Below are 144,179 nucleotides of genomic sequence, written 5' to 3'. Positions count from 1 at the left end.
TATACCACCAGCTATTCAGCATAGCTTTACATTTCTCATAGGTTCCAGATGCTCTAGAGATTACATTAATGCAGCTTCACTGGATGCTTTTCATGGACTGATGAGTTTAGTTCTACCAAATGCAGGTAATTCTTCCATGTGCTACAGTCACCTACTAAATCTTCATAGAGCAGAAACCTGGTAAAAAAATTAACACCTGTTTATGCTGTAGCCTCTGTCTTTATTTCTATCAGTAGAAGTACCCCAGATGATCCAAAGTATCTCAGGTCTAAGAACTGTCTCACATTTACTGAGTCATATTAGAAGGTAGATCTAGGCTTGTCAAAAGAAAGCTAGGTCAGTTGACCCACGAAAAGATTGATTTTTCTAACATTTTTTCAGTCCCCTATACTATCAGTAAGAGAGATAGATTTCTATCCAAAATTAACGGCAGACGATTTTATAAATTGCCTGCACATCCAAAGAGATGGAAACCATCGATGGTAAATGGACTGAATTCTCCTCTACTGGTCCCCAAATATTTCTCCCTCTGTCTAGTGACTGTAGAGGAAATTAAGGACTTGGGGTGGTTGAGTCCACTCCACCACAGATAAATTTACCACAGGTAAGTAAAACTATAACAAGACAGCACTAAACTTAGGCTTTGAGTTAGAAGAGTGATTCCTCACAAAGATAATTGGTGAAACTGCACACAGTTAGTGGCAGTGATTGGCACCCTCTATCCCACCATGCTTGTAGTCCATTTACATACAGCTGGGGAGCCCATGGTTGCCCCAATCCACACTGAAATAAAGTTGCACTGACTCCAGATCAATGGTGAGAAAAATTCTGTAGTTTTGATAAACATATCCAAACATATGTATCCAGTGTCTACAGGTTTTCAAATACAGTAAGTGCTGATACTGAAATTTAAATTTCACAAGTACGAAGTTTCTGCTTTCACAGACTAATCTGACCCCTCTCTAAACCAGACATAGTCTCTCCTTTGTGATGTTGTGCAATTATTTTTCTCAATTTTTTGGCTTCCACTTCCTTAACTAAGGAGAAAAATAAAAAGTATACCTTGGGAGTTTAGGAAGTTATTAAGAAGAGAAACTTATTAGGAAAGGAACTTCTTTTTTCTCATAGATGCCAGACTCTGACAAAAGATGTTTCTTTTTTTGTCTTCCCCCCTCCCCACACACACCTCCATCCTCCTCCCCAGATACAAAATACACTGTGGTTATTTGACTTGTTACGTTTCTCTACAGGAATCATAACGGAACATTGTTATTTTGTTTATCTTCAAAAAAAGTCCCGTGTCTCAATACACAACATTTTCCAGACATGTTTTTATTTTACAGTTTCAACCTCTACAGTTTCACCTGGCCAGCTCCACCCCAGAATTTCATCAGTGTTACAGGTGGAGATCATTTGCTATGACTTCATGGTTATTATTCTTTCTCTTTGCAAATTAGAGATAACAGATAAGCTATTATTTTCCCTGAGGGCAAACCATTTTCTCCTGTACTTGCAATGAGTCAGCAACATGTTATAATGCATGTGATCATCTCAGTGCATGAAATTTCACAAAACTCTATACAGGGTGTTAGCTTGTTTGCTGTGTATTATCTATGTCTTACTGAAGTAGTATATTCAGAAAGTCCTTCTGGCTTGAGAAAAACTATGACAAGATGATAGAGAATCTCACCTGCAGAAGAGTTTCTTCCTTCTTATTCTTTTTACTTTCCTTCAAGATTGATGTGCAAACTTTTAAACTAAGAGTCTTCATCTGAAACCATGGAGTTACATACTTCACAGAACGACCCTTAAATACTCATTTTGATGCTGCATTAATTAGTACAGTTAATGACCAAATGAGAGAGAGACACACAGGGCATTTACACCAGCATTGATAAAGTACTGCAAGGCAGCAATGGCAATACCGAGATTTTCAGGAGAGCCTTTAAGACTGTGACATGCAAAAGGAAAGCAACCTGGTGGAATTCTGTCAGTGCTATATTGCACTTGTGACCATTTATTCTCATCTTTTAAATGCTTGATGGTAGTACATTTTGGGGGGCAAAGGCTGTTTCACATCACTCGTAATAGAGCAAAGAATAGGTCATCTGCCTTATCTTCATCTTTTTACTCTTAACTGAGGGAAGAATGGAGAAAATAAGTTTAGCCCATACTTTTTGAAGAATGCTTACATTTTGAAAAGTTGTGGTGTCTGACACTACCATATTTCATATACCTGCCATGGGATTTATAGCTAATAAACATCAGTACTGTGTGGTAAATGTGGCCCCTGGACTACACTTACCATAATACTGCACTGCGCCTTTGAAAAACTGTAGGGCATGCTGGCAGCAGTAGGAGGTTAGAGGGAAAGAATAGAGACTGGAGAAGGAGATTTGGCTGGAAGGAGAGCTGTGGTAAGTCATGGATGGGATCCCCAAGAAGTCACCTGTTGATTATACTGTGCAGATGTTATGTTGCCTGGAATGCAAAAATTAAAAAAAATTACGGAGGAAAAAAAGAGGAGGAATGACATTTCCTGCAATCATATGAAGCAGAATAAGCAGAGTTATTTAGTGCATGAATTAATCTGAGAAAAGGGTTTAGTGTGAAAAGAATTACCTGCACTGATTGTTTGTCACTGTAGTAAAAGAGCACAGAGGCAAAAAAATGGTGTCAGTAGCTGGTTCCAGCCAATGCCTGCTCTCAGCTGCCAGTGGAAGCATCCCAGGCATTGCCAGGAGCTTCACTGAGAGTCTGAGACTGGTTTGCATAGTGAAATGATAAACTTTAGTTTCTACTAGTTTTCTCTTTAACTACCTGTTGTGTTATACCTCAGCCTCCCTTCTGAGATACAAAAGAAAACAGAGGAACTGGAAAGAATTTTTCTTAAGTTTGAGGGTTTTGGGGATTTGTCATGGGGGTCATTAATGTCAACTCTTATGGAGAGATTGTCATTGATGAAAATTTAGAAACGTGTAAATAACTTAATCCTATTTTTCTTTTTTTTTTTTTCATTCCCCCTCAAGACACTGTGTGCTTGTGTCTCTTAGATACATTTGTAAAGCTTGTTGTCTTTTGATATCAGTTCCCATTCTTTATATTTCCCCTTCAGGAAAGAAAACTTCTCTTCAAATGAAGAGTCAGGCTTAAAACAACAGGAAAAAAAGAAGCAGGTGGACTACTCACTTTAGATAAAAGGCATTATTCTTGAAAGTAATTTGGGTTGTCTGTGTCTGTTGGTCATGTCAGGACCTATTTACTTTACCTTGCAGGAGCAATCTGACTTCAGTTATTTTCACACTTTGGGCTGAAACTCTATCAAAAGACAAAAGCACAGATGTGTCTATTGCAACTTGCATCTCAAACTTTGTAAGAGGCTCAACAAAGCACTGTGTGGATGTGTTTAGCTTTCAGAATGCAAATTTTTATCTCTTTAAGAACAAATGTTTCAAATAGTAAGAAGAATATAATTACAAAATAGCTAATGAAAACAAAACACACTCATAAACTTCCTCTTAAAGACGATGATTGAGTACTACTACTCTGGAAGATTGTAAAGATGTGATATAATTTCTTGGTTCTTATTCCCAAGCAAAATAATTTTTTTTTTTTTTTGCCTTCAGTGGAAAAATTCTTCTTTGATGTAAAATACAGACTGTTACTTTCTCATTGCAATAAAATGTATGTCCTGATCAATGACTTGTTCCAAATAATAGTTGTGTCACTGAGAAACACATTTCTGGGATGTTTTCTTTGGTCATGTTAGAACTTCCTCTGTGCACAGAGTCTCTTGCTTCTCATCAGTCTGGAGACCCTGCAGCCAAATTACCTGCCTTTCATCTTTCTGCTAGATGGTGGAAGAAAGACTAGTAGAGGAAAAAAAAGCTTAGTAAGAGTTTTTGTGTAATAGAATTGGAATGTGAGACAGAGACAAATAACAATTTCAGGAAGAAAGACTTTTAAAAAAGCAGAATGGAAAAGGAAGATGAATAGATAAGTTATGCCTTCTTTTACATTTACCTTTAAAGTTTCTATTTTATAAAATTCTTTAGCTTTTATTAATAAAAAGTACTATTTATTAAAATTACTATTGTTACTATTAACATTCTGGTAGATGAACAAGTCTCAGGGAATAATTGTAATTTAGCTGGAGAAGAAGGAAGGGAATATATTAAACTGCTTTTCCTTTCTTTTGAAACAAATTAGAGAAGTGTGAAATTATGGCATAGGATCTGGTTCCTCTTCCTCAATAAAAGCAGGACTAGCCTTGTTATCATTTCATAATAAAGTAGAGCAGAATCTGTCTGAATGATGCTGAAAAGAAGATCTGATAACCTTAATTTTACTTCATCCATTTCAGGGACTGCCAGACTTTGAATATGACATTCTTAGATTAAAAATTTCAGAACTGTCAGATGTTCCCCCTTCTGACCAGCATTTCAGTATTTGAGAACAATAGCTCACAGTGCTTGTCCTGGAGAGCTGCTTTATCAAAGTCTTGCAGGAAAATCTGAGAAGTATGATATGAAGTTAAGTCTGATGGAGGTTGATACTGCCAGAGGAAGTGGGTAGTACTGGACTCTTCAAACTGGAGAGAATTGAACCTGGGGTCTCCAGTATCTGTCCTAACCACAGGTCTGAGTAGAAGCCTGAGTGGGATGCTGCTCTGGCAGTTGAAGCTGATGCATCTGTGCTGCTGAGAAAAGAGGTGTCATGAGGTGGAAAGGAAAACAGGCAAAAAAAAACCTAGTCAGGGGGTTGGAGTACCCTGTTGTGTTGGGTTGACCTTGGTTGGATGCCAGCTGCCCACCAAGCTGCTCTATCACTCCCCTCCTCATTTGGACAGGGCAGGGAGAAAATAAGTTGGAAAAAACTCATGGGTCAAGATAAGCGGAATTTAATAAAGCAAAAGCAAAGGTCATGCATGCAGAAGCACAGGGAACAAAAATGTTTTATTCTCTGCTTCCCATCAGAAGTTCATGTCTTGCCACTTCCCAGGAAGCAGGGCTTCAGTATAAATGGGAGTTGCTCCAGAAGAAAAATTACGTAAATAACAAATCACCCCTGGCCCCAATCTCCCACCCCTCTCCTCTTTCCTTTAGCTTCTATTGCTGAGAAGATACATGGTATGGAATTTTATGGAGTATCCCTTTGGTCAGTTTGGGTCATCTCTCCTGGCCATATTGTCTCCCAAGATCTTGCCCACCACCAACCTGCTGGTGAGGGAGGAATGTTGGAAAGACAGGGCTGATGCTGTGCGAGCTCTGCTCAGCAGTAGTGCAAACACTGGTGTGTAATCAACACCTTTCCAGCTGTCAGTGCAGACCACAGCACTGTGAGGGCTGCTATGGGAAAATTCACTCCACCCCAGCCAGAACCAATACAGCTGCTAATGGACACAGCTAAAATGCCATGTACACATTTGTATTAGATCATCATTGAAAACAATTAGAACCATTTCTGGAAGCAGGGACCACTACATCAACCTTTTGCTGAAGCTGCTTCTGAAATAAGCATATGAATTAAAATTAATTCTATTCACTGTTGATTTCTCAAAATCTGCTTTATTTTAAATCTTAAAGAAAGGTATGTGTAAATGTGTGTAAATGTATGTAAATATGCACTGAAACATGCATGAATAGAAAAGTAGTAATTTTCTTACCAGAATCATCTGATAAACTGTTGTCTTCAATGGTAAAAAAGAGGAAACAATCTAATTGCTCTGTGCTTTATATCTTCTCTAACTGCTCCAAGTTTTCTTGAGAAAACAGTTGCCAGAAACCCATGGTTTCCTTATGTCTCAGAACTATATTGTTAGCTACTTGTATAATTTGGTGAGGTTTCATTTTGATTGTCAGATTTCAGCACTTAGTTCTGTGATTCATTTTTACTAAAAGAAATCACCAATTCCCTCCCCTTAAAATTACTTTTCTGGATGATTAAGAAATTCAGTTCCACACTATCACAGGACTTCCCAAATTATCTTTCTTCAAATACTATGTCCTGAAGTTCCTTTAATGTCGTTCCCAGAAAGTGACTCATGATTCTTTATTAATTATAGAATATGTTAACTTAATGAATGCACTAGAAAAGTGTTTTTGTATTCTCACCATAGCTTGAAGGAAATATCATTGCCAAGGCATTATCTCTAACTGATCTCATAATAGTAGTATACATGTAACTTTTTTATGATTGATTCTTTAAAATTTAGCCAAATTTTTTAAAACATGTTAGTGTAGACCTGATTTCATTTCTATAGACTACATCTTTAATTGCATGAATAATTGTAGACATTTAAGGCTAAACATTAATTTCATGAAAAATGAGGACAGAAGCTCCTCTACTGTAGGTTGGCCAGTATTTTGCTCTGTTCATGCATAAGTTTATTGCTGATACGGCACATTGCCTCTTTACTATTATTGGCTTTTTGCACTGTAATAATCTGAATGAGACTATACTGGAAGTAACCCACTTTTGTGACTTGGATGGATAGGTTTATCATGTTGTCAGGAAATAAATGGGAATATTCCAGTGTTAGCTTCAGATACATTCTCTGGTATCACCAAGGGCATGTTTGGAGAAAAATCTTGTGTTTGTATAGAGATGGTAAGTGGAGCAGTTCATATTCTTAGTTATGTTGTGCCCTCTGGCAAGCCTGCCAGGAGAGTGCTGTGCTTGTTTTGTGAAGAGAAACCTCCTCCACATTCCAGCTTGAGCATATCTATTGTTTTCAGACATAAACAGATGTCTTCCTTACCTAAGGGAAGCTCTCAAAAATCTGGAAGTAAAACAGAAGAAACTGATGTGAAACCACAACAGTATTTGACCTGTCTGCATGCATTAATAATCTCAATTTTAGCCGAAGGCAGAGTTCTGTTGCATTCAGTTTTATTTATTTGCTTGGTTTCTGCCCTGCAATATGGAAGAACAATAAAGGATATTAGTATTAATTTAATTTTTAAAAATTCAGTTAGGATTTTGTTAAATACATACATGCTTATTATGTCATTCAGAGTCTTTAAAAGCAAGATAATTCAGAGTTGCTTAAGAAGAGCTGGGAGAAGGGGGGTAAACATATTCTTCATTCTGCCAATATGTCCTGTATTTCACCCACCAAAATCTCAAAATTCATGATGAGATCAAACTACAGATCCAGAGCAGAGCTTTTTCTAATAATTCTGATAGGGTGAATGAATTTTATTTGCATGAATCTTGTCTGACTGCTAACAAAATGCATATGTTTGGGGGGTTTTTGCGTCTATATATTTACTTTCTGTGACAGGCTGATCTGTTTTTTCCAGCCTTATACAAATGTCTGTAGGACATTCAAATGTGTTAGAATTTAGCTGCCTGTGGGAGGTAAGATGATAACTTCAAGTAGGTCAGGTTTACAACTCCTTCATGAAGACAAGGCACACCACACTTACGCCAAGTTTGGGACTCATCTCCCTTAAGTGCCCTGTCTCTCTCCTCTCTCCTCACCCATCTGCACCACAGCTACAACACAGATTGTATGATGAAATTAAAACAATGCTAATATTGAGTAACTACTAGGGGTATTGAGAAAAAGTACTGTGTGTTCAAGGACAGCAGGATAAGTGTATCAGTGAAGGGGAAGAAAGAGAAGTTTTGAACACAGCGCAAGAACAAAGGAAGTGGAGAACTATTAGAGTGAGGTACAGTGCCCCCAGCTGAGCCCTGTACTGGAGCCAGCTCTACACCTGCTGGGAAAGCCACATGTCAGAGCCCAGCAAAGGCTGATCCAGCATCTCTCCAGCAAACCACACTGCACTGATACTGGTGCTGCCTTTGCTGTTTGTGTCATAGTGCAGAGTAGACACAGACCTGGGTCTGACATCTCCCTGCAAGGTTACATCCATTTGCAGAAGTAGCAGCTGGGATGCAACAAACCTCGTGTAAAAGTAAAGATGACCAGAAACTTAGATATTTTAATTGTTCTTTTTTCATTCTCAGGTACCTGATGGTCCGAATAGAAGCAGGTCTTGACTTCTCAGTCCTCCTCAGAATGATGAAACTGTAGCTCTACAAGAAGGAAAGAATGAGAATCTAGAGCATGGCAAAAAAAAACATGATGGAAGGATTTAAGACATGAAAATCAATTCCACTTTTAATTCTAGTAAAATTTAAGTGCAAGTAGCCTCTCATGTCAGTGAGACATAATTTAAAATAAGAGACTAAACATACACTAAAAGTATACAGAGATGGAAGAATTTAATCTGTCTCTTTCATAAGTAAACTACAGAATTTAATTTGTTCATAAAGCAAACAAATTTCCAGTAGAAATTCTTAAGAATTGAAGCTATCACAAAAGACTGCTATCTTTGATTTTATTTGTTATTTCTGAATGTGCATCATCTTGGTTTCCATGCTACAGTAGTGTGATTCATATCTTGTGGTTAGGAAGGCTGACTCTTTTTTTCCAAAATTTCTGCTGTGAGAAAACATCTGCTGAAATGTAGATAGTTTGTGGTATGTGGATGAAATATGTATCCTTTGCAACCTCCCACAGTAAGAACAGGCTCTTCTCAAGACAAGTAACAACACTATTCTCACAGTTGTTTTCTTGGCACATTACCCCCAATAGTATGATCAAATATTTCTTCTATGTAGAAAGAAAGGTCTCATGGGATATTTACATGTATGTCATTTGCATCATTTCCAGGTTGTAAATACATACATTACTTTCATTGCAGGGAAGACTATTTCTGTAATTTAACATTTTATAGTCACAATTAATATTGCATAAAATATAATAATTTCTATTACATAGAGCAAAGCCTCCTTACAATACCAAGAAACACTTGTTCAACTGGAAATCCAGTTTTAAGCCCTAAGAGCAGAGAGGTTTTCTTATCCAGTTTCAGCTTATCGGGCTGCAGTGGGAACTGTCTATCATGTTACAATATGAGTACTCATTGACAGGAACTCCCTCCTGCTGGTGGTACCTCTCAAGATTCCAAATAGGCCTCATATATCTACATCAGAAATTCACACTTCTGTATCTCTGTGCTTCTCTGCTCCCCTTCTCAACTGGGGACAACTCCCAGAAGGAGCAGAAGACCTCCAGCCTTTTTGTTAAAAGTCCATGATGTCTGTCACGTAGCCACCTTACCATCCTCAATACTTGATGGCTTAGGCAATTCTCTTACACACAAAAAAAATACATCTTTCTCACCAAATTGGAGATGTACCTCATATTTTCTGTCTCAAAGCAGCCCAGGTCTGCACCACTTGCAGATTTCCCAGAAGTGCACCCAAGTCACCTGGAGAGATAGAGAAGCAGCTCTTCCTTGCTCTGTGCATACAGAAAAGTCAACCATTCCTTTGCAAACAGTTACAATTGGTACTATGGTTCAATATTACCTTTCTGGAGAATGGCACTATGTTCACACTACAGAGTGGTGCATATGGATGGGCTTCCTGGGGTCCCTCTGTGGCCAAGACAATGTTGTCATTGTGTATTGGAATATGGAAGGAAACTGGAATTCTACAAAATTTTGCTGTGAGAATTTTCATTTAAACAGAGAATCATTTAGGTTGAAAAAGATCTTTAAGATCATTATGTCCAACTGTTAACCCAGCACCACCAAGTCCACCAGTAAGCTGTGTATCTAATAAAAGCTAATATTTTGTGATCGGCAGGAAACCCGAGGTTTTTGAAGTTCTGGTTGCCTTAATGGGATCATTGTGTATTTGTATATCTTCAGCAACTTCAAATGTTTGCATTTAGGGGAAACATATGTAATGAAATCATTAATACTCTGTTGTCAAGCATTTTTAGCAATTATGTGAGGAAGAATTTTAAAAAGACAATACTTACGGCTTTCTTTCTTGTGTTACAATATTTGATTTCATCAGCTGCTCAAAAATCTTTTGTTATTTTTTCAGTTAAGGGCTTTGCCAGAGTTTTGGATGAAACAGAAATAACTCCAGAATGTTTTTATTCTCTATTTCAGTACTAATTTTGAGTTGCCAGAAAAAAATTGTCTAAAAATTGCTATAAAGTAAGAAACAGGTTATATTTCACTTCTGTTTTCAGTGCGTAAACAGTACAGCACAACAGTGACAGACCCACAGAAAAAAAACCCTTTCTGTGTTTTTTTTTAGCTGGCAAATGTGGATGAACAGGAAAGAATGAGCTCTGCATTCATCCACAAGATGTGCAAACCCTGTATAGGAGTGTGTACCACTCTCCTCTGTAACACCGGTTTTATAGATAATGATGAGCCTCCAGCTCTCATCGCAGTCAAGAGGTACTGCTGGAGCACACTAACCCTGCTGGAAATCCTGACTGCAGTAGCGCTGCAGAGGGTTTTTACTGCAGCACAGTGGACACCAGAAAGCCATTACAGAATGCCAGTGTGACTATACCACTTCTTACCCACAGGTTTCTTATTGCTGAGAAAGGCTGGACTAGATGACCTGTGAGGTCACCTTCCAACCTGGTATTCTATGGTTCTACATACACATACAGTCCTTAGGGACATCCATTGCTTCCTCTAAATGATTGATACTTTATTTTAATGTCACAGATATAAATGGGTATCACGTGGGAGGGTAGAAAGCATAATAAGTTGCTTTCAGATTATAATTTGTTCCAATGAAACCTGAGTGTTTTGGCTTTGATGATATGTTAAACTGCAGTAGGGAAAGCACCAGATATAACCAGGCTGGTAATGAGGAGAGGAAGAGATTTGCTTCTCTGAAGTGGTTATAGTCTAAGAAAATCGGTCTAAATTTTCTGGAATTCTTTATTCACTGTAGATATTTAAAGTGTTAAAGAGCTGTTGAGCTATTTATTTTAACCAAATTTTATTTAATCAAAAGGCGTATAAAAATCTTCTTGCATAGTGAAACTGAAAAGAAAGACAGGAAAAACTTAAATTTTTTTTAAGACCTTTATCTTCCTGCCAAAAAAACCACACCAGAAGATGCTTAACCATTTCCTAGCCATCTCTAAGGGTAAAATACTTCTCTGCGGCCCTGAATAGAGACAACAGCAATAGGCCTACAGCAGATTGTGATAGTCCCAGCCAGTAATAGTCAGTCGTGTATAAATCCACTCTTCTGCTGTGTCTGTACCTTTTCTAACCTTAAAAGGTACAAAAGCAGATCTCTATGAAATCCATCCTCGTATTTAAGTGGCCCCCTTCAAGCTCTTTGTGTGACCAAGCCTGTGTGAATTCTCAAAAAAAAAAAAAAAGTAGTGTGCTTGTTCCTAGCATATTATAAACTTTTCTGTGTATAACTATTGATCAGCAAACCCTAAGGCCAGCATTTAATCTGCTTTGTTAGGTACCCCAAGCAACTCCACTGCAATTATCAAGACCAGAGGGATAATACTGCAATATTTGCCTCATACATCACACCAAATAAATAAGTACTCATCCACTCATGCTGTTTCTTCACCCTTACACACTTAACAGAAATTTCGCAGATCTTCACAATCCCTCCCATCCCGAATGCCTCAGGTGTACATGCTCTCCATGCTAAATATATCACAGCAAACACAACTGAAAATAAATTTTCTCCAATATCATGATGATGTTCTGCAACATGGGAAAAAGTTACACTTCTTTAACAAGAAGAGAGAGAAAAATAGAGTGTCTGAAAAGAGTCCTTTACTCATTTATAGAAGTTTTAAAAATCAATGTTACATATAGTATGCTCACTTGTCCATAGAAGAGCGCAAATTCACTTCTTAATTATTAAAATTAAACTGCATTCTAGATTGTAGAGAATATGGTATATTAAATATGTGCTCATTATACCTTGGCTGGTTCTTTAAAACACGTGAAAATATATTCCCACAGCGAAGTAGTTAATGTAACAGATGTTTTATCTCCTTCTAGACTGATTTTTTCCTTTGGCTACTTCCTACTATGAAAAGCAGAAATATGCATTATGTTTGATAAGCAGCATGGTATTCAAAGACTGAAGTATTCAGCTGTGACTCTAAGAAATAGTATTTAATCATTGGTTATAACTTTCCTCAGTGGTGGTGTTCCATGATTTTCTCTAACTACTATTCTTTGGACTTCTTTCTCTTTTCACAGTTAGAAATGGAGCTCAACTTTGCACAGTTTATAGGCGTATCCTATATGTTTTCTTGATATTAGCCAGCACTAAAAGCTTGCTTTTGATTTGAGATGCTTGAAGAAAGCAGTCATGGAGTGAAAGTGGGTGTTACCCTGTTCTCTGACATTTTAATAAACTGAGCTAAGCTTGACAATCATATATTCCACTTACCTCAATGGGATTGCTCTTGCATGGAAGTGATCAGATGCTCTTTAGAGGGAGGCTCCCTTGGATAGGGAACTGACAGTCTGATCAGCACAACGTACACTGTGTCTGTATGTAACTGTGACCTGATTCAAAGCCCTTTATGGAACTTTTGTCACTGGTGACATTTCAAGAAATCATGTTTCCTTGTTTGTACAAACTAGTCCTGGTTTCAGCTGGGATAGAGTTAATTTTCTTCCAAGTAACTGGTACTACTGTGTTGTACTTTTTTCATTAGGGATGAGGATAAAACTGATAACACACTCATATTTAGTTGTTGCTAAGTAGTGCTTGCCCTTAGTCAAGGCCTTTCAGTGTCATGCTCTGTGTTAAGCAGGTGCACAAGAAGCTGGGAGGGACCATAGCCAGGACAGCTGGCTCGAACCAGTCAAAGGGGTGTTCCATACCATAGAACACCATTCCCAGTATATAAACTGGGGGGAGTTGACTGAGAGGGGCTGATAGCTGCTCAGGGATGAGCTGGGCGTTGGTCAGCAAGCAATGAGAAGTTGTATTGTGCATCTCTTATCTACCTTGGGTTTTATTTCTCTCTAATTGTTGTCTCCCTTTCCATTACTATTATTACTATTACTATTATTGTATTCTTATTATATTTTATTTTATTTCAATTATTAAACTGTTCTTATCTCAAACCACTGGTATTACCTTTTTCTGATTCTCCTTCCCATCCCACGATGGGTGGGGGCTGCTGAGCAAACAGCTGCACGGTAGTCAGTTGCTGGCTGGGGTTAAACCATGGCAACATGAAGGCTAACACTCCAGTTATTCAATTTTAAAATATTTCCCCCCCCCCCCCCTTTTTTTTTTTATGGGGCTGGCTGTGAAGGAAAATGATTCATTAGTGTCTCTGTGTGGAGACAAAAAGCCTCTTAAAACAGAGGACTACAGAAAAATATAGTGGGAAGAGAAATTACACTGAAGATTTTGTCACCTTCAGAAGCAATTGATGTAGTTTCAGTTCTATATTTCACTATTTGGTTATATCAGTGAATACCCGGTACTAGAATAAAAACGTGGCTCTTCAGTTGTGGTTGGATTTCCATTGTTTTATCTGATTAACAAATACAGAAAGGTCTTGTCTAACAAGTGGTTTAATATCTCTGTGGTATAAATGCTAAGAAATTTTCACTTCTGGGCTAAGTGCCTAAGTATTTAACTGTCAAAAATGGCAAGGAAACAACCCCTGTGTAAATTAGAGGGATGAGCAGAACACAATAGTAACACTTAAAGCATTACTAGGTTGCTTTGGTCTGAAATATATCCAGCCAAACACACACTGTGCAGTGGCAGGGGTGCATAAAAAGGAAAGGAGGGGTGGTGGTGTCAGCCACCCTTTTAGAGACATTTTAGAGCCTACCAAGAATGTAAAATTGAAATGTTAACACCAAAACAAAAGTGTTTTGCTGCAATATAGCAGACCTCAGTGTCAATATGGTGTCACTGAATGCAAATCTGCCTTAAAAGACTAATTTTCTGCTCACTATACATCCACTCAAATATAAATTTTAAAGTAACAATAATAACCACACTTCCCCCCAAAATTGTTTTTGTAAACACTGTTTTAAAGAAGGAAATTTTAGAGATAAATGCTGCTCTTACTTACCAAGTCTGGAAAAACTGTGAGTAATTGGAGAGGTGAAGGAAGAATTCCCTCAACACTTAGGTAGGCTTCCAGAACATGAAGGAAGAGGTCTGACTTTCCCCCTCAGGAAGCCAATGGAGTCCCCAGCAAAAGGAGCTTGCCTGGGAGCTAGGGCAAGTAAACGAGGTTTCTGGACTGTGAAGGATTCGAACTGCAGGAAATATAAACCTCAGTGAAGGGTATTTTCTTTTGTCTGTGAAGTCTAAACAGCTTCTTACCTTTCAGCAGGGACCACAGTGCCTTTTAGCACAAACTAAACCTGACAACTTGAAAGTAGCAAAAAGCTCTGCTCTCTGAATCTTTTGACCTGGCCCTTTATACTGCAATGTCCCAAGGCAAAATTCCTTATTTCTTTGCCACTAGAAAAAGTTTGCACTTCAGGGAGATCTTGGAGTTCCTTCAACCTTTACAGAAGCTGTGGATTTGGGGAATGTCTGAATAAGACTACCTCCCACACCGTCGTTCTGTTTTGACTTTTTTTGGTTCTTGTCTATGTGAGACCACTGATTTGTAATCTGGCAAAAACACATTCTCTTTTTGGCAGATAGGTGGACTTCCAAGATGAATACTAGCACCTATCCAGGGCAATGTTGATGTGCTAATGCTCACAGCCCACTGATGAAAGAAGCAGACATTTTCATGATGAGCTCAAGAAAATGGGTGACCATTTGGTTAAAAGACTAACATTAAAATCAGAGGCTGAGCTGAAGAAAGAGCTGGAATGAAGGAGGGTAGAGAACTTGCTCCTGCTAGAGGTCAAAGGAGCCTTGCAGACTCATTTAGCAGATGCTGCACCTCTTACCGTGTGGTGGCAGAAGCAACCCAAACCCAGTATGGCCACAGGACTTACAAAAGGGAATTATGGGCCTAGTCTCGTGGCTGAGGTCAAAGGTTCTCTAACAGAGATTTAAGAGCTCACAATTAAAAGTAAGGCTGGGCAAATTTTCAGTGCCTGCAGTTGGGAAGATATAAAGTCATGTTTCCAATTTATAATTTGCTCCTGGCATTGCTGATGACACTTCAGTGATGGTTCTTAGAATAATGTACTCATCATGCTCAGATTTGGCCCAAGACTTCTTTTGTATTTGTATACATTCAGAGTCGCCCATGTCTAGAGTTTGTTAATTATAGTTTTTGAATCTGTTTGCCTCAGAATTGCAGAGATCCTTTTATTTAAAATAACAGTAGGAACATAATAAACAAAGAGAGGAAAATAATCAAACATAACTGCCTTTAAGCTGATCCACATAATGTTATATTGGATATCCCATCAAAATAAAAAATGCTTAGAAAAGAGTGATTCTTTATGGCAGTGGAAACCAAATGCTTTCAGCTTCTTATTGGAAAGAATAATCGAATTGCATCATGTTTGTGCCTTAATCCCACTAGGGTTTAAAGAACATTAGTTTATTCACAGCCTTCTTTCATCTAACACTAGACTAAGCCCTGTATTAAATCATTATTCAGAGCTGCTTTAATATTGTAGATCCCAGTTCCATGTTTCTCACTCACACTGAAAATGGCCTATTTTAAGAACTGACAGATTAATATTAGTATTTCTAGAAAATTAAAAAGAAATTTTTTTTAATTCATCATATAATAAATTATATATTAATAATCTCAGTTGTTTTCATTTCTAAGAAAAATGCCTTTATCTTCTCTGTAAACTAAGGTTTTGGAAAATGATACTTAGGGTGTATATTCAGTCATATATACTTCAGTCATATTACAAGTCATGCCTATTTTGTGGTTCACCCTTTTCCCAGGAGGTTCATATTTTATCTTTTCCATATTGTTATCAACACAAAATCTTTCCCAGTCCCCAGAGGCTTGTTTTAAGCTACTTGTTTCCAGTTTGTTTCAAATATTTTCCTACAATATCCTTCCATGCTGTACAGAGCAGCTATTCACCAGATGCCAGATGCATGAAGTACTCTTCAGCTGGCTCCTTTCCTCAAAATTATTGATTTCTATGCCAAACTAATTTCTAATTTTTGGACTTCATAGCTGCTGATTGTGCTGTTACCTCAGGGCAGTTGTTACTGGAAACACTCAAGGCACCAGTGACTACTGTCACAAAACTTTCAAAAAATTCTCAATCCCTTTCTCATGTATTTTTCCTGGAATTTCTAAGGCTGAACGACCAAACCTTACTAGCAGTAGGCAACTGTGGAACTGAGAATTTGCTGCAGAGCCACAGTGTTGCTTCCATAATCTATGAGACCTACATTTCAACAACTGCTTTTACACCCTAAACAAGGTTCCTTTATTGTTTTTTTTTTCCCAGATATTACTTAAACCCATATGATAGTGTAGGTGTAGTTCATGGAAATTACTTTCTTGGCCCTTCGACGTTTTATCTCAGGAGATGAAAAATGCATAAAGCTACAGCACAGTTTCAAATTCCAATTTCCATAGCCAAGGTGTCTTACAGCTGACATCTTGAGGGCTGTCCTACACATTATAAGTCATAGAACTGAAAAATATGAAGATAGGACTGCTTAGTGAAAAATACTATGCACTACTGAGTCTAGAGGACAAACTCTATAGTGCAGGAGAAGATATCAGTAGTGTTTTGCTGCATTTGTATATACCTATTACAATACTGCTCTCAATCACATGATCATGGGCAATCTTATTCCATAGCACTCTATGTTTATTCTGATCTCTCCAGAATTACAGAAGAAAGAGGGCTCAAGGTTTCTCAAACAACTGTAAATGCTAGAATTTTTACTATCTCCTTTGCAGTAAGCTACAATTGATTATATTTTTGTATGTAATAACGGTAGATATGACAGAAGTATATTTTGTAGTTTACAAAACTACAATCTAGTAGGATATTAATACTGCTTATCAATTTTCTGGGATTCATCTTCTCCCTCATTCTTCTTTAGGCCTTTCAAAAGCCTCTTTTTCTAACTACTTCATATCCTACAGCAGATGTTTTGCTGATCCTTTTCTCAGAAAAAGAAGAGAACACAAAAGCAACTACTCCCCAGGAGGACAATCTGATCCCTTTAAGGGCTTACTTTAAGCCTCCCATCTGAAGGATTTTGTGGGAAAGCACCTGAGGAGTGAATACTTCTGAATTGCAGGGAGCTGCTTTCTCTTGAGAAGTGATGATTACAGCAAGATGTTGGGGAGCTGGCCATCCCTCCCATTGTTCCAATCACAGGAACAACACAGAAGGATGGAATAAAGGCCTGAATATCATATTTGACAGTATTCATTTAGTGAAAAGCCCATACAGAAATCCCATATGTGATGTACATACACACCTGTGTTGGGTAAATCATTGAATAATCCCTAAAATAAGGATAAGGGTAGAGGTTGCCAAAACTACTATTGTTCATTTTCATCTGCATTTCAATTAATTTTACAGGAGACTCTTCCTGTTGTAAATGTATTTAGAGTTATTATAGATATCTTATTTTTTATCTGATGCAATGCATTAACAAAGAGTTGGATAATCTAATCTATAATCAGCCCTTTCTGTTTCTAAATAAAATGATCAAATAAAATTCCTTTAGTTTATATGCTGACTCTTCTGCTTTAGGGTCCAGCTTCCTCAGTGTTAATGGGATGGTTACAGCTGTCAAATCTTCTCCCTCCCAGCCCTGCAGGGCAACTACATCCATGTGTTTTAGACACAGATGAGAAGAGAGAATTTACCTGCTCTTCGTATTTCTACCAAAAATACAGAATGTTCCTGGGTAGTGGCTAAAGAAATAATATTTTCTGTTTTACATATTCCCAGGCATGATGGACAAGCTAAATGACACACTCACTGAGACATTTCATCTGCTGGAGAAACTCCTGAGAGTATTTTGAAATCCATCCCCATCTAAGAGTGTAAGTCCACGCGGGGGTGTTGGGTTTTTTTATTATGTTTCTTTTTTTTCTCAGAGGTAAGTGTGTATATGATCAGAATTCCTGAATGGAGGTACTGTTTACATTCACAACTTCAGAAAGATCTCCTGCAAAGAAAAGAGGTTAATAATTTAGATTCTCAAACCTATAATAAAGATTATTAAATACAGACAGGCCTTAGCAAAAAGGCCCAGCAGGTTTTTTGGTGTGAGTTTTTAGGTCAGAGGCAGTAGACATACAGATGTTTTCATGTCTGGATTTGAATGTGTGCAAAGCCTGAGATTGTTTGAATCTCAGGTTTGGATCTTAATTTTCCATCTTTGCCCATTTTTCTAAATAGCCTTTTCATCTTGCTGCACCAAAAAAATTAAAACAAACAAAAAAAGGCCTTCATGAACCACTTGTGAAGAAATAGTACAGGTCTTTTCAAAGTTAGTTTTAAGAAAAAACTACTACTATAATTTAAAAGTGCACTGTCAACTTTTTATTTTTTACACACCAAATACTGGTTCAATTTCTTGTGAAGATAGAAGACTGCAACATCTTTGCTGCTCTTGTTACCATTTTTATTATGTTAAAGGGAAAAGGGAAGTAAACCTGAACAGAGTTGACTTGTCAGCACTGTCAGTGTGTTTCTGCGCTATAGATTCTGTGTGAAAAAGACATAGAAATTCTGAGAATAAAGAAGTCTGATGAAGTCCAGGAAACACTTTACCTCACTATTCTTCCTCTTTTCATTTTTTTCACCAAATCTTTGTTTGGTTTCCCTTGTTTTGGTAAAAATGATAGAATGAGCATATGTACCAAGCTGAATACAGGAATTATTATTTATAGTCCCATTTTTAACAAAAAATTTTTCACTCTTCTTTCTAAGTAAAGCAGTTAAGAAAACTGAAGTCCTAGAATAACGAGAAGCACTTGCTTGACATAAAGAACCATGTACATGAAACACAGAAGTGTTATCATGACTACTAAAGTGGGACAGTGTCTCTCTGAAGAAGAGGCAATTTTTCATTATGGTACAAGCCTTTGCTTCTTTTGCCTTAATCCTCAAGAAAGCTGACACCCTTATGTGTGACATTATCCTTACACCCTTACAGCATTCCTAGGACTATATTTTGGATGATGCCTTCATTCAGTATCTCCCCAAGTGTATAAAAAGAGGGATCCATTTCTGTTTCTCTCCCTGGAAGCACCTTGATGCTTAATATTTCCTGTGTATGTTAATTTAGTGCCCAATTATTGTAAAAGCAACAGAGGAGACACAACTGGTGTCTTGCTTGGAGATGGCAAGTGGTTGAAGCTGGTCATACCACCTAGCCAAATCAAAAGGTTTCTTCTTTTGTGAGTTGTGGGAATCCAGAAGTTTTCCCCAAAACTGAAGACAATATGAGCCACATGTATTTTTCAAATGTCAGTTCAGCAAGTTGCATAACTATGAAAAACATACAAATGAGTTTCACATTTCTGCAGAATAATTCACACACACAAAATTATGTGAATACATCATGGTACCAAGTCTTGAAATGCTGAGGTCTGTTCAGAACTCTGGTATTTTCTCTTGCATAAAACAAAGAAAGAGAGCTTTTTTTGTTTGTTTGTTTTGGGGTTTTTTTGTTTGTTTTGGTTTGGTTTTGAAGGCATTTTTTAATTAAAAAACAAAATCCAACAGCAAATACCACAGAAGGTGAACTGGAATACATATTTTACCTTTGTTTCCAATAATCCAAATACTATGTCTACAGCCAGCATAAGAAGCAAGTTTTTTTTCAATTGATATTTTAAATAGTTCTGCCATAACTGATCTTTTAAAGTAGGAGACAAGAGGGGACTCTCAATTTGAGGAAATTTAGGAAAACCATTTAGGAAAACAAGTTTGGATATAAAAGATATTGTGAATGTATCTTAATAATAGTAGCTATACTCCAAAAGAAATAGCTAATTATATTATATCAATGCAAATATTGATGCTTATGGTTAAACAAGACTTTAAAAATATATTTTATATTAAATATTTTTCTATATTATAAATAGAAGGTTGGCTGCTTTTCCATAGGAGATTTGTCTATATACTCAGAAGTCACCTCAGGTTTTAAAAAAAAAGATAATCAGACCTACTGATACTTTGTCTTATTATATATCACATACCAACTACAGACATAGCTTTCAGCATTACAATAAAAAGAGTCTACGAGGTGTCTTCCTTCCCCCATCTCACTCCCAGAAAACATTTTTACTCAGCAATTTTCACAGCTGGGAAGAGAGTAAGGAAATATTTGAGGGCAATTATTTTCAAGTAATTGATAACTCATTTTAATTAAAATATTTCTGAAACTGTATCTGTGCATTTAGTGTGCGTAGAGTGCAGTGCATACTGTGCTAAAATGTGGAGTCTTGCAAAATGAAAAAAAAAAAATGCATCCATGCCTTGTAAATACATCTTTAGTGGCTGGAAAGTTCTCTTGCACAAATAGTTTTGTGTTGTGCCAGGTGCTGACACCTCTGAAATCTTGCTTGAAGTAGTTTATGGCTCTGTCTAAACTGGGGTAATTGAGCACAGTGGTTTATGCAATGACGAATTGCTCTTTGCATTTACAGGACTCTGTACAGTTGTTAGGTTTAGCACTGCTATGTAAAGCATTAAGCTTATTACGCCCAAAAGAATTAAATTATGCTGAGGCAATTTGATTACTTGTGTCCAAAGGAAGACAAAATTGCAATGAGGTAAAAGCTTGAAGTGAATGTTGTTAACAGTAATGCTTTGTAATTAAAGAAAAATATTTTCTTAGGAATTTTTATTAAATCTATTTTCCCTTTTATTCAGTCCATTTGCTGTCCTTGTAAAAATGTCTTTTGACTTCCAGATGATTCAAAGTATGAAAGCTGATTGCGCTTTTTAACCTTATTTCAGTGTTTATACACACTACACACAATATTGTGTTTACAATCTGTGTCAGAAATTCTGGGTTTGTTTGATTTCTTTCAAAATGTTAAATGATAGACATCTTAGCTCAATTTTTTCCTGAAACACCCAGGTCTCTGAATGAACTGTGATTCAAAAAATATAATAGCACTTACTCATTTCAGTCTGCCAAAATTAGACCCTTCATTAGTCATGAATGGAAGCTGGTTGATATTTCATTAGCATTATTTTTAGTTGAAGCAAATGTAAAACGTAGGTTCCTTGTGGTGTTCTGCTAAATGCTGGAGAAGAGAGAAGACTGCTGAAGTAATGAAGCAACACTGGGTAAATCAATAGATTCCTGCAGAAACAGGTTATTCAAAATCAGCACCTTGCCTTCAGAAACAGGTAGTGATGCAGTGATGGCAAGTGCTGTCTCATGGGCAGCCTTCGCAGCACAGCTATTTTCAGCAATATATAATTTGATAAGCATTTTCATCTCAGCACAATTTAGCATATTTATTCCTTCATAAGTTTTAATTCCCCTTAAGAGGAATGATCCTATCAACATAAAGAGGTCATAAGGATTGCTGCATGATCAGATTAACCTCTCTTCGACTTCATTGCCTCCAAGCTTTAGATCAGTTCTCCTTGATTTTGGAAACAGTTTGTGTGCTGTTTCCAAGCTACTCTTTCCAATTTATTGACATATACTATACTTATTTACACATTATATTTATTTATCTATTGTTTTATTTCTTTCTATTAGTATTTATAGGCCCATTCCCACCATATAGCCTGATTCCATGAGGATAACATTACCCAGACACTATATTTTAGGGTTTTTCTCTCTTTTCATTTTTGTAACCTTTTATTTTGTAACTAGTTAGTTGTACTATACTTAAAACAAATTCACAAGGGTATTAATAGTGATCTCTAGCATTCTTCACAAAATGAGGAGAACAAGCAGCTGTTAATAACAGCGCTGCTTGCAGAACCCGAGCCATTGGAACTTCCCCTAAGACTAAAGCGATACAGACTTGTGAATCTTAGCTTACTGTTAGAGAAGTTTTTAAATTATTCCTATGATGCTTGAAAAGATAGATGTGAACTTCCTGTTGTGGTTGCCCTCTGAAGATGCTTACAACAATCCTAGACCCTCATGCTTTCTCATTGCCTCTGTTGAGCTTGGAATACCTGATTCCTGGAGGTCCTATCAGGAGAACTGAGAGGGAGCACTGATTTTGTTTCCATCCAGGACGAAAATATGGAACGAAATAAAACAGGTGTGACTTGGGGTTTTGCCTAACCAGGGTTTATGCAGCATGCTTATGCTTTGAGACCTGCTCAATAGTTTTTTTAATTAGTGTTGTTGTTATCTGTGTGCTCGCTTGCGACATAACCGCGTAAGAGCAATGATTCCTTAACAACACTTTCCTGGGAACTCTTATGTTTTGTGTTGTTTTTCCAGACAGTAACAAGAGTTCTTCAGAACTCTTCAGTATCAATATATTGCTACTGGGTTGTGATCTTGTTAATACCTGTATTGTTGCTAATTGTGTTTGTATTTGTAATATGGTACACTAAGGAATGTAAGGTATTCCATAACTGTTAGATTTTAGGCAGGATGTTCAATTTAATTCTGACTTTTCAAGGCCCAGATTCTTAAGATAATTCAAATCTGTGTATTAATTATTATGCAGAATATAAAATGATGTCTATTTATTTAATCTGGATAGCTTCAATTGGAATAATTAACACAAGGGACATGTGCCTGAGATTCCATTCAAAATCTGAGCCTGAATTTTGTTGTAGTCATTGTGCATGGTACTACATAAACCCCGGGCAAAAAACAAATTTATATCCATTTTGAGTAGAACTGGATCCAAAACTTTTATTTATGTATGAGATTCACTTATTTCAGAAAATCCACAGAGCACTAATCCTGACTTTGTTTCAGTTGACATTGAAAAAAGAAAGAAAATATTGCAATGCTTTTTAAAGAGTTTACTCCAAAGACTAGAAACGTTAAGCCATGCTCAAATGAAGGGATTTTCTTCTGTAGAATAAACTTAAAGATGTGGAAATGTTAATTTTTTCTAGCAAGTCTGAATTATTACTGTTTCTGTTCAAACCAAATAAATAATTTTTCTTATTCTCTGCCACCTTTCTTTTTCACCTCTAGAAAAATAAGAGTCTATATTTAAGAACATGTCCCAACTTACACACTAAAACTGCAATTTTCCATTGTGTTTACAAGTCACAATGATTTATATCTACTAATTTCAACTGTGTGTTTGTCTACTAACACAGTAAGTGTCACAGTAGGTTAAACTGCATGTAAGCATTTTCATAAGAATTATTAAAACAAAAAGTACTTGTTTCCATTGCATCTCATATCACTTCCCAAGTATTCAATTTAGACATCCTGGGCATTTTCTTGAAGAGTATAATTTTATTTCAGTATGAAATCAATTAAAGACGATATTTCTACTTCTGGATTTTCTACTTGTTTTTCTCCTGTTGCTTGTTTTCCCCGTGCCTTCAAAATAACCAAAGTTGTGTGTGATTTCATGAATGTGTCTTTGTGTAATATACAGCTGCAGAAGAAACAAAACAGATTCTGATGAGGGGTGAGGGAGGTACTTTCAATGACTAATGTGTTTGGCTTTGTTTTGTTGCCTGTCTGCTCAACAGCAAGGCATTAGATAAAAGAAAGCAATAAAGGAAGACTTTAAAATGTGAGATAGAAAGGTACAATAATGATACCGGTACTGGTACAAATTACCTCTTCAAAGCTATATTGAATATTGGGTTGATTGGGATAAGGGTGCTTGGCAGGAACACAACATAGATAAGTCAGTAATCCTCAGATCGGGGAAATCACAAACATCAAAAATCCTGCAACTAGCTGGAAGCTTGAAAAGAAAGAAGTTATCAAAAATGTGCCATTGATATCAGTTCAAAACAACAGGATGATTTTTTGTTTGCTTTCTTTTCAATGGTGGGATTTGCTCACAAAGAGGATTTATTTACTTATTACTTTTCCTAAAGGCTTTTCACCTTGGAAAAGTAATATAAATTACTTTGTTTCTAAAGCCCTGTGTCAGCACAAACACGCTGTGACAAGTTCCCCCAAGGAAAGTCCTGTAGGGTCCAAATCCCAGCTGAAATTCCTGAGTGAGCCATGCTGAATGTTTGCTACCTGACTGCTGGTCGGAGTGACTGGATTGCAGAATACCGACTTGAAAGGTAGAAAAGCCTGAGGATCTGTACATCTGGCAGTACAGGTGGCTGCTCATCAAACCAAGGAGCACCATCGGAGATTTATTTTGAACCCTATCACTCCTTACAAAAGTATGGTGAAATTGCAGAAATAACATTGATTATCATTGATTATCTTCTATTGACTTTATAGTCATTACTATCTCCTCCTGGACCTCATTTGGACTACCAGTCTCGAGCAGTTTGTAACTGATCCTGCAGGTCAGCTACCCTGATGCACAGCACACACTGACTTTCCTGCCTACTGATGTTTCTTCTTCCAGTGTAAACTGGAGTATAGGAAATAAATATAGAAGAAGAGAGAAAATTATATTGAGTTGCAGCTCACCTTATTCCACAACAGAATGCAAGCCTCCATTTGCACCCAGGCTCAGGGTCTAACAGCACCTGCAGTTTGGACGAACCATTAATTTCAGCAGAAGCAGCATGATGCTCTGTTAAGTAGGACAGCCACTTCTTCTCTTGAACTGGAGTGATTTCTGGGAATGACATAGGTTGGATATTAGATAACCAACATGAAACCCATAGTTTTCTAAAAAAAAATACTCATTTTCTTCCCATATCACCATTGCAATAGTTTCAGTTACAAAGAAGAAGAGGCATAGTGTCACCAGCTTGCTGTCCTGATTATTTTCTTGAGCATCAAGCTTGAAAAAGATTGAGTTGTTTCCATCTGTGTGCCTCTGTACATCTGTTAAACTAAATAGATTGAAGGGACTGAGAAATACTATTAGATGAAACACTGATTTCTGTGCTTTTTAAACATGGAAATTACCTAGCTACTCAAAAATAATGTTTTTTTCCATAAAGAAAACACAGGTGACTTAGAATAGGGAGTACTGTTCAAAGCTTATTCTTTAAGTTATGTCATCCTTATCAAGTATTTCAGAAAACACATATTATGTCTGCTGTTTGGATACAGGCAAATATATTATCAGTGTGAAAGAACCTCAAATAAATGAATGCAATATATCAAATACTACCAATAGTAGGTGTTCTTACACCATGTGAATACCGAGAAACTACATAAAAAGCCTAGTTTTAATAATTGTAACTCAACAGCAAAAAGGATACAACATTATTTCCTTTCCCTCCCCCATGACACACTGTGGCTTAAACCAGAAGCGCTTATTTATTTATGGAAAGTTCTGCTCTGGGTTTGCATACAGCTTGGTGTAGGAAATTACTGTTTTATCTGACTGAATGATCAGCAATATAAATCACTGTATGATAGTTTGATCCATATATATGTGTGTGTATATATATATATATATATATATATATATATATATATATAATGCAGCCTTAGTAAACTTGGAGAGGGTCACAGGAGGTTGTTTTAGCCACTACAAGTCTAAAGGACCTAGAGCATCATCTCCACATTTAATGCCACTCATCATCCTGTGTGAATTATGTCAGGATAGAGACTATTTGTCTGCTTATGGATAGAATGCATGTAGATATTAAAGGAACAAACTCAGCAAAGTCAGAGCATCAATAACTATAACAGGAGTAAAATGGCACAAACGTATCTGAAATTCTTGTTATTTTCATTTTATAAAAGCAGTTCAGGTGACCTGCAGCCATGATTTTAAGGTAACCATACTTCCAACCATCAGGAACGGTACTATTTTAGGCTTAAAATCCTAAACTGGCAGTTTTCTTTATTCTGCTCTGTCTACAGTAGAAAAATTTGAGATGAAGGGCAGAAAAACCCACTGAGCTGTTTCTTCCATCTGTATAGTTACAAAGGGAAAGAAAACACACAGGTATCTACAAGGTCCTGCCCTGATCAAGATAATTGCCTCATTGTGTCCATTATAAATGTTGTCATGACTTTGGTTCAAATTTTGTCCTGAAACAATGGAGACCACAAAATATGTATTTGCTACTTATTGAGAATGTTATGGGAATAACATAAATATTTCATACAAGGGTAGCAATACGTCTTTAACAAATATTATCTAGCCATAACATTCTGGCACATGGATTGCTGAAAGAATTGTTACTGGGGAGAAGTTCTGACAGGAAGACTAATATCCCAAAGTAAATTTGTTTTCAAGTCTCCTTTTAGAAAGGCTTTCTTTTTTCAATTTATTGTAGAAGGATCGTGTGATGGGAGAGGTGGAGGTTTCCCTGTGGGTGCCTTTTACTGAGGGCTTCACTGAGGAATAATTATTGGAAATTCACAATATGCTCTGTGGAGCCAAAAGACACAAGAAGATTCTGTGGGGACAAGCTGAAGATTATTCCCATATCATTCCCTTTCTCTGTCCAGTTTTTGGACTGGCTAATTCTAGAACATGAGTGTGAAAGGCAGCATCTATCTAGGAAATTAAGTAGAGTTTAGATGTTGGCAATGACCCAGATACTGCAGCTCAGACATACATACACTGTTAAATTTGTAGAATCCCTTGAATGGCTCGCTGCCACTGTTAATTACTGGCATGAAAAGCTTTAAGAAATTTCTTTATAATGTAACAACATATTGATCACTAGATCTTACAGTGACCTTTCTAAATGAACTATTACAGGATAATAGCTTCCATGCTTGTATGAGCTACTAGTGGAAATCAATAATTTTCTTTTTTGTCTCTTTTTTCAGATTTTTTTAATGTCTTCTTTTTGGTCCCAAATTTCTCCATATCCATAGCTAGTTTTCTCTTCCGTAACCATCTCTTTTAACTATTGGCTTATTGTTGTTTCTAGATTTCCTTATTTGCTGTGCTTATTCTCCTTGCTTTTCAACAGTTTTATCTTCCTGTATTATTCTGATTGTATTTCTAGGAAAGTATTGCAGGAATCCCACTTTTAGAAAGTAAGACTTAAACATTTCTGTGACTCGGATAAACTGTCACAAGACTTTTTTGTTATTAAACATCTAAAGATTGTATAGAGATGCTTAATAACTTCTATCACTTAAGGAGTGAATAAATGCACTAAAAACAACACAGCATTGTCTTATTATTTAGCACATAAAACATTATGCCAGATATCCTGATCTGATGGAATTAGGGACCCAAATGCAACGTAGACTCAATTCACTTCATATTATTACAACTATTTGTATTTTTAGTAGGTATAGTAGGAATGTTTACCAGGAAAAGAACAAAAAGAAAAAGAAAATAGAAAATTTGACAGAGTTGTTGTATTCCATTCAATAAGATAACTTCAATAACTGAAGTAACCTTCAGCTGCAACTCCTGATTATTTTAGGCTCGAGGTAGAAACAAACACAGGAATTACTTTTTTCATCTTTGGAAACTCCCTTAAAACATATTACACTGGCCTTGGGACATTATGCAGACCACAGGCCACCTTAAGGCAAGCCTGAAGGCCAGCTGAAAGGTTCAGATAGACCAACGTGCAGCTGCTTGTCTTTCTTAACATAGATGAGATCTTCTCACCCAATTTCTGTGCTTACTGTTTGGTTTCTTTTCAAAGCCTACTCTACTTCAAAATACTGTCATATGTTCCTTGAAAGGACTATCAACTACTTTTGAAGGATCATCTATCATGCTGCACATTACTAGGGAAACCCCCACCCTTAACTCTGTAAACTGAAAGAGCCCAGATTCAAATTTACCAAGTGTGGACTCAGGGAATTCTTATAAAAGGAATCCTGGATGAAAAATCAATGTTGGCGGAAGTTTCGCTGCCTCTAGGCCGTCCCTTTTGGTAAGTCTTCCTTATGAAAGAAGCCATGAACTGGCTCTGATATACACCCTCAGAAATAACAAGCAGTATTTTATACCTCTGAAATGAGCAACTTTTAATCTCTGGCAGATAGTTTAGATAACAGATCCATGGACTATTTAGGGAAAATGGTAAACTTCTAAAGCTTCGTGGTACCTTGATGATGCAATCTATTGAAGTGTCAGGATGATAAGAGTATTTGTGCAAAACACTGAAGAAACAGTTCTGACACTATTGTGCTGACATTACCAGAATTGCTAAGAACACTGACTTGAAAAACTGGCAATGTGCAGGTTTCAAAGCTGGTTTAATCTAGTGTTTCTAGAAGATTAAAATCATGCACTAAAAACAAGCACTTCTTTCTAAAAGAAAAAGTTCTTTTATTGCAAAGAATGCCCATGATAGCTCTTATCCACTCCAGTATTTTGTCATTTATTTACAATGTTATATATATACAGTCCAAAATATAAATTATAAATGAGGCAGCATTCCTTAGAAGAAACAGAACAGCATTTTTCCCCACTGGACGGATAGTTTTCTAATTCAGTATCTTCATTATTCAGTATCTTTATTATTGTAAACAGAAAAGTATTTAAAGGCAATTCTGAACTGCAAAAGAACACACTAGACATTGGTCTGTGGTTCTTTTGTTCATGTATAACAGAAAAAAAATTTAAGAGACAGCTTCTGCATATCTGCGATTGTTAAAATCTTACTTTTCAGACAACACCCAAGGCTCTACACTGAAGCTGATGCTAGATAGCTAGTTGTGAAGATTAACATGCAAGTCACTATAACTGAGGAGCTAAACATCTATCTTGCATGCAGGGCACACTGATCAGAAGGCTTTCAGAAGGCTCATTACAAGCAAGTGTTAAATACAAAAGTTAGTTTGTGAGCCAGACAGAATTCAGAGAACCAGAGATAATGAGACTATAAAGATGATATGTAGCTAGCAACAGTTGTGGCTTGCTTAGGGACACATGTAAACACAGTCTGGTTAGGACACTTAACAGGATAAATGTGGAAAAAAATAGAAAGGATAAAGCAAACAATACATCAGATGGTTTGTGGGCAGTTTTCAGTACATGCATGTTCTCTGTTAATGTTAAGAAGAAATAACAAGCATGACTACTATTTGCAGAATGAAAGCATTCAAGTTTTTCCCACTGAAAAGATACCTGCTCCTGTTACCCCTTCTCCAGTGTTACTGTTTGTTCTATGTAATGTGGCAGCTGTCTGGATGCATGCTGGCTTTAATTCTTCAAAGGCAGTTGTTTCCCTACTTTCCTGCCCTGACAGACACACTGTTTCCTCTCTTCACTTCCTCAGGTGTCTCAATCAGAGATGAAATAAAAAAAAATTATTGTTGGAATGACAGAAAATTGTAGTCACTCTGAATGGGAAAATATGTTAAAGGTCTAAATTAAAAAGCCTATAAAAATACAATTGCTCAATGAGAAACAGTCTCTAGGAGTAAGCCCTGAGCAGGTTACCTGGGGAGGCTGCAGTCTCCTTGTGACAGAAGGCTGCAAATGATGGGTAGGGCAATTAGCTGTCAGGGATGACACAGATTCAGCTCACTATGCTTTAGAGAACTATGGGCTGAATGAATGGCTGCATTTTGTATCATGTCAATGAAAATAACTTGAATGAAACTAACACAGACCACAATTTTATTCTCAAGCAGGCTATTTCCTGAGCAGGTATTAAAATCACTGTGTTGGGCTTTCTTGTTTGTTTGTTCTTGTCTATTATTAATTGTATTTATATATATATATATATGTAACTATATATTAATTATATATATGTTTGTGGAAACCTCTCTGTGTAATTATGTAGATCTCATATGGGTTTTAGCCTTGGTCTTTGGCCTTTAGATATCTGTGCATCTATTTGCTATTTTTGTTATATTCTTCTCTTTGTATACCCACTAGATTTGGTAGGAAGTCCCACTAAAATGAGAAATAACACAATTGCCATTGATACAATACCTGTAGCCTGTCTTAGTCATGGTAAGGTTTTATAAGGTTAAATTAAAATACATGACACCTAATTTTGTTTATCAAAATTAGCTCAGGTTTCTTTTCACAGAAATTAAACTCTGGCATGGAAACAGCATTGTCATGTCTAATTTATATCATTTTTTTTACTCATTAGTCTTACTTTGTGTATACCCTTTCCTCTTAATGAGAGCAGAAAGAAAATTTGCAGCCTACTGAGTCAGCCATCATAATTGTAAGCTTGTTTCAGGATCTCTCAAACCACAGGTTTTGTTAAAATTATAAGCCAATAGAGCAACAAAGCCCTGTCAATAAATAGAGTGCAGTAGTGTTTTTAAAGCAGAAGTAAAATGATCAGCTCTTTATGTATTTGTTATGTGTATAAGAGAACACCACAACAACGTTGTGTTTGTGGTGCCGCTGGATCATATGCTGCTCACATTTGCTGATTGTCATGGTGATTTATTGTTGTGACCAAAACTTCCCTGCTTCTGCATACGAGTGATTGTACGCAATTTGGCACATGTATGGCCAAAAGCATCGCAAATGGTTTCTGAGGTTAAATCTGTATTAGTAAATTTAACAAGTGCTATGGTTGTTAAAATAACCATTGATAGATTTAAATTGTTAGAATCATCCTTTAGACAGCTTCAGCATGTTCCCACATGATTCCCAGGGGCAGTTCAGGGTCTAGCCCAGGGCAGTGGCTGTTTGCAGTTTGCAGGCAATCACCTTAGTTTGGAAACTAAGAAAATATTGTAGTGTGGATCTGATTCCTCATGTGCCAGTGGGCCTCAGCGGCAGGGAAGGGTCCTGGGAACATAATGTATTTGTTGATCTTGGTGGTTTGACTATAAGAAACATCATGCAGTACATGCAAAACCAGTAATTTTCTTTTAATAGGTTTGTAGTTGCAGACGTAACTCTTTGTGTATTCATGTGACAAACATAAGCTCACTCCATCAAGAAGGAAGGAGGGGAGGAAGAAGGAGTGGCTGTCAGTCATACAGGTGTCTAACTGCTGGGTTCTTGGTTAAGAGGTTCTCTTGGGTCATCCTGACTTGCCCTTGGGAAGAGATGACTTGATCACTGATTGATTTATGCCTTCCAGTACTTGACTGGGAGTGGATTATGCTGGATTAAAATAATGAGCGGTTCTTTACTTTTCAGGACAAAAACAAAGGTCCTTGGGCATAATAATGGAAGACTATTTTAGCTATATAATAAAATTTGCTTTGAATGCTTCTGGATAAAAGAGGATTGATGAATGTTTTAGGCAGGCAATTTTCATTCAAGTTGCTTGCTATAGCTGTATAGCTCTTCAGAACTTTTTGGTTTGAAAAAAGAGTTCTCTTGAACAAAGAGGCAGTTTCTGTATAAATTTGTGCTCTTCTACTTGTTTCTGCATATGAGAAAAAAACCTCAGAATACTAATCAATGTACTGACTTTTACACTTTATAATAATATTGTTCCTTTATCCCTGTACTTAGAGGTGCAATATGCTTTTTATTTTATATATCATAAGATTTGAGCAGAATCATGATCCTGCCTTACAGATGATTCTTACTAATTGCCCAAACTTTTTCCAAGTCGAAAAATCTTGAACACAGTCTTTAAATGTGGTTTTCATCTACTCAAGAATTTTTTTGGGGCTCTGTTGGAACAATTCAGACTATAGATTACATTGGATTAGTGCAAGTCAATGAATTTAAAATAATTAAAACACCATTATTAACCAAGACCTATCAGCAGGAACCACTATGTGAGGATTATATTCTACTTGCCCAAATACTAATTATATTTCATATTTTTCATCCTTTATATGGCTCTTCAACTTCTGGAAATGCTCCCTAAGTTAAATACTCAATAGAAGCTGGGCGTGATTTTAAACACTAACACATCAGCAGCACCTGCAAGGGGAGTGGGGAGGCAGGTGTCTGAATGGGAGAAAAGAAAAAGAATGTGGTGGTTCTGTCCTATGTTGACAAAAATATAAATAGAAGGGTGGGGGAGGGGGAAGTTTCTTGTCAATCCCATTTTCCCATTAAAACTGTAGACAGTTCAATTAGTACCTGCAAATGAGGCTTCTCTAATATTAGTCTCATTACTGATTTTCTTTTTTCTCTATATAATTACTTCTGTTTAAGTTTTAAAAAGTGGGGTAGAATCTCCTTCAACAATCCTTGTTTCTCACTGTGATATATTTGTATGACCTTCCCAGTCACCAAAGAATCCGTATACATGTAATTTGCTAACTCTCATTCAACTTCCACAGATGATTACTTCCCTGAAATGAGTAGGAAGAGACTCATCTGAGTTGCCATAGATATTCTTTCATAGCAGAACACAGAAAATAACAGCTAAATCAGCAGTAGTTCTGTATATCCATAAAACCTGAGATGCATAAATCATGGTTTAAAATCACAATCTTCTTTCCATGTCTCCAGGGAAGGAGGAAAGAAATCACAGATAACCAGACTAGATTTCTGTGTTATTTTCACTGCAAACAGCTAGAACAAGTCAGCACATAGAATTAAGCTGAGGGAAGGAAAATTTTGGCCATGGATAGAAAGAGTAGGATAAAAGCTAGAAATGAGTCAGAGATGACCCTAAGATAGCAAGCAATGTTTATAATTCTTATAAATTCCTCCCAAATGACAAGATTTTTGTTGGTCTCATGGTGACCCTGTGAAACTCCAGCCCACTCAGGAATTTCTGTCTGTTTAGTAAAAGTCCCCTCTTCCAAATAGCCCCTACCATAGGAAATGATTGAAGGGCCAGGAGACAGAAATTAGGAGGGAACTGTTCAGGGTAGGAGATGCAGAAATGGGGCAGAACGTGGAATTGTGTGGAAAAAAACTATACAGCTCATTTTGGAGCTAGGGCAGCAGGTGTGACTGCTGACAAGTGAGAGCTCTGGAAGTTTCAGAGGATAACAACTGCAAGGCATACTGGGTACTGGACCTCACACACGCTGGGGATGGGGAAAGGCACAGCTCATTAGATGCACAAACATATTTTTCTTAAAAATCTCATTGATTGGCACCACAATTCATATCTACAAGGGCAAAAAATGCTGGATTTGAGTATGAGGAGAAAAGTGATTGCTAGTGGTTTGAGAGAATTTATTACAGGAAGATGTGTTCTTTGGTTTAGACCTAGTAAAACACCTGGGTAGTAGCCTAAAGATAAAATGAGAAGAGATGAGAGCACTATATGCATGAAAGTGATCTCCATAGGAATTAAACCTTTTTTAATTGTCCACATTATGACATTAACCACAGTCATCCTTTGCAAGACCAAACATGTAAAACATGACAAAATACTAGTTCAAAAAAGAAAAATAATAAAAAGTCCAACAAAAACATACACTGTAAAGGAGGTTTTAAGATTGCTGAATCATGGTTGTATAGTTTTTCTTGTTTTACACTCAATATGAGGCAAGATCTCTACTGTACCCAAATTATCAAATAGAAAAGAAAATACTGAGACAGTGCATTAGGCAAAGAGACAGTAAGAATGTCAGAGGAGAACAGATTCGCAAAAGTTGTGGGTAATTTTTAGAATTTTTTAGTTAACTGCCTAAAATGGACATTTTCCATGCATTCTGCAATTCTCTGTGTGCTGAACATCTGAAATGTCATACTTGCTGTTAAATAGGTGGCTGCCCCATTGGAGTGGATTTCTAACAACAGGCTGTGGATTGGATTGCAGATGTACAGAAGATGCCGCTTCTGCCTAGCAGCATGAATTTACCTTACTATTTCCAAATTAGGGAGCTAACAGTAACCACAGTACCTCCCTGGTGCCATGCAATTCCCATGGCCACAGAAGAGAATTCGGAGATGAAGTCCCTCATGGGAGGCTACTTCCTTGTTCATGTAACCCTCAGCAGATTTGGAGCCAGCAAATAAGAGTGTAAGTACGGGTGTCTCTCTGCTACCTAGGTAGCACAAGAGATCAAGAAACAATTGTGATCTTGAAGCCAGTGGAAAATAAGAAGTCTTTGTTCAATCTCACAGTGAATGAATAAAAGACTGGAAGCAATTAAATTAAAAATTAGAAGAGGAGCCATGAACAATGATTGTAAGCTTTCAACACAAAGATAATGTAAATGAAGAGAAGAATGAAAGCAGATCAGCAATTTATGTTGTATGGATTGATCACAGCCCACTTGTGTTGACAGAAAAAGAAACCAATGAATACGAAGAGGTTGGGGATGAAAAGAGCACTGAAAGGGACTGGGAAATTTAGGCTGGAAGAAACTGAGTGCTTCCATAGATGGATGTGTATGGAGTGAAGAAAGTGTGTGAATTTCCAGTTTCAGCCCTAAAATCAAAAGAAGAAAGGGGCTGGAAAAGAGAAGGAAGACATGTACAGTATTACCTGCTTGTTTTTTCTAGGATGCTGGTGTGATCTTGCGAAGAGAGATGAGAGTGAAGCGGAAAGGGACAGAGGAAAGAAGCTACCAAAAAGTTGGTGTCCTCTGCAAAAATGTTTGGTCAGAAAGTTGGCAGGACTGTGACTGCAAGACATTGACCTCATAAGGCATAAGGTCCTCTTACTATATTTTCCCAAATATGTTGTATTCTGAAGACCTATTTCTGCAAAACATGATTTGACAAATCCCTGGCATCTGACAAGCCCATTAGCATCGTTGAGGTTTAGTCAAACTAATGTTAGCTGCCTGTTGTGGCTCCAGTGTACTTTGCCCCTGGCATAGGATGGCAGGGAACTAAACCCGAGCAATTCAGCTGATAACCGAGGGCGCTCTATGCTGCCTAGTGCCGGACCCAGCGGGGCACGGCCCGCCCAAAGGGACCCCGCGGCCGCCGCTCCGGGGAAGCCGCTGTGCCGCGGGACGGGCGCCGCGCTCAGCCCCAGCTTTTTGCCGTACGATAGCACCGGGGCCACCGCTATCTCTTCCGTCGGCAGAGCGGAGCCGAAACGCCCGTGTAACCGGGGCTCCAGCAGCAGCGAAGGGGCGAGCCTCCCGCCGCTGGTGCGATGCTGACAGCTCGGCCAGCCCCTGCGGACGGGCAGCCAGAGCAGCACCACGGACACTGCCTCGGCCTCCCGCCCGCTGGGCGCGGGTGGCTGCGGGGGGAACCGCACCGCGGGGCCGGGGTCGAGCCCGCAGCTGCGGTCGCGCTCCGGCGGCGGGGCAGGGCCGTCCCCATGGGGCGCGGGTGCGTCGGCAAGGGAGGAGAAAAGGGTGCTCTTCCCGACTCTCCTCTCAGCCGTGACCGCGAGCAACCTGTGTTTACACAGAGCGATTCCCGGGCTCTCAGGTTTAGCGCTGAGACAAAATTTATTGCGGTTATTCCAGGGGAGAGAAGAGCTCTGATGCTTGCTGCAGTGGCGGCGAAAGGGACCGGAGAGAGAGAACGGGCGGGGGAGCGACGGCGGGTCAGAGCGGCACCGGGGCTTTCTCGGACGATTTTACTAGTCAGCAATCTGGCAGTAACTTTCCCATGCAGCTCCTTTCCTTTGAAACAAGTGTTTAGCCTAAAATGTAAGTGTAATAACTCAGAGATTCATCACCTAATGAGCCGCGTCCTCGGTCAGTGAGACCCGCCGTTTCTCCCGGTCGCTCGGCGAGCGACAACCTTGCCCTCAGTGATTCCCGTTCTGTCCCCAGGTGTCCTGCTGTCCTTGTCCTCGGTGGAGCCCGGTGCCTTTGCGCTTCTCCCCCACTAACCCCCTATTTTGGGCGGTCGTGTGTTATTTTGGGTTTCTCTGCTGGGGCGACTTGCGGCTGTGACGGGGTCAGCGCAGCGGAGACTGGAAGCGGGGGGGGGGGGGGGAAGGGGGCGGGGTAGTGACAGACACGGGCCTCACTGTGACACTGAGCTGGTGTCATTTGTCTTTCAACCTGAACGCTGTGATTTTTTTCCCCCCACGACTATTTTCTGTTATTGGGGCTACATGAGCGCTCGGAGCTGACCTTCCTTCTCACTGGCCGCGGGACCCCCCTCGCATCGCTCCCCGGCCACCAGTGGCTCGGGGTTTTTCCATCTCCCCATCCCATCCCCACCCCACCCCCATCCCGGAGCGCTCCCGCCGCGCTCCCCCCGCCGCCGCGCGGGTCCTCCCTCTCCTCGCGTGACCTTCCCAACATGGCGGCGCGGCCGCCCCTGCCCCCTCCGCCCCGCCGCCGCCGCGAGGGGCCTCCCCGGCGAGGGGGCGGTGGCGGCTGTCAGCCGGGCGGGGCGGGACCCGGCCGGGAGCGGGCGCGGGGCCGGGCCGGGCGGTGCGGGGCGGTCCCGGCGCCGCGCACTCTGACAGGCGCTCGGCCAGCAGACGGCGGCCGCGCCGGGGTGCAGAGCCCGCCGCGCACCCTCCCACCGCCGCAGAGGAGCCGACAGGGAGACGGCGTCGCCTCGGCGGGGAGACGCGGCGCGAACGGCGCTGGAAAGCCCCGACCGCCCCCATACCTGTGCCCTCCAGGGGCGGTGAGTGGGTGTAGCCGCCGCCGATCACCTGGGATCCCGCCCCGCAGCGCCTCCGCCTCCCGTCCTCGCCCGCCCGGGGAAGGTGCCACCGCCACTGCGAGCGAGCGAGCTCCGGGCGGCCGCGGGCAGCAGGAGCGGGGCCCGCGGGCGGAGCAAAGCGAGGGCTGCGGCGCCGGTGGGGCTCTCCCGCTCCCAGCAGCCGGGGCGAGGCGGGCAGGAGGGGCGGCGGCCCCCGGCCGGCGGCGCCCCCGGCGCGGGGCGCTAGAGCCGCGGCAGGATGAACCCCAATGTCACCTACGCCAGCCGCAAGCGGCGGAAACCTGTGCAAAAAATGTAAGCGGCCCCGCGGACGGGCGGGAGGCCAGGCGAGGTGGGGAGAGCGAGCGACGGGCTTCCCGGAGACGCGCCGTCCTGCGGCGCACCGCGCCGCGGGGGCCCGGCGGGGGCGGCCGTGGGGCGGTGCGGTGCAGGGCGCCCGGGGGTGCTGGTGCCTCGGGGTGCCGGCAGGATTGTTACTGCTTTTAGGGTTTTTCTCCTCCACCCCGAAAAAAGAAGAAGGAGGGAGCGTCGGGGTGCGGAGGGTCGCGGCGGTGGAAGGGGGGAGCGGTGCCGGCAGCGCGGCGCAGCCGGCTGACCTAGATTGGGAGGCATCTGAGGTGACGGCTCCGCGCGGTGGCTGCGCTCGCCCCGCCGGGGCGGGTGCCGCGCTCCCCGCTGCGCATCCGCAGCGCTCCGCACCGCGCGGCCGCCGGCCCGCTCAGGTGTCTGCGGAGAGCGCGGGGTCGGAGCCGGGAAAGGCTTGGCCGGTTCCCACCGTTTAGGGCCTGCCTACGAGGACTGAAATGTGATGCGTTTATTTGTGTAGAGGCAAAGAAACCCATGTGCAGTAGACCAGTCGAAAGAGGGGGAAAATAAAAAAGCTTGGCTATATGGTGGCTTTTTGTTAATTAATGTATATTTTTGAAACTGTGGGAACAGCTTAGTGCCGGAGTAATTTTGTATGATGCACCTGCTTTAGGTTTGCGTCCTAGGTTTTATATCCTTCACTAAAACGTTGCTCTCATGAGGGGAATTTTTAGGCTAGCGGAGATGCTTAACTTGCACTTTCAACTGAAAGTCAAGAATCTATAGGTCATAAAAAGTAGCAAAGGTAAACTACTGAGTTGCATAAAAAACAAGCAAAGCTCAAAAAATCCCTATGCATTTCTGTGGGTTACTTCTGTAGATGTAAAATAACTCCAAGGACTAGAAAAGCATTAAAGCAAAAAATGAAAAAATATTTGATGAAATTATATTGTGAATGATATGTTTTTAGGTTCACAGCAGACAACTGTCTTGGGGCAAAGGGAATTAGCTTGAGTGCTTGCTTCTTTAAGGTTGGAGTTGTTAGAATGAATGCATGTATATAGTTTGGGGGTTTTTTACCCCACAAATTAGGAAAAAAGGTCTAAAAATGTGTGTATATATATATATTTAATTCCCCTGCTAGAAAATTCATTAATTATGAAGAGACCAATGTCTGCTTTTTTGACCATTCATTTCCAAATAAAAAGGTAGAGGTACCTAATTAAATTCACACTTCAGATTTGGATTTTTAAGAATGAAATCAGTGTTTGTTCATGAGGAAGTGAAATGTATTGGTGACATTTGTAGCCTACTAATAGCTAAAGGCAAATGGTTCTGATTGTGAAAGGGTGAGGTATTCTGCCTTGCTGGTGAGATCGCTTAATGTCTGGCTTGTTATTAAGTTTTGGTTAGCCTTAGCTAGAGGATGTGAAACCTTCTTGTTTAACCTTACTGTAGTGTCTGTGTAAGTAATCCTTTCCCCTGTATCTTCTTGTTATGTAAGTTGGCTGAACTGCTGTGATTAGTTGAAGCTTTATTACTAATGGAAACTATTTTTCTATCAAGGGACTTTGCCTTAGGATCAGAGGGAGAAGTCTCTTCTCAAAGTAAAAGTATTCATATTGAAACAGTTTGTTCACCTGTAATTGAAGTGGAGGCTGATTATTAACCCACCTTGCTTGGATTACTGGAAATTATTTTTATGTAAGACATTTATCTTGCTTTTAACACATTTATCCTGTTCATCCTTTTTCCTTCTCAAAATGTGTTATGCTCTTCGGTTGCTGCTTCTGTTGGGCCAGCCTTGGAGAAATTGCTAGGCTCTGATTTCTCACAAAGTTACTTACAGACCATACCTTTAGGCCAAAAAAAAGTGAGGCAATAATCTTTTTTTAAATGATTGCGGGAGAGAGGAAAGATGTACTCGGTACTGGCTAATAAAGGTTTGATGCTGTCATTTTAATCTGTTTGAAGTTGATTTTTCCTTCTCTCAGCAGAATTCGGTTATTCAAAAACAAAAAAACAAAAAAAAAGAGGTGATACATTTCCGAGACTAGTATAGTTTATATTTTATAGAAGAGATTGTATCTGTTGATATTTCTAATGTTTTGTTTGCCATATATGTAACTCTCAGTAGAGCATAATAATTAGAAATCTGTGGAGACAGCTTATATAAATGAAAGGAAGTGTACGTATAGTGCTATAGTTGCCATAGGAAAAGAATGAAATAGGGGAAATACTTCTTGTTTCAGGTACAAATAACTCATGAAAACCATGGTCATAACTCTATAACAATTTAAGAAACTTCCTCCCTACAACTCCCAGTTTTTACTGTGTGCCCTGTAGAGAACAGAATTTGAGAGGGAATCACAGGCTGTTGTCTAACAGTGCCAAGTGTTGAAATGTGCTTTTTTGATTCAGTCGGGAATTACAGTATTGCAGCTGAAAAAGAAAAGCAATTGCGGGGGAACATAACAGTCAACTGTTCCTGCAATTCATCTTATTATCTTGTCATGTGAGGGAAGAGAAAAAAAGATGCAGAACATGTGCACTCCAATTGCTTGTAGTATGCTACAGAAATCACTTTCTCAATACCTTGGAGTCTTTCAATTTCCTCCCTCCTTAAGGTTTGAACCCTGTGAGTCCCCCTGGTGGCAACAAGGCTGGGGGGATTTTTCACTCCCCACTGAGGCTTGGGGAGCAATGGCGTGGCCCCTGCTTTCGGTTTTTGTCTTTTTTTCCAAACCTTGAATTTCTTTGGCTAGTGATTATTAAGTGAACTAATATACTAGTATTGTAGTTGGAGGGGAAAAAAATGCAAGTTTTATGGAAGTGGGGTTTACTGCAGATAGATTCTAACGTGAGATGAAAGGTATTATATAAGTACAGCTCCAACTTGCAGTTTTTATGTCTCTCTGCCTGCTAGCTCTGATTTGGTTTGGTTGGTTTTTTTTTTTTTTTTTTTTTTTTCAGTGTTTGGATAGGAATTCTTTTGTATAACTGGATACATATAATAGACAAGGAATGGGGTGGGGAGTTCTAAATGTTTCATACTATGCAGAGGCAAAAAGAATAATGATTTGTTTATTTAGTAGACTAAATTAAAAAATTACGATAGTGTTTTCTTCTGTGTTGTCTTAAATAGATTTATGATATTAGTGGTCCAGAAGTTTGACTGGTTGATCCTTAATGATGAGTAGTCCTAGTAATGTTAGAAAGCAGAGCAGAAAAATTTTAATTTAAAAAATTGAAACTGTTTATGTGTTCTTGCAAGGCAAACAAACAAGAAGTGCCAGAATAAGCTTTCAAAAAGGAAGATCATCAGAAAAGAAAAATAATCTTTGAAATATTCCTTTGTGTAAAGCAGTATCTGCTACAAAGCAGTTTGCACCTCTTATTTGAAATGGAGGCAATTAAGACTCTTGTCATATGTAGAATAAACTTCTTATATATATTTGTCAGTCTTGGGGTAGCTGTATGTTACATGTAGACTGCTACTTAAAAGTCACTTGTTTTAAGGTTTGTTGGGTTTTTTTGATTGGTTGGTTTTGGTTAATGTTTCTTGCAAAAGTATGCTTTTTAGAAAGAGAATCTGCAGCAAATGGAGGTGTACATATATAGGTAACATGGTCAGTAGACAGGAACCTAATTTTTTGTTTCTTTTTTCCAAGAAATCCTGGCTTGTTATCTTAAAAAGTACTTAGGTATGTTAAAACTGAGTGTCAAACTTTCATTCTTGATTAGTGCTCTGGATGTTTTTATCACTCTGGTTGAATCCTTCATGCGCCAAACCAACCTGAACAAACTAAAACTATTTACTACTGGAGGACAAACAATAGCCCAGAATCAGATGAGTAGCATGTCAGTGCTTGAGGTTTTTTTGGTAAAACAACTTTATCCCTTCAGCAGTTTGAATCTGGACTGGTTTCAGTCTCTGCTGAAAGAGCCACTGCAAAGAGTCTCTGCCCCTGCAAGATTGGTTGACAACAGCTTTAAATCTAAGAAGTCGATAGTCTGTGTCTTATCCGTTGTTTCCAAAGAAATCATCAGCGGAATTTTCAGTAACTGTAAATTCAGTGTGGGAAATAAGAGTAAATGCTTAGAAGTATTTTTCAGTTGCTAAAGTAAATAGAGAATTTTTTTAGGATTGTATTACTTGCTTAGTGATAACTGATTTCATATACCTGTCCTCCACTCTGTGAAATTCTATGCATAAGAAGAACATATGTTTTTGCATGTACTATTAAATGTGAGATGAAAAATATTCAAAGCTGAGAAGATTAAATCCATTAGTTGGGTGACTTGTTTGTTCTTTCTTATGTCCTTCTTTCCTAAGCAATAACACAGTTCTGATGAACTAATAATTAGGGGTTTTTAACAAATTATTTTTTTTTTAAAACATGGCTCTGTATCTCAAGTGTTCTTCTTGCACATTCTTTTATTCTCTGATTTCATTTCACACTTCAGTCTTGTTACTAAGGAATCATGCTTTTCAGTGCTTGGTTGTTTGGTTTTCTACTTTTTTCCCCAGCGTTTTATGTTGTCGTGAACAAAATAAACTTGTACTCTTTTGGCATTTTCTCAGAAACTGCTACAATTTCACTTTAAAATAATACAAATGAGCATGTAAATATTGAAACTTAATTTGACCTTTTGATAATAATTAAGAATCAGGTAATTGTGTACTTTTTAATAATTTAGTGTTAATGTCTGTGCAGGTTTGCATGATGAGCATGTGTAGTGAAAACTTCTGATTAAATATTCTGAGCAGACCTGTGAAAACAGCAGTCAGCTGGTGTTGTGATGGCAAATCCTTTAAAATTGTTAAGTCAAAAATTAAGTGTTCTTGCTTGTCTTGCAGCTGTTGGGCAATAATTTGTAGATCAGTTAGAGGCACTGAGTGTACAGGCATCTCTGGTCTTTGCTTAGGGAATTCAGATTTCCTATGAAAGGTAGAAGATTAAGAATGGAGAGATCAGCTTAAATACATTCCTTCTTTTAGTCTTTTTTTTTTTTTTTTCTTTTAAATAAAGCACATGCATGGATTTAATCTTGCCATTGCACATAATTTGCCTTGAAGATCATTTTCTGCATTGAAGCTCGGCTGTCTTTAGCATCAAGGGTTTATGTAAGTGGATGGAAAATGGTTTAGCTTGCTGCTTATGCCCTCAGCACTTCCGCCCTTATTCCCTTCATCACCGAAGGATCTATTTTTATATAATGAATTTTAGTTGGGTGACAAGGGGAAAAATTAGGGATAATCAATGTTTGATTTGGGGGGAGAGAATATGGCAATATTTATGCTGCAAATACTGGTAAGTTAGTATTTGGAAATGCTTTGAGCTAGTTAAAAGTAAGAGAAATCTTTAGAAAGTAAACTTAAAGTAGAAAAACAATCACATCTAACTGACTATCTGATGAGATGACTGCACAATTGCACATAGTTTCAACTACTTTGTCAATTTTCATGTTTAAAGCAAAGCAGGGGACAGTTGTTAAGATAAAAAAGCCTGTTACTTAGTGCTGATTTATTTCATAAAGTTTGCATGTGTTGAATGGTTTCTATGGGGTCCTCTGCTTTTCAGAAGCAGATCACTTTGATTTGATAGTACTTAGCTGTTCACTGGTTGTTTTACAACTGTTACATGCTTAATGTTTGAAATCCATGATTTTATTTCTACATTTAGAAACTGTCTAATACATAAAAAAAGCCATTTAAGAAATATCCTTTAATGTTGCTGCTAATGCTTGATGATTTTGAACTTGATTTTTTTAGGGCTATACTTAAGTTTTGTTAATCATATGGCTTGTACAAGTTAATATTCTGCCAGCAGTAGAGAATATGAAGAAAACCTTGCTAAATTATTTAAAGTTTAATGTTCACTTGGGAATATGGTAAACTGCTGGTGTCAAAGTTGTGATTTGTGACTGAAGCACACATCTAACCAAGTAGTTTAGTTTGTCATCCATTGCCACTGATGATGGGCCTATTTTTTTTTTCAAGAGAAAGAATTTTCACAATTCTTGATTCAACTGTTTTGCCCACTTTTCAAATGTTTTTCAGGATAAAGCACTACTAATTTACAATATTTACTCTGCAGCAAGTTTAACTTTATCCATCTGGGAAGTAATTTCTGCTGCTATATTATATTTCTGTCTGTTAACAACATTTTGTATTATGGCATCTTCACATTTCCAGGCTCCGCATAAGGCTCCTTTAATGTGGAAAAGGGCAGTTGTAGTGCTGGGGAGCAGGCAGCCAGGCTTAAGTGCAAGTTTTTGACAAGTGACAATTGAGTAAGCAATGGCTGTAAAAAGAAGGGCTTGAATTTAAACTAACAAGAAGTGTAATTGAAACATAAAGTAAAAACAAGCTAAAAATAAGAATGTCTACTCTATCAGTACTCATTTGACTGAAAACACAAGATGAAATTACTTTTCTATATGGTTTAAGCAGTGGCAAAAATAACTACTGGCACTTCTGCAATTGCTTATCATAAAATTGATATAAGGATGACAGTTGGGAGCAGACTAAATGAACTACTGAAGAAATTAGCTGCTCAATGTCTTAATGCTCAGTATTTTTGAGTGATGCATCTTGCAGAACCAACATTTCTGTAAGAGAAGCACAAATTGATAACTGCTGTAGATCTCATGTAGAACTGCAGTACTGGAAAAGCGAAAGTGAGTCACTCTTTAATTAGTAAACTATTTAATAAAGAAGATAAAATGTACTATGGCTTATGCATATAAATTACTTGGTTTCAGTATTGGCTTGTAATGACTAATTGCAATTCAAATGAGTAGGGGTTTAAACCTGTTCCCAGACTTCTGTGTATGTGGGAAGAAGTATCTGGAATTGGAGCTCAGGGTGGATATGAATGGATAATAGCAAGTTTACAAAACCTTCATTATGTAATTCATAAAACAAAGCTTTCACAATTGTTCTTTGTGAGGTACAAAGGCATGCTTTTGTCATGCTGTACTCAAATGAAATGGCTTCAGCTGAGAGGTGACTTAAAGGATGAGCTCCTACAAAGATTTTATATGCTGGCTGAGCTGTATCTCATGGTTTTCTGTATAGTTTTGGATGCCTAGCAACTTACTAAAATTTTGTTGTGTTCAATTAATAATAGCCTGTTACAGACTGATAAAAATTGAGGACATCTGTGAGAAATTGTTATTGAAGTGAAAAAGTGTACTGTCAAATTTATTTGTACACAAATATTACTAAAAGTTATTGATGTATTTGGAATACTATCATTAGGAAGAATTCAAGTGAAATTTGACTGAAAATATAGGAAGCTTTTTATAAAAAATGCTGAATCTCAAAGGTTTCAAATGTTCATTGCAAGTTCAAATAGATGTTGTAGCTCAAACTGGTTCATTTAACCAGTGTGTGTGTGTGTGTTAGAAGGGAGATTAAGCCATTTTAGGTTAATTTTTTTTTTCCAATGGGAAACAAAGTCACTTGGGAAAATATTTTAGTTGTTACAGTTTGAGAATGTTACAATTTGTAACTTTAGGCTTGGCAAATATTTGCCTTCATTTTGGAACAGACCTGGCATTCATATTGTGTTTGTTTTTTTGCCACAGTGTAAAGCCATCCCCAGCTGAAGGAGTCAAGTCCAATCCATCCAAGAGACACAGGGACCGCTTGAATGCGGAGCTGGACCGCTTGGCGAGCCTGCTGCCTTTCCCACAAGATGTTATCGCCAAATTGGATAAGCTGTCTGTGCTTAGGCTTAGCGTCAGTTACCTGAGAGCTAAGAGTTTTTTTGACGGTAAGCACTGGGAATTTATTTGGGTTTGAACTGCTCGTAAAATTCATTTTATACTGTATGTTGATTTCAGCTGTTTAAGTACTTAAAACTGTTAAATTTATCTGTATTTTAATGGCAACTCCAGTTTCTTGAATATATACAATGTAACTTTGTAAAGTAAGCTTTCCACTTTCTTGAAACCAAATGTAACTACTTTCATTTCACTTAGGTCACCAGCCTTTCAATGCCCTGCATTTGGAAGTAATATTGCCCTTAATTAGTCCTCCAGTTCTCTTCATCAGACTGTCAAAGATACCCAAGAGATTTCTCTTTTCCCCCTCTGAAAATTGCCTTTGTACAACTGTTACAGTTTCAAAATGTCATATGAGTTCCCATCCAGTTGTATTTTGCTTAATGATGCATCAAAAATGATTTTGCTTTGATGTAAAGTAATTGATAGTGCCCCTTCCTACAGTTTATTGCAAAGGTGACTTGTAAAGAATAGAGACAAAATCTCTCCTGTGTCCAAGTCCTGATTGATGCAGGACATGAGGCATTAAAATGACAGCTAAGGTTCTCCAGTTATGTGGGCAGGTGTGCAGTGACCCCAGTCCTGGCAAGGGTAATACAGCAACACTCAGAGTAGTCATGGGGTCAGAAGTGAGTGTCCTTGGTCACCTCAGAGCTGGCCAAGGAGTCCTGTCCCTCTCTCTCCTTCGCTACCTGAGCTGCTCTGTAGGGTGAGATGCGCTGGTTGGCTTCACGCCAGTGTCTTCAAAGGCAGACATAGTCTGATCCTTTTCATTGCAGGAATAAAGCAAGGAGCTTGTATTAATTGTCCTTTTCTTTTAGCAGTCACTGAGATTTTACAATTTTTATACTGAAATTTTATTGATCAGCTGTAGCTGAAGAATCTTGATTGCAATGGAGTTGATATTAAACTTCAAGTTGTTTTTAAACTTTTTTGGACATTAAAATAACCTCTGTCCTCATCAGTTTGTCTCAGCCTCCAAAACATGGATGAAAGGACTCAAGAAACCTGTCTAAGATAGTTCCACTTTTTCCGGCAGGACTAAAGAATGTTTATTTTCATTTATTGTGTCAACTGGCTTCAGTTTATCAGTGCTTATAAATTTATATTCAGTTTTATTGCTTGAAGAATATATCCAAGTGTCTTGATTTCTATGCTTGTTCAGGACAGTTCTTAGTATGAAGTCTAAGCTGTAAGGCTAGATCTGGCCAAATATTTCTAGCAGGTTTTTTTTTCAGATGAAAATGTTTTCTTACATCAAATGAGAATTCTCTTGGCACCTCAGTTTCATGAAAATCTTTGTAAGATGTTATCTGAGGTAGACTGCTGTAACAGAAATTATTTTGCTTGCCTATGTTCTCTTGGTGAATTGAAGAAATTCTAGTCTCAATGAAATGAGCTTTGTTGTATTTGTTTTAATTATGTTTTCTGAAATAAATCCAAGACTGCAAGTGATAATAGCAAATCTTAATTTCTCATCTCAGTTTCTTGTGCAATGGAACTGCTTGATTTTTATTCTTGCTGCCTCTTCCACCCAATTTGCACTTGAAGGTCCTGGAATAGAGTTTAAGGCTATGATTTCTCTACACGGGAAAAGAAAAAAATTATACCATCAGATAGAATAGCTCCAGTAGAAGTTGTCTTAATGGGTTTTGTTACCAGAAAAAGTCTTTTTGCTACTTCTTTTCAGGCCTTTGTATTGTAGGACTACAAATCAGGTTAGTCATCAGTCTCCATCTGAAGGTATTTAAAGACTAACATTGATGACTTAAGTGAAGATAAAAAAAAGTAACCAATTTAAGACTGACAGACACAACAGTGAAAATTAGATCTTTCTACTGTTTTAGTTGTCTTAAATAACATGGAATCTATTTCAGTGAAATTCACCTTCCAAAAGAAAAATTAGTGCTTTGAAGAACAGAATTAGCAAAAAACTTCTGAAACCCCCTAGGTTTGATTTTCATGATCTGTCTATGCAGTGCTTCTCAGACGGGCTTTTTTGAAAGAGTGTGTTGTGTGGTTGAATATATACGGAAAACGCTGTAGAATAAATCTGGCAAATGCAAGAGTGAGCTCTGATTGTCACCTTGAGTGCCTAGACCGAGCCAAAGCTCCACTTTATTAACACAGCATGCTGAAGTAAAGGGAAACACTAAATGAATAACAGGATGCAAATGGGGGGTGTGTAAATTCCTGCGGAAAGTAAAATATAAACGCTTAATCATATGATCTTGCTTGAAAGGAAACCCAAGTTTTTGCTGTAACAATAGATTTTTTTTTCAAAGAAAACACTTGCATTTTTCCAAGTTTAAATAATCTAGAGTGAATGTCTGTTTTCTGAAGGCGGAAGTCTGGGGGGAGAAAAAGAACTCTTTTGTGAAAGACATCTCAGAAAATTACATCAATTTGGATAAATGTGCCTCACTTAAATGTCTACAAGGCTTTTTTAAAAGCTCTGTGTGTGTTTATATATGTGTGTGTATATATAAAAAATAAAAAAGCACCACCAAAGGACACCTTCCCTTGACTGTAGTCATTACGATGGTACAGTGGTACAGAATGTTCTCTGGAGCTAGAGGCAGGTGAGTTTTTCTGTAGAGTCTACTGAAATATTGTAGACCTCTGCATGCTTGCTGTATTTCAGGTTGTAGGAAAGAGGTATATGCATTTTTCTCTTCCACAACCTCAAAAGATCTTACTTTCTTGTGTTGGTGATTGTATTCTGTTAAGCAGTTGCTTTTGATTGTTTTTCTCTGTTGGTGAAATTATTGTCCTGCTAAGTGACCCTGTAGATACACTGGTTTAGTGTGGTCAGGTTAGTCTCAAGACCACATTATGTCAGAAGGCTTTCTCTATCCCCATGTCAGGCACTCTGGCATGCTTCTATATGCACAAATTTGACCTTGACTCAAGAAGGAAATTGCAGTAGTGGATTAAAATAGTGAGTCTCAAGTCTGTTTCTTTATAAAGTCTTGTGTGGCAAGTCAAAGCTAAAAAGTGTTTTAGGGTGGTGTCGCTTCTCAGCTGTGCAGTTCTACCTGCTGTACTGAAGTGGATTAGCAGTCCTCAAAGTCAAGCAGGTTAGCTTAAATCACCATTGGAGTGTTTATTTTGTGCATGTAAGATACTTTCTGAAAGTGGCTTAAGGCAAGCTTTTTATTTATAAGAGACTAGGATGAATCAGGCAGGTGTCTGCTGACAATCAGAAAAGACTTTGTGTGTTGTCCTGGTATTATTTCAGTTCACTTTGATGTTAAGTGCCCATGCATGTGTGCAGTCAGCAGTGAAAAATATAAAGTAGAACATGGGACAACAGTTCTTTGTGTGGACGCAGGTTAGTGTGAGCTCAGCAGCTGGAGCACCACTGGGCAATCATTTAGCATAGCCTGTGTTTCCCATGCATACTAAAGGAAAAAGCCCTTTTGCCTCCAGGTTTGGTCCTTATATGATGAATTGATAATCACTTAAATACTTTACTGCGGTGAGGCAAAACTTTCATAATTATTCTTCTTGGGATTTTGGTGAAACAGATTAAAAGGTTAAAAGTAGAGTTTGTATGACTGATCACTTTTTTAATGTTAGGGGGAGAATTTTTCATTTTAAAGGTGTGCTGAGATAAAGGAGAGGCTTGCAGAATCTAAAATGAAGTAGCTGTGCTATGTGTGCCTATCGATACATTAGAAACAAAATTCAACATGTTGCTTATTAATTGTCCTTTCATCCATTTCACTAAGAATTCCTGTGGTTTAAAGTATGTGGGGTTTTTTTCCCCTCTTGCTTATTGGGCAGTAATCTGCATTTATAGAATAAAGTTTCCGCTCAAAATTAGTTTAGAATTGGTTTCTTATGTGGGATGCTAGTGATTCTGGCAAGCACAGCAATAACAAACTAATTAAGATTTTTTTTTTTTCCAGTAAGTTTTCATGGCCTTTTTTTTTTGCTTTGTAATATAATTAACACACATTCCTTGGCATAGTATAGCTTAAATTTGCAGTGCAGCCACTGTCATCATATAAAATATATTTTTTGATAATGTATTTTTCCTGTCATGCCCACTTTTCTATCATATGTGCTGGAGAGAACAGACTGCATGGGGTTCCTGTTCTGGAGAGTATGGCTAAGATATACACATGGGAAAGACAGGCAGAGTGGGAGACAATGTATTTATTCTGTCGCGCTGAGAAGGGCAGCAACATATTTCCAGTCTAGCAGATATACATAGCCTTTCTGCCAAGTGTCAGGTGGCGGCCTGGAACAGAAACCTGAAAGTACAAAAATTGTTTAAACACAACCCAGTAAGACCAGAATAATACAGTAGATCTGTCCTGACTTGCTTTTATTTTAGACAGTTACCATCTTTACCTGCCGTGTCTGTCTAATGCAGTTTTCCTCATGTATTTTTTGAAAGTGTTCCTTCCCTTTCATGTTATCTCCTTTCCCTGCTCCTGCTGCTGCATACATAGATGCTTGACCTCCACACTAGGAAAAGCTAAAGCCCTGTAGGGCAGTGGAGTTAGGCTATACTTACTGCTTTTGAGTGTTTATGTGGATGTTGTATAGGAATTTACTCTTGCCAGCAGCTTCTAGTGGGCTTGGCTACTATTATTTGTTTCAGGACTCTGTCTTAAGCTATTTTTTTACACCTAAGGTAGAAAATACACCATAGTTTGGTTGTTCTCTAACTAGGTTTTCTGTATCTGGTATTTTATACCATGCACACAAATTAATTTTCACAGTTTTGAATGAGCTTCTTTGAATCTCATCTGAGAGTTGGAGAGAAAAAAATAATCAGGAAAAAAAACCCCAACCCAAACAAACCAACTGTTTCCTTTTATACTCTCTTCCCCCCTGGCCCAAATCCAAAGTTATTACAAAATGTGAACCTTGGAATTGTATAGTTATTTCAGTATCAGACTATCATACCATTCAAATTATTTCCTAATCCATGCTTGTTCTTTCACTGTCTCTTTTTTTCTTTTTTTTTCTCCAAACCTCCCCCCTTGCCCCCAATCCCCTGAGATTCACACTGAGCATTTGGGACTGTCTGCTACAGACTATTTTAGCCTGTATTTTACGTAACAGACGGTAAGTAGGGATTTAAGCTTTGAAGTCCTAAATTCTGATCTTCAAAAATGATGATCAGAGCCATGTAGCTGTGATGTCACCCTAAATCACAAAATGTGTATGTTTTCATAATCTTAGCTTTTGTTTTTGGAGGTGCTGTGTCACTAGGCATCTGATGCAGCTGGGCAGCTCTATACCCCCATGGGCTGATGCAATTTAATATAACCCAAACTGAACACATAAAATTGAAAATTCTGTTTATATCACAAAGTAAGAGCTTAAAATGTCATTGTATTTGTAGGCTAAGAGGAGAAACCAGTACAAATGCTAACAGGTTAATGTGTTCTTTGGATTTTCTTTTCCTGTTACATTCTGGTATTTCAGTGATTGATGTTAATGATTGTTAGAACTCTGTTTGCAAGGAAGAGAAATGAAAGGTTATCTCTTCTTCTCTGCCCTATGTGTATTATTTAATCAAAGGCATATGAAAAGTCATTGTAGGAGCCTCTTATGTTCCACAGAGATGTTGTAAAATTTCTTGAAAACCCTGTCCCAGTATGCAGAGCATTTATTTTTTCTCTGTAGCCCTTGTTAATAGAGAGATCAGTTCTAAGCATACTGTTCTGGGCTTTGCTCTGGATTCCTGGCTCTTGTTTACAAGATCAGAGCCTAAAATATAATTTATCCTGTTCTAACAACATCAGCGTTCTGGAGATTGACACTGTTGTATGACAGTCAAACCGAGAACAGGTAGCAAGATAAAAAGCCTAGCCTCAGGAAGTACCCCCACTTCTCTGGCCTTGTGTATTCCAAGTCTTGTAACCTTTGCTAATGTTATTGCCGTACTGTAGCACCTAAAGATAATGTGATTTGGAGCTTTTTTGGTTCTGTAGTACAAATCACCACAACTGTTGCTCCCTCCTCCAATGAAAGTTTGAGTGGAGAATTAGAAGTAGCACTGGGCTCTCAACATCTGTCTTCCATGGGCTTCATGTTTCATCCATCCGAATTTGAAGAAGTATGGTTTGCTTGAGTATGGCCTTAGAAATATGTCCTAGTTATTTAAGGCTTCAGTATGAATACACATTAAAAATGTGTACAAATAATCTATTAATACTGGAATAGTTTTTACTGCTCTCTGTGCCTTTATGACTCAGCAGTTTTCCTCCTGTGTGTGCTTGCCAGTGGAAGAAATGCCCTAGTTTTTCCTTATCAGAATACAGACAAAGTCAAACAGGAAATAAGACGTGCTTGTATGATTGAGCTCTGTACATGTTTACAGTTCTAGCCAGTTATAACACTGTTTATTTTTCCTGAGTAAACAAAAACTTCACCTTTGCTAAAACAGTTTCTGTTCTGTACATGCTTTGATAAACTGCTTAAAGAATGATTGCCCTGTGAATTGTCTTGGAAATCCAGCTAGATAAATAGAAGCTAATTCTGTTTACCAGAGCTTGGTCATTGTAATTGTTGAATTTATTAGTTACCTCTTTTTAAAGAAGTAAAAATAATGAATTTCAAAAGTGCTCTTCAAAGTTTCAGGTAATGTATTGATAAATATTTCCTGGTAAAAGTCTCTTGGGAACTCCTACTCATCAGTGCAGTGTCCAATCTGGATGTTTTAACAAGGTACTATGTAAATGATAAAACTTACCATAGTTATTCTAGAGACTTAAATGAACTAAACTATAAGAACTAGAATGAATAGTTATCTGAAACTGCTTTAAGAAAATGTAGGTTTGCTGCCTGCCAGCTGTGAACATTAAAGGGGACCTGCAAATAGGAATTAGTCGCCCTTAGTGATGCATGCTAAACTCTGTTTTTAATTGAACAAAGAGATGCTCGTTGTTTTCCACTGAATAATTGCCTCTTGAAATTTAACACATGTGCATTTTGAATTGCACATTACTGCACACTTTATGCGTGGCATTGTATAACATCTAATAAGCTGAAAGATACACATACTTGGCCCCTCTAGACAAATTATAACTGATTGCAGAAAGTAGGAATTACTGGAGTATGTCCACAGCCTGACTGGTCAAATATTCTGACTTCCCCATCAAATTCCATTGTCACATCTTGAACAGTACAATTCCTGTGGGCCACCAGAAGATAACTAGATTTGTGAGTGAATTCTCTTTTTCCTCTTGATATCTCCATCTGAGCTACAAACTGAAGGATGATGTCTTTCCTTTATTGATGCTTTTCTTTATGCCACATTTTTTAATATGCCATATTTTACTTATTTGGAGGAAAAAAAAAAGGATAGACCCCAGTTTCGTCCTTGCTTATATCATTTATTTTTTGGTTTACTTTTACCAGACAATGATAAGAGATGTGCCTAGAACAGAACAAAGAGTCTTTCTGGCTTATCCTCACAGCTGCTCTGAATTTTGCTTTGATACTGTCATGCTCTGTATGGTGCCATGTGTAATATCTTACCAGAGACCAGGCTGTCGATTTGATCACATTAAAGGATGTTGAAATGCATCTGGTGTCATACAGCACATTGATACTGAGGGCTTTTTTTAATATGCTTTCTTGACCTAGTTAATGGGAAACTTTGTAGACAGGCGAAGCCTATTAGTAGGTCTGATGTTAAGTTACATAATTGTGTGGTTTGTAGCTGATCCTTCAGAAGGATAGCAATGCAAATATGAATTCCTGGTCAGTATGTTATCAGGTGGCATAAATGCTAATGTTATACCTAGTGATGTAGAGGGGGGAAAAAAATTCCCCCTCTTCATGCACTCCATCATCACTTGAAGGTAAAGCTCAAGACTTAATGATCTTCTGCAGGAAGGGTTTGAGCCCCATAACCAAGAGCTTTTAGGAATGTATTAGCCTATGCATTTCTCAAGTGTCCCCCTTCCCTTTGTCTTGATTCATATTGGGTGACTGCAAGCCCTGTGTAATTAATTGCAATTAATTACTTTCAGCATTAGGAACATCAACTGCACTGAATCCATCAGTGCTTCTTGTAACGTGGCAGCACTGCTGTGAAAAAGCTACTGCCTTAGTTAAGTGAAGAAGTTCTTCCTCAGCTTTATCCGGTGAGAATACTTATCTCCTTCTGACAAATAGACAAACAGCCCTTTTATGAAGGGTGCCTGGGTTTGTGGACAGCAGGAGAGTGGTTAATATTGTTTCCCTTGACTTTTATGGCATCTTCAATGTTGTTTTTGTATCACCAAGCTGGTGAGTTAGCGTCTCTCCAGAGAATCTCTCCAGTTCTGTCCTAAGCGATCCATTCCTCTTCCCCCTGTGTAGTACAACTGAGGTCTTGCTGTCAATATCAATGGCAGCCTGTCAAGTTCTGGGGGTGACTAGAGGTTTCTGCAAAAGACAAGGAAGGAATCATCTTTCAGTCCGAGGACATGCATGTGGCTTTTAACAAGATAAGTCCATGGGCTCTGGCAGTGAAATAAGCAGAGAGTAACTCCCATATCCCAAGTAGAGAAAAGACAGTCTTGGTCTGGAAAGAAAGCAATCCTCCAAAAGCTCACTTGATTCCCTTGCTATAATTCAGTCATTGCAGAAAGCCTTCTGCCTAATTGTGGAAAAATTATCAATTGGTGCAAAAATGCAACTTCATCTCTTTTGGTGGAATGCATGTTTTCCTCATTCAATTCAAGTAAGAGATATTTCTGTTAGAAAGTGCTTATTCATTAATATTGTTATATAGCAAGGGTTGGAATTGAATGGTCTTGTAAAGAAACCTTCCAAACCCACTTCCATTCCCTTTTAATGCAGTAGTTGCAAAATTCAACATTGCCTTTTACTTGTAGAATTAACTGTCCTCTTTCATGTATGGAATATAATTGACAGTTTCTGTTTTTTCAGTTAAAATTGTAAAGAAATTCTCCAGGCAAAAATTCTATGAAGTTGCCGTTGAGCCATCAGTTCAGTGAACGTAAATTTAAGGCATTGTTTCAGTAGGGAAAAAAAAAAAAGGATTTGAGTTAATATTTGAGTACCAGGTCCAAGTTTGCGTGAGCCAAGTTCCCCAATGAAACTGATGGATAAGAAAATAACTGGGAACTGTAAAGGGAATTTAAAAACTGCTTTAGATTCCTAGGCTTTATAATAAAAATTAACACTGATGTATAAAAAGAACAGTTATTTCAATATGATTTTTTTTTTAAGTGAAGAGTTTAACCATTTCAGAATTAGTGATTTATTTTTAAAATAATCTATGGTATTGGCTGTCCTTTTCTAGTTGGTATTAATCTTTTCTACAAATCAAAAGCCTAACAAATGGCTGTTTTTTAAACAATATATAATATCTGATTAGCTTTTGCTTTGTTCTAACATATTGAAAAATTGTAATAGGAAGAGAAAACTCTGGTTTTAGGAACCAAAGGCTCAGAAGTAGGATACTGTTAATCTAGGTTCAACTTCTCACATATCTCATTCCACAAGGAATTAAATTACTTCACTTTCTTCTTTGATTTTTCATGCCTCACCTCAAAAATATTAGGAAGACTTATTTCCTCCCCTTTTTGTGGCTAAAGCAGTCTCATATTAATAGGTCTGATGATAAGCTACAATTTACCAGCATGCACCTCTTGCTGACCTTTTTTTCTGAAGAAGCAAGGAAGATGTACCAAGACAAGCAAGTGAATGGGAAATAGCTCAGAAGAAATGTGTGTGTGCCAGGATATGGTTTTGGTGATTCAGCAGGTGACTGTCACCTCTGTGATAGGGAACAAGAGTTCATTGCCTCTAAGTCTTGAAACCACAAGCAGTATACAGTTTGGTATGTGGTTGTTAAGCTTCAAAGCCCAAGTGAGAGATTACAAATTTGAACAACTGTATGTTTCCTGAGATTTACTTTTCTGTTTTTAAGTACAAGACAAAAGCAAAGTTTTTATTCCTTACGTGTGTTTCAAAAAAAGGATCCGAACTAAAATTTAATCAGGCGACTAGGTACAGTTGGCTAACTATAAAAGCACTGCACACTAATTGCCGTTCTGCTGCGTCATACGTATGTCATATGCAAGCATTCTTGAGGCTAGTTTTTCGCAACTCTGCTTTGAGTTGAGGAGAACTACCACTGCTGCATTAGAAGCTCAGAAATTCCCACCCACCTTTGACCCTCTCTGACCAAGGCATGATAGTTTATTCCTGATCCTACTCTTACAAGGTTCTGTAACCTTCTGCCCACTTCTTGCTCTCAAAAAGGGCTAGCTGCCTTTCAGCTCGCATGTAAATGTGATTTTGCCTGCCTTTTACATCCTCTGAATCTGGGAGCCTGATGGGGGTATTCTCAGCAACATGCACACACATGCTTTTAGGCTTTAAGGGAATGAGCATTTATTGCATAGTGGTCACCACTGCTTATGATCCTTTTTTTATTTTTCTGTTCTTTTTTTTTTCATCTTCATTCTCACCCCCATATCAGGAGCAGTGGTTCCTAAAGCACAGCACAGTTTGGGGGCATCTGCTTTAGGAAGGGCAACTGTTTATGTGAGCAAAGACTTGAGTCTTTTTTGCAGTGACTTAACTCTCATTTTTGTAGGCTAGCGCATGTTGACTTAGCGTGGTGTTTCTGGACTGATTAATTATCACACTGTGAAATAAGTTCAATATCACTCAGTCACTCAAGGAAAAAAAAATACACAACTTGGTTGTTGGTTTTACTTTCTACTTAAGAAAACATAGCATTGTGTTAAGTACCATTTGTGGCAACTGAGGATATGTCTCCCATTTAAGGGAGACTACTGCATAAACACTTAACATTCCACACTTAATAATGCTATTAACTCTTTCTTGAAAAAGCAACATTAAAAAGGCTAAAAACTTATAAAAACCTGAGTTCAACTGACTTGTGTAGCAGAGCTTGGGTTGGTTTTCATCAGTGTTGTGAGCAACTCAGTGGTGTGTAATGGTTTTTCAGATCTTTAACAGCAGATATTTTATTTATTTTAATCTTCTGATGATCTTGGGAGAAACACCAATCTACTTCAACAAGCAGTTCAGGGCTTGCTGAGCTAAGTTTTGGGAATGGCTCATAAGAAAGTATACTGTGAAAGCTGAGGAAAATTGTCCAGTAAACAACCTGGTTTAACTTCAAGTTCTTGGGTTAGGTGAATGTTTTAAAACAGAGTATGGTATATATGTTAGGCAAGTCTAGTAAAATCTGTTGTCTTCATTCTGTAAAATGTTTCTAAAACCAGTAAGTGTACTGCTTCAATGTTATTACTTCAGCCAAATTTAAGAATGTCATAGCTACTGTTAATGCTTTTAAAAGAAATATGTTCCACATGGGTGTGATATTTTAGGGAAGAGAGTTCAATTACTGTACAACTAATATTTTGCAAAGCATTTTGCTCTAAGCATGCAGCAGGCATTTTTGTATTCGTTACTTTTATTCATAATTTTTCTGTAGTTGCTAATGCAAATTTACTGTTTGGTAGTAGTAAATTTTATAGAAAGTAGGGGCCGTGACTTGAGGAGTGAGATTTAGCCAACATTTTATATGTTTGTCTGTGTGGGAGGAAAAAAGAACATTAAGAACTCCGGTATTAAACTACTGATGTTCATGCTAGCTTTCCATTTTAGTGGGTCTAGCACTAGAATGGGATTTTTTCAGACATGACATTTGTAGTACCTCAAAAGTCAAGAATTTTGAGAATAAACTGCTGATGTTACGAGACTTGTATGTTTGAGCTGAATTAGAAATAGTTTAGCAGAACACTGTCAATGAGCTTTACAGTTGCATTTAGTCTGATTTGTCTATTTTGAAAACATTTTAAAACCACTGCTTACATATTTAACTCACTTCAGAATTCAAGAGCAAAAAGACATTTGCTTCTCTGAAACTGTATTGGAAGAAAAGGTTGCTAGGCAGTTTCAGTTCAAGATAAGGTAGGGTGTTTCTGTTGCTGATTTGATATTTTTGCATTAATGATACAGAAAGAAATATGGATCGAGAAAATGTTTGAAAAAAGGTTAATTGCCTGGACTTTTGAGTATTATGTTGTGCTAGGTGGTTTCTTTCTCAGACACTTCTGCTTACTTAGTTAAAAGTGCTTGTTGTAATGAGAATAGGCTTTAAAAAAATCTGTTTTTTCTGGGCAGGCCAAGTAATTAGGCTAACTTTTGAAAACAATAAAAAGGCCTGATTGTAAAAAAAAACACAACAAAAAAAAACCCAAACCAACCAAACAAAAAAACCAAAACAATTCTGAGTGGGCCTGTGTGTGCAAGCAGATAACTCTCTGACAAATGGTTCTGAGCTGCCTACCCATCATAATGGGTGATTTAGGATATGTTAGAAATCAAAAGTTGGGGCAAACTTTGAAGTCATGAATGCATGATATGGATCAGTTGTTGTATTTTTGACCTCTTCCTAAATTGTTTTCCCAATGAAATATAGAGTGTAAAAAAAATGGAATTGCATGCAAGACTGGGTGAAAGTAGAGAACACTTACAAGATCATTAGGATGCATATCAGAGAATTAAAGAAGACAGACACCTCATGAAAGAGAGAGAAAGCTACAAAATTGGTGTGCACAAATGAAGAATTTAAAAACGTAGTTAAAATAACAAAGAAGAACATTTTACATTAAGCAATAAGGAAGCCTGGAAAAAGATGGAATGGTGGAATATTGTAATAACAGTTATAAGCTATATATGAAAAATAATTCAATCAAAGGATTGGATTACTAACAACGTAGAAAAATTAACAAGTCTTACAGTACCTCTTCTTACTAAAGAGAAGAAAGCATTAGAGATACTGATGACAGAAGAGGAAGTGGCTGGGCAGGCAAACTGAAAACAACATGATATTAGGTTCTACCTGTTGTGGGCAATAATGCTGGTTCAGTCTTAGAAGCTTGTTTCTTGAAGGATTTAAATCCATCTGAATTAGACCATAACAGAAGAATGCAACAAAAAACTTGCACAAAATCAAGAAACATGTCTGTGTTTGAGAGGAACCTTAGCAAGTGTTTTCATTCCATGCCTTGCAAATTCAAATAACTTTGCCATCATTTTATGCCACCTGTAACATCCATGCCAGTCTGTGTTTGTAATGCAAAGGAGATGTGTTTCTTGTGCAAATATTTAGTTACATTCCCATTCAGCAGATCAAGTAGCAGTGCTGAGGGGCAGCTGACGCTGTGAAATGCGTTTCTCTCTGGAATCCTGTGGCTCAAGTGAGTCACTACATCTACGTACAAAGACACGTTTTTGGAAGGGCTCCCACTCTTGCACTTCAAATAGTGTCTCTCTCCATTAAGAGACAGAAAACTATCTGCTGTCTTTTTGTGCCTTCCTCTAACTGAGGATACCTGACTGTTAGTGAGTGACTAAGCTGGTCAGACTAACCTAAAGAGCTGAGCCTGTCCTTCACCCTATTTTCTCAGTTTAAGCTCCTAAGCATCCTAGAAAAGAGTATAGCCATGTTCATTTTTCCTCTTCTCTCCGAGGAAAACCATATGTAAATTACTTTATAATATCTTGGAGAGTATTTATCTGATTAAGGAATAGAAATGAATGGGGAGGGAAGGCAGTATCAAGTGGAAGGGGGCAGATCCAAATGATACACATTAAATGGTTATAACTGTTCAGATGGTTATAACTTCTGCTCTAAACCCATCTGGGAGAAAATGACTTGTGCAGACTTTCAGTGCTGTTCAAAGCCATGTGCTGCTTGAAACTGTTATCTGGGTGAAATCATACAAGACAAGATCTGTCTCCCTTTGGGTTTGGTAATGGCCCCCAAGCCTACAGTTGCTTGTGTTCATAAAGTGAGTCATGTTTTCATTCAAGATGAAAATAAAACACAGGAATTTACACAGTATATAAATATTTTCATACTTGAGGTATCTTTCAAGTATTCTGAAGATTCTTTGCTTGCATTAGCTAGCCCCACTCTATAGCCATCTGAAAGTAAATGTTAAAGTAGAGACGTGTTAAATGGAAGAGACTTTTGGAGAAATTGTTTCAATTTCTCTAGGTTTTTTTTTTTTGTTTTTAAGAAGGTACAGCAGTGAGAATACACTTACATTTCAGATACTTTCAGATGTTCTAACTTGGGGTTTCATGATGGCACTGTCTGCACAGCTATCATTCTTACATGGAGCCTTCTAGAACTCCTTGATGGGAATTCCTGCCTTTACAGAGATGTTTACTGACTTTGTCATGACCAAATTCTCTCCTTTCTGTTTGGTTTCTCTGATGGAAGAACCAAGTAGGTGCTATTAAGAACCTTCTTCACATCAAAAATTTGAACTCCTCATTCAAGGAACTTTTAAAATGCGAAACATACTATTTAATATGCGTAGGTACACTTCAGACTTGTAGGTATGTGGAAGGTTCTCTGGAAGATATGAAGTCAAGATTATCACCTTCCAAGATATAACACTGGATGATTTAATCTCCCCTAATTAGAAACTTAATGCTTAACAGGATGTAGCTCATGTGGCAGCATCTGTGAGATGTGTAGGGAATCAGTGCTGTATCTCAATAGCTTTATGTTTTGGCTTCTGATATTGATCATTGTAATCAGTAGGAGCCAAAGCACTAACAAGTTTCACAAAATGCCACTTTCTTTTGTCAAAAAAACAACCTAGGATTAAAAAAAAAAATCCATATAATGGGATATCTACTTCATTTAGATTATATTAAGGTCACAAACTGAACTATCTTCTTCTTAAAACATTAATAGTAGCCTTAAGCAGTTTACACTTAAATGATAATTGCGTAATTTCTAGTAACTCAAAATTAATCTCAGCCTGGTAAATTGTTAGCTGATACAGTAAGTTCAAATATAACACTGCTGCAGCATCACCTTTTCTATGTACATCTCTGAAAATAAATGTCTACTTTCTGAATGTGATAATGGACTACATGTGATTCAAAGTGAATTGAAAGATTCTGTGTGAGAAAGTTACATGCATAAGACAAAAGGAAATATGAGATACAAGTAATAAATTATTTTATAAAAGCTGATTTCTTTATTTTATTTTTATGCCATGCAACAATGTAAGTTGAAATCAGTTCTGATTCTTTTGTTTATTTTATGAACATGATGAATTGCTTATAGCAGAAGCTTTTGCTGTTTTGCTTGCAGAGCAAGTTGATTCCAGGTTGGATGTAAAATATTTGTCACTTGAATTTATTCTGCAAGGCTGGCAGCTATATATTTATGCATGCATACTGCAATACTGCTAAATGTTTGGAATGAAATAGTAGGTTTTTTTGGCACTAGGATCTAAGGATGGAAATGCCATTTGGTATATAAAAGGAGAAAGCTGTAAGTTACTACAGTACTAATTAGACTAAACACACATAGTTCCTCTCATGAGGAATACATAATTGAATTCCCTATAGTTTATTTATAATTCACCCCTAAATTATGCCAGTTAAAATTGAGGAGACAAGTATCAAGAGTTTTCACAGCCTGCATGAAGAGAAGGAAAATGAATCTGATACATTAGACACTACTTTTTTAATAACTTCTTTTGTTGCTGAAGCTAGAAGTAGACTAGGAAAGCTCATAGAAATATTAACTTTTTATCTTCCCTGCAAAGCCAAGCTGTTCTGAAGAAGGAATTCCTGGCAATTTTGTGTCTGTCTTTTTGTGAGACTGAACAAGATCGGTTAAATCTCAGAAGTTGTGTATATCCTGTGTACAAAACAGACCATGTCTATCCCGTGTACCTTCCTCTGCTCGTACATTAGTGTAGTTATCACTAGTAATATGCCTTTTTAATTTCCTTTTGCACTTGAATTTTTCTGTTATGTTTCTATTAAACATACCTGAGAGACCAGTTATGTTTTTAGCAGGGTGCATTTTATTTATTTTTATTTTATTTTTCTGAGTAGTTTATACATATGTACCACAAAGCTAAACAGTATAGACTCATTTCACCTTTCCTAAACTGGTAAAATAAATAAAACCATGAACTTTTCCAATAGCCTTGCACAGCCTTGTGCAAGTGTTTGAGGGCTGTCTCACCTTTCTAAATCAAAATCTGTTCTTCAGACCATTGAATTTCTTGCCATCTTACTACTTGTGTTTTGCTGCAAGAATGAGGATCATTCAACTTTATGTTCATTTGGAATGCAGGTAGCTGAAGCTAAACTGCAGAATTAATAAACTGTATCCAGATTGTGTTTGTATGTATGCAAGCTCTTCTCCAACACAGATAAAAACTGCTTTGAAATGGAAACATAATTCTATGTCCTTTTATAAATTTATGTGATGTAGTAATTGTAATGGTAAAATTAAATCCTTAAATTACTATTTGCAGTAGTGTTACAAAAATGGTGATGTGCAAGGCAGTAAGGGAAACGTGTATAACTTTTGCCAAAAACTCTCATGTTGCTCTTTCTTCTTTTCTACTGTAAGGTAAGGGCAATTATTATGAAGTTGTGCGTGGAACCAATCTGGACTTATTTCTACAAAACTATTCATAGCAACAGTATATTTGAAAAAAAAAAAGTTATTATCAGAATATGCCGTAATTTATAAACTCTAATTAAAACACTCTTGGTGAGTTCCGCACCCTCCTCCACAAAGGGCTGGGATGCAGGAAGGAAGTGGAGTTCCTCTCACTAACAGTAACCATCTGAACTCCGCAGAGAGCTCCGTGTCATCTTTTCATCTGTCCTATATGCATCTCCCTCACTAACATTTTAAAACTAATAATAGATTCTCATTCTGGTTTGCCAAAGCTAATCTTTAATTTGATTGATTAATTTTAGAACTAAAGCAAATGTCTTAAATATGGAAGCAAAACTTAGTTTCTATTAAAAGATTAAACAAATATGGTGAAGAGTTGCAACAGGTTATATTTAATATAAAAATGTATCTTGCAATTAATGACAGTTGTCAAAGGAACATATATATAAATGTTGTTATTATTAATTCAAATGGCTTAGTAAAGCAGATGGTGTGAATTGAGTGAAATTGTCAACAGAGTATTTAAAAGTATTTTTGCACTATTTTAGCTTACATTTTAATTTATTAAGCTAAATGATTATATTTCTGTAACTGTGTGTTGTGTTTTTTTCTGATGAACATAGTGAAAGAAATAGTTAATGTAAATCTTGTTACGTAAGAATCAACTGCAGAAAGATAACTTGATGTGTATTTTGGGGAGGAACTTCTCAACTACAAGCAGTGATTTTGCTTTTCTTCTTGGCGAAATCCCAAATATTCTAAGCATATGGAAGAATTTAGCAGAAAATACGTAATTATCAAACAGATCTGTCTTTGCCACCTTGAAAATTATTTCTTGTGGCAGGGTAAATGAAACCTCATGTTTAGATTTTATTTCATTTGATCTTTTGCTGCTTTGGCAGCGAATACAAAAAAAAAATGACAGACAGCACCATTAAAATAAGAGTTGATTTGTGCTTACTCTAATATGAATCTGAATATGCTTGATAAAGGCATGGCACAAACTTCTAACTGAAATTTTGAAGCAAAGTACATTTATCTTGGTAAGAACAAGAACAATCTGTGTAACTGTAAAAACAAATTTAATATCATGCAGGTGTTCAAAGCAAATATATGCACATTATTCCTTTTATTATAAATAAAAGTGCAATCAAATTTTGGCTCTAAGCTTGTTTCTGTTTCTCTTTTCTATGTGGAGCCCAATATCAGTGATTGCCAATTCTCTATTGCAGTGTCCACTTGGTGGGCAGATATCCTTACTGATGTTGTAGCCTTACCTATAAAAAATTCTTTTTACAACATAAGAAATGTGCTGTCAAGATTAATTCAGTATGCTCTGTTTTATGTGACTTCTGATTTTTCTTTATTGCCTTCCTACATCTACAGTCTTTTGAAAACTGAATTTTCTGGACTAGATTATGTGTTTCCCATGAAACACTCATCCCATAACAGAGTGGAATGGCCCTTTCAGTGGGGACTGGGTCAGGGTTCTTTTTTGGTCACTGTCCCAGATGGAACATCCTTTTGATTTGATCTTTCAGACTTGAGAAACTCTTTTTTTACTGTTTTCTGTATGGTAGGTAATTTTCAACAGGAAGAGTAGGTATTACCTGTACTCCCAGCTTTAAGACCTCTTCTGCAGTGGAAAAGAAAGGAGTGGGAACCACCCGCAGCAGCGGAGTGAATAAAACCTGAGTTTGTATCCTGATACTGCAAAGAAGAGGTATGTAATTTTCTTCAGATCTGTAAAAGAATCAGCTGCTAGCAGCTGTCAGAAGAACCTGGATTTATGCCACATGGGGGAAGAGTCAGTAGAAACCCAGTTTCTGCACCATGCTTACGGTCAGGGTCAAGTGTGTGCCAAACCATTCTTACCCATCCAGCAGGAGGCAAGGCAGCTATGCATGGTGGGGCTTACAGTGAAACTTAGGAAACTGAAGTACGGATGGTATTTAGATTGGGAGTTTTCTAAATAGTATATTGTGTATAGAACCACAAATTGGATGTATCAGGTCCTTTATATGGCTCTGGCCTTTTGGCCAGTACAGCACTCTGGCCTATAGCCATATCCATCTCTATTGCAATTGTCCATGTTAAAACAGTGTTTCCTGTTACGTAACTGTTTTCAGGAGTCTGGGAGCCAGACAATAACTGGCTAAACTAAAATGTTAAGAATGTTTTTCACTTCAGTAGCTACAGTTAATAAATACTGATAGGTATTTTTGTAAACTTGTAGTTGTTCTCATTTCAGCTTTTCTGGTGGGACTAAAACAAGTGATGTGGAAGACTTTTTATTAAGCTGGGCTTAGCTGTCTTTTGTTTCTCCTTTCTGAAGATTTTGGTAGATTCTCTTGAAGCAGTCTTGGAGATAGTATTGAAGGGGACATTCCTGTAAAGCAGGGTTACTCCATTTATCAAACTGAGTTTAAAACAACTGAGATTCTCCAGAAGATCTGAGGGATGTCATTTAGTTTGTCAAATCAAGTTATGGTCTTACAGGTATTGTAGGAACAAGAACAAAGAAGCCCTAGAGAATAGTACATACTACAGGACATGACTGCATTTGTCATGTTTAGCATGGCAGAATGCAGGCTAGGGGTTATGATTGCTGTCTGTGCATATACCAGAGAGGGTAACACCAAAAAGGGAGAAGAGCTGTTGAAGTTAATAGGCAGTGTTATCACAGAAGGACGTAAGCTGGACACAATAAAATGGTTGCTGGAGATTTGAAGATTTCCAGTAAAATAAGCAAAATAAGTCAGTGGATGTCAGTGAGGGGAGAAAGAAAAAAGAAAAAAAAAAAAGAGGAAGAACTAAGTATTCTTGAGATTTAACTAAATATTTACTGTGGTGGTGTGGTCCCTCTCAACTGCATCATCAGTTATTTTCTGAAAATGTTGCTTTGTCCCCTTTAAGACATTGCATCTTCCAGCTTAGCCTTTTAATGGCATTTCAGGTGCCGGGAAAGTTGGATGTGCTTCAAAAAGCATTTTGAGGAGAAATGGTAATTACTTATGTACAGCCTATTATATGTCCTACTTTCTTTAGAAGTAAGAATATATGGAATTCCCAAACAAGAAAGGAATGTGTGTGAAACGAAGAGTCAGTGAAAGGGGCCGTTCCTTCTGTGCGTCTAGAAAAGTCTCATGTTTACAGTAAAACTGTGGGACCAAGATAAGTGGAAGCAGGTGGAAATCCCTTTTAAATTCTGCTGTAGTATTGTCAACTTCAGAGATACAAGATACTGCAACACGGGTACCTATGAGCTCTATGGCCAGATGGTGTCACAGCTCCAGAGAGGTCCCTTTTGCTGTCAGATTCTCAGAACAATCTTTGTATTTATAGACAATTTCAAAACAAACAAAATTTCCCCACAGCACAAACAAAAGCCCCCAAAGCGTTGACACCCCAACCCCTCCCCTTCCCAACCAAAAAAGTTCTGCCAGTCCACACAAGCCACATAGTTCTTTAAAGCATGAAACTGCAACAAGAAACTGAAATCTTGATACCATTACTCATCTTTCTTTTGTGTGTGTGGTTGCCCTCCAGGGCAATCTCATCAAGGCAGGAGCTTTCTGGGTTTATGTATATCTGTGGGTCAATGTAAGTGGTGATGTTTAATGAATAGCATTTAAGTATCTGTCTTGCTTTTTGAAGTGGTTTATTAAAAGTAGAATGGAAGCATTAAAAATATTGAGAAAATTTTGTGTACCTTTCGGTTTACTGAAAAGCTTATGCTATGAAAGGGGTGTATCATTTCTGTATTTAGAATTATTGGGAATAGAACCTTAACTGGAGTGATTTTTTTTAAAATAATAACTAAAATTTTATGTATTAATTTTAGAATCTTAAAAGCATAAAATATGTTAAAATATTTTATGGCATTGAAGAAAAGGTCCTCTCTATGAGAACTGGTAGACATACCTGGTAACATATTAATGAAAATATCGTTTTGCTTTAGGTTTACTCTTCATACACATCTGATTCAATTGAGCAGTTATTTCTGAAAGACGAGCAAATGAGTTGTTCGAGTAGTAAGCTTTTGCTAATACGTGTAGTCTCTAGGGTGTGTTTTAATATTTAAAGTTTTAAATATTTAAAATATTTATTAATATAAAATCCTCTAATGTTAGAATTACTGGAATAAGCTTTGCAAACTTACACCCATGATTTGTCTGTGGTTTTATCAGACCACTTCTATCAGCTTCACTTATGGATGGACTAGAACAGACCCTCTGGGAAATGAATCCCTGCGGGGGAGAGCAGATGACAGAGGCAGAGGTTCCTGTTACCACCAAGTCCTCTTCTTCCAGAGTTTTGTCTGTGTGCTCCAGTTCCCCTTCTTTGCAGCATTCCTTGCCTTTCTCTTTCCCTCCTCCTTGGGGTTGTAATGAATAAAATATAGTTTTCCTTTGCATCACCGTCTAACCCTTAGCAACATAAGTTATATAATGCTCGCTGTTGCTATTTCTGTTTTCTGATGCTAGATCAGAAATACAGACCTCTGTCCTGTGCAGCCTCCTAAGCACAGTCTTCAATACAAGTACCTGAGATAAAATCCAGTGTGACCTTTTTTCCCTTTTTCTTCTTTCTATATAGAAAGCCATTGAAATTTTTCTTATGTGGAGACTATAACCATTCGTAGGTCTTTAATTCATAAACTTTACAGATCAGCATAGCAAACCAAAATTGTCCAGAAAGATGATATTGAAATACTGTGCAATTGTAAGCTTTAAGCTTTGTGTAATCTAATATGATTTTCACATGGGGCTCTGAAATGTCTCCCTATTAGAGAATCTGAACTTCCAGATCTTTACTGCACTTATCCTTGCAGTGCTGGTGGAACTGAGTGCTCCTGTTCTGGTTTCATGGTTAAGGAAATGGAGTGTACAGCGCCTGTATGATTTCCACCACAACGCACAGGAAGATGATGTCAGAACCACAAAACCCTTCATCCTCTCAACTTTTGGGCATGTTTTTGATAACTTCCTCACTGTCTTCAGCCTCTCAGTCTTCTTCTTGCCTGCCTACCACCCAGTTTGCCCCATGTATATGCTGTAGTGTATCTTAAAATCCTACATTTACTTGAAAAGTATAATAATGTTTGTTACTGTGTGAAAAATATACCTAAGCCACAGATTCTGCGCTGTTTATGGCCTTCCTCATTTTTGGATGCAGAGCTCTGCTGTCTTAAAATGCTGCCATGACTGAAGCTGTGGGGAAAGACAGCTGCCACTTTTGCAGGCTGTTGCAGTTAAAGCATTGGTTTTTTAGGATATTTACCCATGAGGTTTTGGATATTTCTCCAAAATAACAGTGGAAACCCAGTGTCTTGTCCAAATTCTGTCTCAGGAAGTTGCTATACATTTAGTCCATCCTAAACTCATTAGGTAAGATCTAATTCCTGTCCTGGTTACCTGCTGTTACCTATTCAGCTTTCAATAGGAGACTGAGGTTAGGATTCATTTCTTCTAAGAAGCTTTTTGCTAGTATAGAAATAATGCCAGGAAGAGTTAGAGATGTTTCATACAGGCCTTCCCATGTTTCAGGTGCTAGAAAGAAAGAGTTTAAGGTTTTCTTCTTCCTATTTAGTATTTACAATGACTTTTCAGTACAACCAACTATTAAAATATATATCCTTGTTTTATTATAAATGCGTTTTAGGATTTAAATTGTGGTTCAATAAACACACAACTTGCAAAACAGCAAATAAGTTACCAACTTGCTGGTTCACCTTTTGTACCTTCAAGATATTTTGAAAAGTAGCTGATACAGGTTTGTATTTTTTTCTATGTATGTAGTTTAATAATTATTTAAATGACAAAAATTGCAAATTTAAATGAAAATCTTGTCCTTTAGAAGATACATATTCAAATATGTTCAAGTATAAAATATCATATAGGAAGGGGAATTAAAATACTATACTATAGTATTTCTAGGGTGGTTTATCAACAAAAGCTGTAGGACAGGGTTTAGAAACTTTTTGAAAGGGTTTTTTCTGCTTTTGTTTGTTGTTAGTGTTGGTAAATTTTACTAAGCAGCAAAATTAGATTGAGAAAAAACATTTCTTTTTTTCCCTCAGTAGAATAAATGAATGTACTCATTTACTATCTTATAAGTAATCTTGTGATTCAGAAATGTAATTTCTGGGAAATTTGTGGCTCCCTTTGAGTCTTGGCCAATGAAATTTGATTGAAGTTTAGGTAGAATAAAAGGTGATCCTCCTGCCAAGTTTTTGTCAGTTTTATGATTTATAACTGAGCATTGGAAACTTATCCTTGCCATAGACCTGGAAACTAAGTAGAACTGATCTGAACTCACAGACGTGTCAATTTTGAAAGGGCAAGCAACAGACTTCCTTATGCCAAAAATAGCTTTCATGCTAAATTATTTAAGCCCCTTATTTGATCACAGATAAATGAAAAATAGTATTTTTCACTTTGGACTTTTTGTATAGTAGGGGAAACACAAGGTCATTTTAAAATTAGATGGGTTTTGTTAGGTGAATCTGAAATATCACGCCTTCAAAAACCATGGTACTTGGTATTGAGAAAAATGTTGTGTGCTGCTTTTATTCCTCATCTATATTCGTTATATATTGATTGCAGTGAAGAGGCTATTTTAGACTCCTGCAGCACTTCAAGTAATGTGTACCACTTCTGCTCTTTTCTCTTGTTGGGTGTAAAATATGTATGAAAACATGTCTGAATTTTAAGTACAGCGGGGCCCTTGGGAAGTTCTGGAGCCGTACCTTGAATAATTTCAGCCCAATGCTGACAGAATATTTACTGGTTTATAGGTTTGCTTTTATCCATGGTCTCTGAAATGTTCAAGTAGGATTCTTAGTAGAACCTTAATATTGAAATTTCTTTATCTTGATTATGCCGAAAGTATAAATATTTCCCCACAGCCTAGCAAATACATACAGCTATATTGTAGTGATTGCTTTAGTGGCAGCCACCAAAGGTTCCCAACAGTTTCTATTGAAACATTTTGGCACTTAGAACCTTTGGAATCACCTGCTTTGGAGAAGAAAATTTCCTTTTCCTGTTTTTAGCCTAAGCATTTTTGGGCAAGTCCTACATTTCTTCCTCCCTTAAAGAAAGTTTATTTTATACTTAAACATCCTCACAGATGGGTAGACTTGTGCTCTTTCTGCTGTGTCTGATCATAGAGCTGATGAGTATGCATTTTACTTGGTTTGAATTTGGGTTAAAAAGAAAGTACTGGGTGACTGGAAATGGAGGAGTGCACATGCACAGAACTTGTAGCGTGTCCAGTGCGGGTCTATGGCGCTGCTGGGCCGTGGTTTGAGTCACAAAAATATCCACACCTGGAAATATTTGATTTCTAGAGATTTGTAACGTCAGTAAGCAATCTATATCTGCACAGCAGTTGTTGACTCTCAAAAGCCCAGGAAATGCCCAGAACCTGGCCACTTACCCTTGTTCTGTTCTCCTTTTTTTAAGTAGGGGAAATAAGTTTTTGTGTTTGTTGTTTTTTTTTTTCCTCCTCCCTCTTGTTAAAACATACTCTTGTAAAAGTTTTATTCCCCCTTAGTCTCTTTTTTTTCTTCCCTCACCAACCATAACCTACTAATATTTCTTTGAAAGTATTCATGGTTGTATGATTTATCTCTTGTGATACTTCATGGCATTTTCTCTCTCTTGAACCATGAATAATTTCTTTGAGGCCAAATCAAGAAATACCTTTCTTCTGTGGCGTGTTGGTTCTTTCAGTAGCTTTTCCTAAATATGTAGACATATTTATATGTTTCCACATTAGCTGAAAATATGCTTATGAATCAATGTACCATGTGTTCTGAGGCCAAAGGATGGTTGTTACTAGTTTTTTAAACTATATTTGGCGTTTTAGTGGAAAGTAAAGGCAGCTCTGAATATGTTTTATTGGTAATTTTTCTGCTTTAAAATATATCATTTGAAAGCAGTTCCAGTACTGTCATAATTAGGTGCATTCATTGATGCTTAAGGGGGAAAAAGGTATCCTTTGTTAGTGGTTACTACCAAATGTACCATTTCATCCTCCTTTTCTTATATTTACAAAATTCAGTTATTCAACTACCATGACTACTTTTGTAAAGTGTTTTCTTCTGATATTGCTCTGGACTCTGTCAGAAAAGTAATGTATTTTTTACATTTTTATTAATGCATTTATCTTTTGGAGTTTCAGTAGTAATGGAGAATACATGTTGTTATCCATCCATCCATCCATCCATCCATCCATCCATCCATCTACAGTTTACTGTAATTTAGAAGCTGTACTGTAATTTGTAATACAGTTTACCAGGAAGACTGCTCTTAAATTATTTCATCTTCAGACACGTAAGGAAGAAGACCCAATGTAAATCTATCTTGACAATTATTCAGAATCATAAATGAAAAGGTAGGAAATGGAAAATTTAAGTATGCAAAAGACAGTGAAAAATTTTTTCCCCCTATATGTAATGTGTTTTGCTTGTAAATGCAACCTACATAGAAGTCAATCTTGCCTCGTGTAACATAACTAAGACTTTAGAACTAGTTATGATAATTCTGAATTTTATTTATTTTCTCTTGTATCTCTAAATACAGAGCAATTCTTCACAAGGTTTGTTACAAAAATGTACAGTTTTTGCTATCTAGAAATGTAGCTATTTACAAAATATGAAGCCAATGTATCTTTTATCTTCTTAGAAAAAGAATTAATTGCATTTTTTCTTTGTGTTACTTAACTTTCATAAACATTTTTGCCTTGACAGTGTCAGAGATTGCAGGTGCAAAATGTTTTATATAATCTTAAGTAATGGAAATAGATATGGTTGCATGTAGATACATGGGTGTGTATATATAATACTTTCTCCCTCTTAAAATAGATCTTTCACCAGTATAAACAGTTTATCTTATGTTAATGATCTAGGCAAGAGTTTAATATTAAACTACTGTTTTCTCAGTACTGCCCTCCTTTTCTTGTGTTAGCTGGTGACCTTCATGTTGAAGCTTAGCTTTTGTTGCTGAAGCAAGACCACCCCCCTCAAGAGAACTGTTTTTGTACAGTAATCTAGAACAGACAAGTAGAATTTATAAATCTACTGAAAAGGTTATGAAACAGTCTCAATTGGCTTTGACTGCAAACTTTGACCTGTTTGGCTGAATCTTGGAAATTGTGCCAAGATTTGATTTAAAGCAGTTCTGGGAAGCTCTTTAAGATTAAATTCAGGACTGCATGACTGATGTGCTAGTGATAATACTTGTGATATTAGACAAGTGTTGCTTCAATACAGTTTTAGGATTGAACAGATCATTCACCTAAAAATAAAAATTATCTCAAGTCTGACTCAAAGAAATTCGTTGCATCTCAATATGATTTTAAAAGGTCTGTTTAACATATGGCATCTTGATATTCTGTTCTCTAGAGCTCTCTGTAGTGAGCTACCCTGACTCCTCTAAAACAATTTGCTATGTTTTTTTCTTTGGGGAAGAACAGGTAGGAAAAAGAAAAGGTTCTAAAGGCATTGTACCTTGATATGGTTTCCATGAAGCTTACAGCCAGCAGTTGCTGAAATGGTTTGTATTCAGCACTCTAATAATACGTGGCTGGATTACAGGAATTTTGGGATGGAAAGTTTAAGGATACATTTTTTCACTCCTTTGATAATAAGAGACATTTGGTGTGGGAATGCTCAGGTTTCAATGGGGAAAAATCTCTGCAGACTTCACAGCTGAGCACCAGCAAGTGTGCATTTATGTCAAAAAAGCGTCTTTATTCACTCAACACAGAAAAAAATACTTTTATTTGGTTTTCTCTTGTTTGCTTTGTTCTGATTACTTAAGAAAATATGTTCCTTTTTTCCAAATTTAGTAGTTTCTAGATTTGAGGAAAACAGTATAATAATCTTTGTTTGGCTGAGTTGAGTATTGATGGTGTCCTGATAACCACTGGTAGATGCTACTCTCTTGTTCTATGGTCAGAAAACTGATTATTACATAAGATATTAGTCACATTCAGGTTAAAGGCATTTTTATTAGATTTCGTTGTTACTGATATTTCTTTTGAATATATATTTGTATAAGTGTTGTAGGTGTGTCACTTCTTTCATGAAAAGGGGAAGTGGAACCGTTTTTGAATGCCTTTGTCTTACTTTAAGTAATTTAACTATCTATATTTTTTCTTAAAGTAATAGTAAATTTGACAATTCAAGTATTTATGTGTTAAATCAGGTTTCTGCATGAATGCTCATCAGAAACTTGGCTAGATAGTTGCTAACATATATACCTTATGCTGAATTCTCTGCATCTCCAGTTATTTTATTAACTTCGCAACAATTAGTACAGGTAGGGCCCTCTCAAGTACATCAGTAGTGTGTCTTTGCACCTGCTCTGTGACAATTTTGTGATTCTCTGCTGTTGTAACTTCTGATAAAGAGAGTAAGGAATCATCATTTACAAGATTCCTGTTAAAGGTGCTCTGGTAGCTACAGATGGCTTCATCTTTAATTTTGCAAGCTGAAGTGGACGAAACAGTGGAGCTGGGACTTCAGAGCAGCTGCCTGTCAAGTGAGGAAGTCATGGCAAAGGTTCTTATTGAGAACAGGAGTGACAGCCTGGAAGGAAGAGGACACTGGTTGTGGGTTAAAGCTTGAGGGGGGCATACTGATCAAGTATAAACCCTAGACATCAAGTGTTTGAAGGTGAAAAAGGCCTTTTTCATCTTGAAATAGAGTTTCACTTGGAGGACAGCACAGAGATTAAATGAGACTTATTTTTTCAATAATTTAATCAATAATTTTCCTCATGTTAGATTACCTTCTGAATATCTCAGCAGATAATTAATGAAATTAATCTATCATGAACTGTTAGTTGATTCAGCAAGCTGCTTATAACTCATGCAGTTTCTTATACTGACTGTTGGTCCCTGGAAAGAAGGAAGATCACCTAATACCTGTTGTCTTTAGGTATTGAAAATAATTTTTTAATGAACATTTACATGGTTTTAAAATGAAAGATGGCTTTTGGCAGTAGTTAGAATTCAATTTCAGACCTGAAGAAGTAGTTGTATGTCAAACATTTTTTTTCCTCCACACCATAGAGTTAGTCTGATAAAGTACACTACCTCTCCATATAAGGCACATATCATCTGAATGTAATGGTTAAAACCAGAGATAAGAAGCTGGTAAACACTGATGTAACCATTGTTATTTAATTTATCTTTGAAGATATAATGTAAAAGCAGCTGTCTTTTACATTTGCTGGTTTGGGTGCTAAAGCATTTCACAATCATAGAACAAATGTATCAGAATATATAAATTTTTTTTATGTCTAGAAAAATCTATTAAATGTCACTATCTAGTTGTCTTTGGGATTCAGCCTCTACTTCAAATCAGGGAATTCTAGGCAATGGAAATGATGCTTATTGCTGGACATAGGATTAAACGAAGTCATTAACCTACTTGGAAAGCAGGTGCTTACAATCCAGCCCTCCTGCTAAAATTGTGTAACAGATCTTTTTGGTTTGGGGTTTCTTTGTTTGTTTGTGGGTTTGGTTTTTTCACTTTTTTACAAGTATAAACAAATTTGCTTTATTTTTTATGCTTTAAAATTATTAATGGGAAATTCTGAGAAGTAATTTGGTAGTGAATATATTCTAGAATATGTGTCCAGATTTTTCCTATTTACTCTGGGGGAGTTTCCGTGTTTTAATTTCCTGTGTAATAAAATTATGAGGGGATAGCCTGAAATGAATTCTATTTAATTCAGATATTCAAAGATTATCAAGTAATGAACTATTGAGATTATTTTGTCTGATACCATGAGTAAGATAGACTGTGAGGACTAGCTGAACACACATGGCTGATTTTAAGCTAGGTGGTGTTGACTGTAATATTACTTTTGGTTGAGTTATGCTTTTTAAGATTTACTTCTCCTTTCCATTACCTATTATTATATCTCTAGCTGGTATTTCTGAAGCCACATCATTGTGTGCTGTGACTAAGTCTGTTCATAATTGCCGCTTGGCAAGGTGGTCCTCCTATGCTGTAAAGTTTCTTGTTGCTGGTAGCCTTCAATTTGACTGTATAGAACCACACATTTCAAGTGTGCATCCTAGTATCTGAGGTTGTTCAGTGCCAGGGACTTGGGTGGCTTGTAGCAGGCACTAACAGACCTGTGATTTATCTGTCAGAACAAGGTAAATTTGGATTTGTTTCTTTTTTTTCAGGAGTTGTTAACCAATGATGGATATACAGCTCTAATTTCCACTGTTATCTTCCATTTTTACTAATCCAGATGGTTGGCAATTTTCCACGTGCCTTAGTTGTAAACAGCTTGATTCCCTCCACCTTCTGATTTCTGCAAAAGGTGTAGGTTCCAATTCAGGAAAATGTTTAACTTCACACATACCTCTTATGCACCTTGAAAGTCAGGAGGAATATAGCCACCAATGTATTGGCTACCTTTGAGCTCAGGAGCTCTGTTAATTGATAAATGTTATCTATCAGACAGTATTTTATTCTATCAGACATTACAAAAGAAAAATCCCACCTGTATATAATGACATATAGTATTTTGCAGAATGGCAAGCGTGATTAGGCATCTTTACTTGAAGCTTTCACAGCTGAATGTGGACTTTTTCAATAATCATACAATATAAATTTAAAAAAAGTTTTCCTCTACTGCCTGTTGGCTTCAGGGGTGTTTAGTGAATATTCTATATATCCTTTTGAAATAATGCTCAGAAAAAAGTTGGCTACATAACCTATTCACACAAATGTGCAACTGCAACTCTGTGTGGCCTGTTGCAGGACTTTTTACTACCTTGTAGGAAGAACAGCATCAGGGTTTTAATTTCAAAGCAAACCCTTAGATACATTCTGATCTGATTAATCAGTTAATGTCTCCGTAGAACACATTTTTCCCTGTGGTGCCTTTGAGGTATATTTTAATGAAAACTGTCTGGCTTGAAAGTTCTTAGCTGCCATGATAGCTTAAAAAAACAGGAAAGGCATAATCTATCTTTCAGTTAATATATGTAGTGTAAAATATCATTTAATGTACTTTAAAAGTGAGTGAACAGAAATTCTCCAGGATTCTTAACTAAAGTTCTGATCAGTGGAAAAATGAAGGTTTTCAGCAGGTTGAAAAGTAATTTGAAATTTAGAGTGAATATCCCATTGTTGTGAGAAGCTGTTGTATTTTACTGGAGTTGTTTTTGTAGTTTTATTCTATTATATCTTTCCCTTGCTTTTCAGCATAGAAATTTTGGGTTGGGAGGTGGTGGCCTTTAGTTTTATGGTAAAGGTTTAAGATACAATTGCTCAAGTAATTTTAAGCTGTTTAGACACTACAGACCTACTCAGACTAATTTCAGATTTGAAGACTTCTTCCCCACCCCCGCTCCCCTGTTTTGGAATGGTGAAAAGTAGGTAAATTCTGACTTATGAATGATCTTTGAGTATGTAGTTTTATTTGACAGCATCTTGTTTATTAGAAGGATGCAGAGATGGGAATATCTTTCAGGAACTTCATAGCAATATGGTCTGATTTTTCCTCTCTTAGTCACTGAGTAATTTTCTCTTTCAATTGGATATCTTTGTGATCTGAATAATGATGATTCATTGTTATAGTATTTTATCTGAAGTTGGAAAAAGTGCCTAGTTGTTTAAAAGGTTAAAATTTAACTAAGAAAGAAAATAACCACACCTTTTTGTTTGAAATACCATTCTTTGTTTTGTTGGGTTTTTTTTAATATGTAGCATGAATTTAGGGCTCATATTTCTTTCCTTCCTTTCCCTGAAGGGAGCTTTAGGTCTAGAGCAGGCTTACCTGTCTGATGAACCAGAGTTTGATGTCTGAAATTAGGTGGGATAAGAGTAAGTGCAAGTGTTTGCATATCTTAACACAGAGTTGTTATCAGATTGTAGGAGGTTGGCCTATGAAAACAAAAGGGCCCTTTGTTTGTCACAAGAGTGACAAACTAGAAGTGAGTCTTACAGTAAAGAGAAGGAGAAGAAGGAAAAAAAGGTATAAAATAATGAGATTTGCGTTGATTGCAATAATACTGATTTTGTTGTGAAAGTATTATAATATAGAAAAGAGAGCAATGACAAAATTGGGGGGTTCACTCTAAAGGTAAGGAAAAATTTTGACATGAAACAAAATTTTTTCATTAGATTGAATTTATAATATATATATTTAAATACATTTTTTTCTTACACAGAATAGCACATCATTACCTAAATTTCTAGTAAGCCTTTCAAAGATTGATCAGGTTTGTTTTTTTTTTTTTCTTTTCTTTGTTCTAGTTGCATTAAAATCTTCTAACTCTACCAGACCAGAAAGAAATGGCATTCAGGAAACCTCTAGAACAGGAAAATGTGGAGAAGGGATGCAGATCCTGGAAGGAGAACTCCTATTGCAGGTATGTTTTGCAATAGACATATTGTATGAAGATTTAAATTAAAAAAAAAAAAAAAAACAAACACCATTATTTAGCATACCAGATGCTCACTGATGAGATAGAAAAAGTAAGTTTTTTTATTGTCAAATTCTTTCTTCATTTTCTTAAGGGTAATATTAAACAGCTCTTGCATTTTCTTCGGTAGTAGTGACTTTTGAGTGGATGTTAGAATATGGGCTCCTTTTCAATGTTTCTAAGTCATTTGTTGAGGGGGGAGGTCCCCCATTTCTTTGCATCTGTTGTTAATAAAGATGACAATATAAAGGAACAGTTTTTATAAGGGCCAGATAAGTTACTAATTTACTGTAAATTTGGTGATTAATTGTCTGAAAGAAACAATTTCTCCTCAAAAGACCTTGGGCTTGGTGAAATATCTTGCTTTTTCAGTGGTTTGAAAGAACTCAACATACATAGATCCAGGACAAATTTTAAAATACTTGGAATAACTTTTATATGAACCAATGGAAAATATTAATTGTAAAAGTGTGGATTTAAAAAAATTATATAGCCTGTTTTAATGTCCTAGAGTGTCAAAGCATATGGATAATTATATACTACCAAGTCCAGATTAAACTCAAGAAATTACAAATATAGGTATTACAATGTTCTAACTAGTTTCACAAAATAGATTTTATGGACACCTGCAGCTCCATTTGAAATATGTTGGTAGTCTGTCTTCTACACAGGTTTCACACTGATGTATCTATCAAAAGTGGCAAATTGTTCAGTCAGAGCCAATTGTTTGCTTAAAACAAAATTAATTTCAGTGTTCAAAGACTAGGAATGAAAACAGGTTCTAAGACTCCCACCAAACAATTATTTTAAATTGATGCTAATTGAAAATTGTTTTCTAACCAACTAAAAAAACTAGGACATGTATTTCATTTTCTAACCTTAATAAAGTATGACAATGAACTGTTACAGAGTCACTGCTGGAGAACAGCTTTAAACAAATCTGAAATATAGGGGGGTTTTTTATGACTTCTGAGTGGAAGTTATATGAGGGAACTCTTTTCCAGTATGAAAATTAAATGGGTGATATCGTTATTACTGTAAATTCTGCCCCTCTTGGGAAGTAAGTAAATTACCGACTTTCTTAAATGAATTTGTTTTGTAAATATTTTATGTATGTGAAAAAAATTATGAAAATGAATATGAAGATAGAGTTTTCTTAGGTTATGTAACAAGTCATAAGTGTGATGAAATTGGGAATTTTCTAGAAGGTAGTGGGAATCAGTAAGTTGTAAATATTGATCAAATCCTTCCCTTCCACTTATGCTCAGAAGTCTTTTGTGTTACACAGGTGTCAATAAATTATAACTGATGATGAGCATTTCCCTTTTATTATGTCCCTACTTTTTTTGGTTTTGCCAGGGTGTTATGAATAAACACCCTATTGTTTGTATTTGCTTTTATTTGTTCATCAGATTCCTAACAAACAGAAAATTGTCTTTTATTTCCAACATAGAAACTCTCTTGCCAACCCAATAGATTGTGGAAGTAAAGATCAAATACATAAATGTGCCTTCCTTAAAAATCAAGCTAAATTTCCTGTAAAATATTTAACTTATTTTAAATTCTTATTTTAAATACAAAATATATTACAGCCTAAGCAAGTTTATGATAAAAAGTGCAAGACAAATGATGACCCCTAAGAAATTTTTAAAACTTAATTTTCATCAGGAATGAACAATTTTGTAATTACCTTTTTATTAGGAGCATTGAGAGTATTTTTAGAGGCAGAAATATCTTCAGTTCTCCAGAATAATAAACTCACTGAGAAACTTCATTATGGCTTTTAAGATAATTATTTTTGGATTGCATTTTGCAAAAACCTCCATCAGCACTCATCTCCCATTTATTGGTATATCCAGATATATGCATTTTACAGGATATTTTGCTTAAAGAATGTGTATGGCTATCTCAGTAACAATCCTGGTTCAAGATGAACTGCATACCAGGGCTACTGCAAAATTTGATTGAATTCCAGGTACAGAAAGTGTACATAGCTCTGTATGAAAGGGACCAGAAGAACCAATTTTAACATTTGAGACAAAGTTAGATGCTGTGCAGCTTGCAGATTTTTTATGTCAAACAGCTGAGGTGAAAGACCCTGCAGAACAGGTCAGCAGAGGACACGAGCACCTGCCATTGCGGCATTCTGCTCCCGTGAAATTACTGCAAGCGTCTTCAAAACCAAGGATTTTGTGTAACCACTCAAGATTCTTGGATTGGCTATGCTGTTTAATTTCAGATTCCTATTGATTTTTTTTCAGCTCATTCTTTATTCATGTAAAATTTACTAAATGTATAAGGAGTTTTTTAGAGCTAACAATGGTTTATGAGAGTAAATTAAATAATATCTACACATTAAATTGGGGTGGTTCACAGCATTTAAAGACCAGGCACTTAATCAAATATTTCATTTATATATTATTACTTTTTTGCAGTAAGATATAGGATATCCTTCCCTTACTTTACATTTTCTATGTACAATAATTCTGCATAAATAAAGAGGTTTTTTTAAAAAAGTGTTTTGAGTATGCTGGCCAAATTTGCCTTTGAATGCGGCTGAGGAAATTAAGTGGCACAATATACTCAGTCTGGCCTCTAGAGACTGCCTTTTGTTAAATCTTGACTGAAATCCGTGGAAGTAAATCGGCACCTTTCAGATGAGCTGCCAAGTCACAAATGTACTGTTTGCTATCACAACAATTGCCATGGACTGTATTGATTGGGAGTTCAGATAAATGCCCTTTGCGTGACTTTGAGTTTGGAGCCGCCTGGTCTGCTGCTCCATGGAGGGGGAAATCTCTTGAAAAACATTGTTTACTTGCAACAGTCCGCTTGTGCCGAGGTTTTCTATTTTAAGTAAGCTATAAAATGTTTTCTTGGGCTATGTAGGGGATCGTGATAGCTTGATTTCCTCTCCACAGTGGCCTATCTGCACTATGAATAGAATGGATTTGGGGACTGAGTTTGTGACATGGCTCTTGTTTGTGCTGTGGACAGCTGGGGGTATCCAAGGCTTAAACCACACAAACATTGTGAACTGTGGTTGATATTAGATAAACTTATAGTTCATACTGCTGACCCTTGTCTCATACAATCAAGAGTATTTAAAAGTCTTCAACATGGTTTTGTTTTCTCCACTGAATTTAAAAAAAATTCGTTACTTTTTTGGTTGGATCCAGTTTTCTTCATTTTAACATGTATACTGTAGAGAGATGCAATGAGGGATCCTTCTGTTTATGCTGTTAGAAAATGATATGCTTTTGCATGCTTCACATTTTATTGGGGGTCTACAGTATAGGTAGAGCCACAATAATTATCTGGAATTTTGTCTCTGGAACTGACAGATTGGTGTGTTTCTTCCCCAGGCATTAAATGGATTTGTGTTAGTTGTTACAGCAGATGCTCTGGTTTTTTACGTCTCTTCTACTATCCAAGACTACTTGGGGTTCCAACAAGTAAGTTTATTTCTTCTTCTATTTTTTTTCAGAGATTTTGCTTAATTTCAGAGAAGATCAGTGTTCATATTTAGGGTTTTAAAATATTTTTTATACTAAAAATTTCAGTTAGGTACTTTAGGTTGAATTACTTTGAAACCATATTACTTTTCTATCAGCTTTACATAGCCAGTATGTCAGGCCAAGCACAACAGGAATATAATTTCCAAAGTTGAGTTAGGCAAGATAGGAAATTTTCGCACTTAATTATTCTTTACTAGAACAACTGTTTGAAATTTATGCTGTGGTGTTACCCAGTTTATGATGCTGAGTGAGACATAATTCAGTGGGAAGGTAATTATTTTAATAGAAACCTTTCATGCAAAATTATTTCCATATGCCTTGAGATTTTAAATATCCAGTGGGTGATTTTGGTATTTTTAGAATTTGTTCTCTTGCTCATGTTTATTTATTTAATTATTAATTTCAAAACAAGCATTTCTTTTTGCTATTTATGGTGCAGGTCACATATGGCTGACTTCATTGGGCTTGCAAGCCAGGTGCCAAAGTTCTAAAGACCAAGGCATAGCAGGAAAATTCTGCCTGTGTTAGAAAACTCCTGGGATTACTTTATGTGAAGATGATAGTTATAGTTCTCAATGTATATCCGTGGATACTGCATATAGACATTCAGCTGCTGTCTAAAAATAGGGAGAAACCTTGGTTGGTCTGCAATTTTAGATAACTGGTAAGAGATTGGGGAAAGTTTGTGTAAAAGAAAATATGTCAAAAAAACCCCATTGTTATTCCTGGGGTTACATATTCCTTCAGTGTTGGGGAATGAAAAAAGAAAAAAGCTTGGAAAAAAATTTGGGCATAACATTTTTGAAGTAATGCCAGCAAATTAAGTGCATAATATAGAAGTGAAGTCTTAAAGTTACAAAAATTAGCATTTCTGGCAATTATTCTGGAAAATACTGGTTGTTTTATTAAATTCATCATAGCAAAATTTGACTTAGGCTTCTGCTTTTGCCAGTTCATTTAAATTACTTTAGATCTATGTTTTATTTTAGTATTTTCTGTTTATATAATGGTTGGGTTTTTGAAACATGCCAAAAATGGGGATCCTAACTCTTCTCAGTCAACTGAGTCTTTTCTTGAATATTTTGGGTGGTTTTTTTCCCTGTTAAGTTCCTTTAAGCACTGATCCTTGCTTTAGTGCCTTTGCCATTTAGATCACATTCCTAACCACACAATTGGTAGTGGTATAAGATCTTAGTAATTACATGTTTTAACACATCCTTAAGAAGTGACAAAGCTTTCAGGCAAACAAATCCACTGTTTATAATCTGCTTGGCTTAGTTTTGGCAGTTGTTTGGATCAGGGTCTTTTGCTTCTTTTGTGTTCCTGTAGCATCTATAGTGGGTCAAGTCAAGTACTAGCTGGCATTTACTTTATTTACCACTGTGTAAAATTAAATAATTTAAACAGTACCTAAGCATAGCATTTCCAGGCCTTCTTAGGTAAAAACAGGTAAAGAAATAGTTGACATAATGTAACTTTCTTTTTCTAAGGCAATATTTTTATTACTGTTTCCCACGTTTACAGTCATAGGTGTAACTGAGCTGTTCTCTGTGCTGTTAAAAATTGTTTCATGAAGCTTTGCCACATGCGATTGTATGTATTTACCGCTGAGCAAAATGGATTTTGCTGTATTCATAACAGCATTGTCAATCAGACAACTTGTATCATATGGTCATATAATTTTCTTTTTCTTATTCTTTCACACCTTTTTCCTTTTGTTCATAGTCGGATATCATACACCAGAGTGTATTTGAATTGATTCACACAGAGGACAGACCTGAGTTTCAACGACAGCTACATTGGGCATTAAATCCTGCCCAGTCAGGAGATTCTGGACCAAGTGTACAAGGTGAGAACAAAACCAATTAATGCATTTTCCTGTCTGATTAGTTGTTTGTTTTTTGGGCTTTTTTAATTTGTCTATGTAAACAAGTTTAGATAATTTTATATGAAGAAAGGAAGAAATAGCATCTTTCAAATTTATTTGACTTTTATGGACATATTTAGCCAACAGTGAGAATTACTATTTTTGCACTTCAAATAAGCACTGTTATTCACAGTAGAGCACCATTAAAATACTAATTATACTTTGAATTGGAGGAGTTTAATTTGGAGTGTAAGTGACAAGGTTTCTTAGACTGATCAGTCTAAGAATGTGCTAATTACAGTCTTAATATAGGGAATAGTGCATTCATTGCCACATAGACGAGCACTTCTCTTAGAGATAAAAGGGGAAGAGAAATAAAAGATGAAATAGAGGAGCCTTTAAGATCAACTAATGTGCATGCTAGAGCATAGGGTTGTCACGTTACTGGCTGATGCTTAAGTGAGCTGCTATATTGAGAAACAGCTAAGGAGAATCACACTGCCTGTGTATCAGAGCAATGATGTGTAGGTGCAGGTAGTTATGTGTAATACAGGAAGCATGTGCCTGCATCATAATGACAACAAAGCCATTGAGACAACTGCTCCATTTTAATGCTCCTTTTGCACAACAGTTGTTTAAATATGTAAGTAAAATCTTCTGTTACACTGACTTGATTATAGGGGTTCTTTTAATCCATAAAAAAGTCCAATTTCTTTAATAAACCTGTCATTCTTAAAGTAACTCAATCTAAAAAAATTTAGAATATGGAAATGCCATGATTTGATAGAGAGAAGTTATTGTGCTTATAACACACCTCAGTATATTTCAGTTTTTCACTTAGTGGTCAACATTGTTATATCATCTCTGGATCAATCTCCACAGGCCTGCTGCACAGCTAGTTAATAGTAGAGTTCAGGACAGCAAACAGTAAGGTGCTCAGAAACCAGATTTTCATGTGGTGACTTCCTGTTTGCTTTAGAGTGAAATGGTGTTCTATGGACCTTAAGTGCATATGAATTTACAAAAGGTTGTCTGAAAACTATGACACCAGGCTGAATTGGCCTCAGATTTGACTGAACGACAAGAAGTGCTGAGCAGAATTACAAACAATTCTTTGTTTTGTATTTTGTGTTTCTGGCTTGCTAAAAGCTGCTAATTGTGCTCATTCCTGAAAGGCCAGGGTGCATGGGGCTTTGGGCAACCTGGTCCAGTGAAATGTGTCCCTGTCCATGGCCAGGGGCTTGGAATTAGGTGATCTCCAAGGTTGCTTCTACCCTAAACCATTCTATGATTCTATGATGACTTTTGAGTCTCAAGAAGCATAAAATGTTTGGATGTTGAGGATTTTTAAACTGAATTCAGATTTATAGCAAAGGATTATGCTATGACCATAAGGATCCCTTCCATTTTTCATAATTTAATCCATTTCTGTTTTAATACATTCAACTAGCATTATGTAGATATTTATAGATATAATTGCACTCTGGCTTCAGCACAGATTCCATCCTGAGTCTGGGAACTAATTCTGCTTCAGTTAGCCTGGACTGGTTATTTCTCACTCAAGACTCTGGTATGCTGCTAGACCACTGGTTTCCTCAGCTGTTACTGTGCTTCCCAGACATTCCTACCAGTCCTGTCTTGTTCCCGGAGAAGTTTGCAAAATTCTGATTTTTCAGTCCCAAATATCTGCTTTGGGGCATTAAGTCTGGACTATCTTTTGAACTTCACATGTTGCGCAACCATATTGTCTTGAGTTTAAAGACAAGCACTAATAGACTGCAAGTTCTGCACATTGCTCCATGGTATTGATAAGATCCAGTGTGAGATTTGTGAGGGATATCGGTTCTAACCCCTGCATGTTAACTGGTAGTTTTGCTCTCAGGATTGTAGATACTCTGTAAGATTCTTTGCCTTCTTACAGTGAGTCACTTCTTCAAGATCTTGGCAATAAAACCTCCCTGCCTTCTGTCTGCCTGGAAAAGTGCAGCAGTAGTGCTTTCACAAGTGTAGGAGGCTCAGTTTTGAAGCCCATTGCCTGCTGTTTTGAATTGTGTTCCCCTCCTCTCAAGAGCCACTTCTTCCACCACAGCTTTGCTCACTCTTGGAAACTGTGCATTTTACTATGGAAGTTGACAAAATCCACAGGACCCAGCTGGACTTGCTGAACCTTCAAATTTCAGCTCTGTATTTTACCAAAAGAATAACATTGAGTTTCTTGTGTGGCAGTAATGCTGAAGGGCACACCTACCAGTGCCAAGGATGCCAGCAGAAACCCTGGCACTGCTTTTTGGGTACTAGATCTGCACCCGGTCAGAGTTGGCAGTTTTGAAATATAAGTTTGGATTTGCAAGCTGTTTCTTTGATGCTCCTTCTTCATAATCATTGCTTCTTCAGAGAGCTTCTTGGAGAAGCACTGTCTCAGAAGTTTTGGAAATTCTCACCAGCAATTAGGCAATTAATAATAATAATAAAAAAAATCTGCAGCACTAGGAAGTAAGGAAGTTTTCTTTGTCTGTTGAGAACCATCCATATGACAAGTGTGGGAATTTGTTATTTTCCGATTTCAAAGTTAGCTGGTAACTATCTTGGACTACAAATACCTGAGTTTCTGTGCCTGTGGGATCTGCTCATAATGGTGACTGGCCAATACAGTTCTTCAGATGGCTGTAATTTCAGATGATCCCTTTTCATACACACTACCAGGTAGGGCGGAAAAAGGTTTATTTTTCTCCATACCAGTCCTGTCTTGTTCCCGGAGAAGTTTGCAAAATTCTGATTTTTTCAAGGACGATTAAAGTTTCTCCATGGACAAAACAAGAAAAGGAAGGATGGTGTTACTTTGTCTCCTCAGCTTGAAGTTTATTCAGCAAAATTTGACCTTGCATAGCAGTTCTTTTAAGAAAAAGAAAGGAGCTCCTGATTTTATGTGAAAAGCTGGATAACTCAGCATTCTTGTTGGATTTAGATGGCCTTAGGTTGCAAGGCCTATTGGTAAGACATCAGCAATCTCATTTGGCTCCAGTTCAGTCCCTTGAATTCATAGGAGATTAAACTGAAATGGCTTTTGGTAATGATTTGTTTAACTTTGGGTTTGTTTTGCCATTGTCCTAACCTCTGAGCCTATCTGTAAGTTTTTCCAGCTGTTCAAGAAACAAAATTGTATTCCAGAAGATATAATGTGGTGTGTTATTAAGTGACGTGCTTTCCCTGACCTCGTCTCCATGTCTGGAAGGTCAACATGGGTTCTTAAAATCTGTATTATTATTTTGTTCGTACTTGATAATTGGTTCTCTGAGAGTACATGCTCTTTTTTCTCAATTTCCTGGATGTATGAATTCCTAGGGAACAACCGGTGTTTTTCATATGTATTGCAAGTAAGGTCACTTTGCTAAATTTGCTGTGATAGTCATGCCCTGGTAGGTTCTCTGTATATGTAGCCTCATGTAGAACATATGTATTCTGTCAGAAGTTTATTGATTTACCTTCTGTTTTTACTTTATATTCCAAATGTTTAAGTCTGTTTTCTAAATACCACTTAGCAGCAAATGCTTGTTCTGACAAGGTAGAAGGATACCATGTTGTTATCCTAGTTAACAATCATGGCTTTGAGTATTTTTTAAAACAAACAACCCCTAAAACACAAGTACTCCAGATGTACCTGGAGAGGTAACTATGGTGTTTTGATCAGCAGAGCCCAAAAATATTTTCATTATTTAGTAGGGTGATTCTGCTTTCACTAGAGAAAAATATTGGGTTTTTGTGGCAATTTCCTAAAGTTGCTGATTTTTATTTGCTGCTACTGCTTTCACCTGGCTGTCTGGAAAGTTTCGCATTTTGATACCATTACTGAGTTTTTGAATACTCAGTTCCCGTAGGCGCTGTGCCTTTTTATAGACCCTGTTGTTGTAGGAACATGGATGTGTTCTCTGCTGAGGACTCTGCTCTCTGCAACTGATCCAGAATCTAGGCTGTTGACAAACATAATGAATAAATTAAAAACCCAAACAAACAGAAACCCCAAAGAAAAAAACCACTTAAAAATAAATTACATTCAGTTTTCAAATACCATAGCCTGTAAAACATAATCCCATCAGAAGAACTGATGCTTAACCTCAGTGTTACAATCGTTACAGGTTCTGAGGATGTTTCCAGCTTACATTGTTCTTGCTCAGGTCGTGACCTAACGTTTTGTTTATGAGACGGAAGATCGTTTGTCATAGATAGCCTTCACTAGGTGTTCTTCTAAAAATAATCCCTATAAATAATCCTCTCCTGCAGGAGATAATGGGTTTTCACAGCCAGCAACCTATTATAACCCAGACCAACTTCCTCCAGAGAATTCTTCCTTTATGGAAAGGAATTTCATCTGCAGGTTACGATGCCTTCTGGATAATTCATCTGGATTCCTGGTGAGTATGGAGTTACATAAAAACTTCCACGTATGCTTAAAAGTTGGAAATCTGCATTAAAGTAACAAGAGGTGCAGCAATTTACTTTATTTGTTAAGTCTCCAAAGATACCTGAGCTGCTTGAACTACAATGTTTCAGTTAGTGACAGTGAATGTCTCCCCTTTAACATGTTGTCATAACCAGGTGCAAGTTCTCTCATTTCTCGTGGCCCAGTTTCCTCAGTAAAATGCAAATAAGCAACTGCTTTTGTAAAGTGCTGTGTGATTTGCAGATCAAAAGGCATTGCAAGAGTATTTTCTTGTATCAAGTTGACTATCTTGAGATGTAATAAGCTATAATAATTAACAGGACCATAGTTCTTCCTTATTTGGGAAAGTTTGTCCTTGCTCTTTTTAATGTATTTTTTTGTTAGTCAATTATTTAGATTTTAAAGCAAGTATGGGTTTATCACCCTCTGTGATATCTCACAAATAGAATTGTTTACAACTGCAAAATTGAACATACATATTTGCAAGAGAAATAATGATATAGTTACACGTATGTATGTTCATTAGAATATTAGAAGGCCCAGTTGATATTTATTACTTACTACGTGTTCAGGGGTTTTTTTTTTTGGATTTTTTTACAGAATAATCTTCCCATTAATTAATTTTCCAGTAAGTTTATTAGTAGATCTTGAAGTGACACACTCAGGTGTATAACAGCAGTATTCTGTACTTGTTAGCTAACTTTTATGTATGCCATCCTATAAAGCTTGAATCTGATGGGTCTTAAAAAAATGAAAAATACATGTTTTCCATCAAAACAGAAATATCTTGCTCTTAGGTATCTCCAGCATATAACAATTACTTTTTTCCTCATCCTAAGGCTATGAATTTTCAAGGACGATTAAAGTTTCTCCATGGACAAAACAAGAAAGGGAAGGATGGTGCTACTTTGTCTCCTCAGCTTGCTCTGTTTGCAGTAGCTACTCCCCTGCAGCCACCATCTATCCTTGAGATACGAACCAAAAACTTCATCTTCAGAACTAAACACAAACTGGATTTCACACCTACTGGCTGTGATGCAAAGTAGGTATAAATTATTCTGGTAACAGTCTAGTAATCTGCCAGTGAGATAGGTTTCAAGTATGTATTTGAAATATAAAGCAGGCTACTCTTTCAGTATATAAACTGTTTCAGTGATGGTTGTTTATAAACTATTAAGGTTTTTCTCTTCAGCCCTGCTAACAAGGAAAGAGAAATGGGTTTGCCATAGTCTATTTCCTGGAAATGGCATAGTGCTCTCTGACTCTCCACTGTTAGAAAAACAAAGCAAAAACCCACAAAACCAACCCAAAATAAAAAACCCAAAAGACAGCATACTATTTAATTAGGGAACAAAAAAGTTTCATGTTAAATCTGGTTTGAAATTTGGTTTTAGAACTGACAGAACAAGTGTTTCATTTCATTTTACATGCATATCTTCTCCTTCAGTTCAAATAGGTGTAAAATACAATGGAAATGTTTTTTTCTTCAAAATAAATTAATTAAGTACTTTTTTTATAGTATGACTTTTACCTATTTCCAAACCATTTTTTTTCCTATGTAAAATTTGGAAACACTACTGCATTACTAGATCAAAATAATATTACTATGCATCAACTTGGCAAGAAGCCCATTAGGATGCTTTTTTATCAAAATAAAAGCCTCTGGCTTCCTTCCTTCTCCTCTCCCTCCTATTTTTGACTGACAATGCTTTCATTTGCAGTGGAGTCTCACATATGGGTTTCCGTGCCTACTTATAGGATACAGTTAAATTACTCGGTATTCTGTCTACTGAGACACCAAAATGTTTTATTTCTCTAAGCTGATACAAGTAAAAGTTAACAAAATGTTAACACAAGTGTTTCTTTCCTCTGATATTTTCATTCACTTGAAACTTCCAATTTTTGTCCCATTTTACACTTTTATGTATACTGTTCCCCATCCCTACTTTCCCCCTTTTTTTACCTTTCTGTCTTTGAATCTCCATTTCTTTGTTCCAAATCACCTTTAAGTCTCTTTTTGACTATGTCTTTTTATCATGTATTGCACAGAGATCACATGAATTCTGTTAAGTGTTTCATCTCCCCAGCCTCTAGTAAAGTACTCTAATTTTAGCTGCCAGGGTCAAACATGACTATCACTAGTAGTCCTCTGAGTCATATCTTGTTTAAATGCAAACACAGGGGTCCCAAACCACTCGATAGCAAACGGGATGTAATTCTGAAATGCACCTGGGTTTGAACTTTAAGCTACTAAAAATTCTAATTTAGGCAAGAAGTTTTGGATAACTAAAGTTAAACCCCTACTTAATTCTACACACAAGCACCTATAGGTAAATTATAAGAAACAGGGCTAAGAAAATCGTTTCTTTCTTTGGAACCAATGGGAGCTGCCTGCTAGGAGTGAATATATTCAATAGTATGGAATTGAGAGCCCAGCTGTAGGCATCCACTGTTTTTTTTTATGATCTAATGGTTTTGTGCACCCAGCCCTAGTCACTGAAGGCAACTTGGCAGACTAGTTAAAATTTTATTATTTGTGGACTGTATTTTTTATTGGAGCTGTTCTGCTTCCACATACAATTGATATAGGAACAAAGTGTAGTTAGCACTTGCATCTGAAATGTTCTAGCCATAATTAATTTGCTTCACATTCATTCTGTGAGTTGGTTCATCAGCCGTGTTGCAATTTTTTGGTTTTACCTTCCAGAGGAAAGATTGTCTTGGGATACACTGAAGCAGAGCTGTGTATGAGAGGAACAGGATACCAGTTTATTCATGCAGCTGATATGCTTTATTGTGCTGAAAATCACATCCGAAGTAAGTTTCATTCCCTAAGAATAGCTGAAAAATCAAAGCATGGAGTATTTTTTCAGTATGAATGCAATATGAAGTACAGTATAAAAAAAAAGGTTGTTAACAAAAAGAACACTGTTCATTTCATGTGTTTTTTCTCTCCATCTAAAAACCTACCCTAGCTGAAGAAATGTTTTATATTCATATCTAGACCCTTTTAGGATATATATTCCAGTCTCTGTCACATCTTGCTCTTCTCACTTCCTTTTCTGCTCAACCCAACTTCTGCTATTTGAGCAACTTTCTTTGGGCAAGGGGACTACCAAAGATAGCTTTCCTGTTAGCAAGTTAAATAAAGCATTTTCTTTTGATATTGGTGTAAGATTTTTACCAGAAATTAATCTCTGATTTAACATGCTAGTGTCCAAACATTTCTGAATTTAATTCTTGACCTTTTGAGTTGGTTTAAGTAACAGTTATGGAGAGAAGTATAGTGTTAAGGAAATAAGCATCAGCTATCTGATATACAACTATTTAGGGGACTCAGCTTTTTACTTTTGTTGTTAGTTATAACAAAGTTATCTTCTGAATTTACAGAATCATCTTCAGAATATTATGGTACTTCTTATTTTCTACTGACTTCACTTGAAAAGTTCATTTTTTTTTCTTTTATGCCCTCATAGACAATTAGATATTGCCCCTCAGCAGGTTGTTCTCAACCTATTTAGGCACGTTTTCTGTTTCAGGTATAGCTCAGTCACTGTTGCACATCGGTGGTTTTGTTTCTTTCATAAAGAATAACAAAGAAATTGTTCCAGAGTAGAAGGGTATGAAACTTGAATGGTTTGAAATTTTGTCTTAAAGAACTGGTTTTGCTACATTTTTGATGCTAAGACTAAAATAAAGAAAAGTTTTCTAACTAGGATTTTTGGTTAGATTCTTAGACTTTCCTTGTACATTTTATTTAATTTTTCTGTCTAGAAATGCAGGGGTTTTGAGCAATTGTATTACTTCCACCCCTCACCTCTGTGAATCACATATTTAAGAATTATCTTTAAAATCCACATTCATCACACAACCTTTCCTTAGAACAACAAAACCAGCCAAAATAAGCTGAAGCTCCCCACACAAAAACCAAGATAAGTTCATCACAACACAGAACAAAACTGGACATTTTGCACAAAATCCACCTTTTGTCCCTTCACCACAATTACAACAAAACTTCCCCATGATAATTCTACTCTCTGACATTGCTCGGTACTCGTTTTGCCTGTTACCTCTCCCAATTACTCTCCTTATCTCAAAATCCTCATGATCCTGGGTTTCAGCAACAAAAAGACTGTAGTGGGTTGACCCTGGCTGCATGCCAGGTACCCACCAAAGCCTTTCTATCACTGCCCTCTGCAACTGGAGAAGGGAGAGAAAATATAATGAGAGGTTCATGGGTTGAGATAAGGACCAGGAGAGATCACTCACCAAATACTGTCACAGGCAAAACAGACTTCATCTGGGATATTAACTGAATTTATTACTAACAAAAACAGAGCAGGATAATGAGAAGTGAAATAAGACCTTAAAAACACCTTCCACCAGGAAATCTGCTCCAGCATGGGCTCCTCTCTCCATGAATCTGCAAGTCTCTGCCAGGAGCCTGTTCCAGCACAGGCCTCCCACAGGTTCACAGCCTCCCCTAAGGCATCCACCTGCTCCAGCGTGGGGCTCCTGCATGGGCTGTGGGTGGATCTCTGCATCCCCGTGATCTTCCATGGGCTGCAGGGGCACAGCTGCTTCACCATGGGCTGCACCATGGGCTGCAGGGCAATCTCAGCTGGAGCACCTCCTGCCCCTCCTTCTACACTGACCTTGGTGTCTGCAGAGCTGTCCTTCCCACATACTCTCAACCTACTCTTCTCTGGCCACAATTATATCTGCACAATAACTTTTTTTTTTTCTTAAATGTTATCACAGAGTCATTACTACAATTTCTAATTGGCTCCACCTTGCCCAGCAGCATGTCCACCTTGGAGCTGCCAGGGATCTGCTCTGCTGGAAATGGAGGAAGCTTCTAGCAGCTTCTCACAGAAGCTACCCCTGTAGCCACCCCTGTTGCTACGAAAACCTGGCCACACAAACCCAATACAGAAATGTACCGTGAAAATGTACTATGTTTATCAAGCATCGTTAGTGGTAGTGGGAATGTAACGTAAGATTTTTAAGTACCTCTGCATTAACCACTCAGTATGTGAAAGAATTGGATTCAGAACTAAGTGTTTTCTAATTGTTTAAGTAATTGTCACTTTTTTGAAGGTAAGAGAGACTTATGCTTTTGTCATTTGCATGTTCTAGTATTTATTAATTTCTGTTATTGAAGAAATAGTGGACAAAGCCCCATATAGAATGCTGCCAATCTGTAGCAGAAATCTTGCAGTTTTGACTTTTATTTTACCAGTAAATTAGACATCTTGAAGTGATCAGTCATCCCGTTTCACTGGGAATGTGTTAGTGCCACACGGAATTGGGCGATTGAGGACATGAGATTTGTAGAATTGCTCTGCAGATGGATTTCCTTTCATGACATACAGGTTTTTGTGATTTTGTTTGCTGGACAGTAAACGGTATGCTTACTCTTTAGTGATGAAGACAGGTGAGAGTGGAATGACTGTATTTAGGCTTTTAACCAAAGAAAATCGATGGGCCTGGGTACAGGCAAATGCACGTCTTGTCTACAAAAATGGAAGACCAGATTACATCATTGCCACGCAAAGACCTCTTACGTAAGTCATCATTGCATAAAGTAGTAGGCTTCAAAAACTGAAAACTGGAGGTTGTTTATTTCACAAAGGAATTTTTGTTTTTAAATTAATACCCTTTATATTCCAAATTCCCAAAATTCTTTCAGTTTGCTAACAAACATTTCAGAACTTGTGGCATAGTCCTTTTGCATAAAACTTTAGACAGATTGATTTCTTATAAAGAGCAAGATCAGCAGCAGAAGCATGAAGTTATTCCATCCACCATATTCAATCCCAGTGAACAAAAACTGAGAAATCCAACTGCAGTTGTGTAGAAGGAACAACAAATAACAAAGAAATTCAGTCCTGAATTTCAGTGCAGAACTATGTTCTGCATAATATGGAATTCAGCCTTGTTAAATAGATTAAATAATTTTTGCAAAGGAGTCTGTAAAATGGAGGAAAAGAGATACTTCAAGTATTGATTTACTTGCTACACCAAGAAAAGCTTAATGCATGGCACAAAGCCTACTTATTTTCATTTCAGCCCCTAATGCACAGAGAATGGTGTATGCTATCTAAATTTAATTATAAATGTAATATGTAAATGTGGTATTACAGTCATAAGCTCCTTATTTCCTAATCTGCCTCTTGGTTTAACTCAGCCAAGTTGAGTTGAGGTAGGAATTCAAAAAATGCCTACAAATAGAATAGTTCATTTTTTATGTTAATTCCAGGGGACAAAAACATTAGAGTAACTATTTAGTACTACAGTACCATGCTATATATCTGATTTATTTTCAGAGATGAAGAAGGGGCAGAACATCTACGGAAGCGTAACATGAAGTTGCCCTTCATGTTTGCCACTGGTGAGGCTGTGTTATATGAGGTCTCTTTCCCTATGTCAAGCCTTATGGACCCCTCTCAACCGAAGAGTAAAAGCACAGTGGGAAAAGGAGCCAAAGCAATGCTGCAGAATGATTCTGTGGATCCAAACTCCCTCCTAGGTGTCATGTTAAGGCAAGATGAGTCTGTTTATCTCTGCCCTCCAGCATCACATAAACTTTCTTTTGAGCGGAACTTCTTTGCAGACAGTAGGGATGAACTGGGTGGTGTTGTTAGCAGTGGCTGGACAGACAATCTCCTACCTGCTGGAAACCACAACATTCTCAAACGGGAGCTGATGGAGTGTTCCCAGGACAGTACTGTTCCACTTCCTGAAGACAGTGCAGCACTCTTTCAGGATAACAAAACCAGTGATTTGTACAGCATCATGAAAAGTCTGGGTATTGACTTTGAAGATCTAAAGTGTATTCAGCAGGATGAGGAGTTTTTTAAAACTGAATTATCTGATGTGGATGATATTGGGGACATCAACATAACTGACGAAATCCTGACTTATGTTCAGGATTCCTTAAATAAATCTGACTTCTTATATGCAGACTGTAACCAGCAGCAGCCCTTGGTCCAGAATGAAGGTTGCATGGTACAGCAAGACTTAGATCCACATCAACTTCATCAGCACCAGAAACAGCTTGTGGAACAGCAACAACAGCAGCAGCAACAACAGCAGCAGCAACAGCAGCTCTGTCAAAAGATGAAACATATGCAAGTCAATGGGATGTTCACAAATTGGAGCTCTGGCATCAGCATGCCTCTTAGCTGCCCACAGCAGCAGCCCCAGCAATACGTGTTCCCTGGCATGCATGCCACTACATCTGAGTTCTCTTACAAATCAGAAGTAAACACTTCCCCTTATGAGTGTAGGCAAGACTTTGTTCCCTACAAGCAACCCACAGCGATGATGCCACAGCTTTCTAATTTTGCTCAAATGGATTTTCCTGCAGCAGGTTTTGATGGAACAACCTATTCTGCTTCTTCCAACTTTGAGGATTTTCTCAGTTGTTTGCCGCAAGTCCCTGAAAACCTTGAGTGTGGGATAAATTCTGAGTCAGTTATGCTCACTCCTGAAACATGCTATGCAGGCGCTGTTTCTATGTACCCATGCACGCAGGAGGCACAGCCCAGCTGCGTGGATCAAATGCAGTATGATCCTGTGATGACAAATCAACAACAACAAACCTTGGGGAACAAGGTATGGTAAACAGTATTGCTGCATTGCTTGCATTTTGAATTGAGTTTATATTATAGTTTTGGCTGGCTGCAGGGGGACAGAGTTTGTTGTGACTGTATTGCTGAGTTTGAAATGGATGGGTTAGTAGTGTGTGGATGTCTTTGCTTTATTTGTTCATTAGAGTGAAGAGAGTTGCATTTGGTCAAGTTTATATATACATGTCCCTGCAGTCTGATAGCTCTCTTTGGCAGTATTAATCAAGAGTGAATGAACTAGTCTGTGGACCTACCAGTAATTTTCTTGATAGGAGCAAAAGAAGAATTTTTAAAGTCTTGGAATTTGCTAATAGACCTTTTTGAAAGGAGTTGAGTTTCCTTGGCACACTAATATTCATTAAATATGTTGTAAGGATCAAAAAAAAAGTGTTAGTATTATCTAGCTACTCAGATCCTTCAATGATTTTAGGATTAGTGAAAGTATTAGATTATAATATCATAAAAATGGCCTTAAATATGAACTATTTCATTTCTATACACAATTTTACTCCAAAAATTTTTTTATATATTGCTATAAGTGAAAGTCAGCTTCTTCCTCATGCTGCTGTCTAAATTATCTGCTGAAGAAAACAGAGTTCGAAAAAGTTATATTCACAGTGAGATAAGCTGGTTCTTTTTCACCAAGGAGAAGGCACAATAAAAGTCATGGAAGAGAGGATCCTGGCTGTAGCACAGGCACAGTTGTAAACATGGTTCTTCATTGGTAAAATTAACTTAGAAATAAAATTCAATTACTAATTCCTGCTTCTGAATAACCTTTGTTGAAGTGCTTTCTCTTGTACCATTTATTTCTGTTAATGCTGCTAATGTACAGAGCCATAATTCTTTTTTTTTGTTTGTTTTACCTCAATGAGTTAATGTTCTGAAGTACTGATCCTGCAAATGCTTATGCACATGCATAAGCATTTGTAGAATTAAAATATTAATTGGTATTTAACCTATGCAAGACAAAGGTGAGGAATGCAATTTAGAACATATCCATTTTTTCACATGCTTAATACAAGTACAAAACATTCCCTTTTTTAAAACTGCTTCACTGCTGAAAAGAATGCAACTGCAGAATTGCAGAAATTTACCTAAAATATAGGACAGCTCAGCAATATGAATGGCTTCTCCCTGAGTTTCCAGAGTTGAAATTGCATGAAGTGACTTTGAGAAACTGCAGTGCACAAGCTTGAGCACTGCTTCGCTGTGCGTTGCCTGGCTGTGCTCGGTGTTCAGTCTTTTTTAATGCTTCTTAATAGTGTTGCAGGGAAGTTCCAGGGCCATCCAAGTTTGTTTTTATAATAACAAAGAATTACTCTTTTCACAAAAGCTGTACTAGTGTGATGTATCAGTTTTGAACAGCCATTGCATTTTTAATTCCATTTCTTTATTTTTAATGGTTGGTTTCAATTGCATTTATGTTGCAGATTATTTTGTTGTTACACTGCCTTAATCATTTTGTTATGACCCCTATTTTTTTATTTTCTTCCTTGCATTTTCTTCACATCTGTCTATAAAACGTTTAATGACTGAGACAGCAGCTCTGAAAAAATTATGTCTATTGCTTCATATTTAATAGAATTCTGTGCTGCAATAATAATAGGACATTCAGTTTGTTGTTGTAAAAAAATGAACAAAAGCCACTTTGTGAAAAATTGTCCTTACTTAATTTGTTCAGAGGCAAATTCAGCCCCTCTTGTTAGGGTATTCCCATGCTGTAGGGCTGGGTAGCACTGCATAAGCAGAAGCCTCTTGTGAATAAGCAGATAGGATACTGCTGTCTGAGCCCACATTCACACAGCCAAACCAAAGTAGGGCAGTCTTGGTGGCTGGGTTTAGCACGCTGACATCCCTGTCAGTGGTTAGAGTTCAGAGAGAGGACAGATGTTGCTATCCAAGCCATGACTGGTATCTTTTCAGACTTCTAACTCCCATCGATTTCTACATGAAAAGACTATGGGATTAGAAATCCAGAAGGGTTTATTGTGCCTTGACCTTCTGCCTATCTTTTAATTGTGGTGGGAACATAGCCAATGTAGTCTAAAATCACTTTCAGAGATGGAGAAGGACAGAAATGCCTGTGATAGTTTGGCTGCTTGTTTAGGATCAGTATTCCTTTATTAAGTAGGAGAAACCTTCCTAAGTACTTGATTCTGTGCTGAGAGCATTCTTAAAAAATTTAATGAGCATGGCCATCTTATTAATGAAGAATATTAAAATAACCTGTTTCTGTCAGAAATAATCCTAGTGTATGCTCTTAAAAGTGTGTCAGCTTTGATTAAAAACATAATTGTTTTTAAAAGGTTAGAAGAATTGGGCACAGTTAGTCAAATTTCAATGTTTGCATAGAAGGAAAAAAAAGAACTAATACCCAGCATAATTTGATAGATGGATGAATGAATGTATGAGACATGTTCTTAAAGACAAATCTTGAATGAATGAGTACTTATGATATAAGCTGCTCCTAAAGAGATGATGGAAATGTTTAAAATACTTTGTTGTATTTTCTTTGCATGACCGAATTGAGTATTTTGTAGATAAAGTCCATGGCATGACAGGAAGCATTACATTAGGTGGTTAAAATAATCCTAGGAACAATTTTTTTAAGACTGATGAAAGCCATTCATTGCTCTTACTTGGCATTGTCAGTATGGAGACTGTCAAAAAGCCCACCCTGCAACATTTCAGCCTGTGGATTGCACACAGTATGCTTCAGGTTATGGATAGGACTGCATGTGCATTCCTGGAAGAGCTGTAATGTCTGGATCCCACTGCAGGCATGGAAAGATGTAAATAGGTTGCTTTTAAAATGTAACAGCTGGATGTGACAATTAGGAGTTCTCAGTCAGACTGTAGTTTCTAAAAATAGAAACTATATTGCACTTTAGATAAGAGAATTGTTTCTTTACTTAGCCAGAAATATGGCTCCCATTGACTTCAACATGGGTAAGATTCACTGATGATTCAGTCCCTACTTTAATGCAAATTAACTTCTCATTATTCATCATTAAAAAAGCAATTAAACCTAATCAATGTATTTTAAGATTATCTCATCCAACGTGTCTTTAGGAGGATTATTAAATACTTATAAATAAATTGGTTTCCTATGCTAACCATTTATATTCTCTTTTTTTCCTGCCAGTTCCAAAATGGTTTCAATGGAGGAAATGTAAGCGAATCATATCCCTCTCAGTTAGATGTGATCAGTAATGCACAGACTGCCACACATCTTCAGCCTCTTCATCATCCAAAAGAACCCAGATCCTTCTCAGATTTGGCATCTAGTGGATTTATCTGATTCAGATCTAGAGCTCCATCTGTGATTTTGTCTGGGCGTCAGGTTGCTCTGATAAGTCTCTCTTTGAGCATCAGACTTTAACAGCTAAATTGCATTTTGAGAATATGAGGTTGATTGCACTATATACGGGTGGATATGTAATTTAAGACCTGGCTTTTGAGAATGACAGGTGAAATTGAATCTTCCGATTAAAAGTATGCATGTGCTGTTTTGCATCAGGTTGACTGTGTCCGTGAAGTATGGATTACATACATACTACAGACTATGTCATGCTATACAACATAAGATAAGGCAAATGGTTTTGTTCTTTAGAAAATAATTGGACACTTTACAAATAGCATTGATGGCACAAGGAAGGTGATTTCACACATGAATTATTTCCAGACTTTATTTTTCAAAAACTATTAAAAAGCTCTAAATTAATGAGAATCAAAAGCACTTAATTTTAATGCATACTAAGCTCTTTAATCACTTATTTTATATTTAAACCCTTTTGTTTTAAGTCTCCATTTCTAGCACTTTAATAGAAGGCTTAATACAAGGATATGATATGCAACTTCAGGTTTTCTATGAAACAGACCCCTTGCATTCCTCCTTTTCATGTCAACCTTAAGTGCCTCACAATTTAGCTACCTTGTTTCTGATGGGAGCTTATTTTAGCAAAACTCACTATAAATGTCATCTCTAGATTGTGAACTTTTAGCTAACATCTACAGTGCTACTGGCCGTGTCTTTTTTCCTTTCCTTATTTGTTTAGAGAGTGACTTAATTCATCTGTGGATTTGTTACACTATTATCAGGAGTTGCTAATGTTCTGAATTTAGTTCAGCTAAAGAATTTGAGTTTATTCTATACTGCTTTTCTGCTTTCTTCAGGCAATACAGGGTATATTAAAAAGCAGATTTTGCTGAGGGGGAGGAGCAGATCCTCAGGATTAGTTTTAGATTATTAATGCTGAAAAACATGTGCCTTATCTTGTGTTAAAATGCTCATAATGTTCTTTAGAAATAATACAAGGCTGTTCTATGCAAATATTTTCATTAAAATGGATATTGAAAAGGATTGCATTTTCAATAAAAGGGGTAAAGAAGTCTCAATAGTGATTGGTATTGACATTATTTTGACTGCAATTTTCAATGTTAATAGTGGGATAAGGGTCAGTTTGGTTTCAGTTTTATCCCTGGCAAATTGCACTGCAAAGAACAGAGAGGTTATTCTTCTTGTGTATGTTGATCCATTTGTAAAGCTTTGTGCAAAATATGAAATTGGGGAAAGAAAAAAGTAATTGGAGAAATTCTCCTTGTAATAGGTTTTATTTTCAGGAAAAAAGCCAAACTAAACATATCCACTAAACATTCTGGGGTTTTGTTTTGCTTTTTCTGAGGACTGTTCAAATTTCAGACACCAATGTTTGGTGCAAAATAATAATCTCCTTGAAAAATACAGAAATGTGTATATGTTCAAAATATTTCATACTCTTGTGTGTTGTATAGTTCATATATATAATAAAATGTCTTTGTAAAATATTTTAAACAGTTAATTTTAAAGTGTTACATCGTTATATGTTAAGAACAATTTTATTACATTTGTTATATATAATGTAAAATGGCAATTTAGCTAGTTTGTTTGAAACAGGCAAAAGTAAATTGGCTCCCTCCAGATAGTTGTTAATATTGTTTAATAAAGGACAATCACTTGAAATTGGAATCCTTTCATAGCTGAAACATGCTTTCTCTGAAGAAGAACTTATTTTCTTCCATTTTGTGTGATGTGATACATTAGGCCAAACTTCTAACTGTTAGTTACAACTTTTCAGATTAATAAATTCAGCAGTTCTTTTAAGTGAAATTAGCATATATGAAAGGGACATTAAGGAAGCAGTAACTATTCAGGAAAAGCCCATAAAGACGTTGTGGGTTTTATTATAAGGCTCTTTTTTTTTTTTTTATAATGTTTCAGATTTTGTTTTCAGCACAAGATAATTGTAACAAATTCACATAATATCATTTGACTTAATCCTTCATTCTGTCTATTTTTTTTATTGAAGGTCTTGTTTTAAGCCAATATCTGAAGCGTCTTCCATATCTAGCTAGTGTATCATGTCTGCATTTGAACTTGAAAATTAGAAAAATGCTGTAAAACCGGAAGGTTGAAAGGGATAATGTATGTGTTCCATCTTACAAACCATTATATGTCCTGTTTATGAATTTAGTTAAACCAAATACCTGTTGTCCTATCACTAAGTGCCAAGGATGCAGTACTACAACTGTGCTGCCCTACTTAATGTAAACAAGTTAGTTGTTTATATGCATATCAGCACATTTTGTGCATTATCTTACGTGTACAACGTTGACTGTATTAGCGCACTCTTGATCTGCACCAAACTGTACCTACAGTGCACAGGTGGTTTTGAATTGGATCTCTATTAGCCCTTCAGGTCTGTTATAAGTAAGATTATAACCCAGTGTTAGTCAGTATTACTCTCCGCTTTTGTACAAGTTTTCTTACCTTGTTTTACTTCCCAGTTCTTCTCTCTCCTTTGCTATGCCTGCACATACCATGCAATACACCTCTTGCGTTAAGGTATGGTTCTGTAGCGCTCTCGCTCATCTCCACTAAAGTTTGTAAGACATAATACATTGTAATAAAATATTCACTTGAATGTAGCTGAAATGTATGTTCTTTTACTACAAAAATGTTTGATTTCAGCAGTATACAAAAAATACATTATCATATGGTTACTAATATCTTTTGAGAGCTCGTCATCTAAAATAGTTTACAAAACTTGTTATTTACGTCACTGTGGACTTTGCACTTCTCTGATTATTAGATGCGAATACAATGTATATAATTTAGAGTGGTGAACAAATGTGTATTTGTCCATGGAATTAGTATTTTATACTTGCATGAAAATGAGTTTATAAATAAAGTTTGTAAATAGCAAGCCACAATTAGTAGTTGGAAGGCTCCTATATTCATTGCTTACTCACAGTAAATTCACAGTTGAACAGTACTGAGGCAGGAACAGATTTCTGCATTGATGCTGCTGAAAAGAAGTATGTTCTCTTTTGTGATCTGTAGCTGGCCATTGGTACTTAAATTACATTGGTATTTACTGTTTATTGCTAGTTTATAAGTAGTGACATTAGGTTAAGAAAACAATTTGTTTATTTCTAATAATATTTGCTAATATTACTGTTTCCTGTGTGGTATGTTGGCTTTGCATTATAATCTTTTAAATCATTTGTAATGCTAAATCAAATGTTTCACTGTAATTCCCTATGCAGTTTACCAAATTTACAGTGGTTCTTCAGTTTAGTGACATGATGGACAAGAATTTAATTGGCTTGAACTACACCACTGTCTTGTAAAATTCATTAAGACAAATGTCTTATTCAGAATCAATACTAGGCTGTGAACTCTGTATGTCAGTCCTATTGTTTACTCTTCTTTCACTGCACAAAAAGACATGCTAAGGTACAAGAATAATTCAACAAGACTGCAAATCTATAAGGTAACATCTGGAAATAGTCAAGCAGTAATATAAGCAACACTGGTCATCCTTTTCTTTGTAGTCTGTTGCATTTGTTAAATGTGCACCTTCAAGCCACATATCAGCCTGTTCCCAGAAGTATACGACCTTACTGTCCAGTTTTGTTTGAAGGAAGGAGATACTTTCTTCTGGGGAAAGCCATTTTCTTTATGATTTATGAAGTTTTTTTCTTCTTTGCTCTAATTCAGCATGAAAGTTAACAACCATGGTGACACCAAACCAGCAGTAGGGCACTGCATCAAAAGCTCAGGCAATTTTTTGATAGTACACAAGGCTCTGTCAGAGGGAAGCTTTTCCAAATAGCTATGTTGGAGATCTTCCAAGTGAGGAACCATGTCTTCCACTCACACACTTAAATTGAGAGCTGTTTTATTCTCGGATGATTTTGTTCATCTGAGAACTGGCTTTTTAATTAGAGTTACTTCTACTGTTTAGAGTAGGAGCCTGATTCTACTTCTAATATTTTTATTCTGTCATTGATTAATTTGGCAAATTATCTTCCTGCCTTCTTCCCTCTCTGCCGAGGCATCCTTCCCTACTAGCTGACAGTTGTAGTTCTAAATAAGTAATACAAGAGCAAAACAGCTTTAGACATCTAAAATACAAGTTGACACTTAAAACTAATATTGAAATTCCCCCCCACTGTATACTTTGTGCTGTCTAAACACGTCATGATTTCCAGCATGGGGCACTGTTCACTTTCCCCCATTTCATTTCCGTTCCCTCCAGGAAGCAATTCTCACTTTGATTACTTATCAATGAATCTGAGCCAGCTCTAGAGAGAGACATCCATTCTTTCACTCTAGCAAGTTCTGGTGCATTGATTCTTCTGGTGAACCCACATTCTATAATTCCTCTTATCTCTTGAAGTTTGTCTTCCTGACAAGTAAAGAAGAACTATATTAAGGCATCAGTATCTAAGTAAAAAAATTTCAAAGATTCAACCAAATATGTGAAATCAAAGATGTTATCAGTCTTATGAGATGATGAGTTTTCTTCTTAATAACCTGACTTTTCTATTCAATGTCCAACATACAATGTTATAGTATTAGTATTAAATAAAGCTATATACACTTAGTTTCCAAAGAAGGTAGTCTTTGAGAAAAGGAGAGGTTCCTCAACCTTAAACATTTTTATGATTTATGCTGAAGCCAACAGGCTCTTATCTTCTCTTTAATCTTCCCTGGATGCAAGTAAAAGTATAAGCAACACTGCTTATAACTTTTATTAATTACTAACTTACTTAATTTCAAAATTAATGACTTCAACAGCTTTTTTAACATGTTTTGAAGACTCTATATGATCATAATCATCACCTATACAACTAAGTTTGAGAAGTTTCATTATTGAAAAAATAAATTATAAAAACAGTAGAGGAAGCCTGAGGCATGTTGGGACTAATTGGAATCCTTCATGCTGCATAATAATAAGAATAATGGTAATAACAATAATAATAATAAATATTAAAGTCCCTCCTATACTTACAGAATGAAAATTTTTGATCAAATTTTCTCCTTTTTGCTGGTTTTGGACAGGCAGACTTCCCACAACACAGAGTAGTGGGCATCTGTTGGTACATGATATAAACCAGAGGAACTCAACTCCTTGTTAATAAAAGTAAGAGCTAAATTAGAAGAAACTATGAAATTTATTTGTGACACTTGTCAGTAAAATTTTGAGGAGGAGGTGCAGGAAGAGAAAGGATGGTTTCACACTCACTGGACTTCAAAGGTGTTTGAAGGTATTTGTATTATTTTCTAGTTTCTAAGCCATAATCCTTCATTTTTTAAAGACCAAAATTTAAATCTTCAGAGTCCTTACTTGGCTGCCTTGATTATGCCATAGCCACTCAGATCCTGGCAACACCGAGCTACTTGGCTACCAAGCCCTCAAAGTTGCATATCAGGTGTTTCCTGCATCTCTGCGGGGCCCAAACCAGTAAGGGGTTTCAAAACATAACGAGAGAATTTATCCAACAGAAAGCAGACAGAAAGTCTGTCAAAAAGAACTAATTGGCAAGCAAAAGAAGTTAGCTCCATCCTCTGCCTTGTTTGGCTTTGGGATGTGAATGAAATGGTCTCCATAGTGGTTCATAGGATATGCTGAAATGAAAAAGTCTCTCCTTTTAAGTTGTTCCACTTGGAACGAGTAGTTCATGAATAACAGAGAGCGTGAGAGAGCAAGGGATATATCCTTTGGTGTAGGATCTAGGACATGAACTTAAGACAATTGGATTCTTCAGGAGGAGGTGCTGGGTTCCCAGGATAGTCTGTGGCCCAGCAATTAGGACATTCATTCACCTCTTCATCAGCATCTTTTTCATTCTCTTGAGGGGAGAAATGTTATCAGTTTGGATTGAGGTTTAAATGTAAAAGCCCTCAAACAAAATAAAAACCCTTCATACTTGGTTTCACATCTGCAGTAGATGAAGGATCTCTGCAGCTGAAATATGCTACAAATGGCCTCGTTGGAGAGTTTATTCTCTTTCATTTTAGCTGTCCATACTCACATGTATGTTTTTTCAGGCATGTATATTGCAAGTTCTCATCAATATTGTAAACATAACTGTCTCTCAGATCTTTTTCTACAGAAGATGCAAGTTGCTCTTCCAAGTTATAAATGGAACTGTAAAGTAAGTGCAGAATGACTTTTTCCCAGTGGAGCTTCAAATACAATGCCAAGAGCTGGTCAGGACTTCACAGTACTGCCAATCATGATAAAAAATAGAGTAGTCCTTTGTTTGCAGAAGTACCTAAAATTACTAAACAAAATGGTGTAGCTTTTGTGTGTCCTGGTGGGTGGTGATAGCAGTGCTGTGTAACGTGCACATGCACGTAGGCAGAGCAGCCTGTGATCATGAAGGCACATGATTGTGTGCCAAAGAATGTTTTAATTATACTGGCATTTAATCAAACCTTGAAAGGCTAATAAGAGCCTGTGACACCTCATTCAGTATAAGGAAGGATCTGCATTAAACTTCAGACCTAGACTTATAATCAGTACATAAACTTTTATGTACTTAGCTTTATGGCTCAAATCTACTTTCAGTCCCTCAATAGTTCTTAATAAAATAAATAAAAGGAAGTTCTCAGGCAAAGAAAAGTTTTGCTAACTTTATGTTTCAATTTTAATATTGCAAAGTGAAATAACAATCATAAGAGCTTCAGACCAAGAATATTATTATTAAGCAGCAAAAATGTGGAAATGATCAGTTTAAAGAATGTAGATAAACCTCATCAAAATCTTCTAAGCTATTACTTTTTCCCTCAAATATAACTGTGTGAAGTCACATTTATCAAGTCTGTTACATTCCTTCCTTTTTTTGCAGACACCTAAAACCATAATTTAAAATGCTTCTTGCTACAGATGAGAAAGATACAGATTTTCTGACTCAGCTGTGACTTCAAAACTTGTGGAAGCTCAAAGTGCTTTGAATTCAGCATGCCCATTGCTCTCTAAGCTATAATCTGGACAAAAGTGAAATATGTGGCAGAAGATCCAGATCTGAGTAGGTGTAGCACTGAATATTTTTCATTGCTTTTATTTATTTTTAGATCTAGAGTATTTGTATATTAGTGGACACCCCTACCCACTCTCAGGGGTCATATAAATCTTACAGAACCTACTCCAATAGATACCAGTAGAATGAGACCAATTTGGGCTTACTGTTTAGATATTACCAATGAAGTTTTTAGCTTCTGCTGCTTCTGAATGAAGACAACTGTGCAGCTTCTGCAGAAAGGGCCAAAGTATACTGTGAGAGTGTCTTGAAATCTCTTTGACAGACAGCAAAGGTAGATGAAGAGTTTAGCCTATCAGAGTCTGTAGAACAAGAACAGTTGCTTCATGGCTGGAGCAGTTGCCTGTTTCATCAGGGCAAGGTAGGCAGACTCCTGCAGCAGCACTGCACAGTAGCTGAAGTCACTAATAGGGTATACAAAGGACAAATATGGCTCAGCATTGCTGCCAAGGATTCATTGCAGGTACTGCAGGGAGTACCTGTACTCATTACAGGTACTGCAGGGAGATCCACAGTGCTAAGTGCTGCTCACACCACAAGGCCCAGAGCCAACTGTAAGCTCCTAGACCAGACTTGTCTGACTGGTGACTCCGTCTTATGCAACAGCCTTGTGGTTCTAGGACGAGCCTTCTGCCCGGGCTCAACTGGCAGCAGGAAGGACTGCATTCAAATGTGAATCCTCACAACAAATACACCAGCTGAACTTCCACCCAGGAACTTGGAATAACTGATCTGAATTATTCAATGTTCCAAATGAGCTGACTCCCATGCTTGCAGACACAGATCACCTAGCAGTTGTTATTTGGGCGGGAAGGGGGAGGGGGAGTGAGCAGGAAAATTCCAACAAGTTGGTTAAACAGGATGATTTATGACACCTAATGCCTAAAGCAAATACCAAATATTTTAGAATCTGTTTTCCTCTGATGTGGCAACTGTTAGGTCCACTCTTGTCCACTTTGAGATATCACTTCAGCAGCAGCCCTCAATCGATAAAATCTGTTGGGTAACACAACCCAATTTGAACAGTAAGGTAAGCTGCTTATCTGCTTGTAGCTTTTCCAAACTTCTTTGCTACCATTCTTTGCAACTTCTCACTTCTCTCTGTTCCTTGCTCTGGCAGCTGCTCTCTTTACCCATGGCATATTGGTGAGTGGTTCCTGCTACAGCAGCTCAGAGCACTGAAAATAACACAGATAACTAACATACATGTTTATGTGTGTTAGCTTAAATAGCCTTTCTTGCTTTGCAGCATAGAGGGAATTGTTGCATATCAGTCCTTTATTCAACTTTAGAGGAGAGGATTTTTTTTTTTTTTAGGCCTTGACTATCAGTCTTACAGCACTCTCGGCAAGTCCCTTGTCATCAATCTTCCTTCTCTGCCCCCTGCATCCTGAGAACATGGCAATAGCTCTGCTCTCTTTTCCAGTTGCTTCTGAGTCATGTGTTCCCTCAAAGCAATCTTTCTCAACATTTTGGGCTGTCAATCTTCATGCAACCCTGAGTCAGTTCTCCTGCCCAGCAGAAATGAAGCCACTGCCAGCAGTGAGAGGTAGGTAGCAATTCTCTGGCTAAGATAAACATACCCAGTGACGTACTACAGCCCACTCATGTTCCCTTGTCACTCCCCACATTAGAGGAATAGAACTTCTACATACTTCTTCCACCCATTATGTCTGGAGCCTTTTATAACCTCCTAGTTGTAACCTAAAACTTGAGAAACACTTCTTTAAAAACTACATGCAATAAATGATGGAGGACCCTTCTTCCATCCCTCAAGAACTAGTATTTGACCTTTCATTTACCATACTGTATTTTTAGTGGTATAATTTCAGACACAATTATCTACACTCAGCTTCTTAAATCATGCATGAAATGCTTTCTCAGGGCCACATTAACAACTAGCTGCTCAGCTTGCTGGAATTAGAAACCAGATATGTTGTTCTATTTACAATATAAAATCAGACTGTGGCTTTGGTGTAGATTGCTATAATAAAGAGGAAAGGCCCCTTTGGTGTTCTTTAATTTATGACACACTGTAAAATGTCCAGGCACATTTTGCCTAGTAGCAGAAGGAGAAAAAATAGTAACTCTTGGCTGAAGATTAAAAAAGTCTCACACACCATTAATGTATTTTGAGATCCTGCACATTTGGGAGCAAATCAGCTACTTATCTGCTTCTGGGATCATACTCATTTGTAACCACAGTGCAGGCTCTGTGGCTTTCAAGATCTTTTTTGTTAGTCTGCCTAAATAAAATCATTCACATAAGATAAATGTCAGTACAGTGCCATTAAGATCACATTAAAGAGATCTTTAGGCTAACATTTTTGGCCTTGCAGGATAAATTGCATCCTGTTCTGATTTTTCAGATTCTTAATGTCTCAAAGCCTGCTTTTGAAGCACTAGAAACTAAAAATAGTCAAGTGCCATGAATTACAGCTATATTGTGCTCTTTACCCTGCTTGTGAAAAGTCTTGTCATCATTCTGCTGGGTGTTTCCTGGGGAGCTGCATAAACAACTATGACCTATAGTTTTCTATAGCTTGTGGTCAAATTGTTTAATCTCTACTTATCAGTCAGGAACCTTCAAAATGGCTACTTCACTGCAGAGCCTGTAGTAGAAGTACATCATCCGATTAACTTCAATCAACTGCAACAGCAAACAGAAACATTACAATCACAGAATGATGCAAAGATCTCTTACATCATCTCTCTCCTCTCACTGATGGAACAGGATTCCTCATGGTTGTATAAAAGCTTCATCTGTCTCACTAGGGCAACTGTGGTACCTCCAAGTCATGCAAGAGCCCAGTAGGTCTCTCTCTCTGAGAAAGATTTCCCTTCATTTATCCTATATTTTTCTCCTCTTCATTTCTTCCTTCTAGTCTCTATGTAGCTATCTCAAGAAACTGCCTTCCAGCCAGGCACACAACAAAATAGTTCACCCTTAGTCAATTTGAACAGTATGTATTCAGGGATTGGTATTTCCATACACCATGCTATAAAATAATTGGTATGAACAGACAAGTAAAAAGTAATAGAATGATCCAGCAGAAGTGGCAGGTGAGGAGTTATTATTTTTTTCTTGACACAATAATTCTTCAATAAAAACCTCCCCTTGTAATACAAGCCCATTGTTTTTATTGTGTTTTGAAAATACTTTTCTTTCAGCATGCTGGGTTTTTAAGGGGTTTGGGGTTGTTTTGGTTTTTTTTTCTCAAAGTGAATGTAGTCCATTATGTCAGTGCTGGACAAAGAGACATTAGTTGAATTGGTTGTTCATCATATTAGAGACATATATATATGGGAAAATCTCTTGCCTCCTTCTTTATATGAGGAAATTCCTTATGCATGCCAGATTTGTATTGGTTTGGTTTTGGAGAACATTATGTTGAAAACTCATGTCAAATGCCTATCCAGCATCTCTTTCTCCATCAGTAAGAATTTCTTGTTTTCTTCATCCTTTGAAAGGGTTGACAGTCTGCATTTCCCAAACAATTGAGACAAAAAGGTAAGGGAGATCTGACTGAAGAGCATGCAGCAGGGAGCTGTTAGATAAAACTGTGCAAGAAAGACCAAAATATTAAGGAAGCCTGAGGAATAATAGAACATCCAGCAGTGGTCCCTTGGGGGTTAGTTAGAGGTGCCGTTGTGTAGGACACTCAGACCTAGACTGAGCTAGCTTGTACTCTGAAAACAATTTATATGGTTTAATGGATTTCTCCTATCTTTTATTCATTACTCTGCTTGGTCCATGACTGGGGCCTTTCATTCTATGAGAAAAACATGTGTGCACAGCCCAAGAGTGGATTGTGGTGTGGTGATGCACGCTTGCCTGCGTGGTAAAAGCACGCTTGCCTGCGTGCTTTTAAAGGGCTCATAGCTGCCTGCCAAATCACTTTTTCTTTTTGGTTTCATGTGTTTTTTGAAATTCATACAAAACCTTTGGAAATGACTCACACAAACATTTCAAAATCCATCCAGAGGAATTGAAAAAGGAAGGTGTTTACTCCCTAGCTCACAGCCTTTGTGTGTCATATCTCAGCCTGCAGCAGGTGTTCTCAGCTATCATCAAGATGTTCTCATAGCAGCTGAACATACATATTTCTTTGCGCATGATATTCTTTTACCTTATGGAACTAGTCAAACTGCAGCATAAGTTATCTCAGCTTCTTTGCCAAAATTGCAAGGAAATCCTATATTTGCCACTTCTAAATATTTCTGTCAATGTTTTGTGGAATCCTTTTGGCCTATAGGCGAAACAAACAAAAAGATAAGTATAGATTTACCCACTCACTTTCTGTCTTCCCCTCTATCCCTGTCAGTGTCTATACCCTGACTGTTATTCCTCACCTGCAGGCCCAGTCACAGTGGATTTAGTTCAGTCTGCAAGGTAAGAAAATTACCTTGTTTAAAGCTGACAGGTGAGTTTAGAAGTGGCCTACCTTACTTAGGAACTCTGTGCCTCAGGATAGAGATCACTTTTGCCTGTTCATGTAGAAAAATACAGAACATATTTGCAAAAATAACTGTGCTGTCCACATACACCTAAAACAATTCTGGCAGTTTCTGGCTCTGAATGTCACCTCTGGGTCTCCTAATTTTGCTCCCATCGCAGCAGGAATGGTTACTGCCTCTGAAGCTGGAGATGATTGTCATACATGCAAAACAGAGAAAAGCTCTTATGCCTACTTTAGAAATGAATATATAGCCTCGAAAACACTGACTGTGGGATTTTTTAACCTTAGTTTTCTGATCTCTGCTACAGCCATTCTGGCATCAAAGAAGGGAAGATAGAAAATAATGACAGTAGAACAAAACCACAGATCTTTCCACATTTCAGTCCTGCCACTAACTGGCAGATGTTTTTCATAAATGACGATATACTATTTGAAGAGGTTGAGGCAATAGAACAAAAAAAGTGCTTTATTTTCTAAACACCTTTGGAAGATTATCTTTTCTGCAGGTGGAGAAATCAACTTTTATGTTTTTCCTCCTTTCTATTTTATTTTTTCCTCAACCATTCAGCCTCTCCTCAGCATCTGCGTAGTTTCAAAGAATATAATCCCTGCTCTTCACTGAGAAATTGAAACCTTTGCAATCTACTGACACAGCAATTAGCAATCTACTGACACAGTCTTACTGGTATGCATCTTTTCCTCCTTGCTCAGCGATAATGTCATCATCCATTCTGCTCTTTAGTCAGAGTAATGAAAAGTGACTATTTGAAATACTTCACTGTTGGAAATGGAACAGATCTGTTACCAGATGTAATACTAGATGTAGCTTTATTCTGTATTTTACAGAATATCAAAAGCATGACTAAGGTATAAGATCAAGATCAGCCATTTAATTACTCAGGGTATACATAGCTAGTGGTTACACAAATAAATCTTGAAATTCTGGACTCTTAAATTCAATCTCCTACACACGTCGATGAATGACACACTGGAAGATATTCAAGGACCTAAACACAGACATATAGTGCCATTTTAGCTATAGGCTATCCAAAATATCTACATAAGCAATTTCACAACTTTTACAGAAGCAGCTGGGAGGCCAGGAGAGACTGCTGCCTATTCCAGATATAGGAATCACCGTCACACTGGGGCATCTGCATGTTGTTGAGAAGCACTTAGGAAGAAAAAATTAATAAATAATTACATTCCTTTTACATTCTGACATGATCAGCATGTGGATTTGTTTAACATGTTAATAGGCAATCAGTTTGATTTACATACCCTCTCACAGACATGGAAATCAAGAGGGGAAAACCGAATTTAGTAATTTCTTATCTTTCTAATCCACCCCCTGGTCACAGTCCTTTTGTGCCCATAATCGGTCAGTGTTGTTGCAATAAAACTTCTTAAAACTGGAAAGACTTCATTGTATCACCACAGCATCTGGAATGCAGAATCAATTTATATTTTTATGTACAAGAAACTGCCAATCTCCTCTCACTAAAGAAAACACAGAACTTATGTCCAAATGTGATCCCATGACAGCGCATCTGTTCTGGCCTCTGGTGCTCAGCCTTCAATATAAACTCATTTGATCAATTATCCAACACATTCAGCTAGGTTGTATCCTGCTTCTAAGTATTCTGTCAGCAGAAGTCCTTGGGAATCATCCATTTGTTGCTGCCTGTGGCATCTTGCCTGTTGCCCTCTCTGTTACAGGGGATATGAAAGTTGACCAGAAAGCTTTTACAGTGGCAGGGATGCCAGCTGTCTGCCAGTACCAGTGGGTGTTACAGCAGTCAGTGCAGGCTGCCTTAGGCAGGCACGAAAGCCAGATACAATGATCCCAGCACTCGAGCTCTGCTAGAACTGCTGGCACTCAGCTTAGTTTTCTAGGCTTGCTCTTTTCGCTTCAGATCTCTGGCCTGGTGAGGAGGAAGAACATTTTTTAAGAGGTATTTTTCAAGCAAAGTGTTTTAAAGTTGATTGTGATCCCTTAAGAGTTTGCCTTGTGTGTTTCTGGGTAGCATCAGCTAGCCGGGACAGTGCTGGATATCTTTCATAGATGATGAATCCACTTCTCCAATAGAAGCTCTGCCATAACTGTTCCCCTCTTATCTCCTATTTCTCATTCTGAAGAGACTTTCTGTTTGCAGATGAGGTAATTGGCTAAAGACAAGCTTGCTGACCAGGCCAAAAATTCTGTGGACAATTCTTCGCAGCTTTACAAACTGACTGATCTATGACTCAAAAAAATTCCAAGAACTGTGTGAAAGACTCACCTGGGACATGTGCAGAATGTAAACTCTTATATTAGCTGTTGCAAGTGATTAAATAATTCAGGATATCTATCCAAGAGAAGACTTTAAATAAAGCTAAAATATGGGTAGAGAGGTTTCAAAGAGTGTACTGAGAATCTGCATCTCCCCTATGAAGTGAATAAGGCTGAGAACTATCTCTTACCAAAGTCTGGGTCACAGGGGAATCAGGTAGTTTTAGATAGATAGATAGATAGATAGATAGATAGATAGATAGATAAATATGTAGGAACCAAATTCTCACTGAAATAATCTTTTTAGAATGGATGCAGTAAAAATCACCAAAAACCAAAAAATTGTATTTAACAGAGTTCCAATCTTTAGAAAATCCTCCTATCATTTCTCCCAGTAAATCTACTCCTTTTATAGATTTCCTCCTGGCCAAATGTCTGTATTGTCAATAAAAGAGGTATTTTATTTTTAAAACACATGCAATTTACTTGATGTTTTAAATTGCCTTTGAAAAAGTTTGGCTTCAAAGAAGCGCATAACAATTATCCCACACCCATGAAGTGAATAATAACTTCACTTTCTCTGAAAAGCAGTGCTACAGCATTTTGCTTTGGCTTTTTGCCAAATTCAGAGGCATTCATTAAGGTTTTACTGCATTTTTTTTGTAAACACTGTCTGATTTACCTGAAATACCAACATGATCTTTGCCAGAAAAGTCATTTACTTCAGGGTTGTTTTTTGTACAACATACTTTGCTTCAGGATGACTGTCATTTAAAGTCATAGAGCCACTGACCACTTGTGCCAGACTCTAAACTTTGTAGAACATTGTAGATATGTTCTGACATCTGGGTCCCAGCAGATGCCAGGTATGGTCAGGTCTTCAGACTCCTTCTTTGTGTTTAGTGTAATTATAGCATAATATTTTGCTTTATTCCCTTGACCCATTTAGCAGTCTTTCCTCATTGCTTTGATTAGTTTTGTGAAAGCCCCCTTTCCTACTTGCATCTATGTTTATCATGATTTATTACATTAATTGGATTCTGCTGTATGCTGAGAGCCACTGAATTACACTGAGGAAGAAAAGAATATACACAATGTCACATCAGACAAAGTGCTAGCATGATTTCATTTAGTTTCATAGTCTTCTTTTAGGTACCAAAAAGGGAACCAGAATGTGTGGTCACTTCCTCTGCTTACTGCAGTGGAAGAAGCGTGCTTTGTTCACAAACAGGAAAAATGAAGGCTTAGAGTATAACATGATCCTTATGGGCCCCTTCCAGCTTGAGATACTCTGTGATTCTATGATCTTCTGCATCCAAACAATTTTCAGTCCCAGGCTAAAAATAAAATGTAAAGTAATAAATGGAAATGTAAACTAGTTTGGGGTCCCTTTACCTATATTTCATTTTTTGATATACATTTCCTGGTTTTTCTGTCTTCACAAATATGCCAAAATAGATTCTAAGAAGTGCAACTTCTTCGATGTACTCACAGAAGAGCTCCAGTTCTTTCTCTCCTGACACAGTCAGATGCAGTCATAGAACCTGCTAGAGATGGACTCTTCTGATCTGAGCATGCAGAATGAGTGGCCTCCCATGGAAAAGGTTACTTATTTTCTTATATTGCCTTGCAGTGGCAGATTTTGTTTCAAAGTGATCCATTCACCTCTTCCCATAATTATGACTAGATCTTGATGGAAATGGAGAACCTGCACTCCTGGTTGCTCACTTGTGAAGCCCTGAGTCAGGTAATGGGGTTGACCCAAAGCAGGGGAGATCACCCCATTGATAAAATTTAACTCCTCTCTAGATTCCCTGCTTAAATATGCATCCCTTTCATTTAATTAAAGTTGAGTTAAAAAAACGTTTTCATATTCTATGCATGCAGACCTCAGCATATGAGACTATTTTATTGAGCATTTGAAACTTCTTTTGATTTACAGATTCATGGATGAATCAGAATGATCTGTGCCAGCTAGTCTGCATGACCATTATTTAGTTCTGTCTTGACTCATACAATTGAAAAAGTGCAACAGAAACAACAGCAGAGTGAAAGGTGTGGAGTCAGCACCAGCCTAATTTTAGAATCTACATGTGAGCCTGATGTCTGTACTTCAATTATTATTATCAGCAAAGATCTCAACCTACAGTCAAGTGAAGTCTGGAGAGTGATACACTGGAGTCTGGTCTAGTGGAAACAGCAAGGCTGTCCAATATCAGTTGAGAAGGACTTCCAGGACACCAGCACTAGACCTTTGGTGGTAAAGGAATATGGTCATATCATCCCACACACAGAGTTATCAAGCACCACTGAATTTTTCTGATAGTCAGGAAAAATTTTCCGATTTACTGGCCTAACTCTGGCTGGTCAATGATCATTTATCCTTCAAAGCAGGGGAATCTAGATCATGCAGTGATGGAACAACAGGACCTAAGGGCCTTCTCCTCACATCACGTAGTCCCATAATCCCAGATCTGTTCTGATTTGGCTGCTACTGATGTTTCAGGCTCTGACCTGACATTTGTTCTGGATGAGTTCCTGCTGTAGTACTATTGCCTTGCACTGCATGGAGCAAGCATACACTCTCCATCAAAGCAGTGGAAAACTGCACTGTTGACTGTATTTACCTTCACCTCATTGCTTCAGCCTTTGAACTTTCTTTGTGCTGGCTTGTGACCATAATAACCATGCATGTCACTTTACGCTGTAGATAATGTTTGCACAATGGTATAGTTTGTGTAACATTATGATCATCATCATCACATCTATGCTGCTTTTCTGACAGTTCCAGACAGATTTACTTCTGTGTGAAAACAGGTTACTGACTTCTTTTGGAAAACACTTGTGAGCACCACACTTTTTTGTTTGTTTAGGATTTTTAAATTTTGTTATGGAAGTCCCATTCCAGAAGAAACCTGACAATTTTTTCTAAAACCCAGCTATTTGTAAAGCCTAGAAGAGTTTTCTGTCTTAATCTATTCTTGAAAATCCGAAGTTCTGTAAATTTTTTCCTTAGTGTTTTAACTAATAACTTTCTTATGAGAAAAAAAAGCACAAAACATGTCCAGCACTTTTCATGTTTCAGAAGATAAATATCTCTTCTAAATATAATACCTCATTTAGTATTTTAGTATCTCTAAAGCAGGAACAAAGTGAAAGTTTTGAATCAATTTCTTCAGTGACAGCTGAAGATGGCCAACAGTCAAGATGGACAACAAAATAAATGGAACATGACCAAGACGATTCTGACACATTCTTTCAAAGTGCATTTTTGCAGTTATTCTGTTTCATTCTCTGTGTCTTTTCATACCTTGAAATATTATACCAGTTGCTATATCCTTAAAGAAGTTATTTGAAGAATGGTTCACAGTCCATTTATTGTTATTCTGTACAGAGATGTGATGAAATCTATGTACTCTGCACCACAGGCATAATGTAAAGCAGATGGGTTTTCCTCAAGCAATGAGTACATTAAAATCAAAACTATAATACAATGTATATAGTGCTTCTAGATTAAAGCTCTTGCATGCCAGATTTGTAGCTTTGATTCTTTCTGATTTTAGCGCTTAGTAGGACTTATCCCAGTGATTCTGCCCTTGGGCCAAAGTGAATCAGCTTTTATCTAGGACGATCATATATTGGCTAAGCCTTGTAGATTTTCTTTTAATAAACATGTAACTTTAACCTACAATTACATGTACATAAAACATTACAATTCAAGCTTGTGCACAACACTATGGACAAACCAAGATCCATTAGGGTTCAAAATGTGGTTCATTTGCAGCAAGAACAGTTCTAATTTGTCCTTTGAATTTTTCTGATTGGCTTCTAGTCAGCTTTCTTATAATCAAATTCATGCTTGCCCAAGGCTAAGCTTATTGTGGGCACAATAAAAAAGCATCTTCAGACTCCTGTCTTCAGAGTAAAAAGTCTCCATCAAGTTGTAGTTTTTGGCTAGAAAGTGACATTGTCCTGTGTGCAAAGTGACTCTTTGATTGTCTTATCTTTCTTGATAGCACAAGAAGCAACTTTAAAAAAATGTTTCTGTATCACTTTGGCATATTTTCTTACACCTCTTTGTTTCTCAAGACTTTCGGGGCTTTGCTCATATTCCAAAATATTAAATCTGGAGTTATTATTGTTTTTTCCCGACTCTCCAAAAGCACATTTTGAATGTTGAAAGTAGTCAAGTAGATCCTCTTATCCAAAATATTCTTTTACCATTGTTCAAGGGCAAAAGAGAAAATCTGTCTCTAAGGCTTCTACCTTAGAGACAGATGTGATACTTGTAAGATATATATTGTTTACAGAGTTAACTTCCAAGGCTCCTCTCCTTCTGGTCATCAGGGCACATGCTGTGACAGACAAAAGCAAGAGGGCAAGTTGCAGTCTGCTCTAGAACATTCTGATTTTCTCAGCACATGGGAAAATCCTGCAGGGTCATAGTCAGACTGAAGTTGGAGGGCAGAGAGTCATAAACAGTCCTTTCCTCAATTGATGTTTTCAGTAATTCTTTGAAAGCATCCTGAGATCTGTGGGAACACAGGCTTATTTTGTTTGGGAAGATATTTACAGAAGCTGAAGCTAGAAGAGAATAAATGTGTGTCAGACATGCGGTCTGACACATTTAACTGAGTAGTTCCAGAACAGTTAGAAAATAATTCCCTCTCACTCCAAGTTGATTTTATATATCTCTTTGTCTAGACTACTCAAAGAGGCAGGATGAGTCTGACCTGTACACTGTCTGTGGCACTAACTCTATGCTTCAGTTTCACAGATTTAGCTCATTAACTCAGCTATTGCCTGAGCAGTCCCACAGAGAAGCTCTCAGTAGGAGGAATAGCATCTACATAGGTCTGGATGATTCAAGACCAGGTTAAAAATTTGTTTTAGTCAGTCCACCATGTTGAAGACTATATTTTACTGAGGCAGGAGTCCTGTGCCTGTTTGCACATGGATGTGCACTGCTCCTGCCCTCCATCAGCCATGCCTCTCTTTGCCACCAGCTTTGTAGATCTGCTTAGATTCATGACAGGGTGTCATTTCCAAAACTGAAACATCAACTCCTCAATGAAACTACCTCAAGCACAGTGCAGAAGAGATATACTATCATTCATACAAACAAATTAGAGGGGTTTTCCCTCCTGCCTTTTTCTCCTGCATGTAAAGCAGAGGCCTATTTATCATTTCCTGTAAGTCTGGCAGCTCTGAGATTGGTATTGACTCAGAGCAAAATAATTTACGCTAATAAAGAAAGCAAGCAAGACTTTTTCTCTAAATATAGTGCAGACTTTTTCCTGACTGGTTCGAATTCAGACACAAGCAGTATAAGGTTGTCACTGAGTGTTAATATAACTCATACAAAAGACCAACCAACAAAAAGAGTGCAGAAGGTGCAGAGAAAGCAGAATCTTCCTACGCTTTGCAGTTTGATGTTAAGATCATGCAGCATGTGACTTAGAGTAAACACATTTCCTGCAGCCTTTAAAGATGCTCAGCAGGTCTGTAGCAGGTCTGTAGCAGGTCTGTAGCAGGTCTGTAGCAGGTGTCAACATGTCGAATAAAAAAGTACAAGTTTTTGAAACAATTAGTATATTTCACATGTTAATTTAGCCTGGGTGACCTAAATACTATCTGTCCTTCAGACATTCCCACAGCAAGCTCTCCCAACCTATCCTTCAGGTATATTCCTAGGGGTGAGATGTAAATGCACAGTCCGGATTCCAAATTCCTGCTAGTGTGCTGAGACAGCCCACAAAGCCCCTGATGACAGTGGAAGCTGTACTGGTACATGGAACTGAAAATACTGCTTCATTTCACCAAGAAAACAGACCAGTAGATCTTTGTTCAGGACAATAAAACCTTTTGGTTACTACTGATCTGGGCTGCCTCCAGCCAGTAACAAAACAATGAAGGATGCTGTCTTGCAGTACTTATCTACTGAAACCTTCCAGCTCTGGATTGACAATTACATTAACAATATGGTTTTAATCACCATATTGTTAGAACTTGTTCACCCTGCCACAATTAATGCAATGAGAATGCATCTGCACAGTGAACTGTTTGATTATTATTTCATTTTAAATGGGAGATATACAATTATTGCATTGCAGATATTCCCTTTTTTTTAGTGAAGATTTCAGTGTTCTCCATGAGATTAATTATGATCCTCCCATATTTTGTTGACATTTTCTTCTCCAGTTGGAAAGTGGTGTTTTCTGTGACTGCTAAGAATTCTATTCATCTACATTGAGCATTTAGCTACAAAGGAGTAATAACAACTAGGGTAAGTTACTGATATCTGCCTGCACTAATAAATCCCATAGCTAATATTATTTTAGCCAGAAAAGTATTCTCTTTCTGATATATGGAGTTCACTTCACAGAAAGATTTTGCCTTTTTTCTTAATTTTAAAATCTAAAGTAAAATGTGGGGTTATCTCTTTTGATCTTGTTTGGAGAGGTTTTTTTGTGCCATGTGCAGTTTTTTCCCAAAAATCTCAGAAATATGACTTTTGGGCATAATTATCTGTTTAGTTCAAAGCTATACTACATAATATTATTTCTACTTTTGAAAATTTCTACAGCTGTTTAAATTAGTTTGGTCATCCATCCCACATAAGAAAAATTTTTGAAAGAAAAATATCAAAACAGAGGTGAAAACAAAGTAAAGTTCTCAATATATGAAGTAAAAAATTAATGGAAAACATGCTTGTTACAGTGGTTACATTTGAGACTATGATGGTCCGATTGTTTGCAAGTGGTAGGCATGCCTTTTCTCACTTGGATTGATATAAATCAAGGGTAATCATTGTGTAAACAAGGATATTCTAGAGAGGAATAAAGTTCAAGTGATACTAGCAAATTTTATATTATACATATATATCTATATATACATCTATACATGTTGCAGCGGGGATTACTGCAACAAGCATATTTCAAACCAGGAGTCCCATGGAAAGGAAGTATATATGGACAGATTCGTGGTAGATGTTTCAGAGATGTTTATTTCTCCAGCCGCATGGCCGGGGCTCAGCTCAGGAACTCTGCAGTCACGGGACCCGAGGGTCCTTGGCCACCCCGGGGAACACAAACCAACCAATGGGGAACAAAGGTGACCAGGGGCAGGGAAACCCCGTGTCTCCTCCCCAGGGCCCATCTCCCAGGGCTCCGCGGCAGGGGGAGGGACCCCAACATATACATATATTTATATCATCTCAGCTATCACTTTGCCGAAAAAAGTTCATGGAGATTATTTTCATTTTATCCCACCACAGAGACAATGTAATGATTCTGTGGGGTTTCATTTGGAAATATGCTGTGGTTTAGTGACAAGTTCACTTACTTTTTGTTTAAAATTCCTTTTCATTTTTTCACTGTGTAGTTATATATGTATTTGAATTACAGAACAGTTTCGTTATGGTGCCTTCTATATTCAGGGAAAACAAGGATAAATAAAGCTCTAAATAAAATAAAACCATATGTCAAGTATGAATGCTTTGAACCTTTGCAACAACAGAGGAAGTGAAATCTGAATTCTTTCCTGTGAAAACATTTGGGGAAAGTATGAAATCTGGGAACTGGCTGGATTCTGCACCCTGTTTGTTTACCAGAGCAAACAAATAATTGCAGCAGGTTATGCAATGCACTGTCATGTGTTACCTCTGGGCCCCTTCACAGAGAAGACTTTCAGGAAGGAAGTAACAAAGAAAAAAATTTAAAAAAAATCAGCAGTTCACACATAAAATCTTCCTTTACTTCTGGCATCTAATACTTGCTCCACAGTTTTGGTGAAGAGCAGCTGTTGTGACTGGGACTGGAAGATCACGGAAGGATTCTGACTGTAGCCTTAAAGAAAACTGGGAGATGTTTGGGGAATATTCTGAGGCTGACGAGCCACAGGTGTGGTGCCTGGCCAGAGCCGGGAAAGACCCCGGAGAGGGAGACTGAGAGAAAAGACTGGGTTTGGACAAGGTGCTCGCAGGAAGGACTGCGATGTGTCAGGATGGGACCAGGCCTGCAAGTCAGAAGAAGAGGTCCAGTTTAGGGGCCAGATGAAGGGATGAACTCAACAAGAGGTGAAATAAAGAAAGATAAACAGACAGAGAAGCAAAGAGCCATTTTAGAAAGAGTAGGGATTACTCTGTGTGCCCGTTAATGCACTCCAAGTGGGGTGGATCCAGACCCTGGATTCGCACTGGGGGTCTCAAGCACAATTTGGGTGGTGAATGCAGCACTGAGGCACCAAATATGAGCTCACAGCTGCTGCAGAAGCCTGCAGGCACATAAACACCAGAGATGTTTTCCCCTTTCGCCGCAGTTCCCTGGGGCCAGGGTTCACATCTCAGCACATCACCAGAACGGGCCCATTTCTGACACGGCTGAGCAGCTGGGAGCTGGGGATACAGGCATTCCTCTTCCTAAATCTCCGACGGGCCATGGTCGGAGAGGCATTTGCAAAGCACGCTGAACACGCTCGCGACTGACACGTCTCTTTAAACATTGCCACAGCCGAGGGGCCCCTTGGCAGCACTCTCTTGCTCACTGATGGGACTAAAGCACTTACCCCAGCTGCAGAAAAGCACCTCTGTTTCCCCAGCAGTTGTCTTCAGGATCTCGGAACCCAGCCTAGACCTACACTTTTCTTTCCTAGTCAGACCAGCAGGAAAACTATGTTTCCTGGAAGAGGAGTTGGAAATAAGTTTGCATCCAGTGTGTAGGAGTATGTGGGCCCCACTGTTTGCAGCAGTAAGTGGACCTCACCTGGACCAGTATGTGGTACAGATCTGGAGGACTCTGGACATCTACACCACGGTGGAGACACGGAGGAGGATGCTCTTGTGAAATAGAGGGTGAACCAGCCTAGCAGCATGGCCTGCAAGCACTGCTGCGAGGTCATCTCTGCAGTCTGCCAGGGTTCTGCTGGCCCCCAAGCACAGTCAGGGCCCCCCACCGGAGATAGATTAACATAAAAAAGGAGACCTTTAGTAAGTCAGAGCATAGTCGTGTTGGCAGGGGCAGACCTTGGCAGCAAAGGTAAAGGTGTGGCTGTGTGCCCTACCTGCTATTCTGTTCCATGCAAGCCAATTCCTACTGCTGTGTATTTTTGCAGTAAAAGCACCCAATAAATCTGACTGGCACTTTGCACAGTATTGATTTATAGCTTCAGCCTTTAAGACTAATTTGCTTTTTTATCTCTTCTATATTGATTTTACTCTCTTCAGTGGCATGCCATAAATGAGAGCATCCTAATATTTATTACACCCACATATCTTTGTTACACGTCAATGCATGGCTACAAGTAAGAGAAGGCAATAACAAAGGAATAATGTGAGAACCACTGTGTGTACAATCACTGTGATAGCTGCTGGATTATATTATAAAGTACGTGCTTTACTTCACCACATATAAATGTAGTCTGTATTTCATCATCTGTTGTGGTCTTTAAAAACCTGTGTCCTCAGGTTGATTCCTCCAGCTCTGAATTTCTGTACGTGTCTCCACTTCACTTGGATCAGACTTTTCTTCATGGCCAGACTCCTCTCCATGTGCCTGCAGATGCGGCCCCTGGCATAGCTGGAGCCCATAATCTGGGGTGCCTGTCACAGCATGTTTGGTGTTGAACAGTGCCAGGCATAGCCAGGCAAGCTGCTTGGGAGACATGGCTGTGGTGGGAGGAGGCTGGCACCTGGGCACCACTCAGCTTCTTCTCACTGTCATGACTATCCTGGAGATTGTATTTTTCCACTAGAAAAATATTTCCCTACTTCCTCTCAACTCACATACTGGACTGTGCAAAATGGAACCTCTTCTCTTTGACAAGCACTTTAATAAGTTAGTCATTTATTTCCTTGTACGTCTACCAGCCTTTCTGTCCTGAGATAAAAGTGAACAAAGAAAGGAATTTTTACCCCTTTTTAGAAGCTGTTAATTATGCTCAAGCTACTCTTCCCCTGATAGTGATATACGAGTGGGAAGTAAAAAGGGTGAAAAAGAGACTGAAATGGACTTAAACAGCAGTTCACCATTTTATTCATAAAAAGGAGGAAACACAGAAATCTCTGTGAAACTTTCCTCAAAATAAATTATCTATCCCAAGTGAGGAATTACCTCCGGGACCATGCTGGGATATTAAGAGATCTGGCCCATGGACACCTGACAGAGTTTGCATCTGTGCTGTAACTTTTGGACAGAAACATTTTATTTTTACCCTAATAATCCTTGGAATCTCACCACACTTTGTTTAATTTTCAGCAAAACAGACAAGGAGTCTCCCCATCACCACCCAGCACAGTGGTGCAGGAACCATCCTGATTTGAAGTTGAGAGGTAATTACGACACAACTGTAAGAGCTGAAAGTACTGGTGAGAACACTGTAAACAATCCATCAACAATCCAGGTAGTCTCAGGCCACCTTTCAAGTCTCCAGGTGAAGCAGGGCTCTGGTACAACTCTGATGGCCCCAGTGTCCCTATGTGAAAAGCTCCTAGTCTGCTCAACAGACTTCTCAATTCCAATTAAATGTTAAGCACCACCTCTATCCTGATACTACGCCTCATATCTCTCTATCTATTCAGTGTCCTCAAAAAATAACCTAAGCCATGAATAGTGTAATCCTTCTCATTATAAAACCTAGTTCAGTTGTTACTGTTGCAATCCCACAGAGTCAGCACCCATCACACACCCCTGACATGATTTGCCCTCTAATTCCTTTTCTTTATTCACCTATATCTCCATTTACTCCTTCTGTGCGTATCTTGGCATCAGACAGTACACACAATAGAAAAAAAAACCACTGTGAATTCCATTCTCTTCTATTTTTTCTATAATTTTCAGAAAGGGAAATATTTTTATGGGTAGGAAACCTTCTTTAAGGAAAGGTAAAATGAATAAAGATTTAGTTAGCAAGTAAGAAATCAAACCCTGTTACAATAATCCATAAAAACCAATAAGTTCTGGGGTGGTGTAATACATTTTTATTATACTTACTACGGTAAAACACATAACTCTTCTGATACCATTGGAGTGACTCAAATTAAACTGAGCAGAGAGTCCACCTACACTTTTTAAGGGTCTTTAAAAAGGTACATAAAAGCCTAACTGTATTAGACGTCTGTAATCCATTGACAAAACAAAAATACAGTGAAAGTGTGTGCCTGTGAGAAACACTGTATACACTCTGCAAGCAGCTTCCAAACCACAATATCTTAGCAGTTTTCATTTTCCAAAACAAAAAGCAATAAACTATATAATGCACTGTTACACTGCCAAAATAGTTTTAACCATGGTTTATGGTTAGATAAGCACAAATACAGCCAAAAAGAATAAGGTTTGGGACTTTTCCTCTGTGTGTATATACTTTAGAACAACCATATATGTTTTTGTCTTATCCAAGAATAATTATTGGTGCACTGCAGTGCACCACAAGTAGGGTTTACAGCCAAAAACTTAGTCCATTGTATTGCAACTAAACTAGTTCTGGTTTTGCTATTAGGTTCTGTTTTGTGGGGTTTTTTCATCTCAAGAAAAATAATAGGGCTAGCCAGTTTCTCATTTGAGGCGTGTCAAAGATTTATTACTTGTTTTGAAAGTAAAGGGAAAGAGAGAGGTGTCAGTTCAATTTCAAACATAATCTGAAGTGAGAGTGTGTATGTTAACCATTCTGGGAGTTGCCAAGCATGATCTAAATATGTGTCTAAAACACTGGTTGTGCCTTTTCATGCTTTCAATCAGTAACACAGACCAGACCAGATCATAAGGTGCTACTGCTAGCAGATTCTTTTCATCTGGACCAGAGCTCCAAGTTAATGCTCTATAATTATTAGTTACAGCTAAAAAACTCCCTTTTTATGGGAGCGTGTGGGCTGAATAACACCATAAGTTTACGTATGACATCCTAGTGAACATAACCACTGAATTTAATGCAGCAAGCAATGCATTGCACAGCTCGTCCATCTCAAAAATTTTTATACTAAATGGCAGTGGGAAGACTCATCTCACACTCCTGCCTCCAACCACCAAATTTACTCTCCCATGGAAGTAATTTTCCCCCTCTCCTTCAGATCTCCAAATTTAACTGAAATGTTTCCTGACCTTGAAATTTCCGAAGCAGTGGCTCTTCTTGGCTACCCAGGATTCAGAGGAACAATTGGAAGGGCTACTTTGTCCTTTTAGTCTTGTTCATCCATGTGCATTGCTAGCAATCATGAAGTTCCAGACCTTGCATCTCCCACTGCCCTGGCCAGCATAGTTTAGGAGAACAGTGTTTTAGTGCTTTGAATCGTACCACAAACTGGTGTGTAGAAGGCTGTTGCAGTAACATTCCAGATAGAAATGCCACAGATTGATTTTCTAAAACTGGCTAAAATTGATATTAAGAAACACTTTCTTTTTTTTAAATACCCAAGATACAAGATTGCACAGTGCCATGTTTTCAGCTGACAGCAACACTTCAAGGGGAAACTTGAGGATTCACAAGGGCATGTAAAATGAAAAAGGAAAATTAAAGGCCTTTCTATTATGCTCTCCCTCAGGGTTAAACTACTATGTTTCTCCTTTCCATCTCATCCCGAGGTTTTGCTGAGGCAGTTCTTGGTGAATGGGAGAAATATCAGTAACGTATTCTAAGAACCAACACTATTACACCACTACTGAGGTGGCAGAAGCTGACATATTCACCCACTGACCATTACCTTGAGGTTTCATCTTCTTTGCTGTCCTAGTTCTGCTCATATCCATGATTTATTAAGACAGCATGATGTGAAACTAGATTTTCCCTGACACAGGATATTTCTTCACACTGCCATGCCTGGAATTTTTTGTTAATGGGTGGTGGCTGGAAATTCAGAAAGGCAGTGCTACATGCAGGTCATGCACTTCTCATGTTCTTGCCTACAACAGAGGTCTCAGGTCAAAACTTAACTAATAGTTAGCACTGCAATGTCTAAGGAGGTAACTCTGTAACAAAACATCTTTTAGTCATAATATAAATAAGCTTTAGGAGCTTTAGGTGTCTACATTCCACTGCAAGCTGGGTCTTTAATTCCCCTAAATTCTTAAAAAATCCTAGGCTTGCTTCATGCAATAATCAACATCATCACTGTCCTTCAAAAATTTGCAACTAACTAAGCCACTTAATTCTGGAATTAGCTCTCAATAATGCAAATGAAGACACTGGAGAACCTGATTAAATTTAAATCTGGGCCATGTGATAAATTCACAAGAGATCTTTAATTGTTAATCAGAAGACTGTTCCTGGATTTCTTAGAAATGGTATCCAGTTATTAGCAGTAAGCATTAATTCCCCGCAAAAATTATCTGAGTTTAAAAGCCAAAATGTTGGTTTTTAAGAGCAAGCAAAACATGGTTCCAATAAAATTTATATTTTTTAAAATTGCTTGATCTCAGACTTGGCATTGCAAGTCCTAGAAATAACCACACATTTGAAGCTCTTTCTTCAACTATTAAAGCATGGGAAAATTCAAACACATTTATACATTTGTATTTATTTAATCCTTCTGTTTTCTTAAAAACAATAAATGGTTTTTATGGGCCCAAAGAGATCAGTACACATTGGGTTCCTACATTAAAGTTCTCTAAATTAAGATGTTATGAATTCTTAATGCAGACAAAAAAGTGTAAATATTGACATTTGCCAGCTGGACAAGCTGAGACCTAGCCTTCCTTTATTTTACAGTCGAACCTGTGAGAATACACGCACAATGTGGAGCCCAATGCACGATTTCAGAAAGTATTAATTGACGCAGTCTGGCAATCCAGTTCATTTCTTCCAGGCAAACCCATAAGTTCCTTTGGAAGACACACTGCAAATTGCCCAAAACTAGTTACCAATTGCATTTGGAATGGAGTTGTGAATACGGTGGCATGGAAATATTTGTTGTCTTTTGCTCAGTCACAGGGTTTTGGTGTGACACCTTTTGCATTGTCTACCTAACACATGTCAAGTGCTTGATCGATGTGAAAAAGCAAAATTTCTTGTATCTTTGACAGACAAGGCAGATTTTCTCATTCTGGAACTGCTTATGTAAGAGAAACAGTATAAACATAAAGGATGGAGAATAGCTGACAGAAAGAAATGGGGGAATTAAGAAAAAAAAACCTACTCTTTGTACAGACTTCCATATGATGACACTTCAAAGAAAAAGGACAAACCAGTTAGTGATCATGATGAGTTTAATATTGCTTTTCATGGCCTAGAAGAGGGTGGCGCTGATCTGCTGAAGGGGTTTGACTCCTTGAACATGAAAGAGAGTTCCAAATTTCTGAATGGTTTTCCACAGACAGCTATGACTCCACAGAGGCTCCACTCTCTCTATTTGGTAGTGAACACCATACTGAGGGGTATACTTACAGCTTTTTACCGGCTAGGCTTGTAGTTTAATGCCTTAGAAAGCCTCGAGCAGCCTAGAGAGATAGCACGGGCAGTCTGGCATTTCAGTAGCTCTAAAAGCGGCAAAATGATAGCTGCAAATCTAATGCCACCAGCAGAAGCAAAGAGGGAGAAATATAGCTCTTAGCTTGCTTAATTTTAATAATTAGAAGCTTTCAAAAGAAACAGAAGCATGTTCGCAGAAAGAGCTGCAAAGCCAAAGAGGGCGGGCCTCCCCTTGGTCCTCTCTTTTATTTGGAGAAGGGGAAAGGGGCGGACTGGGGGTGGACCCAGGGTGACTGGCCAGTCAGACACTGCTAAAGAGTTTGAGTTACATTTGGTTTTGCCCACGCTTAGAACAAAGGGGTTCAGCTTGGGGAGGGGGAGGGGAAGGTCGGAGCAGGCAGCAACACCATACTGTATACAAATAAAAAACAAATAAAGATCTTGAAAATTATGCAAACAAATATAGACAGAATATTCTTATTCCTAAGTTTATCCTAAGGCTCCAGATGACAAAAACATAGAAACATTTGTTTCAAAAGGATTAAAATGATCATGAATTCTGCTCAAGCATCAACCTGCACCATGTTTCCATTGGAAGCAGAGCAAAGTCAGGGAGAGGTCACAGTCACTGCTTGTTTATCTACTCATATATTTTTGGAGGTAAGGAGGAGGATGGGAAAGGGATTGTAAAAAAAATAAAGGCAAAGAATGATACACACAAAAGGAGCAAAGGGTAGCTAACTTGCCATTGATAGGATGAGTTTAGAGAAAGACTGTAAAGGCACCAAGGCCAAGAAGAATTCTGAGGTTCCTGAAATTTGTGGGATTTCTTGTTTGAGTTCTGCGTCCTTCCACGGATTGCTAGCAGTTTTCTGCAATTCGCAGCAATTTGTTCCTCCTCACATTTGATACAGTTTCTAACCCCTGACTCAAAAGTGTCAACATTTTAGCCTTTCTCATAGATCCGGGATGAATTTCTGCTGCATCCCACCTAAATAAAACTTCAGAAAGCCCAGAGGCTCTCATGGGGAGAGGAGATGAACAGATGGGCAGCAGACAACAAGGAAGAGTTTGTTGCATAGATCAAAGTACTCAGAGTGGCAGCACTAACTCCAAATTATTATGACCCTTTGGTATGAAGGAGGGAGGTTTCAACAAGTGTTTGAGGCACCATTTTGCAAAGAGTTTCAGTGTGTGTTTAACTTACAATGCTGAAGTCACACTTGAATCAGTAAGATTTGAGTGTATCTCTTTGCATATGCATTATGTGTGGGGAATATTTTGAAAACATTGATGTTCCTGTGCCTATAAAAAGGCTAGCATAGGAAAAAGTATATCCCAATTATACCAAGTAGGGTTATCCAAAAGAAGTTTCTTTTTTGAGATTTGCTTTCATGGGAAGAGACACCAAATATGTAATCAAACACAGCTATGAGAACACATGATAAAACTTTGTGCAAATGGAAATGAAACATGATTTCTCATAAATATCTGTGCTTTTGAAAAAAAGTCTCGATATTGCGTGAAAAGCGCCACATGCCAGTTTTATATTCCTACAAACCTTCATTTCCTTGAGGCAGTCATTGACTGAAGATCTATAGAGAAGAGGTTTTTTCCATGTTTTCAGAGACGTGAAATATTTTCCCTGTGAAAACTTTTGGGCACCATAATGTCTTCAGAAAAGTCTTAAAAATTAGTTTCCACTTGGTGGCAAATATATCATGATGGCTCTGTGACCAGCTAACAGTGATCCTGCTGCTGCTGAAGAGGAACAGGTGGACAACACACAGATGGTTTGATGAGTTTAAATAAGCATGTTGCAGACAGGCATTCCTCTGCAAAAGAAGCATAGGCCCGCAATACCAGATAGGCTCGAGGTGATGTGGGCATGTTTCAAGCCAAATTTAAGAAGCTCCTACTTCACATCTGCACTACTGATGCATCTCCCACCTCCCCAATTTCTGCCCACTCCCTATCCCAAGTCCCCCTTCCTCAGACCATTTCAGTCATACACCATCTCTATACTGGTTGCTGTTTTTACACCTGTGACATAGTCTTAATTATTTCTGTGCAATCACAATCTTCAAGCACCTCTTGAGATACAAAACACTGCAAATACAGGCACAAAAGCTGTTTCCTTGGGCAGGCTATGACAGAAGAACTTACTAGGAGGAGGACTGAATGAGACAAACTAAATAATCCTGGAGCACTCAAACACATGAGACCTATGCAGCCATTTAAACTGCTTGAGCTTTAGCCCTTCTTTGTGTCAGCATTTCAGTTTTGTCACAGAACAGATGCTTGTTTTATGTTGTATCTTCCATATTCTCTCGGTTTTGAGCATCTCACAATTAAGTCCATCCATGAAAAATAAACCCTGACAAAATTCAGTGCATGGGAGGCAGATGTAAATGAGCAGCACTGCTTTGACCAGCTGTATCTGGCTGAACCTCAGCAGCAAGCTGCCTGTCAAGCTCTGCCATTAAAAGACAAAACCCTCACATCTTGTGAGCCGGTGTGCGTGTTTGTGTGTGTGTGCTGCAGAGGCCTGAGCTGGAATAAAGATCATGCTAAATGGGGAAGGAGAGAGCCTGTGATGGAGCAGCTGCTGCAACTCAGCACAGCTTCATTTAGATTTTCCCCCCTCCCACAGCAAATGCTAAATCTACCCTGCTAAAGAGGAGTTCAAACCATGAAGATATTCCACACAGAAGAGGATTATAAAGCCCTGTGATGAGCCTGGAATGCAATTAAATATAGCCTGTGAAATGAATGTACTTTTCTTACTCTGCTCTGGGAGGTTTCATGAAGGAGATTTTGCCTCTCAAAGCAGTAAGTGTAATCTCTCATGTATAGATCCCAAAATGTCCACTAAATGTGACAAATTTAGATGGCTGTTAAAAGGGAATGCGCTCGCCTTGTCTGGGGTTCTTTTTTTGTGTATTTGGGGCAAGGGGAGTGTGTGTGCATGTGAGTATGTGTGTAGGAAAAGGAGGGCTCAGCCAGTCGATCAGATTTCATTAGGTTTCTAACTGCCAGCTTTAGGCTAGTGGTTTTGGAATATTACTTGGGATCATTTCAAGTATTTTCAGCTTTGAAAAGCAAGTTGTTGTAGATTCTAATTAAAAGAGAGGGGAAAAAGGCCCCTTTGTCAGTTAATAAATAATGGTCATTGACACTTCAGTTCAAAAAAACAGGAAACTCTGGAGCTTTCCTTTCTCCCACCTCAGCTAAGGGCTCTTGGCAAGAGACAGTGTCCCCAGCAGAGGACCACCTGCAGCTCGGGAGCAGCCAAGTTCTCAAGCTGAGATAGAGGAATTTTTTACATGACCGTGATGTCCACTTCCACTCCAGGCCATCTTGAGACCAGATGCATCCAGATACAGAAGTGGATGGTGCCAGATTTACAGTATAAAACACCTTCTTTTAGCATTACTCAGTCTATGGGATCCCTGGCTGCTTATTTTATCCCTCATAATATTAGAAAAGAATATGGATCCTGCCAAGTTTAGTAGTTTCATGTAAAGCAATGACAAATAACCTTAAATGGTAAATTCTCTAGGAGCTCTCTTATGTCTGCAAAGTACCATGAACATTCCTGCTGAAATATACATATATTTATATATGTATATAACATCATCTCAAGGATAGGGAAAAGGTATACTTAGCATTTCTTCTTGCCTCATTCATGTCACTTATTTCACCTTGTTGTGACAATTTTTATCCTTGCCTAATAACATCAAAATTATTTCATGGAGCTATTGTAGTGTCTTCAGAAACTTTGGAAAACACTTTGGTATCTTCTCCAGATACATGGAGTTTGAGGTCATACACACTTAGTGCTCAACTGAAACTACAGATAAAACTCATCCTGGAATAGGGAATAGGAAGCTGATAGGACTTAGGTATCTGGTATGCTAGTGCTACACGTTGTCCTAGAACTCACTATATGTGGGTGACTGGAAGTTTTATTTGTAGAGATCTGCAGACACTATAGGTGAAATTAAAACCTAGGTCTAAAATTAATCATGGCTAGAAAACACCACACTCATTGGTATTTCTGTGGTTGGTGTGAGTGTAAGGATGGCCAAGAACAGCTAAGCTGAACCTTGCACCTCAATATGAGAAAGGTGGGTTGGTAAGAATTCCTCTGGCCTCTCAGAAACTTTTGTTCTTGATTCTGTTTCTGTGATAATGATCCAAAAAATTTTGGAAAGGTCCCTTCACAGAAGTTTTACGTGACATCAGCTTTCCCTGTGACTAGCTCAAAAAACAACTATAAGAGGTATATATGGAAACAATAAAGACCTACTGTTTTTATGGAAGTGTAATGCCATCCAAATAAAATCCACCATCTATGGAAACTTTCATTAAACACATAACTCTGAAAGACTCACTACTAGTAATTCAACAAAAAGTACCCTTGTTTTCTAATGCAAGTTAGAGTCCTGTAATGTCAGGTTTATCAGAGAAAAAAAAAAGAGCTATTCACAAACACATCAGAGAGAATCCTGCATGTGGAGATAATGAAGGACAGATGTTATCTCATCTGAGATGAAGATGAGATGCTGAGCTTCAGATTTTTTGCAAAGGAGGCTCAAGAATAGATGTTTTATGCATCATATACCATTGAAAAGATATCTATTTTTTTCATTATATTCAGTATTATGCCTGCACTTTACAGGGGACACAGAACTCCGTGGGCAAAGGCAAGCTTTCCACTAGCTGCTGACAGTGTGAAAACTGTCCCCACTTTTTTTCTCTGTCTGAACACCTTTCAGTTCCCTGTGCCCAATCCTCTGCCAGTCCCAGAGCACGTACATCTGTGTGGAGAAATCCTGATGTAACTTAGTTCCAGCTCTAAAGAGTTACAAGTGTTGTAGAAGAGGCTCTGACAACTCCTAGGACTACTGAAAAGTAATTTTACAAGTCTCTGATCCCTCATGCATGCCCCATGTCTGTCCACTGTGGTTACACTACTCTTTTGTGTCTTAAACACATGGAAAATTAAGCTAAATTTATCAGAATTATCTCAGTATATGTACAAAAATATGATTGCTGAATGATTTCTTTTTCCCCAGTGGCTGAGAAAAATCGTGGAATAGCCTATAAATAATCAAATACCCTCTGAGAAATATTTTTAAGGTAATGAGTTAATACTAATTCAACAAAGGGGCAACAGCATAAAAGGTGAAGTTCTATCACGAGTAAGGATTTAGCTATAAAGCAAGAATAAATAGTCAACACAGAAAGTGATTATTAAAGCCTAGTTTTAATAAGCTGAAAAAAACCACTAGAGTGTATAAAAGAGAATTGTCCCAGTATAATTTAGATAAGAATTAAATGCACTCCTGGAACTGTCCAACTGAGAATCAAATATGGCTTACATTTATTTTAGATTACCAACTTGCTTGTTTTTTCTGATGTTTCTAATTATTTCAATGAAGCAAACCTTTTTGTTTTGGTTAGATTGAATAAATAGGATGTCCACTGTCCTTCTAATTGAAGAGTTATTTTAGGTCTCATTGACCATTATCTTTCATTCTTTTCAGTGCTAAAAACATGGCTGTGACATATCATCTGCTGACACTATTTTTTACTTTTTTTATACTGATGGGGAACTCTGTGAAAGGGTCTTTAAAACATTTAACAGGGTTTTAGATAACTGAGTTACAGGGCATGGCCACCATGTAAGCCTTCTGTGCTTACATGATATGTAAAGGGTGTTTGTACTAAGGGTAATAATTTGTACCCACTGTAATTGCTTGTTCTTGCAGATTGCAGAGTAATCCAGAAAGAATTCTGTAGTCACTCTACACTAACATAGAACAGGAGAGGTTGCAATGTGTACATTCCTGCTCTGATAACGCAGGCATAACAAAAAAATTAAGTAGGTGTGCCACAGACCTCTTTATTTCCCACAACGTTGTTTCAAAGCAAAGGCATCAGAGATACTAGTGTGTAAAGCAGCCCTGGAGTAGCAAGTATAGCAAGTTCAGACAGGTACAGATAATAGCAAAATATTTTGTCTGCATTTCAGGTGCAACAGCTGAAAGCTGAATGTTGACACTACCCAGATAAATTCTTTTCAGGTCTGTTACAGAATAGGGCTGAAATATATTTTTGCCTGAACAAAGTATCTCAATTTTAATAGTTTGGGGAAGCGGGGGTGGGGTGTGTGATTTATCTGCATTTTCTTTAACATATGTTCATTTATGAGTTCATTTGTTTAATTTGTGTGTGGTACTTTATCAAAAACTAATCTTTTTTTCATAAATAATTTCTCTTAGTTCTTACTATATAAGCAAAGTTCTTACATTTTCCTATGGAAGAGAAACAGGATTTATTTAAGGAGAATGAATCATTGTTAGCTTTGCTCATTGATGTTGTACATTTACCAACTTTAAAATTTCCAAGTTGGATTGTCAGAAAGATTAGGTGTAACCTGCTATTGATTTTTAATTTATTAATTAGAAAATGTTAGTTTGATGTATCCCTTGGCAACAGTCTTCCTTGTGACATATTTACAAATCACAAAGCTAACATAAAGCAGGAAGCAAAATAATGAAAGCCTGTGCAGCATAAGCACGGACGAAATCCCACCAGCAACTCAGCTGCAAAAAATAATTCAGTTAATTGCATGCTTACAATTTACTCCAGCCTAAAACATTTTTATGTTTTGAAGGATGACTAATAATTGTATTTAAAGAAAGACACTACCTCACCCATATCTGCAATATGAACACAAAACAAAATGTTCGTGGACACGGGCAATGGCTGTGCTCGCAGATATGCCATGAACAGCACACTACCTTTGCCAGTCCTTATTTTGCCAGGGTTCACCATAAAAGATGCAGGACACACTGCCATAAACGATGGGTCAGCAAATTGTTTTGAGAAGAACTTAACTGCACTGGTGGCAGGTATACTACTGTCTTTCTGCTGTACTGTGGTGGGGAGCTCCCCTGGAGCGAGACACGTGAGACACATTCCTATCACTCTTCAAATAAAGGCAATGAGAAATAGCAAATGAAACAGGGATACAGTATCCTGACAGAGTTTACCTGGGTTGAGTTGAAGGTTTCGTTTGGAAAATGATTTAGGAGACCACAGTTTGTTGTGGGAATGTGAAGGGACAAGAAAAGGAGAGGAAACTGTGAATAACAGTTCTGAGGAACCCAAATTATTTTCAACAGATTTTTCAAGTGCAAGAAAATCTGGAAGTCTCACTCAATTTCTTAAAATCCACCACTCTAAAATGAGAGTGTTGCAAGTGTACCAATCTGATATTGGTTAACCATAACATTGCTAACAATTACCTCATACCTCAAACCTTTGCCAAGGGTTTCTATTTGCACAGAAAAAGGCTGGCAGTACCCTTTGCTTCAGGCAAATCCTCTCAGGTTGTTCTCCATATTTTTCATCTTTCTAAATTCAGTCTTTTTATAAGGTTCCCTGGTTTCATTCTTTCCATATGTTTTCTCCTTGGCTTTTGCACAATAGCCTGAAGTTTCAGGTCTGGGTTCTGCCCCAGGTGGCGTCACAGAGAGGGGTGGGCACAGCCCACCCCCTGGCCTGGGGCCCACTGGAACTTTCCCAGTGCCTCCAGGCTCTCCACCAAGGAGGCAGTGTCACCCTTGCTGTCCCCACAACCTTCAAAGAGCCCCTAGAGCCATCACACTGCCTCCTGTTTGTCCTGAGCTCTTATGGAAATGGATCTTAGTTGCACAAATGGGTAATTCTCAACAGCCAAATTAGTGCCACGCAACTGATAGAGGGTATTTAAATATCCAAAGCCAGGAGGCTCAGAAAAAACAGCCAGGTACATGTGAGGTAACTTAAGTTGGCCAACAGGGAATTCTCAGGCAAGAGTGGGGTTTAGCTCTTTTTTAAAAAGATTTCTGAATAGAGGGGCAGACGATTCTGTTAACATACACTTTACAGCTACAAATCAATTCCAGAAGTAGGGTAGATGCAAAAGTGATGGTAAAAAAAGCCAAAAGAGGAAGATTGTTATCCTAGCTGAACTCAAAGAAGTGAATCCTGAAATGCAAGTCCCCATAAATTTGATTTAGAGCAAAGCTTTGAAATAAAATTGCTTTCCTCCCAAGAGAGCTTCCTTACTCTTAGAATAAGCTGAGCAAAGTCTGTGTTTGTTGAAGGTGATCCGCTTGACACAAACATTAGTAGGTATATGAGCAGAGATTGTGATCTAAATATACCAATTTTCACACTCTGTCTAAGCTCGATGAATATTTAAGTATTTTTGCACAGTAGGACAAGAGAGACTGAGAGGATGTCAGAACTGAACACCTCTAGTTTTGCTTTGCAGTGTTTAGATGACCTAGGTTTAAATCCTATACACAGATCAGACAGAGGAAGGAGCTCTAGTTGGATATCCCACCCTGCCTAAGCCCTCCCAACATTGATTTCTCAGTGGTGAGTGACAGGGGAGGACATGGACTTGAATCAGTGTGCTTTGTTTGAAGAGGATCACCCACGGTCCTAAAAGCAGTTTGAGAGGGAAGGTGAACCAAGATATTTCTGTAACATGCTAGAGTTTAGTCATGAGTTACACACTCATTTTCTGATGTTAAGGTTTAGGCAGAAATATCCAAGAACTTAGGCCCTGGAAACTAAGCATCAAAGGCAAGTCAGGGAGGACTATGAGGTGAATGAACAGGAAGGTAAGTTTAATCAATCTCTCCAAACTTTCCTATCGTGAATATGTAGCAGAAAAAGACATCTTGATTTAGAGTCATGTTTTCTAGAGAGAAATTGACTGTGAAACAAAAAACACTATGGCAAGGACTCCTGTGCATTTCAAAGAAGAGAAAAATTCTCAACAGGTTTATAGAAAGGCTGGATCTGCTCATTTGAATTCTTTGGCTGCTTTACAGTAAAACTATAAACACACAGCCTATCTTGAAAAACCACAATATTAAAAGCTAGATAATTCAGAAGCTTAGGAAACAGATTTAGGGGCTATCTTTGTGACAACAATCCAGCTTTTTTGTGCATATGCATTAAGACAGGACCCCAGATCACCCTTGCCCTGTCCTATGCTCAGCATGGATGGTAAGCAGGTTTATAAAAATTAGTTTCTTCTGTGTGTTGAATGTGTGGTCCCCAGCATTTTTACTCTAAACTGTTTAAATACTTGTCAAGACATAGTTGATTTTTTCCCCTTGTTTTCTTCTGTACTCCTCAAGACTACAGTGCCTATGTGGGATACTTCTGTATATTTCCCAGCTCAGTAGAAGCAGGAGCACACAGGTGGCTCTGTGCCTCTAAGTGTCAACTGGCAGGATATTGGATGATCTGGACTTCAGCAGAGCTGTTTCATTGCCATCCTGTACACTTGACAAGTCAGCAGGTCTTGGAAGCAATTAAGCTAGTTAGTTAAAATCCCTATTGCCATATATATGTGGTGGGGACGTGTGTGTTTTAAATTATTCTTTTGCATGATTCATTTGGCGTCCTTAATAACTTCATCACAGCACAGTAATTTTCTAGCTTCCTTGCTTTTCAGGACAAAACTTTGAGACAGAATAACCCCATGCAGCCCAACAGGAAAGTGTGTCAGTGGAGAAGGACCTGGGGATGCTGGCAGAGAGCAGCTGAACAGGAGCCAGCATGTACCCAGGTGGCCAAGAAGGCCAATCTCATTCTGACTTGTATCAGGAATAGTGTGGCCAGCAGGACTGGGAAAGCCATTCTTCCCCTGTACTCAGCACTGGTGAGGCCACACCTCAAGTGCTGTGTCCAGTTCTGGGCCTCTCAACTCAGGAAGGACATTGAGGCGTTGGAGCATGTCCAGACAAGGACAGTGAAGCTGGGGAGAGGTCTGGAGCACAAATCTGATGATGAGCAGCTGAGGAAATTGGAGTTGTTCAGCTGGGAGAAAAGGAGGCTCAGGAGTTACCTTACCACTCTCTACAACTGCCTGAAAAGAGGGTGTAGCCAGCTGAGGGTTGACCTATTCTCTCAGGTAACCAGCAACAGGATGAGAGGACGTAGCCTTAAGTTGCACCAGAGGAAGTTGTGGTTGGATATTAGAAAGAATTTCTTCACAGAAAGAGTGATTGGACACTGGAATCGGCTGCCAAGGGAGGTGGTGGAGTCACCATCCGTAGGGGTGTTTAAGCAAAGACTGGATGTGGCACTTAGGGCCATGGTCTAGTGGACATGGGGATGTTCAGTCATAGGTTGGGCTCAATGATCTTAGAGGTCTTTTCCAACCTAATTTATTCCTTGATTCTTTGATTATGCAATATAGCAGATTCAGGATGACGCCTTCTTTTAGTTATTTGAGGGTCATTTTCAGACAATTTTCAACACCAAGGTCCCTCAAAGGGGAGGGTCTCCACATATTCCCTTGGATAAAAATGCTGTTACAATTGGCTCTTCCATGGTGCTGACAACAGCAATGGGGACAGATTCTCTGTATCACAGAATCATAGAATTGTTTGATTTGGAAGGGAACCTTGAAAATCATCTAGTTCGACCCCTCCACTGTGAGCAGACACTTTCAACCAGAGCAGGTTGGTCAAAACCCATCCAGCCTAGCCTTGAACACTTCCAGGGATAAGGCATCCATAACTTCTCTGGGCAACCTGTTCACATGCCTCACCACAGTCACAGTGAAGAATTTTTTCCTAATAACTAATCTAAACTTACTCTCTGTACATGGTATCATCTCATAACTGCCACTCATGCCACCTTCTCTCAGCTTCAGCAAAGAAATTGTCATCATCATGAGAAATACTTATCAGGCAGCAGTTTAAGGTCCAAGAACAGATGAATTTTCTTGTCCTTTCAGGCTGCTTCACATCAGCCACGCCTATTCCAGCTATTTGATTCTTGTGAAATATTTTTGGTGATTCTTGAGCGCATGATAAAAGTAAACTGTAAGGTTTCTTTTTTTTTTCTTTTCTGATGTATATTTTCATGTTTGCCCAAAGTACCAGATACAGTCTATAAATTTTCCTTAGTCCTTTCCTTGACAAATGATGAGTGGACTTCAAAAGGCAAAAAGATTTTACATCTTTAAGCACCAACTCAAAGTAGAGAGGCTCTGAAAAGCCTAGAATTTTTTCAGAAATCTCTTAAGGAAGATATTTGGGTTTACAAAGCTTAAAAAAAAGATTAGCCGAGTTGTATGGTACATCTCATTTAAAAACAGAAGTTTGTTCATTCTACTTTAGAGTTCTCTCAAAAAAAGCATGAAACGACTTTTTTCCTCAGAGTAGTAGAACTCAAGAGTACAGCTGGAGTGATATTGGGGGTTTTTATATCTCCTCTGATCCTGTTTTTAATACATGATCAAACTTAAGACAAAAGCATAGTGAATGTTCCTTTGCAAATTACTTTAGCTTGTGGAGTCACAGTGTAGTCTGAAGAAGGGACGACAGTAGGGCCTACCCAGAGATGATTCCTCATTATATTTCTGTCTGTCTTCTGGCCTGAACTCAGGAACCACAGAATTGTGTAGGAGTTTATTAGGATGGGTTTGGAAGATTTCAGTGTTATTTTCTTCAGGTTAAGGGGTTTGCTTATTAACTCAACTTTTCCTGGGGAAAATCTTGTGCCAGTGATTTACGGAACAGACAGTAAATGAAGGGAAAGATTAGAAGAAATATGTTAACTGTTCATTATGTACCTGTCCTATCCTTTTTTACTATAATTAATGCTCTTGTAATGGAAACAATGGCCAGACTCACATAGGAGAAGACGAGTTCCCTGTTTTCCTGTGAGGAGGAAGTCAGGAACACTTAGAAGTTTTAAGGTCTGTTGCCTGCCTCAAATCTCAGCTCTGCACTGGTAGATTTGTTGGCGCACAATTTGGTTTCCATTTATTAAGAATTCTGCCTTCTGTGTCCTACAGTGTATCAGATGGATCAGCCTAAAGCACTGACAATTGCAACCAGTCGGTTTCTGCATCTGACTGATGTCACTCTGAGGGCTGAGTTCTTTCATCCCTTCCTTCACCAAAGCCCTGAACACTTGGAGGAGGTTTACCACCCTTACAGACATTTTCCTGAGCGCTGCCATGAAGGGAAAGAACATCTTCTGCGGGTCTGGGCCTACAAACCTTGTTGACTATCTGTGCTCAGTATAAATCACTTGTAAATGCTGCAAATTACTGACCATTAAAGCTGGAGTCCCATGTATTCTTACTTCTTGCTATTTATACCTAATGAAAAATCTAGCCATGTTTCCTTGCAAATGGACAGAGAATGCAAAACTGAGCCAGAGTGTGATACTGCAACAATAGTGTGTTACAACAGTCTTGGGAAGCTGGTCTTAATCTGTAATTTTCCCCACAGTAATTCAAATTATTTTTCTAAGTGATTTCAGTGACCTTTTTGTGGCAACACTCATGTCGCTATGGCAAGGCTTATATTAGTATTAAAAGGTGCTCTCAGACCACATGCCTCCACTGAGACATACAAATGCTTGAAGGTGGGAAATCTGCCAAGATATTCTTTCTACTCAGTTAGGAAAAGGAATTTATGGTTAATCATTGTTTTACTCAGAAGCAAGCAAGAAGAAATACATTTGTACCTTATGTACGCACCAGTCCTCAACATCAGAAGAAAGTGAGGCCCAAAACTTCACAGAGTTGTTTGCAAATATTACAAAAACATTTGAATATACAAATGGTTTGACAGGAATTTTTCATAATCATGGTTGTCTATGTTTTCTCTCAAAAGAGAAATCATGACAAAGTTCAATAAGATATATTTTCAATCTCAGTTATAACTGAGAAACTTCATTGACTTCACTGGGTTTGCAGAACTTTTGGAAGTGTGTCAAAAAGCCTATGAAGGCAGAATATTTTAAAAAAGCTCATGCCATTTCGATAATAGGTTATAGAAGGATCTTTGTGATATTTCAGGATCAAATTCTGCTTTTTTAACTCTTTCTGTCTTCCCACATGTAGGAAGAAACATTTTTCAACACTACAGCTCCTAATCTGAACATTTTCTACACTCTAATTTCCTTAGGTTTACATGAATATGAGTCAGTACATGTGATTTGGTCATCTATGGACATACTTCATATAAGATCCATAAGCAATAAAGCTTTAAACAAATATCTGTTTCAGTTAATTGTTTTTGAGAACCACGAAACCGGATTTTGAGTCTGGCCTGTAGGCATATCTCTGGGTACTGCCCAGACCAGTGGTGTGATGGATGACAAACACTTCTGTATTTACAGTGGCACGGTGCCCAGCCTTTATACTGTCTGCTTCCTCCTCTTTGCAGCCTGTGAGGTCTTCAGTTATTTTTCAAAATTGCAGTCCTCAAATGATACCGGAATTCCAGACCATAGCTAAGACATACATGTCTCCAGCATACCCTCTTATTTTATAAGAAATGTCAGTCTCTACCTAATGAGCCCAAATAAGCTATAATTAGCAGAAAGCCTCTTTATACCCCTAGTAACAGAATGGTCAATTGTAAATCAGTGGATGAGGTCATTATTTTCAATCAGACTCTTCCGTCAAGCACCAAAATTTCATAGCTAAGAAAGCAGAGACTTCTTACAAACCACTAATCCTCATTCACTTCATAAGTAGCTTAGCAGAGTTCACATGAACATATGAATCACTCTGTTTATCTTTTTTTCATTAATTTTATAACTGTTCCAAAGAAAACTCCTTTATAACAGCGATTTATAGCGTAATAAACTTCCCAGTATATATTCATACTGTTATTGTGGCAAAATTAAGATTTCTTTTTTTTTCTTTTCTTCTTATTCATTTTGAGGAAGTGGATATTTGGATTGTGAATACTTCAGTCCCGTTAGCAATAAAGTTCAGAATCACTGTGGCTAACTCAGTGAACAATCCAGCAACTTTACAAACCAGAAGTTTCTGCAGACATACGTTTGGGTGGAGACAGAGATGCAGATAAAGGGAAAAAACCTATTTGGCGTTTAGGTAACAAAGTTCAGCCACTTCTAACATGGAGAGAGGATTTTTTCTTAACTCTTACGCTATTGGGTGGGAATGAGTTTCCTCAAAAGTTCACTCAAAATGTCTGTCATTTAGAGCACCCTGAGGATTGAAAATCTTTTTAAAAGCCAGAGCAGAAGCAACAGAGCCACTGGTTAGTGTGATTCAGCTGGGGGTTGTAGAGAGAAAAATAGGTCTGCCATAATACTGCTGTTCCCACACTTACCCCATCTTTGAGATTTCAAACAGAAAGGCCTACTGGCATCATCTGCTGCATTTCTGTTATACCTGGATAGGAATTGGAGCGAAATCACAAAAACAGAGGTTTAAAAGTTAGTGAGAGACAATATCAATGAAAGAGAATGGACAGTGAAACCTACTGGAAGTTTTATGCCTAGGGAGTTCACATCTGCACACAAAATACCCCTGTAACAGCATTAACATCAAAGTTTAAGCCACTTCTGAAATTTGTAAATAAACAATAACTTTTGATTAGCTACAGATTGTGAGGAGTAAAAATGCTTTTTATAACTTACAAGGAGATTGGGTATGAGATAATGCCTTCTAATACGTGTGTGGGGTGCAGCTCTGCAGCAGGATTTTGCATTGATGGTTAATAATAGCGCTATTCAAAAAAATTCATTAAAATTACTTTTGCTGTCTGGTAAACTATCATACTTAAATGAATTTCATTTTGCTTTTCTATTGCTGTAATGGTGGAGGAAGCTAACTTACAAGTTATTTGTTTTAAATAAGAGCAACAATAAAAGTAATATGCAGCAGCTCTTTAAACTTTCACTTAAGAACTATTTTTAAATTATATACAAAACATCTGTTACAGATATTAAAGTATCTGGGACTGTCTTCCAGATGTGAAATAATGTTTATCAAAGGATGGAACAAAAAGCAGTTATCACTGAAGTAGGTCAAGAGGGAGGTCTCTGGATTACACAGTTCTACCAGCACTTCACAATAGGCAAGGGGTTATGAAACAAACATGTGATCGTGGTCAATATAACTTTATTTGTCTTATGTATAGGGTACTTAACAGGACACATCACTACCTGAGAGAAGGTGGGATTCAGAGAAATACACTGTAAATAACAAGCAGCCTTATCCATACAGTTTGTGTTGTGAGTATGTTTAAGTTAAAGAGTATCTGTCATGTTAAGACAGAGACTATTGTTGTGCTTAGGCACAGATACATCTTGAGTTACACCTTCCCTGAAGGGGTTTGGAGACATTAAAATGCTTCCCAGGACTCCTGAACTTGTGGTGTGAACTTGGAGTGTGCACCAGCTGCAGCCTGTTCTTTGTCCCTCTTAGTGGGCTGGTCCCTTCTCAGTGACACTATCAACACCTTCTGTGAGCAGAAACCAGTAGACCCTAAGACTGAACACAGCTCCTACTTAATAGCCATGCTAACTAATGTCACCCTTTCTACAAAGGCTTTCTCTTAGAATTTGGGCTTCCAGCCATGTCTTTAAACTGCCTGTGTATCCTGCCCTCTGGAACTGACTGTTGCCCTTTTTTTCTGATCTACTGATGCATCTGCTTCGTCTGTGCTGCTTTTATGAACTTTCAAGTCATATAGTATATGTCATTTTCTCATACTGTGTGTGCAGACATTTATTTTACTACCATTATTACAGTGTTTATTTCTCCCAATAAATGGATGTCAGGATTTTAAGAGGGCCACTGCATCAGAGACATTTTGGTATCCTGAGATCATCCTGATTCAATCTTTTCCTGTTCAGACACTAGTGCAACTTGGTCAGTTAACAGACTGACCCGTTAAAGCTCACAAACCTTTCATAATGCATTGGTGGTCCCAAAAGTCATGTGAAGCTGTAAAAATGTCATGGTTTAAATGCAACCTTTGCTGATCTTGAAATCAAATGTAAAAGCTAAATGAAAATATCAGGAGTGATGAGGTGAAGGGTCCCTTTGCCAAAGTTAAAGAAAGAGCTTGTGGCACCATGAAAGGGAATCTTCTGACTATGCACTGCTTAGCAGTGTGCCACAATAATGAGGAATGGTAGGATGTTGCATTCCAATCAAAACCACTTTGCTCTTTGCTTGCAAGCAGAGATATTATGTGTCCAGATACATAAAATTGAGATTGTACTAGAATTCCTGCTATACTCATTCCAAAATTTCTCAGTCTGCATTGCAAACATCTAAATACAAGAGTCAGACTCCTGGAATTGCTCACTATTTGACAGCTTCACATAAATTGAATATTTGAATACCTCTTCTTTGCAGTAAGGTACTTTATAATGGAATGTCTAAGTGATTTAAATCAAAAAAAGACGAGAGAAAAATAGTTATAATCTGTCCATCTGGTGGATTAATAGATAATGTGTGCATTTTTCAGGTTTGAGGTTTCAAGCTTTACTGCTTCCACCTGGGTTGCCAGGGATTTTGATTTGAATGAATTTCATTACAACATGGTATCTTTAGTCCTACTTCCAATGGTAATTTAGTAAATCCACTCCATGATTTGGCAGAGCAGGATCATTAGATATTGTTGGTATACTGAAGCAGCAAGTAGAGCTGGTTTTGATGTCTGAACAAGTCTGCTTTGGCAGAAGGCCAGAAAAAAAGGGAAGGAAACAAGCTCATGACCTCCAGGCAATTGCTGGCAGCTCTTTGGGGAGGCTGCTGGATCATGATAGCAAAAAAGTCATCACTGTAGGTTGTGGTATCTTGATTCTGAGAAAAAAAATTTATTTTCCATTTATTGAATTGTTTTACATGTAACAAGAATTCAGTTATAGTTCTAAATAGACTTATAACATAAATTAAAGTCTTGACACGTAAAGCACATATCATCTATATGCCAATACTTTCCATGCCGTGGTCCTGTGATCCAGTGATCTGAATAGAAGTAAGGGCATTGCTTCAAATCAAAATGTATGCTGCTTTTTCTCATACAACTGTTGACCTTTTAAAGATGTCTGCTGGACTGTGAAAACACATTATTGCGAAACAGAATCTGTGTACCTTTGCATCTAATTAGATTAGTCAAACTTATTTATTCAAGGAGAAAAAAAAACAATTCCCAAAAATGCCCTCCCTCCCTGGTCCAAATGAGTCATATGATTTCTAGCAACATCCTGGTTTTATTCAATGTTCCATCTGTGCTGACTGAGGCACCAAGAGGTCAAGTGACTTCAAGGGTGGCTTTCTCATAAAGGCAGATCTAATGGAGAAAGCATAAAAGCAGTATAATATTGGTTGACACTGGAGCATTTAAATAACTGTGGGCTGGGAGGAGATGGCATTTTCCCATTTCCCTGGAGCAGCTGAGTCTTTACAGAAGTTGCTAGTGAGATGACTGCAAGCAGTGGGCTTTTCACTGAGCTGGCAGCAGGGGTTTTGCATTTCCTACCACCGATCTCTGCTCCCTAGGCAATGCAGTTATGTCCATAAACATTTACCTGGCCTTGACCTACCCTCCTGATGACAAAAGAACTTTAAAATCAGTTTAAAGAAGATGATAAACTCATCACTCCTTATAAAGTTTATAATTCACACATAAAATGTGAAAAATCACAAGACTGTGTTACAACCTTTTATTTAGAGTTATTGTCTCTTTGATTCTTAAGAGTGGGGCTAGACACAAAAAGTCAGTTATTTGCCAACACCTACTCCATGGCAGAGTCTGGGGTAAAACCTAATCACTTTAGCCTGAACAGAGGCATAATCTCTGTGTGAGTGGTAACCTGCAGAAGGTGTTGTGTCGGCGTTTTCGGCAACAGGATGGAGAGCCTGGACAGGCGCTCCAGGAGCCTTTTATTATTTTATTCTGTTATCAGTCTCACGTACCGAGTTGAGACACAGATGGTACAGAGCTCACGTTGCCAAGATCATCCAAAAACATCCTGGTTACGGAGCATTCTTAAAAGCTTCTCAGCCAATCAGCATGCTTCTAAAAGTTACAGACAGCTGTCTTACCCAATCCATAATAGTGCACATACAACTGTTGAACACAATGCTGGCTTGTTATGCCTTAACAATACACAATATTCTATTATAAGGCTTAAACTTATCTATCTTGCTAAGCATATTTTTTGCAACTTCAAAGTCTATCTAGGCCAAGCCTAGAAACTGTAACCATTGATTTTAATGTCCTTGATTGCTGTATAGCTGTATCTTCTTCTATCTTTTCACAGGCAAAGCTGAACCTTAAGTCCTTTTGCGTCATTTTCTGAAACCTGCTTTTATTTCTCGCATCTGAAATCTTTTCCACCTTTTGTGTTTCCCCACAGTGTTGAATCAGTCTTAAGTGCTTAAGTCCTGGTTAGAGGGCCCGGGCTCATGGCAGGTACAGGGAGACACCGGCAGTGTTGCTCACACAGAATCTTCCCTTCTGCCTTGCCACAGGGCTTGCTGTTGTAACAACCTCCAATGTAGTGCAGTACTTTCATCAACACCACTGAGCTAGTCACCTCCTGAGAGCTGGGAAAAACACTCTTGCTCATTTATATTGGCCTGATTATGCTTTTTTATTACGTTTACCATTTGTGGGACACATTCTGTTGTGCAGCCAAGATGCAGCTGGGAAGCCCAGCAAATCCTGAGTAGGGACGTGCTGTTGGTGCAAAGGTGTCTCAAGTGTCCCTTGCAATAAACCTGGCCTTGTCAGCCAAAATATCTGATACTATCCTGAGTTATGCAACCATTTTGAGCAAAATTGGGAAGGATGAAATCAACTGTTAGTACCTCTCACAAAGTGGACTGCTACTGTCATGCAAGTTGTCCCCTTCCTTCTCTTACAGACGAGACGTCACACTGGAGTTCAGCACAGCTCCCTCTGTTCCCTGGCTGAACCAGCTGCACTTCTGTCAACACTGCAAAAACAAAACTTCATAATCTGTTTCAATTTCAATGGATTTCTAGAGGGATCAGGGATGGTTTTTTGCTTCTTTTGTTTTTCTTTGTATTTTGGCCTTCAGTGCACTCCATGCCCAGGCCTCTGTCCAGCACCAATATCCAAGGCAGCAGCATGAGGCAAGCAAGAACTCAGATACCGATGAAAGAAATTTCCGGTTGTAAAACAAAGATAATGATGTCAATTTATTCAATCACAATTACACTTAGAAATTCCCATTAATTCCTGCAATTACTGACAATATTCATAGGCATCAGTCCAAGAGTAATACTTTTGTTCTGGACAGTTTCACTTTTAAGGGTCAAGAAGGAAAAAGTATTAAGCAGGACAAAGTGGATCTTTGAAGCAATGCATGAGAAAGAAACTACATCATGTTCCTTGGCTTTTCTAACACTTTTTCTCTTACTGTTGTGTTCTGAGCCCATTTATATAATTAAGATAAAGAAAACTTTCTGACAAAATAAATAAATGCAACTGATTTGTTTGCTGGAAATATGTGTTTATGCAGCTATTGCCTTAGGATGAAAGTCTTCTTGGGTCGATGGACGTCTCTAACAATAAGGAGTGAATAAAGACTCCTTTAGGAAGTCTAAAGGGAAGGGGAGCTTGTGTAGTTAAAGAGGGATGTGTATAAGAAGAAAAGGACTTAAATTTTTAAAGGAGATATGGACAGAGTTTCAGGATCTGTACCCAAGATTGCAACCTAGAAACTTCCTGATAAACTTGCTCTAAATCCACAAATCCTTTACTCTAATTTTTACATTCTTCAGGAACCTGAAACCCAACCTTGCTCTGTTTTGAAGAGTGCTTTGTCTAATTTCTCCCCAAATTAATTAGAGAGATTTTTTAATTTAAGGCTCCTGAGAGTAATAATTTCCCAGACCTCCTCTGTCAAGACCAGACTTCAGAAAAGATTGTGGTGATGTTGCCTAATACTAGCTTAGAATGTTCCCTAAGAAATGGAAGGAAAGGATTAAATTTTTCCTCAGCTTGAGGCATGCTAAATCTGTATTTTCTACCTCTCATAAAAAGCCTGCATAACAACTGCAGAAGTTTTTAAGCAAATACATTAGGGAAAAGTGAAATCATCATT

At 37.8% G+C, this 144,179-nt stretch overlaps 1 protein-coding gene across 3 annotated transcripts; it reads left to right on the top strand.

Moving 5' to 3' along the window:
• The first annotated feature begins 36,430 nt into the window (after positions 1–36,430).
• Positions 36,431–98,978, top strand: AHR (aryl hydrocarbon receptor). Of its 3 annotated transcripts, none has more exons than XM_048304170.1 (11): positions 36,431–36,514; positions 44,123–44,310; positions 75,097–75,212; positions 78,632–78,721; positions 80,510–80,633; positions 84,930–85,060; positions 85,929–86,131; positions 87,797–87,906; positions 90,515–90,656; positions 91,419–92,709; positions 95,872–98,978. In XM_048304170.1, exons 1-11 carry the CDS (start codon positions 36,459–36,461, stop codon positions 96,025–96,027), a joined length of 2,607 nt encoding a protein of 868 aa, XP_048160127.1. In that variant the 5' UTR covers positions 36,431–36,458; the 3' UTR covers positions 96,028–98,978. The 3 variants fall into 3 exon arrangements, with proteins under 3 accessions (XP_048160127.1, XP_048160136.1, XP_048160143.1); XM_048304179.1 differs by lacking the exon at positions 36,431–36,514 and adding an exon at positions 37,682–37,734; XM_048304186.1 differs by lacking the exons at positions 36,431–36,514; positions 44,123–44,310 and adding an exon at positions 62,451–62,523.
• Positions 98,979–144,179: the final 45,201 nt, after the last annotated feature.

The sequence above is a fragment of the Corvus hawaiiensis genome, chromosome 1 (genome assembly GCF_020740725.1).
Source record: "Corvus hawaiiensis isolate bCorHaw1 chromosome 1, bCorHaw1.pri.cur, whole genome shotgun sequence".
NCBI classification, from domain to species: Eukaryota; Metazoa; Chordata; class Aves; order Passeriformes; family Corvidae; genus Corvus; species Corvus hawaiiensis.
This window is presented reverse-complemented; position numbering and strand designations above follow the sequence as displayed.

Coding starts and splice junctions, on each gene's coding strand:
- AHR (XM_048304170.1), top strand. CDS start 36,459: ATGAACCCCAATGTCACCTACGCCAGCCGCAAGCGGCGGAAACCTGTG. Junction 80,634..84,929: donor TTCTGGACCAAGTGTACAAG/GTGAGAACAAAA, acceptor CCTCTCCTGCAG/GAGATAATGGGTTTTCACAG. Junction 85,061..85,928: donor ATAATTCATCTGGATTCCTG/GTGAGTATGGAG, acceptor CCTCATCCTAAG/GCTATGAATTTTCAAGGACG.